This window comes from Loxodonta africana, chromosome 15, assembly GCF_030014295.1.
Source record: "Loxodonta africana isolate mLoxAfr1 chromosome 15, mLoxAfr1.hap2, whole genome shotgun sequence".
Taxonomy (NCBI): Eukaryota; Metazoa; Chordata; class Mammalia; order Proboscidea; family Elephantidae; genus Loxodonta; species Loxodonta africana.
Genome location: NC_087356.1, coordinates 71,386,747 through 71,530,925, shown reverse-complemented (window position 1 = coordinate 71,530,925; position 144,179 = coordinate 71,386,747). Strand labels below are relative to the sequence as shown.

At 38.5% G+C, this 144,179-nt stretch overlaps 2 protein-coding genes and 5 pseudogenes across 2 annotated transcripts; 6 read left to right on the top strand and 1 right to left on the bottom strand.

The window, feature by feature from the left end:
- LOC135227725 (olfactory receptor 10D3-like) overlaps positions 1–7,615 on the top strand; it is a 13,605-nt pseudogene extending 5,990 nt beyond the window's left edge.
- Positions 7,616–19,566: 11,951 nt separating this feature from the next.
- LOC100674366 (olfactory receptor 10D3-like) lies at positions 19,567–20,643 on the top strand (annotated as a pseudogene).
- Positions 20,644–28,386: 7,743 nt separating this feature from the next.
- Positions 28,387–29,403, top strand: LOC100674650 (olfactory receptor 10D3-like; annotated as a pseudogene).
- Positions 29,404–44,460: 15,057 nt separating this feature from the next.
- On the top strand, positions 44,461–46,256 carry LOC100674939 (olfactory receptor 10D3-like; annotated as a pseudogene).
- A 12,498-nt stretch (positions 46,257–58,754) lies between these two features.
- Positions 58,755–64,567, top strand: LOC100675227 (putative olfactory receptor 10D4; annotated as a pseudogene).
- Positions 64,568–69,593: 5,026 nt separating this feature from the next.
- On the bottom strand, positions 69,594–71,088 carry LOC100675508 (olfactory receptor 10N1-like). The gene is given in 1 exon segment (XM_010597978.3): positions 69,594–71,088. A coding segment is annotated over 1 exon segment (1,014 nt). The 5' UTR covers positions 70,608–71,088.
- Positions 71,089–78,963: 7,875 nt separating this feature from the next.
- On the top strand, positions 78,964–108,051 carry LOC100675791 (von Willebrand factor A domain-containing protein 5A). The gene is made up of 15 exons (XM_064268329.1): positions 78,964–79,088; positions 81,356–81,483; positions 83,751–84,166; positions 84,480–84,702; positions 84,781–84,956; positions 85,229–85,343; positions 87,507–87,676; positions 87,943–88,031; positions 88,237–88,381; positions 88,815–88,894; positions 100,625–100,739; positions 101,519–101,683; positions 101,973–102,073; positions 102,291–102,544; positions 106,628–108,051. The coding sequence occupies exons 1-15, from the start codon at positions 78,964–78,966 to the stop codon at positions 106,864–106,866; spliced, it is 2,541 nt and encodes an 846-aa protein (XP_064124399.1). The 3' UTR covers positions 106,867–108,051.
- The last annotated feature ends 36,128 nt before the right edge of the window (positions 108,052–144,179 follow it).

The following is a 144,179-nucleotide window of genomic DNA, read 5'->3' as shown; positions in this document are numbered from 1 at the left end:
TTCCTGCAATCGTCAAGGACCTATCTTCTTGTTTCAAGCTGCAAGTACTTTACTTGTTTTGCTGTAAGAAGTAATTTATTGCAGTGGTGATGTTCCCATGACAGCCCTTTCTTTTGGGGCTTTAGTTTTATATAGGAGGCTGGAATTATGCAATGTTTCCATTTGTGTATTCTCATATTGGTTTGGAGGTATGGTATTTGCATTATCCTATCTTTTTTTTTTTTTTTTTATCCTTTTGTGATGGTTTAGGTCGTGAGGCCACTTTGCTGGGCCATGATTCACAATGGCTTGGCAGTTATGTAATGATGTAATTTGGCAGCTATACAATGATGTAATCATCCTCCACAATATGACCTGAGGGGATCAGCTAATTAGTTCTAAGGGCAGTTATGCAATTATGTACAGTGCCTTTGTGTGTTATAACATGCTTTCAAAAGTTTCACTCAACAACAACAACCAAAAAAATTGGTAATAATAGACAATTTTTTCCTGCCTCATTCCACCTATCTTACTTCCAGAGTTCATTGCTATATATGTGTGTTGTATAATATTAATTAAAAAAAATTACATGATAAAAGATTACCAACACTTAAGTGATTCAGCATGCATCCATTAGTGAAAAAACATTACATCACCAAGAAATTACACACAAAAAATAATTCATTTGTGAATTACCTTATTGAGGATCCCTTGTACATGATAGAAGTCCTAGTGGCGCAGTGGTTGAGCTCAGCTGCTAACCAAAAGTTCAGAGTTCAAACCCATCAGCTGCTCCACAGAAGAAAGAAATGTGGCAGTCTGCTTACGTAAAGATTGCCTTGGAAACCATTTGGGGCAATTCTACTCTGTCCTATAGGGTCACTATGAGTCAGAATTGACATGAAAGCAATTGATTTGTACATGATTTGTTGCTTCCCTCTTGCTACTTTTAAGATTCTCTTTTTGTCTTTGGTTTTTGACAACTGACTTCTCTATGTAGAGGATCATATCATCTGTGAATAGGGAAAGTTTTACTTCTTTCTTTTCAATTTGGATGCTCTTTGTTTATTTTCCTGCCTTATTCCTCTCTCTAGGGCTCCCAGCACAATGTTAAATAGGATTGGTGATAAAGGGTGTCCTTCTCTTATTTCCGTTCTCAGGGTAAATGCTTTCAGCCTCTGTCCATAGAGAATGATGTTGGCTGTTATTTTGTATGGATGCCCTTAATTATGTTGAGGAATTTCCCTTCTACTCCTATTTTATCGAGCATTATTAGCAGGAATGAGCGTTAGACATTATCAAATGCCTTTTCTGCGTCTATTGAGCCGATCATGTGATTCTTTTCTTTTGTTCTTTTTTTTATGTTGGTTGATTTTCTAATGTTGAGCTATTCTTGCATAGGTGGTATGAATCCCATGTGGTTTATTTTATTTATTTATTTTGATATGATGCTGAATTCTATTGGCTAGAATTTTGTTGAGAATTTTTGCATCTATACTCATGAGAGATATTGGTCTGTAATTTTTACTTTTTGCGGTCTTTGCCTGGCATTGGCATCAGGATTATGCTGGTTTTATAGAATAAATTTGGGGGTATTCTTTTTGTTTGAATGCTCTGAGATAGTTTGCGTAGTGCTGGTTTGAATATTCCCTGAATGTTTGGTAGAATTCTCCAGTGAAGCCACCTGGGCCAGGGTTTTTGTTGTTGTTGTTGTTGGGATTTTTTTTTTTTTTAATTGCCTCTTCAATCTCTTCTCTGTTATGGGTCTGTTCAGATTCTCTATCTCAGCTTGTGTTAGTTTAGGTAGGTGGTATGTTTCTAGAAAATTGCCTGTTTCCTCTCAAATTTGTTGAAGTACAATTTTTCATAGTATTCTCCTATGATTATTTTTATTTCAGTTGGATCTGTTGTCCCTCATCTATTTGTTTTTTGGGTTATTTTCTTTCTCCTCTATTTTTCTTTTGACTCTTTGGCCAATGGTTTGTCGACTTTGTTGATCTTTTCGAAGGATCAGCTTTTGGTCTTTTTGATTCTTTCTATTGGTTTTCTGTTCTGTATTTCATTTATTTCTACTCTAATCTTTATTATTTCCATTCTTCTGGTGGCTGTGGGCTCCTTTTGCTGTTCTCTATGTGTTCAATTTGTGGGGCTAATGTTTTGATTTTGGCCCAGTCTTCTTTTTGACATTGCTATAAATTGACCTCTGAGCAGGATCTTTCCTATGTTCCAAAGGTTTTTGATGATATGTTTTCATTCTTATTTAATTCTAGGAATTTTTGTATTCCCTCTTCGATTTCTTCTATTACCCAGCTGTTTTTAAGCTAGGTATTTTTCTGTTTTCATGTATGTGATTTATCATCTTCCTATTATTGATTTTGACTTTTATTATGTTGCAATCAGAAAGAATGGTTTCTATTATTTCAATGTAGTGGATTTTGTTGAGAGCTGCTTTGTGGCCTAAAATATATTCTATCCTGGAGAATATTCTGCATCCATTGGAAAAGAATATATGCTTTGCTGCTGTTGGGTAGAGTGTTCAATACATCTTTGTGAGGTCAAGTTGGTTGATTTTGGCCTGTAGATGTTCTGTATCTTTGTTAAATTTCTTTCTAGATACTCTGTCCTTTACCGAGAGTGATGTGTTGAAGTCTCCCACTACTGATGTGAAACTCTCTATTTCTTTTTTCAGTGCTGTTAGGGTTGTCTTGTATATTTTACAGCCCTGTCGTTGGGTTCATTGATATTTATTAAGGCTATATCGTCTTGGTGGATTGTCTCTTTAATCATTATTCCTTGTCTTTTATGGTCGATTTTGCCTTAAAGTCTATTTTATCTGAGATTAGTGTTGCCACTCCTGCCCTTTCTTTGGTTACAGTTTGCTTGATATTTTTTTTTCCATCCTTTGGTTTTTTAATATATTTGTGCCTGTGTTTCTAAGATACATCTCTTGTAAACAGGATATTGATGGGTCATGTTTTTTATCCATTCTGCCACTCTCTTTCTCTTTCCAGGTACATTGAGGCATTCACATTCAATAAGTATGAGTTTGACGCTGTCATATTGTGTGTGTGTGTGGTGCTGATGTTTTCTTTGTTCCTCTTACTTTCCTGTGCTGAGTTCTTTTTTTGTGGATTTTCTTTTTTTTTTTCTTTCTTTATTATAAATTTTATGTTTACTGAGACTTTATGTTTTTCTGCTTTTTTTATTTTGAAGAGTAGTTTTATTACCTTTGTAAAAAAGTTACCTTGAAATTTACCTTTATCTTCCCGAATTTCAACAAGTCTTTTATAATTTGATGCCTCCTTGACTTCCTCTCCGTTTGAAATTTCTATACCTACACAGTTTATCCCCCCCTTTAATGTTTCAATGTTGTTGTCACTTTCAGATTGATGTCTCTGTTTCTGTTTTAACTGTTTTAGCTTTGTTTTGTTACTGAGACTTCTTTATAAGGTTGGTATCTGGCTAATGCTGTCCTGTGTCCTAGACTCTGATTTTGTCTGATATTGCTGGCTCTTTAACCAAAGGACTTTTACGTGTCTTATAAATTTGGTTTGGTTTTTACAAATTCCCTTAATTTCTGTTTATCTGGAAATGCCCTAATTTCAACATTGTATTTGAGAGAGAGTTTTTCAGGATATTTTATTCTTCATTGGCAGTTTTTTTTCTTTCACAGTTTTGTACATGTCATTCCATTACCTTCTTGTTTGTATAGTTTCTGCTCAGTAATCAGAGTTTAGTCTTATTGTTTCCACTTTTTAAGTGACTTTCCATTTTTCTTGAACTGCTCTGAGCATTCTTTGGTTTTGGCAAGGGTGATTATGTTATGTCTTGGTAACATTCTTTTGGCGTCTATCCTATATGGTGTTCCTTGAGCTTCTTGGATGGTCAGCTTTTTGTCTTTTATGATATTTGGGAAGTTTTCTGCCAGCAAAACATGATGACATGGTGGGTGCCTTGGATGGAAGCAGAGTGAACCCAGGGCAGTGGCAAGCTGGTGTGCTGGTGACTCTCTAGCCTCAACAGAGTGGCGGGATCCGGCAGGGAGTGAGGGAGGTGGCATACAAGGCTAAGTGGGAGGGAGAATGAAAAAGAAGAAAGAGAAAAAATGGGGGGCAGCAGAAGCTGTCAAGTGGCAGCGGGGTGGACCAGGGGTAATGGTAGGCTTGTGGCTCTCTTGTGGCAGTGTGACATTGCCCAGTGGAAGGAATAGAGATGACATACAAGGCTAGGTGGGAGGGGAAAAGAAAAGAAAGGAAAAAAAATAACATGGTGGAAGCTGGCAGGTGAGGTGGATGGGACCTGGGGTGGTGGCATACTGGCATCTCCTTACCCACAGCAGTGTAGTGTGGCCTGGCAGAAAGTGGTAGAGGTGGCATAGAGGGATAGATGGGAAGGAGAAAGAAAAGGAAGAAAGGGGTAAATGTGGTGTCATAGTTGTCAATGGTGAGGGCCCAGCAGAGCCTGGTTGGCAGCAGGCTGGTGCCGGTCTAGCCAAGGTGTTGTGGTGCAGAGTGGCCCGGCAGGATGTTGTGGAGGTGGTGAATGCAGCAGAAGAGTGAGGGCTGGGAAAGCATGTTTCTCTGGTTACCAGGTGCTTTGTCACCTTTTGAGAGCTCCATGAAGTTGCCTTTCCATACTCCTGCCCAGGGTCATGGCTGGCTGTGCTCGAAGATGGTGATGCTGTGCCCTGTTCGTTGGAGGAAGACCTCCACTCCATATCTCTCCTTGTTTTCTGTTTTCCTTCAGTTTCTTCTTCCATTCAATGTTTGATCTAGGTCTTTATACCCTCATTTGATGCTTAGGGTTCCAGGATTGACATTTGTGTCTGTTTTACTTAGTTTTTGGGGTCTTCACTGCAGTGGGATGGCATAATGCATCTGCCCATGGCACCATGTTGGCTCCACCTCTCTTTCTTGTCTTTCAAATGACCTTTTTTTTTTTTTTCATGTATGATGTCCTTGATGTAATTCCACAACTCATCTGATTTTCTGTCATAAGTATTCAATGAATCAAATCTATTCTTAAGACAGTCTGTAAATTCAGGTGAAATATACTCAAGTTCACAGTTTGGTTTTCATGGACTTGTTTTAAATTTTTTCAGCTTCAACTTGAACTTGCATATGAGCAATTGATGGTGTTTCACTGGTTAAGATTGTGTGTCAACTTGCCTAGGCCATGGTTCTCAGTGTTTTGGCAGACATATCATGTTGCAATCACTTCCCTGGAGAGATTTGATATGGGATCACCCCATGATCTCTTGACGGGATCTGCTGTGAATAGTCAATAAGTTAAAGGGAGTTTCCCTGGGCGTGTGGCCTACATGGAGTGTAGGCTGACGCTTTGGCATTGCTGTGGAGATTTGCTCCTTCTGGATCCTGCAGTTGGCTTCTGTTCACCTGACTTCTGATTCTTGGGACTTCAGCTAGCAGCTTACTTGTGGTCTTACCTGTTGATATTTAGGATTCTTCTATTTTCACAGCCTGTGAGCAATAGCCCTGATCTCCAGTATGCTGATCTTGGGCTCCCTAGCCCCCTGCAGTTACACGAACCAGGAAAAGCCTCTTTCTTGACCCACGGGCCTGGGACGTTACAACCTGTACAACTGCATGAGCCATTTCCTTGATATAAATATGTCTCTCTCTCTCTTTCTATACATATATAAAAAAAAAATCTGTATATATATATATTTTATTGGTTTTGCTTCTCTAGAGAACCCAGCCTAAGATGCAGCCCCTGGCCTTATTCTGACTGATGACATTGAACTTCTCTATTTTCTCTTTCCACAGATTTAGTTGATTTGATTCTTCTGTATTCCTTCTGGTGAGGTCTATGTTTATAGTTACTGTTTACTTGCTGAAAAAAAGGTATTTCCAATGAATATATGTCGTTGGTCTGGCAAAATTCTGTCATGCAATCTCTGTTATGTTATCTCTATTATAGTAGGATATATTTCTATGACCAAGGCCGTATTTTCCAACTACTGATCCTTCTGTGTTTCTAAATTTTGCATTTCAGTCACTAGTAATTATAAACGCATCTTGATTGCATGTTTGGTCAATTTCAGATGGTAGAAGTTGGTAAAAATCTTCAGTTTCTTCCTCTTTGAGATATCAGGGGTTGATGTGTAAATTTGAATAATAGTTGTTTTAAGTGGTCTTCCTTGTAGGCGTATGGACATTATGCTATACTGACAGCTTTGTACTGCAGGATAGACCTTGAAAAGTTCTTTTTGACAATGAACCTTTATAACTCGTCAAAAAAACAGAAGGGAAAAATGTAATGTAGTCAGTGGTAATGGTTCACAGACATAATGATTCTCAAGTTGTAAGTTCCTATCTCCAGAGATTTTATAACAGAGTCCTTCCCTAATTCTGAGGCTTCTAATATCCCTCCACTCTGTCGTGAGTGGGGGGATATATTTTTGTTTGGGCCTCATCCTTACCTTGAAAACTCTTACTCTACCATGTTCCTTTAGTGTTATTTTAATAAGGAACATCTACATTTGGAAGTGATGCAACTAAAATATTTGATACAGAAACAATAGTGCCCTTCAATTTGAATTGTAAGCAGTCTTTCCATAACATAGAGACTAAAACACTGTTATTTAAATTTCAAATTTCATGTCCCAGTCTGTTTGCTCCATCAACATCAAGCCTAGGTTATTATTCCATGTCCTCTGCTTCCTCTTCCTCTTCTAGGATTGGCTTTCTTGGAGGTGAAGAACAGCTCAGAGGTGACTGAGTTCACATTTTTGGGAATCCCACACATAGAGGGTTTGGAGTCTATACTCTTTGTCCTATTCTTGCCCTTCTATGCCTGCACATTGCTAGGAAATTTGTTTACCCTTGTGCTGTTATTTTTTATGCTCATCTTCACACACACATGTATTTCTTCCTATGGAACTCATCTGTGTTTGACATTGGTTTCTCCTCTGTGACCTGTACCATATTGTTTCTTTACCTTATGAGACTGAGCCAACTCATCTCCTACTAGGATTATTTCTTCCAACTCTTCTCCTTCCATTTCCTTGGGAGCATTGAATGCTTTCTGTATACGTGGTGGCCTATGACTGCTTCGCTGCCATTTGTTACCCTTTGCAGTACATACCTATCATGAAACCTAGAATCTACATGGCTCTGGCTGGAGCATATGGCTGCTATGGTGTGTCCATTCCAGTATCTTGACTTCCCTCACTTTCACCTTACGATTATGTGGCCCGAATACAGTGAGTCGCTTCTTCTGTGACATCTCAGCACTCTTGCCCTTGGCCTTTACTGATACATCACTAGCCCAGAAGATGAGTTTCACCAACATTGGTCTACTATCTCTTGTCTGCTTTCTTCTCATCCTTATATCCTACACTCATATCATAGTCTCTGCCTTGAGTGTTTGTTCTCCACTTGCAGTGCTCACCTCATTGCTAGCCTTTATATATATAGACCTATCATCACTGTCTGCCAGCAGCTCACATTCATACTGGGAACTGTGATCCAACTTTTGAAGAATCTGGTAGGACCAATGCTGAACCCATTGATCTATACCTTAAGGAATGAGAAAGTAAAAATAGCCCTGAAAAAGATATTGTACAGGACAGGCCATATTCCTGAGAGGGAATAAACGTGGATGAATGGATGGATGACCTGGGATTCTTTCTGTCCCATGATATGAAAAATTTTTTTTGGCATCCTCGCATGTGACAATGACTTTGACTTTGTACCACACTCTGAATCATATGGGCAGCTATATCTTAATGCTTTATCTTCTCGTTTATTTTATATGTTGTCCTTCCCCACCTCACCCTTCAAAAATAATAGTCTTGGTTGTTGTTATTTTGCCTTACTTCTGTGGAGAACCACCTGCCACTAAAAGGAGGGATTTTACCATAGCACAATTTTCTCCATCTTTCCCTATTTACTTCCCTCCAAACTATGTGTAAGATGGTATTGGGGGTTCAGCTTGTGAATTCTAACCTTCCACCTTGGACACTCTGGTTTGATTCTTGGCCAATGTACCTCATGCACAGCTACCATGTGTCTGTGAATGGAAGCTTTCATGTTGCTGTGATGCTGAACACGTTTAAACAGAGCTTCCAGAGTAAGACGGACTAGAAGGAAAAGCCTGGTGATCTACTTTCCAAAAATCAGTCAATGAAAACCCTATAGATCACTGCAGTCTGATCCCCAACCAATCATTGGGATAACTCAGGACTAGGCAGCATTCTGTTCCATTAAGCATGGGATCGCCATGTGTTGGGGCAACTCGTCAGTAGCTAGCAAAAATAAACTATGTGTGAGACCAAGTCTATGAAGGACGGCAATAAAAAAAAATAAATAACTGATCGAGAGAGCAATATAATATTATCTGTCTTTTAATATTAGGAAGACTGAATGTTAGAGGTGAGATAATTTTTTTTTCCTTCCTAAATGCCTAGAAACAGAATAACTTAGAATTTGTCAACATAGATGCTCTACCCCCACCCCACACCATTCTTATGCTTGGCCTTATGCCTGGTCTCTCTACCTGAAGGTCCTAAGGCAAATAAGGTTAGCCCCACCTTCCTAAGGAAAGTGAAAAACATTGTGACTAGAATCCTGGACTCGGCTCTGTTTCCACTTTGCTACTAGCTATTAGTGTGTCTTTACCATACTCAGTGGTTTTATCAGGTCAGGCTATTAGACTGGGTCAGTGGTTTTGCAAACCCCAGGGTTTTATGGTATTTACTCCACGGTTTTCAAGTATAGTTAATGAGAACTTTTTTTAAAAAAAACCTTTCTTATTTATTAGATTTCTGGGCAAGATTCCATTGGAAAAAGTTTGAAAGCCTCTGCACCATCCACTATGTGATCTACTTGGTATCTTCCAGGACTAATATACATGACATAACTGTAAAGGTATTGATTTGGTTGCTTTGGTAACAATGGGAATGCATTTTCCCTCTGCTCTGACATATATATATCTATATGTATATAAAATTATATGTTTATCTGTCCTATAGGGTCACTACGAGTTGGAATCGACTCGACGGCAATGGATTTATATGTATATCAATGTCTAATTAACTTAAAGATATAAAACACTTTTGGAAAGTACCATATTTTTATACAAATAGCATGTGCCTTCTGCATTTCTTACCACCCCCAGCCCAAGCATCCTCACAAGCTCACTATGCTAATTTTCTTCACAGCAACGTGTTTAAAAAAATGGCATAGACGTTCCTATGAAAATACCTCTTGTGGGGAAGGCATGGCTGGCAAACAAACCGAGAAGGGTCACATTATTTGCATAAAAATATGCTTGCTTCTGGAGGATGTGCCAGGGATACAGGCCCTAATATGCATATGTGGTGGAAAATGAGGCATGGTCTTTAAGAGCTGCCATGCCAACCAGCTGCTTTTAGTTCTCTGTTAAGGAGAGCATTTTCAGAAAGTCAGGTGGGTAAGATTTGGCAGCAGAGGACTCAGGTGATTTTATTTATAGGCTCAACAGATACGAAATGGAAGTCCAAGCTTTGAGATTTGTTTTCTCCTCAGAGGATGCTCCTGCCCCAACTTGTCCTCCTTCTGCCCTTTGCTCCCACGTGCTCTCAGAACTGAGGACTTAAAATCCAGTCACTGGTATGCTGGGCATCTGGAATTAGACTCCCTTTGTAGGGGGTTACTCTTGAAAATATGCTTGAAGCTCATTTAGTTCCATTTGCATGATTCGTGTGTAGTGGTTGGCTGTCCGGGGTAACTGGCTTGGAGAAAACTAATGCTTACTACAGGTCAAGACCTTTTTATTAAGACAGCATCATGGACATCAGTGACTCAACTCTTGGAAACATTTTAGGACAAATTAAAAAAAACTGAAGTCAAAATAGCACATCCATTTTTAAAGGAATCCAAATCCAATGTTGCAAAATTTCCTTTGTTTTTCTATTACTGATCCAACTAAATGTGGTTTTCCTCAGAGATTACATAGCTAATTAATTTTGATCTCATTTTTAAAGGTAGAATCCTTTTGGGTTTTAATTATTAATTTTTTTTTTAGTGAATTGTTAATTAGTGGCTTCCTATTACCGGAGTAAGGAGCCCTGATGGTTCAGTGGTTAAGTGCTCAGCTGCTAACCAAAAGTTCAGCAGTTTGAACCCACCAGTGGCTTTTCAGGAGAAAGATATAGCAGTATGATTCCGAAAGATCACAGCCTTGGAAACCCTAGGGGGCAGTTCTACTCTGTGTTATAGAGTCTATGAGTCGGGTTTTTCTTTCCTTCTTTTTTTTATTACCAAGGTAAAAACATGTGTTTAAGTCCTCATTTCTTCCAGTGTGCTCTGAGCTATGCTTGCTCTACAAATCTCTGAGATAATTCACAGTCACAACAGAAAAGCCCCTATGGCCCTTGTTGTTATAATTTGCTCAAAAGAGAGTGGCACAGGGTGCTTTAGTTCTTCCTCCCTTTTATTTTTTATTAAAAACAAACTTTTCTATGGCAACCACCAGTTTGTCCCTCCTTTCATTTGAGCGGTTCTGATTAGTCAATAAAATAACTAGTTTTGCAAGGAAAAATCAGGTCTAGTAACTCCCAGGGCTTTCACCCAATTCCTTTCCCCTAGGTACCCACAAACAATCTGAAAATTCTTAAGTAAAAACAACTTTCATTTCAGGAATATTTAAAATCACATTAACAAAGAAAAACATTTATAAGACAAATTCATCCAGCTTTTTCAGGAATTTTTTCTCAGAGCCCTCATATTAGGAGCTGCTGTGAGGCCTGAGGCTGACAGTCTACAATGTAAACAATAGAACCCAGCCTTCTTGTTGTTGTTGTTGGTTACTGTGGAGTCAGTTCCGACTCATGGTGGCCCCACGTGTGCTAAGTAGAACTGCTCCGTAAGGTTTTGAAGGCTGTGATCTTTCCGAAGCAGATCTCCAGGCCTGTCTTCTGAGGTGCCTCTGGATGGGTTTGAACCTAAAACCTTTAAACTAGGAGTTGAGGGCATAACTGTTTGTACCACCCAGGGACTAGCAATGTTCTTTAAAGAGGATTCAGACCCTGTCAACTCAGCAATATTCTTCTCATTATAATGAGGCCAGGAAGAGAAGCACAAAATGTGTATATCAAGTCAATCTTAATTATTTCCATAAAGGGACATTTTCAATCAACCTGGTCAGAACACTATTCCAAAAATATCTTTTCATGCCAGATATTCTGCCATTAAAAAAAATATGTATCTTTACAAATTTTACATTCTTTCTTCAATAGCAAATTCCCTAGGAAGTAACAGAAATGAGATGATATCTGGCTGAGAAAAAAGAGATGTCTGTTTATGGTTGAGGGAAGTTAGAAGAAGGCCAATGACAAGGCACATAGATACATTTTTCTCTAGATTTCAATTTGGCCAAAGGTCAGGCCTGATGTCCCCAAATCCCTTTTCCCACAAAGCACCCTGCAGAAGTAATAATTCAGTCATTATTTATTGAGTGCTTGTTTTGTAGCAGACACTATAACTCTTTGCAAATACTATAAGGATGAACCCAGCCCCTGCATTTAATGAGTCACCTCCTTCTACTAGGAGTTGACTCCCTCAAGTAGAGAGAGTAGATAGTAAATTCAGGCATAATAGAATTGTCCATCATAAAATGTGATAATAACAATAGAGTACACTTTTAAAGATTTACCATGTACCAAATATTATTCTTAAACATTTTTATTATATTAACCCATTTAATCCTCATCACAATCCTATGAAGTAACATGATTTTTATCCCCATTTTATACATGAAAAAATTGAGACACAGAAAGTTAAGGAATTTACCCAGCAAGGAGAAGCCCAAGGATGAAGAAATTGAAGATTTTTACCAACTTGCAAAGTCTGGAATTGATCAAACATGCAGTCAGGATGCATTGATAATTGCTGGTGATTGGAATGTGAAAGTTGGAAACAAAGAAGAAGGGTCAGTAGTTGGAAAATGTGGCCTTGGTGATAGAAATGATGATGAAGATCTCATGATAGAATTTTGTTTTCCTGACTAGATCTTTATTTTTGCTTTCTTTTTTAAGAATATGTTTACTGGATATAGAAATCTAGACTGACATTTTTTTTTGAGCTTTTTAAATATATCATTCCATTGCCTTCTGTCATGCGCAGTTTTGATGAGCATTATCTATTCATTCTTATCTTTGTTCTGTATTATTCAATGTGTATTTTTTAACTTGGCTGCTTTTAAACTACCTTTCTTTTTATCATTGTTTTTCTAAATTGGAATGTATTGCTACATTGCAAAATACAATCTTTTGTTTGTTTGTTTTTGAACATTTTATTTTGCTTTAGGTGAAATTTTACATAGCAAATTAGTTTACCATTCAACAATTCATACACAAATTTTTCCCTGAGGTTGGTAGCTATCCAGGCGATGTGTCAGCACTCTCTCCATTTCCATTCCTCCAGTTTCCCTGCCCCTCCTTGTCTTCTCATCTGTGTTTTTGGGCAAATGTAGCACATTTCTTCTTGTATAGTTGAAGGAGCACATTCCTCATGGGTGTTATTGTGTATTTTATAGGCCAATCTGTTATTTAGCTGAAAGATGACCTCTGGGAGTGGGTTCCATTCCAGGTTAAAATGGAGTCTTAGGGTGATAGTCTCAGAGGTTCCTCCAGTTTCTATCAGTCCAGTAAGTCTGGTCTTTTTTGTGAATTTGAGCTTTGTTCTACATTTTCCTCTCATTCTAACTGGGACTTCTGTTGTGTCCCTGGTCAGAGTGGTTGGTAGTTGTAGCTGGACACCATTTAGTTCTTCTGGTCTCAGCCTAGCGCAGTGGTTCATGTGGGCTAACTGCTTCCCTGAGGCTTTGATTTCCTTCACTCTCTTTGTTTCAGGCAGGAAGAGATCAGTAGTATCTTACATGGCCACTCACCATCTTTAAGACTCCAGATGCTACTCACCAAGCTAGGATGTAGAACATTATCTTTATGAACTATGTTACGCCAGTTGACCTAGATGTTCCCTGAGACTACAGTCCTTGTCCTTTATTCTTGTGTACCTCTTAATGGCTTCATATACCTTGGCCACGTACTGCTGACGTAAAGCATACACTTGATAGATACTTGTATATTTTTGACAGTACAATATTATGTCTTGAATATTCTTAACATTTATCCCAATGTGCACTTTCATGAGTTTCTCCGGAGAATTTCTGTATTATAAGGAAAACATTGTCCACTTTATTTGAAAATAATGAAGCATTTTCTAAAGTAATTCTGAAAATTACACTACCTTTAGCAATGGGAAACCCTGGTGGTGCAGTGGTTAAGTGCTACAGCTGCTAACCAAGAGGTCAGCAGTTCAAATTCACCAGGCGCTCCTTGGAAACTCTATGGGGCAGTTCTACTCTGTCCTATATGGTCACTATGAGTCAGAATCGACTCAATGGCAGTGGGTTTGGTTTTTTTTTTTTTTTGGCTTCAGCAATGTGTGAAAGTTCCACATGCTGAGTAATGAATGATTTCTTTTTATTGTGGTAAGTATATTTATATATAAAACAAAACATGTACCATTTCATCGTTTTTTACGTGTATAATTCCTTGACAAGTAATGGATGACTTTGACATCTATTTGTAGCAACATTTTATTGCAATTTTAATTTGTATTCCCTTAATTTTTAAAGTGATTGAGCTTTTGTTTATAGGCTATTTGTGTTTCTTTTGTGAAGCTTTATCAAGTCATTTGCCTGTCTTCATATTGGAATGTTTGTATAAATTTTAGGAGTTCTTTATATATTTTTGATATGAGTCCCTGTTAGCAATGCTACATTTCATTTTTCTGATTTTCAGTTTCTTCTTTTTGCTTTTCTCTTTTATTATTTTAATGATATTTTCAATCCCAATGTAACCAAAATCATCAGTGATTCTCTTATTATTTCTATGGGTCAAAAGGATTTCCCCCCAGTTGTAAAAGCTGTATTGTTTGCCTTAACAAATTTAGTTACAACACTGCTGGAATTGATTTAGTGTTGTATGTAGTAAGAGATTAATGTTATTATTATTTTAATTTAATTTTTTCCTTGTTGATCCAGTTGTCCAAGAACAATTTATTGAAAAAATATTTTCCCATGATCTCTCATGCCACTTCTGTCTTAAATCATTTATCCATATGTGCACAGGATATGTTTTTATGCTCTTACTTCTGTTCCATTTTGTCTGTTTGTCCAACCCTATACCAACACCACGTTGTTTTCATTGCATGGAGGAAAATAATAAACAGACATTTGTAAATATACTTAGCCTTGTTTTTGATGTTGTTGTGTGCCACTGAGTTGATTCTAACTGAGAATGACCCTATAAGACAAAGTAGAAGTCCCTGATTGGGTTTTGTATGCTGAAATCTTTACGAGAGCAGATTGCCAGGTCTTTTCTCCCACAGATCAGCTAGTGGGTTCATACTGCCCACCTTTCAGTTAGCAGCCAAGTGCTTAACCACTGCACCACTAGGGCTCCTTACAGTTAGCCTTAGGAGTGATAAAAAATGAATATAAAAAATCAGTTAGGTGTCAATTGCTTATGAAAAAATCTTTAAAACCTTTTAATATGTTAATACATAATGCTGTAAAATTGGCCCTCACAAGCACTGCTGACCATAAAGTAAATAATTTGACAATAATCTTCTAAGCCACAATATTCATTTTTTTGCTATAGTACTGGTAAGTTAGGTGCACTTACTTTTTATTGGTAAGTTAGGTGAACTTATTGTTAATAAGTCTTAAATATGGACTATTTCCCTGAGATAATCTTTAAACCTTAAATCAAAAATATTCCCTGAAGTCTTTTTAAACTGAACAATAGTTTAGCTTAACTAGTAGAAAAGTGTTTGCCTAGAGCATTATGCTCTTTTAAGAACTACTTGTATGGGATCAAATTGACAACAGCAACTGAAAAGATTAGATAGCAACCTTGGGGGAAAGTAAGTTTATGTTAATGAGGGAGTAACAACTCAGAGAAGGAAGGTGAGAATGGTCACACAGCTTGAAGAATGTAATCAATGTCACTAAATTATACATGTAGAAACTGATGAATTGTATGTTTTGCTGAGTATATTCTAAACAACAACAACAAAAAATTTTTTTTTAAGGAGTCCTGGTGGCACAATGGTTAAGCACTGGGCTGTAACCAAAAGATCAGCGATTCAAAACCACCAGCCAGTCTGCGGAAGAAAAGACCTGGCAATATGCTCTCATAAAGATTTCAGCCTAGGAAACTCTATGGAGCAGCTCTACTTCTGTTCTATAGGGTCACTATGAGTAGGAATTGACTCATCAGCACAAAACAACACCAAAAAATATGAATTAAGATACCCATCATAATTCCTTATATATGCGTGTGGATATACAGCACTGGGTTCTGGATTTTATACCTATATATATAAATCAATTAATTAAAAACCAAACCCATTGCTGTCGGATTGATTCTGACTCACAGCCACCCTATAGGACAGAGTAGAACTGCCCCATAGGGTTTCCAAGGAGAGCCTCGTAAAATCGAACTGCTGACCTTTTGGTTACCAGCCTTAACTCTTAACCACTATGCCACCAGGGTTTCCATATACATATATACATGTATACACACACACACACACACATTTATATCTATACCTATAAAAAAAAAAATACCTATACGTACACCTAAACCTGTATCTGGAGCCCTGGTGGTGCAGTGGTGAAGAGCTACGGCTGCTAAACAAAAGGTTCGAATTCACTAGCCACTCATTGAAAACCCTATGAGGCAGTTCTTTGTCCTATAGGATCACTATGAGTCAGAATCGACTGAATGGCAATGAGTTTAAACCTATAGCTATCTATCCACCTACCTACAAACACACACAGAAAATTGTTAACAAAATCAAACATGTAGAAAAATGAACATGAACTTTACTCGTAGGTATATCTACTCTGTGGGACAAAAGCTGGCATAAAAATGATAGTTTTGCAAATGAGCAAAAAATTTCTTAAAATTGTAAATTAAATTAAAAGGGGAAGATGCAAAAAGATTGTAACTAGTTAAAAATATACCATAATCATGTGGTGGAATGATTGGGAAGAACACCAAAATGGTAACACTGAAAATGTTAAGGTAGAGGAAATATAATATTTTCTCTTGCTTTTTAAAATACTTAAAAAATAGTCTATAAGGTCGTTATGCTACTTTTATAATGAATATGCCATGCAGTATGAAATAATGATGTAGGGGACTGACAAGGGCTTGGAAGAAAGCAAGTTAGGCCTCTCTTAATTACTTCCTTTGCCGTCGGGCTTCTCGAGTCTGGGGACTGGGTCACTGGGGATGCTGTCTCAAAAGAAATCAGGCCGATTAATACTTTTCAGTTTGGAAAATATTGCAAATCCGACATTTCAAGACCGGACTACAGAGCAGAGCTGAGTGTGGAATACGTATATGTTGGGTTCAAGAGGAAAAGGTGCAAAACCTTCACTCTATGCCATGACATCTGACACAAAATAAGTCTTGGCTTAAGGAACCCATTCTTCTTGCCTAGAAACTTTATAAAATTTCTCTACGCATGTGATATGTGTTTTCCATCAGCTGGTATGTGCCTCAAGCTTTACCTGCTTCTCTTTATCTCTGTTCCACTTATATGACTCTTTCGTTTTCTTCCCCTCTGTCTCTTTCTATTACTCTCCTTTGGTCTTTATCCTTTTCCTTGTTCAACCAGCTGAAGGAGAATCAGGGAACTTAGGATAATTCTTATATGTTTCAGAGTTCAGCAATCCATTAGTAATTCTGCACTGAGAAAGAAATGAAGAAGTCTTGGGGATAAGTGTGTGTGTGTGTGTGTGTGTGTGTGTGTGTGTGCCCCTTGTAGGGGCAAGGTGGGTGGTATTGAAAGGGAGAGATTTTTTTTTTATTATGAATCCTATGATTGGAAACCCTGGTGGCGTAGTGGTTAAGAGTTACGGCTGCTAACCAAAGGGTCAGCAGTTCGAATCTGCCAGGCGGTCCTTGGAAACTTTATGGGGCAGTTCTACTCTGTCCTATAGGGTCGCTCTGAGTTGAAATGGACTTGACAGCACTGGGTTTGGTCTGGATTTTATGATTAGTATAAAAAGTAGGCCTTATCCCACTCTTAAAATCTACTCTTCTTAAAAAAACAAAAAACTGTTCTTCTTATCAATATGAGAACTTCCTTTAATGAGTGTATATATTTTCATTCTGTCACTAAAGATTCAGAATTAATTTATACCAGTTGCTTCTTGTAAACCCTGTGTGGCAGATCTACTCTGTCCTATAGGGTCTCTATGAGTTGGAATCGACCCGACTGCAACAGGTTTGTTTTTGTTTTTTTGGTATCAGTGTCACTGGTGGCACAGCGGTTAAGAGCTTGGCTGCTAACCAAAAGTCTGGCAGTTCAAATCCATCAGCTGCTCCTTGGAAACCCTATGGAGTGGTTCTGCCTTGTCCCATAGGGTCACTATGAGTCAAAATTGACTTGATGGCAATGGGTTTGATTTTTGGTTTTTATCAGTGTCATGTAATTTATAAAAAGGTAATAATATGGAATTTTAAAATACAGAGTTGGAAAAAACATCTAGTTTATCCTCCTTAGCAGAAGAATAATTCTTTCTACTGGTTCACTAAGAGATGAGCTGATGGGCTGTACTGGAAAATCTTCTGTGGAGGGAATGCAATACTTTCCCAAATGACTCTTAATGATTAGGCAATGTTTGTTCCTAGAATTTTTCCTTAGACTGATATCAGATTCTTTCTTGAGAATAGGTTTGAATGGAGACAAGACATTGAATGATCACTGCAGAAGAGGAGTGAGAAGGGATTTGAAAGTATATATAAGATAATTTGTCATATTTATACCTTTGCCTAAGACAAGTTTGGAGTGGACAATGGTGCCATTTAGCAGCATGAACCTGGAGACTGAGCTAAAAACGGAAAGGTTTACATTAAAAGGAGTTTAAATGCTTCTAGCCTACAAAGCAATCTTTTATTTCTGCCAGTATATTTACATAACACAGTATCATGGGTCTGGTGAAAATAACACTCTCCTAATCTGTGTGTCTTCTCTGCCTTTTAAAATCCTACGCACCCTTCAAAGCACATATCTAATGACATCCTCATTACACCTGCAATGTTCTTGTTATTACTACATCATTGCCCATATACATGAGGTTTAGTTGTTCAACTTTGTTGAACATTTACTGTCAAGCACTGATCAAAATTTTCATTTCATTGTCTTATTTAGTCCTCACAAAGACCCTATGTGTCAGATAATATCATTGCCCATTTTTCTTCTGAAGGATATGAAATTTAAAGAGATTAAGTAGGTTGTCCAAGGCCCCAGAGCTAGAAAATGATAGAATCAGGGTTAGAAACCAGTTTTGCATAATCTAGATGAGCCCTTCAAGGTTTAGTATTTTATTTTATTCATCTTTGTATTCCTAGCAGATAGCTAAGTGTCCGTCCGGCTCACGGTGGGTAGTGAATGAATGTCTATGAGATTAAATGGATTTTTATGGCCCAAACTCAGTGTTTAAATTGCATTTTGGGCTGAAAAAGAGTCCCTTTGTCTTCCTGTTTATATCTTTCTCAGGATCTCAATCTATTCAAAACATTTTGAGCAGGACCAGCTTCACACAGGGTCTGGTTACATAGCTGAATTTTAAGAACGGTATGAAAAGCTCCTCTTTCCAAAATACCCCTTCTACCTCTTCATTCTTGCCTGAAATTCTTCTTAGTGAGCTTTTTCTCCTTGCATAAAGCTTTATCGCCGTTAAAATGGAAACAATGCAGTAAAGAGTAACAGATCAGCGTTTTGTGAATTATTTTGAAGAAATTTATTAGATTATTGCCCATGGATGAATATTAATCACAGGCAGAGGGAAATCAGTTATATTTCAGTGGCTGCACTTGGAAAGCTAACATAAAATAGGTTGCAAAAGAACAGAAGGAGAAATTGGGGCTTCAGGAAATACAATTCAGGTTTTCTTTTGTTTTCTCTGGGAGGCCTGGCACTGATTAATAAAATGAAATAATATTGCTGTTATTGAAACTTGCATTTACAAGGTCTGCAGTATAGAAAGAAAGCCCAACTGAGGAGAGACAGAGTTCTAATGTGATGCTTTAGTTATTTCTCTTATCCATGCAATGCCGTATTTTAGGCTCAATCCAACTTCTGCCTGTATGTGTGTGCATGTGTAGGTCATAAGTATAAATTGTGGACTTTCCTCTGAAGGATGGAAAAATATTGTTGAATATTAAAAAAATGGGTAAGCGTAAACCATTTCTATTTAGGTTCAGAATTTTTATGCATATACTTGGATACTAGGCTTACCTACAAATTAATTATGACTTAAAATAACGGGTCTGTCACCATGATGACACATATCCCATGGAGAAGGTGCTTCTGAAGTATGTTGGCTTGTGTAATAAACCAGAAAATAAACTGTATACAACTGGTAAGAAGAGTTGATGACTATAAGATTTTTGCCAGCTGTAAAGATAAATTTTTTTAGAGATAAATTTTTCTGCCATTTGACAGATGAAGACACTGAGGCCAAATGTGACCCGCTGCTTGGTGGTAGGGCCATATTTATTGCCAGTCTCCTTTTCTGCTTCTGGCCTTTCTTTGTTTGCAACAGCTGCCTTGGATAGAGCACTTTGTTTGGAAGATACTGTCTCGGTTACCTGTGGTCCCACATCATGATGGTTGCTTTGCTTCTCCAGGGCTGCCTGAAGCAGAAACATGAGAAATTGCACTTTTGTGGCAGAGTTCATCTTGCTGGGAATTCCTAATACCGAAGGGCTGGAGAACATGCTCTTTGTCCTGTTTTTGAGCTTCTACCTCTTCACCTTACTGGGGAACCTGCTCATCTTCCTCACCATTCTGGCTTCCTCTAACCCCACACCCCCATATACTTCTTCCTGGGAAACCTCTCAGTGTTTGACATATTTTTCCCTTCAGTAAGTTCCCCCAAAATGATGCTCTGCCTGATGGGGCACAGTCACGTCATCTCCTACCAGGGCTGTGCTTCCCAGCTCTTCTTTTACCATGTCCTGGGTGGCACCGAGTGTTTCCTGTACACCGTGATGGCCTATGACCGCTTTGTAGCCATTTGTCACCACTTGAGGTATACTGTCACCATGAGCCACAGGGTGTGTACTGGCCTGACACTGGGCACCTGGTTGGGGGGTTGTCTATATGGAAGTGTCCTCACCTTCCTCATCTTTAAGTTATCCTACTGTGGCCCCATTGAAGTAGACAGTTTCTTCTGTGATATCCCAGTGGTGCTGCCCCTGGCCTGTGCTGACACCTCCTTGGCTCAGACAGTGAGTTTTACTAATGTGGATATTGTGACTCTGACATGTTTTTTCCTTATCCTCACTTCTATAGTCCCATCGTCCTTTCCATATTGAAAATCAGCTCATCAGAAAGCAGGCGTCAAGCCTTCTCTACCTGCAATGCCCACCTGATTTCCATCCTCTTATTCTATGGTCCTGTGATGCTCATCTATCTCAGCCCTGTGTCCAGCCCCTGGCTGGATTCCGTCATTCAGGTGTTAAATAATATCGTTGCTCCTTCCCTTAACCCTTTGATTTACACCTTAAGAAACAAGGATGTGAAGATGGCTCTGAGGAAAGTGTTAACCTCAAGTGTTCCACATTTCTAGGGTGTGAGGTGTAGGGACAATTCTTCTCTTTGAAGTTGTTTGGGAAGCTGCTACAGATCGGCTACTCTTACAGCAGAATTGTGGCCAAATACCAAGCTGAGCAAAGTTAGTAGGAGGTATTTCTTAGGAGTCCTAGCAGGATCACATGGAAGGGAACGAGTGGACTGAGCCACTGGCTCAAGAAGGCTTTTCAGATAAGCCCAGCCTTTTTTGTTTTTTGATATGCCAAAATAGTATATATTTTCTGCTTCACACAGTCTACACTTGTTCCAACATCGTTTTCACTGATTGCTATTAAACTGCAAGTTTCCCTGCAACCTTCCCCTCTCTCCCTCCCTCTCTCTCTCCTTTCCTCCCTTCCTTCCTTCATTCCTTTCTTCCTTCCTTTCTAAATTTATGCTATATGCTATTAGTCTCTATCTGGCTGTTCAGTGAATCTAAGTAACAAATCAACAAGATATAAACTCTAGCAATAGGATTGTACAGTTTGGTAAATTTAAGTTTAAACTTGGTTTATAACTTTGGTTTTAACCATATGTTCCCATTTCAAAATAATTCCACTTGGAGCTTTATTCCTTTGACCATCAGAAAAGTTTGGAGTTGGACTTTATTCATTATGTTTTAAGTGACAAGCTGGTCAGTTATCTATTCCTATAAGATGGGAGAATGGATTTCTATAAATTTGCAAAGAATATCCATTTTGAACCTTATTTGCCTCATTCCAAAGTTCTTGGATTCCTTGCACTGTCTATGGCATTGTATTAGCTATGTATCGTGGCATAACAAATTACGCTAAATCTTAGCAGCTTAGCACAAGATCATTTATTGTCTCACACGGTGTCTGAGAATCAGAGATCTGAAAGTAGCTTAGCTGTGCAGTCCTGGCTTGGGATTTCTCATGAGTGAAGCAGTTGGCCAGGGCTACACTCATCTGAAGGCTTGACTAGGTCTAGTGTCTGATTTTAAGATGGTTCCCTCACATGGCTGTTGGAAGGAGGCCTTAGTTCCTCATAACTACCTAAATGTCCACCAAACTGAAAATGAAACCAAAATGTCCACCAAAAAAAAAAAAAAAAAACTAAACTTATTGCCCGTCGAGTCGATTCTGACTCATAACTACCCTATAGGACAGAGTAGAACTATCCCAAAGGGTTTCCAAGGAGTGGCTGGTGGTTTTGAACTGCTGACCTTTTGGTTAGTAGCCAAGCTCTTAACCACTGTACCACCAGGCCCCAAAATGTCCACATAGCTACTTATATGTCCTCACAACCTGGTAGTTGACTTTCCCCAGAGTGAATGACCTAAGAGAGCAACTAAGCAAGAAGTCATGGAACCTTTAAGATTCTTTTTGTCTCTAAAGTCACACATCATACTGCCTCTATTTTCTATTTGTTAGAAGTTAGGCACTAAATTCGGCCCACACTCAATGGGAGAGTGGGGCCTGGTGGCCAATAATACAAAGGTCCTTTTCCAGATTGTTTGACGGGGGAATTCTACCAAACATTTAGAGAGGAATTGACAACGATACTGTTTGAAGTTTTCCAAAATATAGAGAAGGAAAGAATACTCCCTAATTCATTTTGTGAAGCAAATATAACCTAGATAGCAAAATAAGAGAAAGACACCACACAAAAAATGAAAACTAGAGGCCAGTATCTCTTATAAGCATAAATGCAAAAATTCTCAACAAAATACTAGTGAACAGAACCCAACAGCACATTAAAGAGTAATACCCCATGACCAAGTGGAATTTATTGCAGAAATGCAGGAAAGATCCGAATTAGAAAACAAACAATGTAATACACCACATCAATAGAACATAGAACCACATGATCATCTCTACAGATGCAGAAAAGCATTTGATAAAATCCAACACCCTTTCTTGAAAACCCTAAAGAAGTTGGGAATAGAAGCGAAATTCCTCAATGTGATTCAGGGCATATACAAAAAACTAACAGCCAACATTATACTTAACGGAGAAAGACTGAGAGCTTTCCCCTTGAAATTGGGAATGAGACAAGGATGCCCACTCTCACCACTTCTACTCAATATTGTATTTAAAGTCCTAGCCAGAGCAATAAGACAAGCAAAAGAAACAAAAGGTATCCCGATTGGAAAAGAAGAAGTAAAAATAACTCTATTGTAGGTGATACAATTCTACACATAGAAAATCCCAAAGAGTCCACAAGAAAACTTGTAGAGCTAAGAGGAATTTAGCGTAGTTGCAGGGTACAAGGTTAACAAGCACTAGCAATGAGAGGTCTGAAAAGGAAACAATTCCATTTGCAATAATATCTAAGAAAATAAAATACCTAGGAATAAAATTATCCAGGTACTTGAAGGACTTATACAATGAATATTATAACACTCTGTAGAAGGAGATTAAAGAAGACAAATAAATGGAAAGATGTTTCATGTTCATGAATTGGAAGACTTAATATTGTTGAGATCTCAATACCACCCAAAGTGATCTATAGATACAATGTAATTCCAATCAAAATTCCAACAGCCTTCTTTACAGAAATAGAAAAATCAATCCTCAACTTTATATAGAAAGGCAAAAAAAAAAAAGAAACATCGGCATCAAGTCAATTCCGACACATAGTGATCCTATAGGACAGTGTAGAACTGCCCCATAAGGTTTCCAAGGAGCAGCTGGTGGATTTGAATTGCCAGCTTCTTGGTTAGCAGCATTAGCTCTTAACCACTGAGTCACCATGGCTCCTGTGGAAAAGCGAGAGACACTGAATAGCTAAAACAATGCTGAAAGAGTAGAACAAAATAGGAGGGCTCACACTTCCTGATTTTGAAACATAATATAGAGCTACAGTTATGATAACAGCCTGGTACTGGTATAACAATAGAAACATAGAACAGTGGAAGAGAATTGACAGTCCAGAAATAACTCACACATCTATTAATTGTTGTTGTTAGGTGCCATTCAATCGATTCTGACACATAGGGGCCCTACACAAAAGAACAAAACACTGCCCAGTTCTGTGCCATTCTCACAATTGTTATGCTTGAGCCTACTGTTACAGCCACTGTGTCAATCTATCTCCTTGAGTGTCTTCCTCTTTTTAGCTGACCTTCTACTTTATCAAGCATGATGCTCTTCTACAGGGATTGGTCCCTCCTGATAACGTGTCTGAAGTACTGGAGACAAAGTCTCCCCATCCTTGCTTCTAATGAGCATTCTGGCTGTACTTGTTCCAGGACAATTTTTTTTTTTTCATTTTGTATTCAATATTCTTTGCCAACACTATAATTCAAAGGTATCAATTCTTCTTTGGTCCTTCTTATTCATTGTCCAGCTTTTGCATGCATATGAGGCGAACTACACCATCTTCGCCTGGATCAGGTGCACCTTAGTTCTTAAAGTGACCTCTTTGCTTTTTAACACCTCTAAAGAGGCCTTTTGCAGCAGATCTGCCCAATGTAATACATTGTTCAATTTCTTGACTGCTGCTTCCACGGGCATTGTGGACCTAAGTAAAATGAAATCCTTCACAACTTCAATCCTTTCTGCATTTATCGTGATGTTGCTTATGGGTCCAGTTGCGAGGACTTTTGTTTTCTTTAAGTTGAGGTGTAATCTGTACAGAAGGCTGTGGTCTTTGATCTTTATCAGTAAGTGCCTCAATTCCTCTTTACTTTCAGCAAGCAAGGTTGTGTCATCTGCATAACACAGGTTGTTAATGAGTCTTCCTCCAATCCTGATGCCCCATTTTTCTTCATGGAGTCCAGGTTCTTGGGTTATTTGTTAAGCATACAGATTGAATAGGTATGGTGAAAGGGTACAACCCTGATGCACGCCTTTCTTGACTATAAATCACACAATATCCTCTTCTCTTTGAACAACTGCCTCTTGATCCATGTACAGGTCCCTCAAGAGCATAATAAAGTGTTCCGGAACTCCTGTTCTTCACAATGTTATCCATAATTTGTTATGATCCACACAGTCAAACGCCTTTGAATAGTCAGTAAAAAAAGATAAACATCTTTCCGATATTTTCTTCTTTCAGTCAGTATCCATCTGATATCTGCAATGATATTCCTCATTACAAATTCTTTTCTGGATCTGGCTGGAATTTCTGGCAGTTCCTTGTCCATGTACTGTTGCAAGTGCTTTTGGATAATCTTCAGCAAAATTTTATTTGTGTGTGATATTAATGATATTGTTTGATAATTTCCACATTCTGTTGAATCATCTTTCTTTGGAATGGACACAGATATGAACCTCTTCTAGGTGGCTTGCCGGGCAGCCATCCTACAAATTTCTTGGGAGAGACGAGTGAGCACTTTCAGTGCTACTTCTGCTTATTGAAACATCTCAAATGTATTCTGTCAATTCCTGAAGGCTTGTTTTTCGCCAATGCCTTCAGTGCAACTCAGGCTTCTTCCTTCAGTACCAGTGGTCTTGATCATACGCTACCTTCTGAAATGGTTGAACACTGAACAGTTCTTTTTGGTACAGTGACTCTGTATTTCTTCCATCTTCTTTTGATGCTTCCCTCATCATTAAATATTTTCTCTGTAGAATTGTTCAATGTTGCACCTCAAGACTTGAATTTTTCTTAAGTTCTTTCAGCTTGAGAAATCCCAATGTCTACCCTTTTGGTTTTCTAACTCCAGGTCTTTGCGCATTTCTTTATAATACTTTGCTTTTTTTTCCTTGGGCCACTCTTTGAAATCTTCTGTTCAGCTCTTTACTTCCTTTCCTCCTTTCTCTTTAGCTACTCTATGTTCAAGAGCAAGTTTCAGAAATCCCTTTCTGACATCTGTTTTGGTCTTTTCTTTTCTTTCTGTTTTTTTTATTGACCTCTTGCTTTCTTTGTGTATGATGTGTGGGTCGTGGGCCATTGGTGTTATTCCACAACTTGTCTGATCTTCTGTCATTAGTGTTCACTGCATCAAATCTATTCTTGAGGTGGTCTCTAAATTCAGGTGGGATATACTTAAGGTTGTATTTTGGCTCTCGTGGATTTTGTCTCATATTCTTCAGCTTCCCCTTGAACTTGCATATGAGCAATTGAGGGTCTGACTGATTTTTGACAAGAGTGCTAAGTCCATTTGATGGGGAAAGAAGAGTGTCTTCAATAAATGGTACTGTGAAAATTAGATTTCCACATACAGAAAAGTGAAACAGGATCCTTGTGTCATGCAATACACAAAACCCGATTCAAAATGGATTAAGGACCTACATGTGAAAACTAAAACCATATGATTCTTGGAGGAACAAGCAGGGGTATCACTGTCAGGCCTAGCTTTAAATAGTAGATTATCTAATATAACCACAAAAGCACTAATAGCAAATTACAAAATAAATAAACTGGACCTCATAAAAATTAAAAACTTTTGTTTATCAAAAGACTTTCCCCAAAAAATGAAAAGACAAGCTAATAACACAAAGAATATCTTTGGAAACCATATATCCAGCAAGAATCTAATAACCAAAATATATATAAAACTTTGATAACTTAACTAGAAAAAGGCAAACAACTCAATCACAAAATGAGGAAAGGACTTGGATAGACATTTCACCAGAGAGGACATTCAAACGGCCACCAAACACATGAAAAGATGCTCACATCATTAACCATCAGAGAGATGCAATCAAAATCTTAATGAGATACCATTACACTTGTACTAGGATGGCTAAGACAAAAAAAAAAAGCAAATACCAATTTTGGTGAGGATACGGGGAAATTGGGACTTTTATCCATTGCTGGTGGGGATGCAAAATGGCACAGCCGCTATGGAAAACAGTATGGCAGTTCCTCAAAAAAAATAAAAATAAAACTACCATATGATCCAGCAATTCCACGTCCAGGTTTATATCCAAAATACTAGGAAGCAGAGACTCTGCTTGTACACAGTGTTCATTGCAGCATTATTCACAGTAGCCAAAAGGTGGAAACAACCTAATTGCCTATGAAAAGATGAATGGATAAACAAAACGTAGTACATACATACAATGGAATACTACTCAGCAGGAGAAATGAAGTTTTTGTACATGCTACAACCTGGACGGAGCTTGAAGACAATATGGTAAATGAAATAAATCAATCACAAAAGAACAAATATTTCATGACCTCACTTATATAAAGACAAGAACAGGAAAATGCATAGAGACCAAAGAGTATAAACTTTGACCTCTATACATTAGTGGTTACCAGGAGTGGGAGTGAAGGACAAACGGAGTGTTACTGCTTATAGGGTAATATTGTTTTACACACACACAAAAAACTACTGGTTTACAGGAATGGAAAAATTGCATTCATCAAGGGTAGGGTTGCATAGCCAATTAATGTAATCGCTGTAAATAAGTTGTACACCTTTAAAAAGTTGAATTGACAAAAGTTATATGATACATGCATTTACAACCATGACAAAAGAGTAGCTGCTTATGTAAAACCAAACTTAAAACTCAACGGTAGTTTAGGTGAACTTGTAAAAAAAAAAAAAGCTCTGCTTTGAGCATTAAGCTCTTTTAAGAACATCTACATGATCAAATTGACAACAGCAACTCAAAAGATTAGACAGGCAGCTTAGGGGGCAGTGTGTTTATGTTGATGAGAGAGGAAGAACTCAGAAAAGGAGGGTAAGAATGGTTGCACAACTCGAAGATTGTAATCAAGGTCACGAAATTTTACATGTAGAACCTGACGAATTGGAGTGTGTTTTCCTGTATATACTCTCAACCAAAAAAAAAAGCCACCAGTTGCCATTGAGTTGATTCTGACTCATAGTGACCATATGAGACAGAGTAAAACTGCCCCACAGGGTTTCCAAGGAGTGGCTGCTAGATCCAAGCTTCCAATCTTTTGCTTAGCAGCCAAGCTCTTAGTCACTGGTCCGTCAGGGCTCCATATTCTCAACGACAGTAAAATAAATAAAATTGGAAGAAAAAGATATGTGAATACACTAAATGCTGTGTCATTAATTATATTTTACTCCAAGAAGTAATGAGGTAAAGGCTATGGGGACAAAAAAAGGAAGGAGGAAGAAAGGAAAGTCTCCACGCTAATTGGTCCCACTGTTCTGCAGACTTTCCAGTCAGGGTCCCTAGGGGACAGGGTTCCAAAGGAACAGTAAAGACTCTTATTCTCTCTTGAGGAGTCAATTGCTGCTCCTTCACTCAGGGGCCAGAAGCACTGCTGGGTCTACATTTTTCAGGCCTGAGTGACTGAGTGAAGCAAAGATGAGCATTCAGCTATGGCCTCAGAGATTGGTCCTCCTGCTCCAGAGCATCGAAGGGCAAAGGAGACAATGAAGGGGTGGAAGCGGGGTACGGCTCTCAGCCTGTGTCAGCCATGTCTCCACTCTGTAAGCAACTTTTCTCTAGAGCACTTTCTTCTTATCTTCCCTTCTTCTTTGGACAGGTTGTATGCACTGGAAGAGAGTGGGAAGAATGTGAGAATTAGATCTATTTGAGTTCGGCCTGATGCTATCTTACTTGACTCATGATATTTTCTTAAGATGCTTTCTGGTTAATGAAGCCTAACCTCGAAAACCTTAATGATGATTGCATGTTTTCAGAAACATTGCAGACATAATTGCTATTGAGAAACTAAATTTTATATTGAAACAACCTGGTCGTTTTTAATATTGATACTTGTCTGTCACTTTTTTTCTGCAATGAATATTATTTTTCCATTTTGTTTTATTATATGTTCACTACAGAAATCATCATTACCAGTTTTTCCAGCTAGTAAGGAAGAAACCAGGTTTGCAGATTATTTGAGTCAATAAGTTACCTCAGACACTATGAAGGCATTCACTTCAATGAGGTCGTTCTTTCATCTTCCAAGACTGATTGGCCATGAAGATGAGGAACCACACTGCAGTTACTGAGTTCCTCCTGATGGGAATCCCTCATACAGAAGGGATGGAAAATGTGCTCTTTGTCTTATTCCTGGGCTTGTACCTTCTCACTCTGGTGGGGAACCTGCTCATTCTTCTGGCCATCCTCGCTTCCTCTAACCTCCACACCCCCATGTATTTCTTCCTGGGAAACCTGTCAGTGTTTGACATATTTTTCCCTTCAGTGAGTTCTCCCAAAATGATGCTCTGCCTAATGGGGCACAGCCACGCACCATCTCCTTCCAGGGCTGTGCAGCCCAGCTTTTCCTTTACCATTTTTTGGGCTGTACTGAGTGTTTTCTGTACACTGTGATGGCCTATGACCACTTTGCAGCCATCTGCCACCCCTTGCGATACACGGTCATCATGAGCTATCAGGTGTGTGCCATCTTGACTCTGAGCACCTGGTTGGGGAGCTGTGCGCATGCTTCTGTCCTCACATTCCTTGTCTTTAAGTTACCCTACTGTGGCCCCAGTGAGGTGAACAATTTCTCCTGTGATATCCCTGTGATGCTGTCCTTGGCCTGTGCTGATACTTCTCTGGCTCAGACAGTGAGTTTCACCAATGTAGGTGTTGTTGCTCTCATGTGTTTCCTTCTTATCCTCGCTTCTTATATTCACATTGTTATCTCAATATTGAGAATCAGCTCATCAGAAGGCAGGCGCAGAGCCTTCTCAACCTGCAGTGCCCACCTGACCTCCATCCTGCTCTTCTATGGTCCTGTGGTGCTCATTTATCTCCGGCCTGCTTCCAGCCTGTCTCTGGATACTGTGGTCCAGGTGTTGAGTAATATTGTTACCCCTTCCTTTAATCCTTTGATTTACACCTTGAGAAACAAGGATGTGAAGCTGGCTCTGAAAAAAGTGCTAATCCCAGAAGGACATACTTGTTGAGAGTAAGCTTTTAGCTTTTATATCATTATTTGGCAGTTCAAGTCCACCAGGCACTCCTTGGAAACTATACGGGGCAGTTCTACTCTGTCCTATAGGGTCGCTATGAGTCAGAATCGATTCGACAGCAGTGGGTTTGGTTTTTTTTTTTTTTCATTCCAATGTTACCTTGTATTTATTTGGGGCAATTGGACATCCTTTTTTTGTGAATGCTAAGTGGATTTGACACTCAAAATATGAAGCTGAATGAGCTCTGGTGTGAATTTTGTTTTTATATTTACATATTTTTTATTCAAAAAAATCTCTCATACTGCTTGCTACATGCCTGACATTATTCTATGCACTTTAAAAATCCTGGCATATGTAATTACCACAACAATCCTATGAAGTAAATAATACCATTATCCCAATTTTTCCGAGGAAGAAATTAAGGCACTGAAAAGTTAAGAAACTTTCCCATAGTCACAGAGTTAGAAAGTTGCCAGGCTGGGATGTGAACCTTGGGTCTTACCCTTGTACACATGCTGCCTCTGCATTACAGAAATTGTAACATAAATACTCCTTCCAGGAACTTTTTTTCTATTTATATGGAGTGTTCTTCAACTTGCTAAAAAAAAAAAAAAAAAAAAAAAGTAGTTAACTAAATTGGTTCCATTTATTTCTTTCATTTTGTAGTCTGTATCTTGATAGAGGGAATGTTTTAGAGTCTGATATAAAGAAAATCCCTTACATTGTAAAATCCAGGTGATATTCCTATATCTACCGACATGTACTTAGTATACAGGTGATATTCTAGATGACTTGAGTTCTTTCTTTATGACAATGGTATGAATTCTTTAAGAAGGATTGCAAAATTCCATTCATTAAGTCAAGGACTAAATTTGAATTCCAAAACTCAGGTCCGTTAAAACCATAATGATGTTTTATAATATAAATAAATAGCTTTTGAAGAAATTTAGGAAACTGCAAAAATGTAAAGTGAATAAAAATCACTCCTTAATCCTATCACCCAAAGATAAACATTATTAATATTTTGCCTTTTTTCTACCTCTTTTTTAAAAATTTATTTTGTTGCCCTTGTTGAGAATATACACATCGAAACATATGCCTTTTCAACCATTTCTGCTTCTACAATTCAGAGACATTGATTACATTCTTTGAGTTGTGTAACCATTCTCACCCTCTTTTTCTGAGTTGTGCCTCCATCATTGACGTAAACTCACTGTCTTCTAAAGTTCCTATCTAATCTGTCAGGATGCCGTTATCACTTCTAGCCTGTGTAGATAGTTCTTAAATGAGTTTAGTGTTCAAGGTAAACTTTTTATTAGTTAATCTAAATTATTGTTTGGTTTTAAGAAGACTTCAGGGGACATGTTTGGTTTAAGGTTTAAAAGTTATCTCAAGGCAATAGTTTCAGGGGTTCATCCTGCCTCCATGGCTGCAGAAAGTCCAGAGTACATGAGAATGTGAAATTCTGTTCCAAGTTTTTCCCCTTTTGGTCAGGATTCTTCTGTAGAATCTTTGATCAAACGTTCAGTCCTGGTAGCAAGGCACCATCTTGTTCTTCTGGTCTCATGGCCAAAGAGGGCAGTTGTTCATGGAGGCAATTAACTACATGTTCCATTTTCTCCACCTATTCCTGACTATTCTTTCTCTGCTGTTCCAGGTAAATACAGACCAATTATTGTGACTTTGATGGCTACTTGCAAACTATTAAGATCCCAAGTACTATGCAACAAACTAAGAGGTAGAACAGAGCACTAAACGTGCTAATAGGCCAGTTAACTGGGATGTCCCATGAAGCCATGACCCCAAATCTCCAAACCAAAACCCATGAGGGAGGCGACTGAAAACACCATGGCTTGGGTGAGGCGCATGTTAGTCTTCAAAGAGACATCTTTGCTTTTCGACACTTCACAGAGGTCTTTTGCAACAGATTTGCCCAATGCCGTGTGTTTTTTGATTTCTTGACTGCTGCTTCCATTGGTGTAGTTTGTGGATCAAAGTAAAATGAAATCTTTGATAACTTCAGTCATTTCCCTGTTTATCATGAAGTCGCTTATTGGTCAAGTTGTGAAGATTTTTGTTTTCTTTATGTCAAGGAATAATCCATACTGAAGGCTTTCATCTTTGATCTTTGTCAGTAAGTTCTTCAAGTCCTCTTCACTTTCAGCAAGGAAGGTTGTGTCATCTGCATATCACAGGTTGTTAATGAGTCTTCTTCCAATCGTGATGCCCCGTTCTTCTTCATTTAGTCCAGCTTCTTGGATTATTTGTTCAGCATACAGATTGAATAGGTATGGTGAAAGGGTACAACCCTGATGCACACCTTTACTGACTTTAAAGCATTCAGTATGCCCTTCTCCTGTTTGAACAACTGCCTCTTGATCTATGGACAGGTTCATCGGGAGCACAATTAAGACTTCTGGAATTCCCATTCTTTGCAATGTTATGCATTATTTGTTATGATCCACACAGTTGAATGTCTTTGCATAGTCAACAAAACAGAGGAAAACATCTTTTTAGTATTCTCTACTTTCAGCTGGGATCCATCTAACATCAGCAATGATTTCCCTGGTTCCGCATCCTCTTCTGAATCTGGCTTGAATTTCTGGCATGTTCCCTGTCTATATACTGCTGCAGCTACTTTTGAATGATCTTCAGCAAAATTTTACTTACCTGTTATATTAGTGATATCATTCGACAATTTCCCCATTCAGTTGGATCACCTTTCTTGGGAATAGGCATAAATATGGATCTCTTCCAGTAGGTTGGCCAGGTAGCTGTCTTCCAAATTTCTTTGCATAGACAAGTACTTCCAGAGCTGCATCCATTTCTTGAAACATCTCAATTGATATTCTGTCAATTTTGGAGCCTTGTTTTTCACCACTGCCTTAAATGTAGCTTGGACTGCTTCCTTCAGTACCACTGGTTCCCGATAATATGGTATCTCCTGAAATGTTTGAACGTTGACCAATTTTTTTGCTATAGTGACTATGTGTATACCTTCCATCTTCTTTTGGTGCTTCCTGAGTCATATAATATTTTCCCCATAGACTCCTTCAGTATCGCACCTCAGGGCTTGAACTTTTTCTTCACTTCTTTCAGCTTAGGAAATGCAGAGTGTGTTCTTCCCTTTTGGTTTTCCATCCCCAGGTCTTTGCACATGTCATTATAATACTTTGTCTTCTCGAGCCACCCTTTGAAATCTTCTGTTCAACTCTTAGTTCATCATGTCTTCCTTCTGCTTCAGCTACTTGACGTTCAAGAGCAAGTTTCAGAGTCTCTTCTGACATCTGTTCTGGTCTTTTTTTCTCTCCTATCTTTTTAATGGCTTCTTGCTTTCTTCATGTATGATGTCCTTGATGTCATTCCATGCCTCATCTGATCTTCAGTCATTAGTCAAATCCATTCTTGAGATGGTCTCTAAATTCAGGTGGGATATACTCAAGTTTGTGCTTTGGCTCTCGTCGACTTGTTCCAATTTCCTTCAGTTTCAACTTGAACTTACATAGAGCAATTGATGGTCTGTTCCACAGTCAGCCCGTGGCCTTGTTCTCATTGACGGTGTTGATCTTTTCCATCGTCTGTTTTTGCAGATGTTGTTGACTTAATTCCTGTGTATTCCATCTGGTGAGGTCCATATGTATAGTCACCATTTATGTTGGTGAAAAAAGGTATTTGTAACGAAGAAATCATTGATCTTGCAAAATTCTATCATGTGATCTCTGACATCGTTTCTATCACCAAGGCCATGTTTTCCAATACCGATATTTCTTCATTTCCAACTTTTGCATTCCAATCTCCAGTAATTATCAATGCATCCTGACTGCATGTTCAATCAATTTAAGACTGCTGAAGTTGGTAAAAAATTTTAATTTCTTCATCTTTTGCCTTAGTGGTTGTTGAGTAAATTTGAATTATAGTCATATTATCCCGTCTTCCTTGTAGGCATACGGATATTTTCCTATCACTGACAGCATTGTACTTCAGGAGAGATCTTGAAATATTCCTTTTGACGATGAATGCAACTCCATTCCTCTTCAAGTTGTCATTCCTGGCATAGTAGACCATGTGATTGTCTAATTCAAAATGGCCAATGCCAGTTGATTTCAGTTCACTAACGCCTAGGATATCAAAGTTTATATGTTCCATTTCATTTTTGACAACTCCCAATTTTCCTAGATTCATACTTCCTACACTCCACTTTTCGATTATTAATGAATGTTTCAGCAATTTCTTCTCATTTTGACTTATGCCACATCAGCAAATGAAGGTTCTGAAAGCTTTACTCTATCTACATCATTAAGGTCAATTCTACTTTGAGGAGGCTGTTCTTCCCCAGTCGTCTTTTGAGTGCCTCACAACCTGAGGGTTTCACCTTCTGGCACTGTATCAAACAATGTTCCACTGTTATTCATAAGGTTTTTGCTGACTAAATCTTTTCAGAAATAGACTGCCGGGGTCCTTCTTCCTAATCTGTCTTAGTCTGGAAGCACAGCTGAAATCTGTTCTCCATGCGTGACACTGCTGGTATTTGAATTTCCAGCATCACAGCAACACTACAAACAGATGGACATGTAGGGACATAAAGTCTTAGGCTTCCTTAATCCCACCATGCATCCCATCCTGGCTTTTATCAATCATAACCATAAATACAAGTCCTCACTTAAGTCCATCCCTAAGTTCTGTACTTTCTTACATGTTCAAACTGTCCTGTGCTTCATTCATAGTGGCCTCCCTCCTTGTCCTTCCTATTTGTCTTTTGCAAGACCTCTTGGGGCAGAGACAATGCTACAGGTATACCATATCCATTTTTAATTTTCTTTCCTAGGCACAGAATAAGACAGTGTTTCCCAGATTTCGGGTCAGTAGTGCCAGAGTCATGTTATTGTGTTGTGACTAATGGAATGTGGGCTGAAGTGATGCAAACTCTCTGAAGGGAGCTATCTCAGAGGTAGGTCATAATATCATCCCAAGTGTCCTCGTCTCACTCCTTGTGACATTGAGACTTTGGAAGCCATCAAAACAGCCTGTATTTTCTAATCTTCACCTGAAATACGCTGCCCTGAAGAATTTTCCATCTTCAGAGACATTGATTACATTCTTTGAGTTGCATAACCATAATCACCCTCGTTTTCTGAGTTGTTCCTCCATCATTGACATAATCTTGCTGTCCTCTAAAGTTCCGATCTAATCTTCCAATTTGCTGTTGTCACTTCTGCCCCATATAGATAGTTCTTCGAGGAGTCCAGTGATCAAGGGAGATATTTTTTCCTAGTTAATCTAAAATACTGTTTGGTTTTAGGAAGCCTTCAGGGGATATTTTTGGTTTAAGGTTTAAAGATCATCTCAAGGCAATAGTTTCAAGGGTTCATCCAGCCTCCATGGCTCCAGGAAGTCTGGAGTCCATGAGAATGTGAAAGTCTGTTTTACATTTTTCCCCTTTCGATCAGGACCCTTCTGTAGAATCTTTGATCAAATGTTCAGTCCTGGTAGCTGGGCACCAACTAGTTCTTCTGGTTTCATGGCCAAGGAGGCAGTTTTTCATGCGGGCAATTAGCCATGTATTCCATTTCCTCCTCCTATTCCTGACTCGTCTTTCTCTGTGGCTCCAGGCAAATAGAGACCAAATGCCCTGCCTTGGATGGTGACTTGCAAGCTTTCTATGCAACAAACTAGGAGGTAGAACAGAGCACTAATCACATTATTAGGCCCATTAACTGGGATGTCCCATGAAACCATAACCCTAAACCTCCAAACCAAGGAACCAAATCCCGTGAGGTGTTTGGTTGTACATAAGCAGCCTCAGCAGCTACTCTTTTACTGTTGTTGTAAATATATGTATCACACAACTTTTGCCATTCCAACTTTTTGTGGATGTAGAACTTACTGACAGCAATTACAATAATCAGCTGTGCAACCCTACCCTTAACCAATGTGATGTTTCCATCACTGTTAACCCCTCTTTCCCCTCCCCAACTCCCACCCCTGGTAGCCACTAACAAACTTTAGTGTCTATGCATTCTCTTTTCGTGTCTTTTTATATAAGTGAGGTCATACAATATTTGTCATTTTGTGATTGACTTATTTCACTCAGCATAATTTCTTCAAGCATTTATCAAGTCTTTGTTTCTCCTCCTGGATGAGTAGTATTCCATTGTATGTATGTACCACATTTTGTTTATTCATTCACCTGTTGATGAGCATATAGGTTATTTCTACCTTTTGGCTCTCCTGTAGTGACTAAATTTGAACTGGACTCCAGGGTCTGCCTGTTTAGAATTTTTTCATCTATGTCTATAACCACATCTTATCTCTATCATATACCTATGAGGATGTGTATAGATAGATAGATAGAGATATAAATCTCATCTATCTACATGTATCTATGTTAAGAAGAATTATATAGTATGATCATATTTTGAATATATGCTATCTTGTTTTAACATGCTTTGAAGTATTTCAAATGCTGAATTTTTTTGAAAACAGCTCTGTAATTCATATAACATAAAATTGATCTATGTAAAATATAAAATTAAATGTTTTTAGTATATTCACAAATATGTGCATATATCACCACAGTCAATTTTTGAATATTTTCATCATTGCAAAGAGAAACCACATGCCCTAAAGCTATCACCACTTTATGTTCCCGTACCCCAGCCCTATAATAACACTAATCTGCTGTCTGTCTCTATAGATTTGCCTATTCTGGACATTTCATGTAAATACATATACACATACATACATACAACAATTGTAAGGATGGCGCCCGACCAGGCAATGTTTCGTTCTGTTGTGTATGGGGTTGCTATGAGTCAGAACCGACTCAACGGCACCTAACAACAACATACATACATATATACGTATACACACATATGTATATATATACATACATATATATGTATGTACATGTATTTAAATGAAATTTATGTATATAGTCTTTAACTCAGCATAATGTTTTCAAGGTTCGTTCATTTTATAGCATGTATCAGTACTTTGGAAACCCAACCCTGGTGGTGTAGTGATTAAGTGCTGTGGCTGCTAATCCAAGGGTTGGCAGTTTGAATCCGCCAGTGGTCTTTGGAAACTCTATGGGGCAGTTCTATTCTGTCGTATAGGGTTGCTATGAGTTGGAATTGACTCAACGGCCCTGGGTTTGGTTTTTATCAGTACTTTATTCATTGTTTGTATCCATATAACATTCTATGTATGAGCATACCACATTTTGTTTATCCAATCATCCATTGGTATACTTTTGGGTTGTTTCTACCTTTTGGCTATTGAGAATACTGCTGCTCTGAACAGTTGTGATACTACTGGGTCAAGGAATATGAGTTTTGTGTTTTTTAACCTTTTTTATACATATTGTCAAAATACTTTACAGTATCGTCTATAATCACTCCTAGTAATATAGTTTATTTTACCCTTCGCTATGTAAAGCACTGGCCTAAAAGTTGTTAAATTAATAACTCCTGTTTGAATGTACATTTTTATTTCAAATGAGACAGGGTATGTTTTATATATTTGTTTGAATATCTTCTTTAATATGAATCTGTCACTGCCCTTTGTCCATGTTTAATGGGCTCTTAGGTATTTTGTTATTATTTTGTGTTCTTCACAGATTTAGAGTATTAATTTCTCATATGTGTGCATTTTCCTTCAATTTTTAATCTGTCATTTTGTGTCCTTTGTGATATTTTATTTACAGAAGTCTTTACTTTGTATGTAGCCAAACTTATCAATCTTTTCTTTCTGTTTTCCCCCCATTGCTTATAAACTTAGAAATCACTATAATTCCTCTCTGACAAATATTTAATAATTATTCTAGTTTTTTTTTTTTTTAATAAACTCATTGATATACCTGAACTTATTTGATTCCAAAGTGGGAATTTTTCTGCAGTAGTCAATTTCTCATCTTATTTTAATGCCTTTCTGGTATTAAGCTATCTGTGAATTCCTAGGATAAACTAGTCATTGAGATGAGACTTGTTAATACTTGGCTAGATTGCATTTTCTTGGACTCAATTTAGTGGTTCACGTAAAGTTTAATTATGGTTTGGTGGCATATTTTGGAATTAATTTTTAGTCTTAGATTTATTCTCTTAAGAAAACGAATAACATAAATACACTGTTTAAACTTAGTATACTTTAGAAAAGAACACAGGAGAACTCTGTGTCTTGAAATAGTCTGTAAAGTCATCTGACTCTAAGTGTTTTTTTCTAAGTATTTCTTGGAAAATGATTTTCAGTTTTTTCATGACCATTAATCTATTTGGATCTTTTATTTATTTATTTTTTCCTTGGGTTCCTCTTGCTGATTAATACTTTTCTAGTGAAATTTCTATTTTCCCTAAATCAGTGAATCTCACATTTTAGTGTACACAAAATCATTTTAGGTCCTGGGAATTAGAGATTGCAAATTAAAAATGTGGTTACACATGTATGATCATCCAGAGATCCTGACTGACAAAGTCTGAAGAAAGAACCAGAAATCCGTATTTTTAACAAGCATATTTGGGAGATTAGATTAGGCTTTCAGGTTTATTAGGATAAATACATTAATTTTTTCTTTGTACCCATGTCATAATCCCATTCTCACTATACATTTCATTTTGAGTTTTGGTCCTTTTTACATAATTAGATATACTGATAGTGTGACTAGTATTCAGATCTTTCCTGAAAGAAAAACTTCTGAATTTATTTATCAATTTTCTTGATATTTTCCAGTGAAAGTTTTCTGGTTGTATTTTTGCTACTCATTCTTTCCAACAATATCTTTGATATTTATTTGTTTACTTCTCCTTGGGTCTTCTCTCTTGTTTTGAATCAACTAGTAAGTGCATTTATACTCTCTTCATTCAAGTGGTTAATTATAAGGAATTGTACATTTAAAAACACTTTTAAAATTACTACCTTATTCCTTGATTGTTAGAAGATATGGATGATGTGTTTTACATTTTAGAATTTGAAATTTGTGAGGGGGGTGTGGGTAGGTATGTGTGTGTGTCCTAATATATGATCAAGTTGTATCATTGTCTGTACTTAACAGAACTGAAGAGATTTATAATATATCAAATTTAAACAATCACTTTAGGTTTCTTAATCAGAATTTTTTAAACTTCACCACTTGTTTCTTGGTTTTTGTTCTATCATTTATCAGAGAACAATAGTTTTAGCTACCTAAAATTTGATAATATGTAATTCGGAGCATAGAGATTATTGACACATATAAGCTCATTGACGAGAAAAGAAGTCTTTAAATTTTACTATTGTATTTCCAGATGTGCATACTTTTTCACCTCAACCAACTCCTTTTTTCTCCACATCTATTCTCTCTAAACCAAAAAACCAAACCCACTTCCATCAAGTCTATTCTGACTCATAGCGACCCTATAGAACAGAGTACAACTGCCCCAAAGAGTTTCCAAAGAGCGCCTGGTGGATTCAAAATGCCAATCTCTTGGTTAGCAGCCATAGTATTTAACCATTATGCCATCAGGGTTTCTGCCTAGTCTTTCTAAAAAAAATCTAGTGACTCCTTTTTCCTGTTACTAGAAACCCTGGCTTTCTGCTCTTTCTCACCTACGGTACATTATTTACAGATGTTTTCTCTCCTTTCTCCCTTTATCTCCAGCTATCTAGCTGTGTTGCATATTAAGAGCTGTCTCCAAAGAGCTATAGAAAGACACATTGATGGAGAAGTGTGTGTACAGGAGGATGCATAGTATTGGAGGGCAATTGTGGCTAGACAATGATAGGGAGAGATGATCTTATATTTCCTCACTCTTCCTTCTTCTTCAACCTGAATTTTTGGTCACAGGTCAATTTATGTTTAGGCCATGCTTTCTTGTTTTCTCCGTCTCTTAAATAATCCTCATCTGCATTCACAGTTATTGAAGATTTTTACAAAATTATAACATTTTATTAAAATTTATTTTCAAATTATTGGATTCTGTTGTGATGACAAGTTTTGAACATCCTATGGACATTTTTATTAGGAAAGATTGTATAAAGTATGACTAGTATGACACCAGATCAACTCAATTTTAATTTACTTCCTCTTCATGGAGTCTCAAATGTGGATGTATGTAATCTTAGTTTTGAGAGGTAACTCACCCATTTTCAGTACCAGGGTGTAGGAAGCTTACTACTGGTAATATTTAGAGAGTTGCTTTCTGACCTACCACCATATCCCTTATGTACATGTATATGTACATGTAGATGTATATGTACATGTACTTGTATATGTATATGTACATGTGCATATATATACATATAAAAAAAAAAAAAAACCCAGTGTCGAGTCGATTCCAACTCATAGCAATGTATGTATATATATGTACACATTGGGGCCCTGGGGGCCCAGTGGTTAAGAGCTTGGCTGCTAACCAAAAGGTCAGCAGTTTGTATTCACCAGCCACTGATTGGAAACCCTATGGGGCAATTCTACTCTGTCCTATAGGGTCATTAGAAGTTGGAATTAGCTTGATGATAATGGATTTGGTTTTGGTTATGTGTATACATTATTCATTTAAAGAAAATGAAAAACAATCTAATTTTTTTCTGTTTCTTTAATAAATTTTTTTTACCTTTTTCAAAAATAAAGGTAAAAAAATTAATAAAATATCTCCATATTTTTCATGTTTAGATTGAATTTCAATATATTAATGAATTAAATGCAATAAACGAAATTAAGCTCACTATATTTTTTTTTTTATAAAAGGTCTGTCATTGATTAAAATGACAGTGAAAGAGCTGTATAACATAAGCTAGATTAGTTACCTTCTCTCAATCTGTGAGTCTCGATTTGTAAGATAAGTAAGAATCTCTGCCATTTATCACTCTTTATAAGCAGTATAAAAAGTTTTTGCTTATTTTCTTCCTTTTTCGATAATAATAAGCAAAAAGTTTCTGGATATAAAAGCAAATATATTTTCTTCACCCAATAGTATTTAAAACCTCGATGGTTTTCAGGACTATACTCTTCACTGTAAATAATGTTAGAGTTAAACTGATACATTTAGCAACATGCATACAATTATTCTGCAAGATATCTACGCATGAAAGGAAGGATTTCTATATTTCAGAATCTCCTAGTCTTTGACACATTCTAGGGAATTCAGCTTCTGTTAACTTTAATATTTCACAGGCCAAGCTGTTTTAGTCTTTTTAGGCTCTAAAACCACCTGTTTGCACCTGCCCTACATAAAGCCTAAGATTTCCTTAAGCCTACTATGCTTCTCATCCTGGCTATTCTCAATCATGACCATAAATCAAAGCCTTCCCCTTACTCTATCCCTAAGTTCTGTACTACCTCACATATTCACACTGTTCTATGCTTTCTTCAAAATAGCCTCCCTCCCAGTCCTTCCTAATTGTCTCCTGTAAAAACTCTTGGAGCAGAGACAATGTTATGTGTATACCATATCCTGTATTATTTTTCTTTCCTAGGCACAGAATAATAGAGCATCTCTCAGATTCATATCAGTTGTGTCAGAACCATGATATTGTGTTATGGCTAATAGAATGTGGGCAGACATGATGCAAACTCTCCTTTGTATTGAAGTGAGTTATCTCGGATATCGCTTACAACACCATCGTGAGTGACCCTCCTCTTCTCACTCCCCCTGACATGGAGATTTTGGAAACCATTTGATGTAGCCTGGATTTTTTAATATCCACCTGTAGCAGAGCTGCCCTGAAGAATTTCATCTCATTTGGTGCTCATCATGACTAAGAATAAGGGTTTGTTGTGTTTAACAATTGAAAGTTTGGATTCAGTTGTTATTGTGACATAGCCTATTGTCTTAGTTATCTAGTGCTGCTGTAACGGAAATACCACAAGTGGATGGCTTAACAAAGAGAAATTTGTTCTCTCGCAGTCTAGGAGGCTAGAAGTCGAATTCAGGGTGCCAACTCCAGGGGAAGTCTTTCTCTCTCTGTTGGCTCTGGGGGAAGGGCCTTGTCATCAATCTTCCCCTGGTCTAGGAGCTTCTCAGTGCAGGCACCTTGGGTCCAAAGGACACACTCCCCTCCTGGTTTTTCATTCTTGGTGGTAGGAGGTCCCTCTCCTCTCTGCTGGATTCTCTTTTTTATATCTCAAAAGAGATTGACTCAAGATAGAACCTAGTCCTGTAGATTTCATCCTGCTTCCTTAACATAACTGCCTCTAATCCTACCTTATTAACATCATAGAGGTAGTGTTTACAACACCTAGGAAAATTACATCAGATGACAGAATTGTGGACAATCACACAATATTGGGATTCACAGCCTAGCCAAATTGACGCATATTTTTGGGGGACACAATTCAATCCATAACACCTATCCTATATAACTCTCATATTTTATTGTAAATAAGACTTGTACATACTTACTCTCTTAAGAATGTTACCTACATTTCCTGTCTTAACTGAAAGCATACTATTCCTTTCAGTAAATTTTTATTTACTTCATCTGAAAGTTCTTTACATTGCAAAAGACTAGGTCTGTGAGTTATTTTGAAAGGCAAATGAATTGTCGATCATACCTTTGAAATGTCAAATAACCAAGAATGTAAATATTTACATAAAGTTTCCCAATTTTTAAATGTTACAACTAATTTAATATAAAAAGTAAATCTATAATCCAAAGGTTACCTGCAGAGTGTCAAGTTGGAATCTTCTGCAGAACCCCTTCTTACTTGGAGGTTCATCCAGCTCTTCTATCTTCTTTCCTTATCATCATCAGCTATTCCCATAGTCATGCCTAAATATTCACTAAAGTCTTTGGAAGAAACAGAACACCCTTCCTCCAACCCAAGCACTGCTCCAATATTAGGTGATTTAAAAGTCCTCAATGATGACCTATACATCACCCTACCTTCAAGGCTTTATCTCAGGTGCCCTTATAAAAAAAAAAAAAAAAAAAAAGCTTTATCTCAGGTGCCCTTACCTCCACTTAATTTCAAGATCCCAACCAAGCGTTATTCCCTGGATCCTGCCATAATCTTTACCATCAATCTATTTGGCCCACTCCTGAAATACCAGATATGAATAATCCCACTCTGAATATAGACCCATTGTCTTCCATCTCTCATTCCATTTTCCCTCTAGACTTTCTCTTCTCAATGGAATCTGCTGTCCATAGTTTTTCTTTGTCACTATTTTCTCCTGGTTCTACCTTCTTCTCTATTCAACTTTGAATATATAACTCTTCTGGTTCTCTTTTCCTCTACATTCAGCATAGGCTTATTGATGCCTATTCCCATCACCCTCAGTGCCCCCTAAAACCTGATTCACCAATTAGAACTGTTGAAAAGTCACCTGGCAAAAGGAAGCTTAAAAGACAAGAATATGGGAACAGAGGGAATCCTAAAATGTGAATAAATTCTAGGGTCTTTATTTTACAAGTCAGCTGTGCCATTGCATTTATTGTGGGAACAGAGCTTTCATGTCTGGTTTTAAGGGCTAGATATAAACTGTGCCCACAGAGATAGCTCTTACTCCTTTCAAAATTTTTGAAACACTAATTATGTTCAGAAATTCCTTGAAGACCAGACAAAGATTCTGATTTCAAAATTACATTACAAAACACGTACTTCTGGGATTAGGAACCAATAGATAAATCCTAGCAGAAGAAAATACATGCCATTTTTACCTTATCTTTATGTCAACACTTACTGGATATGGGTCTTGAGTAAGACATATAACATCGTGATCCCCACTTTTAGTGTGACATGATCTCTGGAAAATTGCACTTTCAGCCAATGATTTTTTTTCATTGTGGTAAACATAAATTTATCAAGGCCTTTACCATTTCAACATTCTTCACATGTACAATTCAGTGATATTAATTGTGTTCTGTGACATTGTTTTCATCATATTGTGTAACTATCACCACTACTGGTTTTCATATTTTTTCCATCACCCTTAATATAAGCTCAGTGTCCCCTAAGCAACCAGCCCCCCTTTCCTCTTCCCTCCTTCCTGCCCCTGGTAAGCACTAATAAAAGTAGGCCTGTATACACTTGCCTATTCTAGATATTTCATATAAGTGGGATCATACAATGTTTGTTCTTTTGTGACGGACTTGTTTGATTTAATGCAACATTTTCAAGGCTTATTCATATTGTAGCCTGTATCAGGACCTATTTCTCTTTATGGCTGAGTAATATTTCAATATATATGTATTCTACTTTTTGTTTATCCATTCATCTATTGATAGGCATGAGGTTGTTTCCACTTTTGGGCTACTCTGAGTAGTACTGCTGTGAACACTGTTGTAAAAGTATCTGTTCGAGTTCCTGCTTTCTGTTCTTTTGACCATCACGCACTGATTTTGATTCACGATTTAGCTCTGTAAATTTTATAATTAGGGAATATTTTTCCAAACTCCGACATTAATTGAGATGTCACAAGTATATATATATATATATATATTTATATTTATATATAGTATGTATATGTGTGTGTGTTCCTAAAAAAAAAAAAGTTCCTAGGTATTGTCTAATTTCTGCTTTTCATAAAAATTTTATGGGAAATAAGAAAAGACTAATTCAGAGACTGCTATCCAAATATTTAAAATCACAAGGCCATCCTTAAGTCTAAATGACATGTTTTGTAGTTCTATATGATAGATCCAGACAGAAGGTGAGAGGGAAGGAATATTTTCCCAGTGGAACAGGATGACTCTACCTCTGTGGGTCTGAATAAACGGAAAAGAGAAATAAATTATTATACATACGAAAATCTTGCAGAAATGTCATCAAATATTTCAGGGCATAAAAACATTTCTGGTATCATTTCTTTCTACCTCTTGTAAATTCTCATATAGCACTCTATCCTCAGCTCCTTCTTCCCACTTAATGAACTGCTTTAAATCATATCCAAAGATAAGTGTACACCATACAGGAAAATTGATTAAGATACTTGGCATTAAAAGGTTATGAAAGACTGTCTAGTTCATATTGACTCTAAGTTGAGAAACCCTCTCTACTTCATCTCTGATATGTATTTAACTCCTTCAGAGAAGCAGGCATCCTTGACCACCAGCTAGCTTGTGCCACAGTTTGCATATTCACTAAAAATCTCCATTTATTTTGGAACAAAATGGAGTTATAAATGCATTGGGAAGAAGGAGGGAAGAAAGGAAGATCTCCACCCTAATTGCTCCCTCTGTTCTGCAGACTTTCCAGTCAGGGTCCCTAGGGGAGAGGGTGTCAAAGGAACAGTAAAGATACTTATTCTCTTTTAAGGTGTTGATTGCTGCTCCTTCACTCAGGGGCCAGAAGCTCTGCTGGGTCTACATTTTCCAGGCCTAAGTGGCTGAGTCTAGCAAAAATGAGTGTTTAGCTATTATGGCCTCAGAGATTGGTTCTCCTGTTCCACAGCATCTAAAGGCAAAGGAGACAGTGATGGGGTGGATCAGGGTCTTGTTCTCAGCCTGTGTCAGCCATGTTTCCATTCTGTAAGCAGCTTTTCTCTCGGGCACTTTCTTCTCATCTTCCCCTCATCTTTGGACAGGTCGTATACATTAGAGGAGAGTGGGAAGAATGTGAGAATTGGATCTGTTTGAGTTTGGGCTGATACTATCTTAGTTGACTCCATGATGTTTTCTTAAGATATTCCCTGGTTAATGAAGCCTAACCTCAAAAACCTTAATGATGATTGCATCTATTCAGAAACAGTGCAGACATAATAGCTATTGAAAAACTAAATTTTGTATTGAAACAATATGGTTGTTTTCAATATTGATATTATTGCTTTTTCCTACATTGAATATTATTTTACCATTTTTTTTTTATTATATGCTCCCTACAGAAATCTCCATTACCAGTTTTTTGGCTGGTAAGAAAGAAAGCAGGTTTGCGGATTATTTGAGTCAATAAGTTACCTCAGACACTATGAAGGTATTCACCTCAGTGAGGCCATTCTTTGATCTTCCAGGACTAACTGGCCATCAGGACTATGAGGAACCGCACTCCAGTAACTGAGTTTCTCCTGATGGGAATCCCTCATGCAGAAGGGATGGAAAATGTGCTCTTTGTCTTATTCCTGGGCTTGTACCTTCTCACTCTGGTGGGGAACCTGCTCATTCTTCTGGCCATCCTCGCTTCCTCTAACCTCCACACCCCCATGTATTTCTTCCTGGGAAACCTGTCAGTGTTTGACATATTTTTCCCTTCAGTGAGTTCTCCCAAAATGATGCTCTGCCTAATGGGGCACAGCCACACACCATCTCCTTCCAGGGCTGTGCAACCCAGCTCTTCTTTTACCATTTTGGGGGCTGTACTGAGTGTTTTCTGTACACTGTGATAGCCTATGACTGCGTTGCAGCCATCTGCCACCCCTGTGATACACGGTCATCATGACCAATCGAGTGTGCGCCATCTTGACTCTGGGCACCTGGGTGGTGAGCTGTGTGCATACCTCTGTCCTCACATTTCTCGTCTTTAAGTTACCCTACTGTGGGCCCCAATGAGGTGGACAATTTCTTCTGTAATATCCCTGTGATTCTGTCTCTAGCCTCTGCTGACACCTCTCTGGCTCAGTCGGTGAGTTTCACCAATGTAGGTGTTGTTGCTGTCATGTGTTTCCTTCTTATCTTCACTTTTTATACTCACGTTATTTCAGTATTGAGAATCAGCTCATCAGAAGGCAGGTGCAGAGCCTTTTCAACCTGCAGTGCCCACCTGACTTCCATCCTGCTCTTCTATGTCCCTGTGGTGCTTATTTATCTCCGGCCTGCTTCTAGCCCGTGGCTGGATTCTGTGGTTTAGGTGTTGAGTAATTTTGTTACCTCTTCCCTTAATCCTTTGATTTACACCTTGAGAAACAAGGACGTGAAGTTGGCTCTGAGAAAAGTGCTAATCCCAGGAAGATGTGCTTGTTGAGAGTAAGGTTTTATGTTACTATCTGCCTTTTCAGTGTTGACTTGTGTTTATCTGGGGCAAATAGTTATTCTTGTGATTGCTATGTAGGTGGGACACTCAAAACATGAAGCTGAATAAATTCTAGTGTAAATTTTGTTTTTATGTAATTTTTTTTCAACAAAATCTCTCACGGTGCTTGCTACATGCCTGGCACTATTCTATGCACTTTACAAATCCTGACACATGTAATTACCACAACAATCCTATGAAGTAGATAATATAATTATCTCAGTTTTTCTGAGGAGGAAATTAAGGCACTGAAAAGCTAAGAAAATTTCCCAGAGTCACAGAGGTTAGAAAGTTGCCAAACTGGGATGAGAACCTTGGTTCTTACCCTTGTACACATGCTGCCTCTGCATTACAGAAATTGTAACATAAATACTTCTTCCAGGAACTTCTTGTCTATGTACATGAAATGTTCTCTAACTTACTAAAAAAAAAAAAAAAAAATCTGTAGTTAATTAAATTTGTTCCATTTATTTCTCTCATTTTGTAGCCTATATCTTAATAGAGGGATGTTTTAGAGTCTGATATAAAGAAAAGCTCTTACATTTCAAAATCTAGATGATATCCATGTATCTACCAATATATAGTTAGCATAGAGACGATGTTCTAGAGGACTTGAATTCTTTCTGTATGAAAACCATATGAATTCTTTAATAAGGACTGCAGAATTCCATTCATTAAGTCAAGGACTAAATTTGAAGTGCAAAATCCAGACCATTTAAAAACCATATGATTTTTAATAATATAAATAAATAACTTGGAAGAAATTTAGGATACTGCAAAAATGTAAAGTGAATAAAAATCACTCATTAATCCTATCACCCAAAGATAAACATTATTAATATTTTGCCATTTTTTTCTACCTCTCTTTTCTTCAAATTTATTTTGTTGCAGTGGTTGAGAATATACACATCAAAATGTATGCCTATTCAACCATTTCTGCTTGTAGAATTCAGAGACATTGATTACATTCTTTGAGTTGTGTAACCATACTCACCCTTCTTCTCTGAGTTGTTCTTCCCTCATTGACATAAACTCTCTGTCCTCTAAAGTTCCTATCTAATCTTTCAAGTTGCTGTTGTCACTTCTGTCCCATATAGATAGTTCTTCAATGAGTCTAACGCTCAAGGCAGACATTTTTTCCTAGTTAATCTAAAATATCGTTTGGTTTTAAGAAGGCTTTAGGGGATATTTTTGGTTTAAGGTTTAAAGATTATCTCAGGGCAGTAGTTTCAGGGGTTCATCTACCTTCTATGGCTGCAGAAAATCTGGAGTCCATGAGCATGTGAATTTCTGTTCTCAATTTTCCCCCTTTTGATCAGGATTCTTCTGTAGACTCTTTGATCGAATATTCAGTCCTGGTAACCAGGCACCATCTAGTTCTTCTAGTCTCATGACTAAGGAGACAGTTGTTGATGGAAGCAATTAGCCACACATTCCATTTCCTCCTCCTATTCCTGACTCTCCTATCTCTGCGGTTCCAGGCAAATAGAGACCAATTGCCCTGCCTTAGATGCTCCCTTGCAAGCTTTTAAGACCTCAGGCACTATGCAGCAGACTAGGATGTACAACAGAGCACTAATCACATTATTAGGCCCATTAACGGGTATGCCCCATGAAACCATAACCCTAAACCTCCAAACCAAGGAACCAAATCCCATGAGGTTTTTGGTTGTACATAAGCAGCCTCAGCAGCTACTGTTTTGTTGTTGTTGTAAACATATGTGTCACACAACTTTTGCCAGTTCAACTTTTTTCAGATGTACAGCTTAGTGATAGCTATTATAAAAATTGGCTGTGCAACCCTACCCTTAATCAAAGTGATGTTTCTGTCACCATTAACCCATCCTTTCCCCCTCACTCTCACCCCTGGTAACCACTAATAAACTTTGGTCTGTATACTTGTGCCTTTTCTTGTCTTACAATATTTGTCATTTTGTGATTGACTTATTTCACTCAGCATAATTTTTTCAAGCTCCATCCATATGTAGTATACATCAAATTTTTTTTTTTCCTCTTGGATAAGTAATATTTCATTGTACATATGTACCACATTTTGTTTATTCTTTCATCTCTGTTGATGGGCATTTAGGTTATTTCCACCTTTTGGCTCTCTTATTAGAGACTAAATTGGAACTGGACTCCAGGTTCTGCCTGTTTAGAATATTTTCCTCTGTATCTATAACCATATGTATACCTGTATCATGTATCTATGAGTAGGTGTATACAGACAGAAATGGAGATGTAAACCTTATCTACCTACATGTGTATATATGTTAAGAAGAATTATATAGTTGTGATCATATTTCATATATATACTTTCGTGTTTTAACATTGTTTGAAGTATTTTGATTGCTGTAATTTAAAAAAAAGAGCTCTATAATTCATGTAACATAAAATTGACCCATTTAAAACGTAAAATTATTTTTTCATATATTGACAAATATGTGCATACATTACCACAATTTTTGAATATTTTCATCATCACAAAGAGAAACCACACGCCCTTTAGCTATCACCCCTCTCTGTTCCCACTCCTCAGCCCTATGATAGCACTAATCTGCTGTCTGTCTCTATAGATTTGTCCAGTATAGATATTTTATATAGATTTGCCTACTCTGGATATTTTATGTAAACATGTATATATGTAGTCTTTAACTCAGCATAATGTTTTCAAGGTTCATTCATTTTGTGGCATGTATAGTACTTTTTTTTTTTATAGTACTTTATTCCTTGTTTATATCCATATAACATTCTATTGTATGAGCATACCATATTTTGTTTATCCAATCATCCATTTGAATGCACATTTTCATTTCAAGTGAGGCAGGATATGTTTCACATATTTATTTGATTGTCTTCTTTAATATGAACCAGTCATTGTTCTTTTTCCATGTTTAATGGGATCTGGGGAATTTTGTTATTATTTTGTGTTCTTCATAGATTTAGAATATTAACTTCTCATATGTATGCGTTTTCCCTCAATTTTTAATTTACCCTTTTGTGTCATTTGTGATATTTTATTTACAGAAGTCTTTAATTTTTATGTAGTCAAATTTATCAATTTTTTCTTTCTGTTTCCCCTCCATTGTTTATAAACTTAGAAATCTCTAATTCCTATCTGATAAATATTTAATAATTTTTCTAGGTTTTTTTTAATAGACTCATTAGTATACCTGAAATTTACTTGATTCCAAGGTGGGAATTTAATTTCTGTTTAACTCTGTAGTAGTCAACTCCTTGTCTTATTTTAATGCTTTCAAATGTAAACAATAACTTTAGGCTTCTTAATTAAAATTTTTTAAGCTTCACGACTTGTTTCTTGGTTATTGTTCTATCATTTATTGTAGAATAGTGGTTTTAACCTCTCTAAAATTTGATAATATGTAATTTGGAGCGTGGACATTATTAACACTTACAAGCTCACTACTATTGGATTTCTAGATGTGCATTCCTTTTTACCTCAACCAACTCCTTTCTCTTCCACACCTGTTCTCTCTCGTGACTACTTTTTCCTGTTACTAGAGACCCAGCTTTCTGTTCTTTCTCACCTACAGTACATTATTTACAGATGTTTTCTCTCCTTTCTCTCTTATCTCCAGCTATCCAACTCTGTTGCATATTAAGAGCTGTCTCCAAAGAGTTGTAGAATAGCACATAGAATGGGGAAGTGTGGCTATACAAGGATGCATAGTACTGGAGGGCAATAGGGGCTGGACAATAATGGGGAGAGATGGACTTATATTTCCTCACTCTTCCTTCTTCCTCAACCTGAATTTTTGACCACAGGTCAATTTATGCTTAGGCCATGCTATCTTGTTTTCTCTGTCTCTGAAATAATCCTCATCTGCATTCACAATTATTGAAGATTTCTACTAAATTGTGACATTTTATTAAAATTTATTATCATATTTTTGGATTCTGTTGTAATGACAACTTTGAACATCCTTACGGACATTTAATCAGGAAAGATTTTATAAAGTATGGCTAATATGACACCAGATCAACTCAACTTTAGTATAACCTCCCTGTATTAGAAAATTTACTTCCTCTTCATGGAATCTCAATTTTGGATGCATTTCATCTTAGTTTAGGTAGGTAACTTGCCGAGTTTCAGTACCAGGATGTAGGAAGCTAACTATTGGTTATATTTAGAGAGCTTCTTCCTGACCCACCACCAGATCCCTTATGTATATGTGTGTGTGTGTATATATGTATATATACACACACACACATATATATAAAATAATATAAGTATATATAAAAATATTAATACATATATAAATATATATTAAAAAAAAAAAAAACCCGTTGCCGTCGAGTTGATTCCGACTCATAGTGACTCTATAGGACAGAGTAGAACTGCCCCATAGAGTTTCCAAGGAGTGCCTGATAGATTCAAACTGCTGACCTTTTGGTTAGCAGCCGCAGCACTTAACCGTTATGCCACCAGGGTTTCCATACACACACACACATTGGGGCCTAGTGGAGCAGTGGTTAAGAGCTTGACTGTTAACTAAATAGTGGGCAGTTTGAATCCACCAGCCACTCCTTGGAAACTCTATGGGCAGTTCTACTCTGTCCTATATGGTCACTATGAGTTGGAATTGGCTTGACGGTAATGGATTTGGTTTGATTATATGTACATTCATTTAAAGATAATGAAAAACAAACTAATTCTTTCTGTTTTTTTTTTATTATTATTATTGTGTTTTAGATGAAGGTTTACAGGACAAACTAGTTTCTCATCAAACAGTATACACTTTTTTCTATGACATCTATGACACGCCATATCAGCCCTCTCTTCTCAACCCTAGGTTCCCTATTACCAGCTTTCCTTGTCCCTCCTGCTTTCCAGTCCCTGCCTCAGGGCTGGTGTGCCCCTTTAGTCTTATTTTGTTCCATGGGCCTATTCAATCTTTGGCTGAAGGATGAACCTCAGGAGCCACCTCATTACTGAGCTGAAAGTGTGTCCGGAAGCCATACTCTCAGGGTTTCTCTGGCCTCTGTCAGACCAGCAAGTCTGGTTTTTCTTCTTGAGTTAGAATTTGTTCTACATTTTTCTCTAGCTCTATCTGGGACCCTCTCTTTTGATCCCTGCCAAAGCAGTGAATGGTGGGAGCCGGAAACCATATTGTTTTACTGGACTCAGTCTGGTGGAGGCCGTGGTAGATATGGCCCATTAGTCCTTTGGACTACTCTTTCCTTTGTATCTTTAGTTTTCTTCATTCTTCCTTGCTCCTGAAGGGGTGAGACCAGTAGAGTATCCTAGATGGCCTCTCACAGGCTTTTAATTCCCCAGATGCTGCTCACCAAAGTAGGATGTAGACTATTTTCTTTATAAACTTTGTTATGCCAATTGAGCTAGTTGTTCCCCAAGATCATGGTACCCACAGGCTTCAGCCCAGCAATTCGCTCTCTCAAGGAGTTTAGATGTGTCTGTGGAGCTACCACGAACTTGCTTGCACAGGTTGTACTGGTCTCCCCAGTATTGCGTACTGTCTTACCCTTCACCAAAGTTTCCACGTATTTGTTGTCAATTAAGTGTTTTTTCATCCCCGTCCCTCCCCTCCCTCATAACCATCAGAGATTGTTTCTTTGTGTATGTAAACCTTGCCATGAGTATTTACACTAGTGGTCTCATACAATATTTGTCCTTTAGTGACTGACATGTTTCACTCAGCTTAATGCCCTCCAGATTCATCCATGTTATGAGATGCTTCACAGATCCATCGTTGTTCTTTATTGTTATATAATACTCCATTGTGTGTATGTACCACAGTTTGTTTATCCATTCCACTGTTGATGGACATCTAGGTTGTTTCCATCTTTTTGTTATTGTGAACAATGCTGCAATGAACATGGGGTGCATATGTCTATTCATGTGACAACCCTTATTTTTGTAGGATATATTCCTAGAAGTGGGATTGCTGGATCATATGGTATTTCTATTTCTGCCTTTCTAAAGAAGTGTCATATCGTTCTCCAAGATGATTGTATTATCTTGCTTTCCCACCAGCAGTGCATAAAAGTTCCAGTCTCCCACAGTCTCTCCAACATTTGTTATTCCCTGTTTTATTGATTCTTGCCAAAAATGCTGGGGTAAGGTGATATCTCACTGTGGTTTTTCTTTGTATTTCTCTAATGGCTAGAGTTCATGTGCATTTCCTCAGGTGTCTGTCAGCCACTTGAATGTCTCCTTTGGTGAAGTGTCTGTTGATTTCTTTTGCCCATTTTTTAATTGAATTATTTGTTCTTTTGTTGTAGAGGTCTTGGATTTTCTTGTAGATTTTAGAGATTAGATCTTTGTTTGATTTGTAACAGCCAAAAATTTTTTCCCAGTCTGTAGGTTCTCTTTTGGCAAAGTCTTTTGAGAACCATAAGTGTTTAATTTTTAGAAGATCCCAGTTATCTAGCTTATCCTCTGGAGCTTGTGTGTTTTTGGTTGTGGTTTGTATCCTGTTAATGCTGTGTATTAGGGCCTCTAGCATTGATCCTATTTTTTCTTCTGTGAACTTTAAACTTTTTGGCTTTATATGTAGGTCTTTGATCCATTTTGAGTTAGTTTTTGAACATGGTGTGAGGTATGGGTCCTGTTTCATTTTTTTACAAATGGACACACAGTTTTGCCAGCACCATTTGTTAAAAAGACTGTCTTTTCCTCATTTGATGGACTTAGGGCCTTCTTTCTGTTTCATTAATAAACTATCATCTTCATATTTTTCATGATTAGATTGAATTTCAACATATTAATTAAGTGCAATAAATGAAATTAAACTCACTAAAAGGTCTGTCATTGATTAAAATGACACTGGAGAAGCTATATAATGTAAACTAGGTTAGTTATCCTCTCTCAGTCTGTGAGTTTGATCTGTAATATAAGAATCTCAGCCATTTGTCACTCTTTACCAGCAGTGTAAAAAGTTTTCTCTCATTTTCTTCCTTTTTCAATAAGCATAAGCAAAAAAGTTGCTGAATGTAAAAGCAAATACGTTTTCTTCACCCACTTGTGTTAAAAACTTCAACTGGTTTCAAAACTATACTCTTTTCTGTAAATAATGTTAGAGTGAAACTAATACTTTTAGCAACATGCATAAAATTATTCTGCATGATATCTATGCATGAAAGGGAAGATTTCTGTCTTTCAGAATCACCTGGCCTTTTACATATTCTAGGAATTTCACCTTCTGTTAACCTCAATATTTCACAGGCCAGGCTGTTTTTCTCTTAGCCTTATTAAGCCTCTAAAACCATCTGTTTGCACCTGCCCTACGTAACGCCTAAGGTCTGATTAATCCTACTATGCTTCTCATTCTGGCTAATCTCAATCATGAACATAAATCAAAATCTTCCCCTAACTCCATCCATAAGCTCTGTACTTTCTCACATGTTCATAGTGTCCTATGCTTCCTTCAAAATAGCCTTCCTTAGTTCTTCCTATTTGTCTCCTGAAAAAACGTGGAGCAGAAACAATGCTCTATGTGCAACATATCCTGTTTTATTTTTTTCTCCTTGCCACAGATAATAGAGTATTTCCCAGATTTATATTAGTTGTGTCAGGACCATGATATTGTTTTATGGATAATGGAATGAGGGCAGAAGTGATGCAAACTTTCCTTTGTCTTGAAGTGAGCTATCTCAGGGATAGCTCATAACATCATCATGTGTGACCTTCCTTTTCTCACTCCTCTGACATGGGGACTTTGGAAACCACTGAAGCAGCCTGGATTTCTTAATATCCACCTATAGTACAGCTGCCCTGAAGAATTTCCATCCCATTTAGCACTGTTCATGACTAAGAATAAGGGTTTGTTGTGTTTAACCATTGAAACCTTAGATTTAATTGTTATTGTGGCATAACTTATTGTCTTAGTTATCTAGTGCTGCTGTAACGGAAATACCACAAGTGGATGACTTAACAAAGAGAAATTTGTTCTCTCACAGTCTAGGAAGCTAGAAGTCGAATTCAGGGTGCCAACTCCAGGGGAAGTCTTTCTCTCTCTGTTGGCTCTGGGGGAAGGGCCTTGTCTGCAATCTTCTCTTAGTCTAGGAGCTTCTCAGTGCAGGGACCTCAGATCCAAAGGGCCTGCTCCCCTCCTGGTTCTTTATTCTTGGTGCTAGGAGGTCCCTCTCCTTTCTGATGGATTCTCTCTTTTATATCTCAAAAGAGGCTGACTCAAGATAAAACCTAATCCTGTAGATTTTGCCTTGCCTCATTAACATAACTGTCTCTAATTATGTCTCATTAACAACATATAAGTAGAATTTACAACACTTGGGAAAATCATATCAGATTACAAAACGGTGGACAATCACACAATATTGTGAATCATGGCCTAGCCAAACTGACACATATTTTGGGGGGACACAATTCAATCCCTAACACCTATCCTATACTAATTAAAACAACTCTTTTGTATTTTATTGTAAATAAAACTTGTACATACTTACTCTCTTAAGAATGTTACCTACCTTTCCTGTGTCAACTGAAGGCATACTATTCCTTTCAGCAGATTTGTATTTGCTTCATCTGAAAGCTCTTTATATAGCAGAAGTCTAGGTCTGTGCATTGTTGTTTTGAAAGGCAAATGAATTGTTGATCATGCCTTTGAAATTTCAAATAACCAAGATACGTAGATGTTTATGTAAAGTTTCCCAATTTTTTTTAATGTTTTAAGGAATTTAATAGAAAAAGTAAATCTATAATTGAAAGGCTACCTACAGAGCGTCAAGTTTGAATCTTTTGCAGAACCTTTTCTTGCTTAGAAGTTCATACAGCTCTTCTATCTTCTTCCCTTATCATCAGCTATTCTCATTAGTCATGCCTAAATATTCACGAAAGTCTTTGGTAGAAACAGAACATTCTTCCTCCAACCCAAGGTCCGTTCCAATGTTAGGTGATTTAAAAGTTTTCAAAACTGACCTATACATCACCCTATGTTCAAAGCTCTATCTAGGTGCCCTTACCTCCACTTAATTTCAAGATCCCAGCCGAGGGTTTTTCCCTGTATCCTGCCATCAGTTGTACCGTCACTCTATTTGGCCCACTCCTGAAATATCAGACATGAATAATCCCGCTCTGAATATAGACTCCTTGTCTTCTACTTTCTCATCCCGTTTTCCCACCAGACTTTCTCTTCTGCCTCAGTGAAATCAACGGTGCATGTTTTTCTTTGTTACTCTATTTTCTCCTGGTTCTACTTTCTTCTTTATTCAACACTGAATATTTAACTCTTCTGGTTCTCCTTTCCTCTACATTCAGCATACGCTTATTGATGCATATTCTCATCACCCTCAATGCCCTCTAAAACCTGATTCACTCATTGGAACTGTTCAAAAGACACCTGGCTAAAGGAAGTTTAAAAGAAAGAACATGGAAACAGAGGTAATCCTAAACCATAAATAAATTCTACAGTCTTTATTTTACAAGTATTTTTTATGCCATATTATTGATTGTGGGAACAAATTTTTATGTCAGCTTTTAGGGACTCAAATATAGATTGTGCCCAAGGAGATAGTTCTTGCACCTTTCAAAAATTTTGAAACACTAATTATGTTCAGAAATTCCTTGAAGACCAGACAAAGATCCTCATTTCAAAATTACATTATAAAATGCATTTTTTATGGGGTTAGTAACCAACAGATAAATTCTAGTTGAAAACACATGCTATTTTCCCTTATCTTTATTCCAACACTTAGTGGATATGGGCCTTGAGTAAGAAATATAACATCATGATTCCCACTTTTGGTGTGACACGATCTCTGGAAAATTGCCTTTGCCATCTAATGATTTTTTTTCATTGTGGTAAAGATATATTTAACAAGGCCTTTGCCATTTCAACATTCTTCACATGTACTATTCAGTGATACTGTGTTCAGTGATATTAACCATATTCATCATATTGTGTAACTATCACCACTGCTTGTTTTCACATCTGTTGATGGACATGAAGTTGTTTCCACCTTTTGGCTACTGTGAATAGTACTACAGTAACATTGTAAATGTAGCTGTTTGTGTTTTCTGCTTTCAGTTCTTTTGAGCATCACCCACTGATGTTGACTCACAGTTTAGCTCTGTAAGTTTTATAATTAGGGAATACTTTTCCATACTCTGGCAATAATTGAGATGTCACAAGTATATATATATGTGTGTGTTCCTAGGTATTGTCTGATTTCTGACTTTTCATAAATATTTTATGGGAAATCAGAAAAGGCTAATTCATAGACTGCTATACAAATATGATTTTAAATCACAAAGCCATCCTTGTAATTAACACACAGAAGAATAATCTATGGGTTGTGTTTTGTAGTTCCGTATGATAGATCCAGAGAGAAGGTGAGAGGGAATGGATATTTCCCCAGTGAAACAGGTTGACTATACCTCCATGGTTTTGAATAAGAGGAAAAGAGAAATAAATTATTGTACTGATGAAAATCTTGCAGAAATGTCATCAAATATATCAGGGCATAAAAACAATCATAGCATCATTTTTTTCTACCCATTGTTGATTCTCATATAGCACTCTTTCATCAGCTCCTTCCTCCCCACTTAATGAACTGCTTTAAATCATATCCAAAGATGAGTGTTCACCATACAGAAAAACTGATTAAGATGCTTTGCATTGAAAGGTTGTTAAAAGCTGTCTAGTGCATATTGTCTGCCAGTTGAGAAACCCACTCTGCTTCATATCTGATATGTATTTAACTCCTTCAGAGAAGCAGGCATCCTTGACCACCAGCTAACGTGTGCCACAGTTCGAATATTCACTAAAAAGCTGCATTTATTTTGGAACAAAATGGAGTTAAAAATTGCATTGGGAAGAAGGAGGGAAGAAAGGAAAGTCTCTACTCTAATTGCTCCCTCTGTTCTGCAGACTTTCCAGTCAGGGCCCCTAGGGGAGAGCATCTCAAAGGAACAGTAAAGATACTTATTCTCTCCTAAAAAGTTGATTGCTGCTTCTTCACTCAGGGGCCAGAAGCTCTGCTGGGTCTACATTTTCCAGGCCTGAGTAACTGAGTCTAGCAAAGATGAGTGTTCAGCTATTATGGCCTCAAAGACTGGCCCTCCTGTTCCACAGCATCTGATGGCAATGCAGTCAGTGATGGGGTGGAAGTGGAGTCTGGCTCTCAGCCTGTGTCAGCCATGTTTCCATTCTGTAAGCAGCTTTTCTCTAGAGCACTTTCTTCTCATCTTCCCCTCATCTTTGGACAGGTTGTATGCACTAGAGGAGTGTGGAAAGAATGTGAGAATTGGATCTATTGGAGTGTGGGCTGATACTATCTTAGTTGACTTCATGATGTTTTCTTAAGATATGCCCTGTTAAGGAAGCCTAACCTCAAAAACCTTAATGATGATTGCATCCATTCTGAAACATTGCAAGCGTAATTGCTCTTGAGAGACTAAATTTGGTATTGAAAGAACATGGTTCTTTTCAGTATTGGTACTTGTCCGTTCCTTTTTCCTACATTGAATATTATTTTTCCATTTTGTTTTATTATATGACTGCTACAGAAATCTCCATTGTCAGTTGTTTCAGCTGGTGACAAAGAAAGCAGGTTTGTAGAATATTTGATTCAGTAGCTTATTCCAGACACAATGAAAATATACCAAGCCAAACTAAGTATGTGGAATAAAGGCCCATTAAAATCAGAATGGAATAAGTACAACCAGAATGCTCCTTAGAAGCAAGGATGGCGAGACTGTGTCTTACATACTTTGGACATGTTGTCAGGAGGGATCAGTCTCTGGAGAAGGACATCATGCTTGGCAAAGTACAGGGTCAGTGGAAAAGAGGAAGACCCTCAAAGAGATGGATTGACACAGTGGCTGCAACAATGAGCTCAAGCTTAACAACGATTGTGAGGGTGGTGCAGGACCAAGCAGTGTTTCGTTCTGTTGTACATGGGGTCGCTATGAGTTGGAACCGACTCAACAGCACCTAACAACAACAACAGAATTAGAATAATATCTTGAATGAATTTTTAACAAGTGTAGGTAGGTGCAGGTATTACGTTAGGTATTCCTACATATTAAATCATTAACCTTCACAAGAATCGTGAGAGATATTATGAACATTATCTATGCAGGTACAGAGGAGATTTAGAGATTTTGTTAAAATTATCTGAAATCACAGAGTCAGGGGGGCAGATATGGCAAGTAAACTCAGATATATTTGACTGTGTAGTTTATTCTCTGCCCTCTATTCTATACTGCCTTTAGTGTTTTCCCTTCATTTTATTTATGAGGAAACAAATGAAAAACAACTGTATGGCTTACCCGATGTCACCCATGAAGTGACAACAGAATAGGACTGATTCTTATTTAAATTTCTTCACATTACAGAGGTATCATCAATTTCAATGGGTCCTATGAAGGCATTCACCTCAGCGAGGCCATTCTTTGATCTTCTAGGACTAAGTGGCCACGACGATGAGGAATCACACTCCAGTTACTGAATTCCTCCTGATGGGAATCCCTTATACAGAAGGGTTGGAAAACGTGCTCTTGGTCTTATTCCTGGGCTTGTACCTTCTCACTCTGGTAGAGAACCTGCTCATTCTTCTGGCCATCCTCACTTCCTCTAACCTCCACCCTCCATGTATTTCTTCCTGGGAAACCTGTCAGTGTTTGACATATTTTTCCCTTCAATGAGTTCCCCCAAAATTATGCTCTGCCTAATGGGGCACAGCCACACCATCTCCTACCAGAGCTGTGCAACTGAGCTCTTCTTTTACCATATCCTGGGCTGCACTGTGTGTTTTCTGTACACTGTGATGGCCTATGACTCTTCTGCAGCCATCTGCCACTCTTTGCAATACTCGGTCATCACAAGGCATCGGGTGTGTGCCATCTTGGCTCTGGGCACCTGGATGGGGAGCTGTATGCATGCTTCTGTCCTCACATTCCTTGCCTTTAAGTTATCCTACTGCGACCCCAATGAGGTGGACAATTTCTTCTATGATATCCCCGTGATGCTGTCCCTAGCCTGTGCTGACATCTCTCTGGCTCAGATGGTGAGTTTCACCAACATAGGTGTCGTTGCTCTCATGTCTTTCCTTCTTGTCCTCACTTCTTATACTCGCATTGGTATCTCAATATTGAGAATCAGCTCATCAGAAGGCAGGCGCAGAGCCTTCTCAAACTGCAGTGCCCACCTGACCTCCATCCTGCTCTTCTATGGTCCTGTGGTGCTCATTTATTTGCGGCCTGCTTCCAGCCCATGACTGGACACTGTGGTTCAGGGATTGAATAATATTGTTACCCCTTCCCTTAATCCTTTGATTTACACCTTGAGAAACAAGGATGTGAAGCTGGCTCTGAGAAAAATGCAAATCCCAGGAGGACATACTTTTTGGGAGTAAGCTTTTATATCACACTGTTGCCTTTGTTTATCTGGGGCAATTAGGCTTATACTTTTCGTGTTTTCTAAGTGGATAAAAAAAAAAAAAAGTGGATATAACACTCAAAATACTAGGGTGAATAAGGTCTAGTGTGAATTTTGTTTTTATATGTATACAATTTTTTTTTTCAGCAAAACCCCTCACATTGCTTACCACACGTCTGGCACTATTCTGTGCTGTTTACAAATCCTGACGTATGTAATTACCGCAACAATCCTATGAAATAAATAATACTATTATCCCAATTTTTTTTTTGATGAGGAAACTAAGGCACTGAAAAGTTAAGAAACTTTTCTGGTGTCACAGAGTTAGAAAGTTGCCTAGCTGGGATGTGAACCTTGGGTCTTACCCTTGTACTAATGCAGCCTGTGTATTACAGGAATTGTAACAAATATTTCTCCCAAGAACTTCTTTTGTATTTACATAGAATGTTCTCCAACTTGCTAAAAAGAAAAAAAAATCTGGAGCTATATGACATAAACTAGATTAGGTCTCTTCTCAATCTGTGAGTCTCAATTTGCAAGAAAAGTAAGAATCTCAGTCATTTGTCACTCCTTATCAGCAGTACTAAAAGTTTTCTCTTATTTTCTTCCTTTTTCAATAATCTTAAGCAAAAATTTGCAAAAGCAAAAGTTTTCATAACCTAATAGTATTCAAAACTTCAACAGTTTTCATGACTATATTTTCTATAAATAATGCTAGAGTTAAATTGATACTTTTAGCGACATGTATAAAATTACTCTGCATGATATCAGTGCATGAAAGGGAAGGTTTCTATCTTTCAGAGTCACCTAGTCTTTGACACATTCCAGAGATTTCAGCTTCTGTTAACCTCAGCAAAATGGAGTTATAAATAAATTTATTTATACAAAAAATGAGGCTTACTCTTTTTTTTTAACTCTATTTAGTTTTGAGATATTTATTCACTGAAGGCGATAGAGTGTTCTTGTTAGAATAGAAAAAGTTTGAAGTAAAGATGATAATTATTGTTTAATATTTTTTTTTCATAGGTTCTCCAATTTTTAGAGTATTTCATTAGTTTCGGGAAGATTTCTGATTTAAGAAACTCTTTTGTGACAATGTGCGTGTGTGTGTCTGTGTGTATCTGTGTGACTTTACTGCTCCTAAGGCAGAGGGGTGTATCCTATTTTTATGCAAATAAGGCAGGCCTTCTACATTTGTTTGCCAGCCTTTCCCTCTACCCCCAGCAAGTATTTTTGTAAGTGTGCTATCCTAATATTTTACAGCAACATATAAAAAAGTTACCATGGCAGCACTTATGAAAATGAGAGGATGAAGCATTTAGCAAGCAAATGTAGAAGACATGTGCTATTTGCATAAAATATGGTAATAGTAACAGTGATCTTTTATAGTGGTCTCAGATGAGAAAGTGAGAAAGAGTAGAAATGTCTTTTCCCATATGGTCTAATGCAAACGTGCTTAATTAGGAATTAGCAAAACACCGGGGTACTAACAGTGATTCCACTAATAATACTTTGTGTGGCCCCAGACAAGTACCTTGATGGCCTTGGTTCCCAACATTTATAAAATAAAGAGGTAAGACCAGATCATCTTTAAGGATTCTCTAACATCTAAAAATTGTCCTAGTAACCCATTTAGAAGAAACTGGCTACAGGTGGGGAGGGCGTAGGGCATGTCCAAGGACCTTCCAATTTCTGATTGTAGTGGGAGTGACCTCTACTTCCAGTACTACTTTAAGTTTTGAACCCTGCCAGTCAGACTGGCTTCTGAATCACAGCGAAATGCCCCATATTGGCCAGCAGATGTCACTATTAGAGTGAACACAACCTAGTTCTCCTCTGCACTGACTAAACCAAAAAAAAAAAAAAAAAATCCAAGCCTGCTGTCAAATGGATTCTGGCTTAGTTGGTAGCAATAACGATTCCAGAACTGAACTGATAGGGGAAAGGATGGTTGAAATGATGATTAGACTGTGTGAGAGAGGTCTGTGATGCTCATGGTTTTCTGATGGCACCATCATGTGTGAATGTCTTTTGAGAGCAACAGCTTCAAATAGCTAGTCATGATTGCTTTAAAATGTGGGCACCACTCTATATAGGAGCCCCTATGTAGCACAAACAATTAAGTGCTCAAGAGCTACAGCAGCTAACCAAAATATTGGCAGTTCAAATACACCAGCTGCTCCTGTCCTATGGAGTCACTATGGGCCAGGCTCGCTCAACAGCAACAGGTTTGATTTGCGTTTTAGTGTTAAAAATAATCAAAACTCACTGAAATTTGAACACAAGCTTTATCCTGAACAGTTATTCTCTATGCGTACAGGGAGGAAATTTCTGCCCTGAAGGGTAAAACGTTCATTGAAGAGAAACTTCCCTCAAACACAAAGAAGTTTTTCAAGGAAAAAAATATATATACAGAGTGTGAAGTCCAAAGAAACAAACAAAAGCCCCCAAAGACAACATTTTCCAAGAGGATATATCATTAAAAAGATAAGAACCGGATAATAAAATGCTGTCTTCAGCCCTTGGCCATTCACAAAAGGGTTAACGCGGGCATCACTTTGTGCTTTTTGCTTGTGGAGAGGAGTCAGTAACAGGAGTCTGTGAAAGGAAAGTCTTGCCTAATGTAAGAAACAGAAGTGGTTTCCTTGTAGAATCAGTTTTATTTGGAGACCCTGATTATTGGTAGAATCATTTAATTGGCTAGTGTAACTATGTACAATAGTTTGATAGCCGTAATAGTTATGTTCATTTTATATGCTCCCATCTTTTTTTCAAAGGAAATTTTGAATTGCTTTGTAAATCTGAAACCACACAGATTAATTCCTTGAACATCATAATAAATGTTTGTTGGTTGATACTGGTTTATGAATATATTTATTAATGGCACATTTCATTACCTTGTCCAGCATTTATTGAATGTTCATTATGTGAAGACATTGTGTTAGGCATCGGAGATGTACAGTTTCATCAAGGATCTCATACCCTAGCTAAGAAGAAAAGAAAAGGGAATAAATAACTAAGAATCAGTTTTACCTTCCATGAGCCAGCAGTAGAATGGGTACTTAATTGATGCTATCTAAGCCTATCCACGGGAAACCCTGGTGGTGTAGTGGTTAAGTTCTACCGCTGCTAACCTAAAGGTCGGCAGTTCAAATCCTCCAGGCGCTCCTTGGAAACTCTATGGGGCGGTTCTACTCTGTCCTATAGGGTCGCTATGAGTCAGAATCGACTCGATGGCAACGGGTTTCTTTTTTTTTTTTTTAAGCCTGTCCACATCCAGATGAGGGAGTGCTATTACTCAGAACCGAAGAGGAGAAAACTGAGGCCCAGGATGTAATAAGCTCAATTTCCCACAGCCAGTAAGTAGTGTCTCTGGGAACTAAATGCAGGTCTGTATTTCTCACTATCTTTAGAGTATGCTGCTGAAGGAAGACCATCAATAACAACATATACAAGCTAGACAGACTCAGAGGAGAAGTCACTTCTCCGGTATCAAGATCATGGAAAAAGTGCCATTCAAGAAGAGTCTGAATTGGAGAATTTATGCTGGTTTATCAAACCTTCTGAGACCCAGAGCACAGGGTGTTCCAGGAAACACAACTCAGCTTCATGCCTTTGAAGTCAAGAGGATGAAGAGAGAAGTAGCAGGGATGTGAATAGAAAGGGTTGCAGGGGTTAGGCCATGAAAGGTCTTAAAGGATTTGCTATCAAGTTTGCACTTCATACTGAAGGCAGTAGAGAGCCATTGTTGAGCAGCATGATCAGATGGTGTTCTAAAACGTGGACAGAGGCTGGAGTTGGAAGAGAGCGTGGTAGGGATTCCATTCAGGGACCACCGTGTGATGAGGGTGTGATATCTAGGGAAGCAAGTGATAGTTAAGAAAAAATAGTTTAAGAAATAGTTTGTTGTGTTTGTTAGTTGCTCTTGAGCCAGGTCCAACTCATGGCAACTCAGTTTCATGCCTTTGAAGTCAGGAGTATGAGGAGAGAAGTGGCAGGGATGTGAATAGAAAGGTCTACAGGGATCGGGTGATGAAGGGCCTTAAAGGGTGTGCTATCAGGTTTGCACTTCATACTGAAGGCAGTGGAGAGCCATTGGTGAGCAGCATAATCAGATGGTTTTTGTTCAAAAAGGTAATATGAATCAGTGTGGACAGATGGCTGACTTGGATGAGAGTGTGGTTCCATTTAGGGGACCACTGATATGTGATAAGGGTGTAAAATCTAGGAAGAAAAAAAAAAAGAAGGGCAAGCGATAATTAAGAACAAATAATTAAGAAATAGAGTTTGTTGTTTTTTTAGTTACCGTTGATCCACCTCCAACCCCTGGCAACCTTATGTATAACAGAATGAAAAGTTGTCCAGTCCTGCCCCATCTCCATGATTTTTGATATCAAGCCCACTGTTGCATCTATTGCGTCAATCCTTCTCAGTGAGGATTTCTTTCATTTTTGCTGATCCTGTACTTTACTAACCATGATTTCTTTTTCTAGCTATTGGTCTTTCCTGCTAATGTGTCTAGATGGGACTTAATGGATGACCTGCTAAGTGGAAGAGTGAAAAACTTAAGGCAGGCCCTTAGTCCCTATCTGAGCATGTTGTAATGGAATTGCTCAAAAGGTAGAAGAGAGGAGGAGAGATGCTCATTTCTCATGGGCAATAGCTTCTATCACTTAAAGAGGCTCTGATGATTGATGGAGAATTACTCTCTGTTGTTAGGTGTTCAGTATACAGCTTAGCTTGATGTGTACTAGGGTAGTATTTGTGATGTCTCTTTATGCATATTAGGCTGAGGTTAGGAAAAGTTTTAAGTAAAGTTTTTGAATTGTGCTTCATAAATCCTTCCATTTGCTTGTAAATAACTTTGCCTGGTGTGAAATACCATAACAACCTGAGGATAGGATGATATAATAATGTATACTGAGGAAGCCTTATCACTTCCTGTCCATTTCCTCATCTCTGAGTACTAACAATTGATAAGCAAATATAAGGATCCTATTGAGGATCAGGAAACTCTGGTAGCATAGTGGTTAAGTGCTACAGCTGCTAACCAAACGGTTGGCAGTTCGAATCCACCAGGCGCTCCTTGGAAACTCTATGGGGCAGTTCTACTCTGTCCTATAGGGTTGGTATGAGTTTGAATAGAATCGACGGCACTGGGTTATTGAGGATCAAAATATGATATTAGTTTTATTACTAATAAAACTGGATTAAGAATGCAAGAGTATATCCTGTTTCTTTCCCTCTAAAACCCTAGAACCAGCAACATCTTGACTTGCCCTCCCCACTTCTGCTGGGGGAGAGTGAGAAACCAACTTCCGCCAGCTTGTTGCCAAGCAACTCAGAGACAGCTGAGTAGATCTGAAATCATTGAAGAGAAGCAGACAGTCCTGCATGGCTCTTCTTAGAAAAGAATGTGCATTGACTTAATGTAAAGGTCATGCTGCACCCTCAGTCAAAAATGCGCTCTCTAATCTATTTCTCATCACAGATTTTGTCTAGCCATGGTATTCAGTATAGCTCAACAGAGCAAGCTATAACATGAGCACATACAACACTGTTAAAATATGCCAAGTATAAGGCTAACAACATTAGACTGCATATGACTATCAACTCTGAATATGATTTTTATTATTAAATTTTCAGAAAAAAATTAAAATACAAATATGAAATACCCTTTTGTTGTACATTAAAGTACAAAGAAATTAAGAGCTCCAAATCCTGCCCTGCATAATCTCATAGTCATCTTTTTCTGAGATAGAGGCACCTTTTTCAGAATCATGGGCATGTTCCTTTTCTGTGGCTGAATTCTGAGCTCTCCATGATGGAATGGGTGAGGCTCCTTTGTATTGTTGTTAGGTGCCAGCAAGTCTATTTTTGATTCATAGTGACCCCATGTGTCAGAGTAGACTACCTCCTAGGGTTTTCTAAGCTGTAAAAAAAAAAAACAAAAAACTCTTTTTTTTTTTTTTTTAATATTTACAGGAGTAGATTGCCAAGTCTTTCTCCCGTAGAGCTCCGCAGGGGTTTGAACTGTTACCTGGTAGAAACCCTAGGTTCTTGCCCATCATGGCTCTTATTGACCAATAAATGAGAGATATAGGTGGGAGAACAGAAAAGGCACCTTTATTTATTTGTATAAGGAAAAGGAGTCAGTGGGAACTTCTGCTTCCAAGACTGCTCCCCAAGGGTGGGCAGGCAAGTTACCTTTAAAGGGTTTACAGGTAGGGAGTTCATAAAGTTATGTCAGAAACATTCTTAATTATACTATGAAACCACAATGGGGTTACATATAACCTCCAAGGGAAAGCAGGATTCAAATGCAAAGCTGGGAGGGAGGGGGGAACCAGTGAAGGAAATAGGGTTTTTAATATAACACTGTAGAGGTGAAAGCCAAGCAAAGAAAACAGGATTTTTAACATAGCACTGTGAGAGCTCTGCCTCAGAACAGCTAACCTTTAGGTTAGCAGCCGAGTGCTTAACTCTTGCTCCACCAGGTCTCCTTGAGGCTCACAGAGGCTTTTAATTAATTTCCACGTCCCCAAGTGGACGTACGCCAGTTTCAAAATGCCAGTTCTGTATCTCAAAAAAAAAAAAAACAAAAAAAAAAACCTCCTTGCTGTTGAATCTATTCCAACTCATAGCGACCCTATAAAAAAATTTAGAGTAAAACTGCCCCAGAGGGTTTCCAAGGCTGTAATCTTTATGGAAGCAGACTGCCCCATCTTTCTCTCCTGGAGCAGCTGACGTTTAGTTTAGTTGCCAAGTGCTTAACCAGTGTGTTACCACGGCTCCTTGTTCTGTATCTAAAGCATTAAAAACAAAGGCTAATTCTTAGCCGTATAACAACATCCTAAAGAAAATAGTATTTTCAGGACCTAGTAGGGCAGAGTAGACCTATTCCATAGGGTTTCCAAGGGGCAGCTGGTGGATTCAAACACTTAACCACTATGTCATCAGGGGTCTGATCCAGTATATGGCACTATTTCAACCCAGTTGTTGGGGCAACCAAAAACTATGTGAAACACCTAGACGTTTGAGAAAGGAGAAAATTTTTTATGTCAACCTATAAAGAGTCCAGTCAGTCTCTGCAGTTTCCATGGAGCCCATACACTGTGAATTTGAAATTAAAATCCAGTTGGGAGAAATATCCACTAAGAGACGTATCATGGTATTAGGCTACCAATACGCTGGGGAAGAATCCACCTATAGGTCTTTCTGTCTTTGGGAGGGGAATTTCAGATATTCCTATATATTGCAATATTTGGGAATTTGCAGTGGTGACAATCTTCCCTTAGACTAAGAGCTTCTCTGAGGAGGAACCCCAGGTCCAAAGGACATGCTTTGTTGCTAGTTCTGCTTTCTTGGTGATGTGAGGCCCCCCTTCTCTCTGCTCGTTTCTCTGTTTTATATCTCAAAAGAATTGGCTACAGACACAATCCATTCTTACAGACAGAGTCCTGCCTCATTAACACAACTGACCTCTATCTAACTGCATTAACATCATAGAGGTAAGGTTTACAACACATGGGAAAATCACATCAGATGACAAAATGGTAGACAATCACACAATGTGGGGAATCATGACCTAGCCAAATTGATACATATTTTGGGGGGACACAATTCAATCCATGACACTCCTTCCCCAGTGAAAAATGATGTCCAAGTACGGTCATCTTATTCCGTGATTCTACCTGACAGCCTGTCTTGGGTAGGTATCACATGCTTCATTCAGTTTATTTGTTAAAAAGTGAGTCGGGTTCACTCAGGTTTCGAGTTTCACGTCTTCAAATTTACTGAAATGTAGATATACAGTTGATTTAGGGTATGCTGTTGTTCTGTACCCTGAATATTTTACTCATGTTTTTGTTTTCATATTAATAAATATGTAGTTACATCACCCCTTATTGGCCATTCATTCATTCAACAGTGAATGAAAGAAACAAGATCCTTACTCTTAAAAACTTTTAATCTGCTAGGAAGAAAACCGTTGAACAAATCATTATCAGTGTAATGAATGTCTGCCCATAAACATCATTCAGACTTTGCCAGATGTCATGGCATGTGAGTTCTTCCACCAATATCCAGCTTTAATACAGTAGCAAACTAACATTCATTTTCCAAAGTGTGAGAAGATTCTGTGTGATGTAGGTTCTGTCATTGGGGTGAGGAGAGGCCATAGAACCCTCATACTATACCTCAAACTACTTGTCTCTGCTTCACTGTGCTCCATTTTGTCCTTTTGCCTGCCTTTTGTAAGCATAGCAATTTATTTTACTTGATATTTTCCCTTTCCTGCTTTGCTTTCATGGTTTCAAATAGGATAGAAGCTGTGGGAAATGAAAATGGAATATATAAATGACAAATGACTAAAATGCCATAAAAAACTAAGGGCTGTTGCATCTGTGGGACCTCTGGTAAATAAGAACCCTTCTCCCTCCCTGGATTCTGAGAAAACTGAGAAATAGTTATCAACCCCAGCACTGTTAGAGTCAAGTTGGAAAATGTAACTTAGTGAGAGTAGAAAGGGAGCCTGCTAAGTGAACCCCATAATTAGACATCTCGTCAGGCAACACTTGAAGGGCAAACTTTTCTGTTCCTTTCACACTTAGGAGTAATTTGGGATCTTGGCAACATGGCTCAGTAACAACGCCATGGCAGTTAGTAGTAAAAAGGCTATGGATGCAGGTCTGGCTTTATCGTAACCACATGTGTTACATATGGCAGGAAATGTTTTGCGGTGCGCCATCTACACAATGGGTAGTGTAACAGAATAATGGAGATGATAGCAAAGGAACTTTATGAACGTGACCTGTGTTTTTCATCAGTTATTTATTGAATATTTTCTGTGTATCATGAACTGTGCTAGGCTCTGGAGAGAGGTAATGGTTCCTGGGACATTTAAGGCAGCTGTGTGGTAGAGGGATTAAGAAAAGGAGCTTTGGAGTGAGCTGGAGCTGAACTTAAGGCCTGCATTGTTGCATAATATGTGACCTTGGGCCCATTATTTAAAGTCTCTAATCCTCAAAGTTCTCTTCTTCAAAATGGAAACACTACCTTGTGGGTAGTGTTGGTTGATGGTAAATTATATTAGTTAAGGAGCTCTGGTGGCACAGTAGTTAAGAGCTCGGCTGCTAACTGAAACGTCAACAGTTCAAATCCACCAGCTGTTCCTTGGGAACTACGGAGGCCACTATGAGTCAGAATCAACTCAACAGCAACAGGTTTTTTTTTTTTTTTTTTAATATTAGTTAATACAATTCTTGGCAACATAAAGGAAATAAATTTTTTACAGGCAGTAAAAGGGAACAATTGTATTTGTAGTGGAGCAAAAAAAAATAAATAAAGACTAGAATGAAGAGTGATTTGGCACAGTGAGGAACTATTGAGGGGTACTTCTTGGACTGCTATGGATCCTTACTATCTCCAATCAGTCAAAATTAGATGCTGATTACAGGGAAAAGAAATCTGTCTCTCGCTGCTTCCTATGACTCTTGGATTCCTTACTCAGGAGTAAGAAAGACACTGAGAATAATGTTAGATACAGAGCTCTTTATGGGGTAACAAGGGTTACTGAGACACACAAACAAAATCTTACTAGGCAAACAGAGTATAATACTTTCAGAGAAAGCATCTCCATTTTTCACTTATTTATTTGAAGGGGAAAAAGTGGGAAGATGATCCCTAATGGCACACTGGTTAAAAGCTCAGGCAGCTAACAAAAAAATCGGCAGTTTGAATCTACCAGCCACTCCTTGAAAACCCTATGGGGCAGCTCTACTCTGTCCTATAAGGTCACTATGAGTCGAAATTGACTTGGTGGCTTTTTTTTGTTTAATCCGAAGGGACAATATGCTTCTGAAATCCATTGCTAAACCCATAATTTATTCCAGAACAGTAAATACTACATTGTGAAACACGCTTTTCAGGGAACTTTTTACTTCCTTGTTCCTTAAGGAATAGATTAATGAGTTCAGCATGGGTGACACAAGATTGTTTAATATTTGCACCACAGCACCAAGCAAAGGTTTGGGTGTGGGCTGCAAATAGATGATGATTACAGGTCCATAGGCACAGAGTATTGCAGTGAGGTGGGCACTGCAGGTGGAGAAAGCTTTCTGCCTCCCTTCTGCTGAACGGATCCTCAAAGTGGCAATGCCAATGCGAGTGTAGGAGACACAAATACCGAGCAAAAGCGTTACAGCCAGAAGGCCAACATTAGTGAAACCCACCCTCTGGGCCAGGGAGCTATCAACAGAAGCCAGGGGTAAGAAAGCAGGAATGTCACAGAAGAAGTAGTCCAACTGATTGGCACCACAGTAGGTTAAATGAAAAGTGAAGAAGGTCAGTATGGTGGCATCAAGACAACCCACCAACCAGGCCCCCATGGCCAAACTCATACAGACCCTAGGCTTCATGATAAGCATATACCTCAGTGGGTGACAGATGGCCACAAAGCGATCGTATGCCATCACAGAGTAGAGGCAGCCTTCCATACAACCCAGGAAGTGATAAAAGAAGAGCTATGCAGCATACCCCTTATAAGAGATGGCTTGGCTCTGACCAGAGAGATAGAAAAGCATCTTGGGACAAGTTACAGAAGGGAAAAATAAGTCTAAAATAGATAGGAATCCCAAGAAGAAATACTTGGGGGTGTGAACGGTAGAGGAAGAAACCATGGCCGTCAGGATGAGTAAATTGCCAAGCAAGGTGAAGAGGTAGATGAACAAGAAGATGACAAAGCGCACAGTCTCCAGTCCCTTGGTCTGAGGTATTCCCAGCAGAATGAACTCACTCAGCTCTGTGTGATTTCTCATGTCCTTTGGAGAATGGTCTGGGTAGAGACAACCAATGTGAAAACATGAGTGTGGATTGTGATGGACACAACCCCAATACATTCATTCTTACCAATCTTTTTTAAATAACAAGATGATTCTGAAATTAAGAATTAGACATTCTGCCAAAGACACTTAAGGGCTAGTAAAGCTAATCTTCATACCTCGAGATATCATATTCCTTCAGGAAATTTTACTGGATACAAAACAAGATAAAACATTAACAGATGAAAAAATACTAGAAGGGCTAATAGAACAAGATGTTGATAATAAACAAGAGCATAAGATTTAATTAATGACAATAATGAACAGCCTAAAACAGACTAACATGAAACAGCCTGATTCCTCTACTTCCTTTTCAGAGCATTCCTACAGTTACTCAAGGATAGGGTCAGATACTCTAAAGGTTCATCAAAGGGCATTCTGGGTACCCACACCTCTGATGGAAAAAATGGTTGACCAGATAGTGTGATGAGCATGAGGACTTATGTTATTGTGTTGATATTATTTGAAGTGGATATATTCTTAGATGGAGTATTTCTTATTAGATGATGTTCATTTGACTGAAGAGAAACTAACAATGTCAAATTTGATTACTAGTGTGGGGTTTTAATTATTTAAAGGTCTGCAGTTAAGTAGTAGTATGTAGATTGTAGGTTTTAGTGAAGTCACCTTCATATATAAAGATGCAGAGATAAGATATTTAATTCTTGCTAACCTCTGGAATTTTCCAATCCTTAGTGCAGTAAAACAAAAATAATTATATCCTGCCACTTTGTCTTTCTGTTTTTCGTCTGCTTTTGCTTTATTTTAAAGGGAAAAAAAATAGGTCACTGAATATTCTAAGACTGTGAATCTGCCACAGGGGCGTGCTGTGATCAGCTCTAGTTTAAGAGATCTAGTGAATTTTCCATCTATAAGAGATGATGTTTTCACTTTAAGTTTTTATTTTTATGCTTTTTTTTTTTTTGAGATTCAAAGTATATGAAAATCATCTACTTATAATTGCTCTGCCTTCTAATTGCAATTCTTTGTGAATTTTTCTAATCCTCTTTTATAATTCACTGTGTTACTGATCGACAATTTCATCTATGAAAAATCCATGGAGGTGGTAAGGTAGGTTAATTCTATCCAGATACACACAGAAAATTCTGGTGGAATTGAGCTCAGGTTCCATTAGCCTTTAAGGTCCCTGAGAGCAAAGACTGCATAATTTGTCACTGAATCTGCAGCATTTATTCCAGTACCTGTGAATGGTTGGCATTTAAATATTTGTTGAATAAATGAATGAAAAATTGAAAAGTAGCTTATAAATAGACTTGGTCTGTAAGCTCCATGAAGAAAACATGGCTATTGTTCACCACCATATATTTGGGATTTTGGAAATGGTAACACTCATAAATAGGCTTAAAAGAATGGAATTTTTGAATGCCCTGAAATTATTCCTTTTGTCCTTAGACTGTTTTAAGCTGTTTGATTAACCCTGGAAAGCAATGATTATAGTAAGCCTGCTTTTGGCTCCAGATTGCATGCTAGTGAGCAAAATTTAGATATTCATTGAAATGTAGAATACCTAATTCCTGACTGAGGCAAGATAGGATGAGCCTTGGACATCTTCATAATTTTTCATACTGCTAATTGCCTCTTGCTGGGGAAAAAAGTAAATGGGAGCTGGGGTTAGAGGGTTAGCAAAAAAGACTGGCTTTCCCTGAGAAGAAGGGAAATGAGAAAGTCATAATTAGGGGAAAGTTCTGTGTCAAAAAGCAAGGGAGTTAGTGGCAACCCACTTGACATAAGGCAAAACTTGTTTACACAACCAGAGGTACTAGATTTAGATAGTGCATCTTAGTTCATGTGAAATTAGATCTAAAGAGAGTTATCACACTACCTTAACACAGCTCATTTCCTTTGAAATTATTGTTTTTGTAGTACTAAGTCTATGAAAATTCTGTTTATTGGGTCCTTTAAGTCTTTGAGTCCTTTAGGGTTTCTTCCTGGAGCAAAGCCAATTTTTTTTTAAATGTTTTTTTCAAATTACCTTTTCTTCTTTTAGTGGGGACCATCTAGAGCTGAAGTCTCTGGAGGCAGTTTGTATCACTGCTGAAGTTATTGGTGAAAGAGCCTATGGCCACTGGGCAGTCCCCGTACACCGGATGAGCAGTGTTTTAATGCAAGCATCCCATACATTTCTGATCTAGGTTCAATGATCAGAGAGAACTAAAAGAATGATTGCTAAGAAGGTATTTTGACATATTTCCAGGTAAAGACTTTTAATTATAATGCAGAGAAAAAAGTAGAATTTAATATGTGACTTTGAAACTATAAAAATGTAAATAAATAGAAAATATTAATGTAAGCTATGAAAGTTTCAAACAATGAAAATGTAAATTCATGGAAAAACAAAAGTAAGATGTTGAAAACCAAAACCAAATGATGGGAAGATATTGCTGCAATGCAAATCTGGAAAAGACAGAATTTTATTGCTGTCTGGAGGAGGGAATAAGATAATGAGTAAATGGTGATAAGAAAAGGCAAGATTTTTGAGCTGGACAGATTCGGTTTTGAACCCAGGCTCTTTTACTTACTAATTTTGTGATTGGCTGAGTCACTTTGCCTTGCTGTGCTTCAGTTAACTTATCTATAAAATAAAGATGGCATTACCTTCTGAGTCATTTGATGGATTAAATGGGATGAGGCAGTATGTAGAAACTAACGTAGTGCCTGGATGTGTAGAACATGCTCATTAACTGCTATTTACTCCTGTAATTTAGGCAAGAGTAAAAACATTCTTGCAATATATTGACGATATTGGCATGGACATAAAAAAACCAAAATCAAACCCACTGCCATCGAGTCTATTCGACTCATAGAGACCCTATAGAACAGAGTAGATCTGCCCCATAGAGTTTCCAAGGAGCTCTTGGCAGATTCAAACTGCCGACCTCTTGGTTAGCAGCTGTAGCACTTAACCACTATGCCACCAGGGAATCCTAAATAATTCACAATTTGGGGGAAGTGTCTGGGACCTACCCTGGATACCTATGCAGGTTTCCCCTCAATTATACTGAAGTACAGAACTAAATCACATGGTGGAGAATATTGGTAGCCATGGCATAAGTGCCTGCCCCATTCCTCCACCATGCACACACCCTTCCCAACTTTTCAAAACACAGCAAGATATGAATTGTGCCTTCTTTTTTTTTTTTTTTTATGACATCAGTGATAAACTAGGTGAAACTTGCCACATTTATGTTCATTGCAAAGGAGTATAAATATTATTTTCTTTAAGATAAAAACTGAAAATAGAAACTGTGAAAATTATCTCATAAAAATAATATTTCAGATAGCAATTTTTTTACTAGGATTTTTTTTTCTTTTTAATTTTTGTTCCTGTAACCTCAATATATATGTATGTATACGTATAAATACAATGTTAAACATCCAAGCTCCTCACCATTCTAGAGCTAAAACCAGACAGGTTTGTAGGCTTAAAAAAATTACGTGGAGCTGAGAAGGGGAATTAAAGTAGCAATTTAGTGTTGCCCCCAGAATAGGAACAGATACAGCTTTCCTAAAAGATTCAATTCAAATTCAAACATTTGCCTAGGAAAAAGTCAATCACAGCATATGAGAAACAACTTGGATTAGCAGTCTAAAGACCCAAAGTCAAGTTCTAATTTCTGAAAATGTGACTCTGAGCAAGTACCTTCTAATCTCTGAATCTCAGCGGCTTATCTGTGCAGAAACAGAACACATTCCCTGCATCAGCCACCTCCATCCTAATCATGCAAAATTTATCATTCCAGCTAGGACACTTTTGAGAGTGTTCATGGACATTGTTAATAACTAAAGCAGGACAAGGGTACATGAAGAAAAGTCCCGGCAAATCACTGAATAGTGTCTTTAGTTATATGTCCTTCATTTGTGTTCCACAAATCTGTATTTTGGTGTTTGCCACAATAATTACACTCCTTCAAAGTGTGAGATGTTCTTATCATTACGCTTGGTATACAGTGGGTAGCAAATGAATGTTTATGGTTAATTAAGATAACATTTACTTCACAAAATCACTGTGAATGTTAAATATGATGATGTTCATGAGAGATTTTGTTATATAATAAGATGCTACATAATGTTGCAATATTATGACAGTTGCTATAGAGATTCTATGTAAAGAATTTGGGAAGTTACCTGTATGGAGATGATAGTTGATGTATTAAGCCCAAAAGAGATCCCTAGGAGAGAGTAGATAAAGCGAGGCCAAAATAGGACTCAAGGCCAAACCTTGAGAAATACTACATTTTAGACACAGAAACAAGAAAGGGAGCCATTTAAGAAGCAATATAGGTATTCTTCCGAGAAATGGGAAGAGAACCAACAGAGTGTCTTTTAGATATCTTTTCCTTACAGAGATTATTATTTTCTTCACATCAGAGAATATATCCAAATAATTTTTGAATCCTAAGCAATTGTGTGGTGCTTGGTACATAATAGATGCTAAACTAATGATAAATAAACCAAAAATAAATCAACGAACAAATTCCCGCATGCTGCTTTATAGATTGAATTCAGGAAAAAACTCTGGTCATTACATAAATAAGAAAAAAAAGGAAGCCCTTAATTGTGATGTTTTCCAACAGTCCTTGCTCCTCAGGTCTCTAAAGTGAGGGTAAAAAGTAAAAATTAAGAAAGATGGGAATAAACTGTGAGCCCTTATGTGGTCAAAGGGTTTTAATGACTTAGGTAAGGAAAATAAATGTTGAGTTTTCACCCCTCTTTTTTTTTTTTTTCAGTTTCTTCTTCAGAGCTGTGGGACTCTCCACACCAAACATCTCTCTTCCTTAGGTGCCATGGGATTGGGTTTAGCTTCTCTAACCAAGGACCCCAAATGATTTTCTTTCTCATTCAGAAGCACATAGAGAGAAGATACTACACATCTGATGGCAGCCCTGTCACCTGGGGTGATTTCCTCAGAGTTAGAAGGAGTGAAAATATTTCCTACTTTTGTAGGATTTTAAATGGTCTCAAAGTCCCTCTGGAGCCCCACCAGTGAAGTATCCTGAGACTCAAGGAACAGGATCCCTCTGAGCATAGGGACCAATTAAGTGTCAGATGTCAAAGGAATTTAGGAGTTAGAAATAGAACATAACAGTCAAGTTCATCTTTAAAGCATTGTGAATTAAAGAGTTTGTGACTCCTTCCTGGCCACCCCACATTTCTGTTTTGGGCAGACATTCTCTCTCTCCTTTTGTTCTCTAAAGGCCTCAGGGACTTGGTCTGCTAATCTTTCATTTTTTGAATATTCCTTGTTCTCTTAACTGTATGGTTGTGGAAGAAATTATAGCATAATAAAGAGTACCTACCTTGGAGCCAGAAGATTCTGGATGTGAAGAACAAGTCTATTTTTCACTAGGTTTATGTACTTGAGCAGGATGATGATCCTTTCTGAGCTTTAATTTGTAAAGTGGAGTATTAATGGTACTGTCTCATAGGGTGGTTGTGTGTGAGGACTAAATGAGATAACGCTTATAAACTTCATGGCATATACTATGTGCTCCTATGATTTTTCTTATTTCTTGAGGTTGGATGGAATTTATATTCCTAATCTCCTTAATTTAATTGGTACGATCTTTCCCTCTTTCTTTTCCTTTCTTCCTTCCTTTTCCAATTTTAAGATTAGTTTTTTGGTTTGTTTGGTTGGTTGTATGGTTGGTTGGTTTAGTTTTGTTTGTTTTTACTGCTTATAATTACAGAGAAACTGATAATGATTAGCAAAAATAATTAACATTTCTAGATTTAGAAAAATATAAGAAGTTTCAGTTCTTTTTTATAATAATTGCTTTGTTGTTGGGTTCCACTGAGTCAGTCCAATTCATAGAGACCCCATGTGACAGAATAGAGCTGCCCCATAGGGTTTTCTTGGCTGTAATCTTTACAGGAGCAGATTGCCAAGCATTTCTCCTGTGGAGACAATGAGTGTGTTCAAACCACCAACCTTCCAGTTAGCAGCTGAGTGCATAACAATTTGTGCTACCAGGACTGCTTTTATAATAGACTGTTCTATGTTGCTGTTGCTGTCAGGTGCCGTTGAGTTGGTTCTGACTCATAGTGACCCTATGTACAACAGAACGAAACATTGCCCACTCCTGTGCCATCCCACACTTGTTATGCTTGAGCCCATCGTTGCAGCCGCTGTGTCAATCCACCTTGTCGAGGGTCTTCCTCTTTTTTGATGATGCTTGCTTTACCAAGCGTGATGTCTTTCTCCAGGGACTGATACCTCCTGATAACATGTCCAAATCACACATGGTTTTCTGGATTCTCAGAATTCGGCGAGACAAACCTACATGTGACAGATGCCGTAAAAAACCTTATTTTATGTAATTCTCACAACATACCATTTATTCTCACATAAATGGCTTAAACACATCATGATAAACCTGTTGCTGTTGAATTGATTCCAACTCACAGTGACCCTATAGGACAGTTTCCCAAGAATGTAATCTTTATGGAAGCAGACTACCACATCTTCTGCCTGTGGAGCAGCTGGTGGGTTCGAACCTACAACATTTCAGTTAGCAGATGAACACTTTAACCACTGAGCCATCAGGGCTCCTTGATAAGAACAATAATAAGTCTTAAATGAATTGCTAATAAAATATCAGAGAAGAGAACAAATAGAGTGGGAGATTGAAATGAAATTCCATGCTAACAGAAGAAAGAGAGCAACAGCAAATGAAAGGACGAGCAAAACAACTTATTGAAAGCCTGTACCAGTGCTGAGCACTCTACATGGTCGCACAAACAGCTATTGATTCAGATATGGGTAATGACTCTCAGAAAAACTGAATAAAAATACGCAGCAAGCTATGATCAACTTATACCAGCACAATTTAGGACACATGTGTTCCATTGGTGAGGGCTGCAATGATTGATATTTTTCCCTTAAGCACAGAGCTCTCTTTTCATTTCACGCAAATACGATTTTCATATTCAAATGTTTACTCTTTTCATTGATCATAATCAAGTCTATTAATTAGAATAGTGGTTTTGGGGCACAGAGTCTAAATAACTTATAAACTATAGAGAAGTTCATGACTCTTTCCTGTAAAACTCTGAGCTGATAAAGCTGTTCTGCTCTGTGAATGAATCAGGGACTTCCAATGTTTCTGTTTGGTTGTTTTTCCATTCATATGTATTATTACCTAGTCCTCATGGTCTAAGATGACTCAAAATATATCTGCAGTCCCACCAGGGAGCAGCAACAGGAGAAAGAGAAGGAGACTATACCCCTTCTTTGAAAGGATATGATCATGGTGTGCACACATCATTTCTTGTATCCTATTGGCTAGAACTTAGTTATAAGTCCACATCTAACTTTGGGGAAGTCGTCTTTATTCTGAATGGTCATGTCGTCATTATTAGTTGCTGTTGAGTCAGGTCTGTTAACAAACTGAAATGTTGCCTGCTCTTGTGCCATTTTCACTATCATTGGTATGTTTAAGTCCATTGTTGTGGCTCTTGTTTCAGTCCATCTCAATGAGGTTTTCACTGACCTTCTACTTTACCAAACGTGATGTCCTTTTCTAATGATTGTTCTTTCCTGATAATGTTCCCAAAGTAAGCATGATGAAGCCTTGACATTCTTGCTTCTAAGGAGGCCTGGATAAATGTGAGGTTGTATTACTATGAAGAAGAAAGTGAGGATGGATATTGAAGGGACACCTAGCAAAACTAAGTCACAAGGACAGACGGGAGACAACTAATCAAAATAACCTATATTCACTTTTTATTATACAACATAATTTGTTTTCCTTAAGCACATTCACTACCAAATAGTTTCTTGCTTATTTGTTTATTGACTATTTCATCCCTTTAGAATGTAAGATCCATGTGGGTCAGGATTTTTGTCTGTCTTGTTTGTTGTCATAACCTGATGTCTAGAACAATGCCTTGCATGTAGTAGAAGCTCAATAAATATTTGTGAATGAAAACATGAATTATGTTTCTCTTTTAAAAGCTTGATCATTGGGTTCATTAAATATTTTCTATGAAAGTGAAATTATTCATTGTGCTTAAATAAAATATAAATAACCACATAAACAAATTATATTCATATTTTTAATAGCTATAAACCAAAAACCAAAGCTGCTACCGTCGAGTCAATTCTGACTCATAGCTACCCTATAGGACAGAGTAGAACTGCCCCACAGAATTTCCAAGGAGCCCCTTGCGGGTTCGAACTGCTGACCTCTTGGTTAGCAGCAGTAGCACTTAACCACTACACCACCAGGGTTTCCAAGAGCTATAACGATCTGTTTAATTCTGTATGTAGTATCAGGCTCAGGGACCTTTCACATAGTCATTCTTCCAATAACCAGTATTACATGCGTGTTTCCTGATTCCATTGCTTCCAACCATGCTGCCGTGTCTGATCTGTGGCAGACTTCTAAGTTCCTCAGCCCAGCCTGGATCAGATGATGAACTTGGCTCACTTTTCCAGCTTCTTGCTGTCATTGCCCAGATTCTTGAGTTAATAGAATGGTACAATCAGGAGAAATAATGTTGTTGACAGTTGTCTGTCAAGTTGACTCCAACTTATGGAAACCCATTATACAACAGAACAAAACATTGTCGGGTCCTGCTCCATCTTCATAATTGTTAGCATGCTCGAGTCCATTGTTTCGGCCACTGTGTATTTTGAGTGCAAAAAAAAATTTTTTTTTTTTTTTTCCTACCTAGGGAGTCATTTTCCAGCACTCTATTGGGTATGTTCTGTGGTGATCCATAAGGTTTTCCTTGGCTAATTTTTGCAAGCAGATCTTCAGGCCGTTCTTCCTACTCTATCTTAGTCTGGAAGCTCCATTGAAACCTGTCCATCATGGGTGACCCTGCTAGTCTTTGAAATACTGGTGGCATAGGTTCCAGCATCAGAGCAATACACAAGGCACCACAGTACAACAGACTGACAGATAGGAGAAACAGTACCAGATGTGATTTTTGTCCAGAGAAAAGGATCATTCCCTTGCACAAATAGTTTGGTACACTTAAAGGACATGGTCCTAGGACCTAATCCAGGTAAAATATAACTTGTTATTGTATTGTGCTCCTCTCTCTCTGTAAATACATGCATACATACATACGTATAGAGAGAAAGGAGTGAGGCAGATGCACTATATATATATATATATATATATATATATATATATATAAAACCTGGTGGAGTAGTAGTTAAAGCTATGGCTGCTAACCAAAATGTTGGCAGTTCAAATCTACCAGGTTCTCCTTGGAAACCCTATGGGGCAGTTCTACCCTGTCCTATAGGGTCATTATGAGTTGGAACTGATTTGATGGTAACAGTTTGTTTATATATATATATATATATAACCTTCATTAAGATCCTTTGGATCCTTACAAAAACCCTGGGAGGTATGTAAGTTGTTAGCCTCATTTTATAGATAAGAACAAACTCAGAGTAAATGTGTCGCAAGAAATATATCAGAGAGACCAAAGTGATTCCTGAGGCTTTGATAACACATCATATATTCTTTACCTTACACAGACTTTTCAGCAGCGACATGACTCTTTCTCTAAGCCTCAGATTTAACGGGTTCATTTTGAAATAGGGGCCACATAGGAAACTCTGTCATTACTACTGTCTTTTAACCAGGAAAATGAACACAGATATTCTCAGTTACTTTCATTGTTACCCCATAAATTTGATTTTGTGATTCTGATGAAATACCCATAAGTGATAAGTGAAAGAACACTGTCCACAGTGACTTGAGTTTCTCTCATTAAAGTACAAGTGTGTGCGTTGCTGGTGGTTCCTCTCCTTTCCCTCATGCTGTGGGGAGGGCAAAACCTTGGGACAAATGACTCAAATTAGAGATGAGAGTTCAATGATACAATGCCTATAAAGTTCTTATTAACACTGCCTGGCACACAGGAAGCCCTTGGCTATTAAGCCAATTACAGAAATATGTAGCTTTTGATGTCATTGTTGATGTTACTGTTACTGCATTTTCACTTGGGGAAAAAGATTCTTTCTCTTTGCCCATCCTTAGCAAAGACAAGGCAAAGAAAAAAGCAAACGTTCCAGGGTTTAAGGATTTTCCATTGACCAACAGAACAGAGAAAGTTTGAGCATTTGTTTAAGAATTTTATGTCGATCCCTTGGCCGGGTAGTCGCTTCTTTATAACCGGTCCCTAGTAAGGGGCGTGTCTTCCTGGAAATTTGTCCGCAGTAGATTTCTCACTGCGGTGGATGACTCAGAGCGATCTCTACGGCTGGAGAAGGTAGGTAACCTGGTCACTCGCTCTGTGGCTGGACCCTACCCACTGTCTTTGCCCATTCCAACTCCCTTGCCCTCTGGCTTCATATTTTTGGGGGCTTGTTTTAACTGCAAATCCAAGGGATGGGGAATTTAGTCCTAATCTGTATTCCCCGAGGAGTTTCTGCAGATGTGACAGTTTAGGGAAATCTTTTAGGGGCTGAGGGGGAGATTTAGCCATCTCATAATAAACTCAAGGCTCCTTTTCCTCCTTTCCTTCACTTTTTTTGTTTGTTCGTTTTTGTTTTTCTTCCTTTGATATGGACAGTTGACATTTTCTTAATTTCATGTAGTTTTATGTGGTGGAAACGCAGCTTCAAGCATCCCGCCCGCCCCCACTCCCTTCACTCACCCCCAGATTGCATCCCCTAAACTCTTCTATACAAAAATACAGGAGACCAACTCTGTCCCGCTGGGAATACCTGGAGACTGAAAATTTCAAGACTAAATCGCGTTTTATTTTGTTTCTATCGGAAGTCCCCTTTCGCCCCCTCGAGTCCTTGGCTGGATCCTGGGTTCCCCACTCCACCCTTGCAACAGGCTGGATGGAGCGGCCCGCTGCGCCATTGCTGCGCTAGCAACTCTCTCCCAGCCCTTGCAGCTGAGTGACGCAGTGCAGTGCCGGACTCCTGGATGCCTGAGGGTCCATCTATGACGCAGCTGCCTGGCACAGTGAGACACCTCCGCTTCCCTCTAGCTGGCTCAGATTCCTGCCTCTGACCTTAGTCAGCTGTTGTGGCCAGTCTTTGCAGACTTGTTGCTAGGTGCATTTCTGAAGTGCCATCCTGAAGGCCAGGAGTAACCCTGAACCGGCATTGTTTATACTGGGAAAGGGGTAGGGGGAGGGAAAGCGCTGCGGAATAACAAATTTCCCTCGATGAGGATTTGCCTTAAACTAGAATAAGGAACTAAGACAGTTGTTTCTTTATAGGAGCCACCTCTCTGTTTCTCTAAACTCTGCCAGTCCTCCTTGGTAAGTATTCTGTATCCTAAGAGCCTTGGTTATCTGATACAATTCCTTCAGCTGTTTTAACCCCTTTGTGAATCTCCTGTTCTTAAACGCTCTCCTGGTGTTAGAAAATCCTCCCTCCCTCATCCCAGCCTGTTCCCTGAGAACTCACCCCAGTCAGAGTAAATAGAGAAGCCCTGTTCCTGAGCACCTTCTCCTCTCCCCACTCACACTATGGCCCTCTGAGTTTCTGTCAAACTGTGAACCATTTTGCCAGGCTCAGTTCCTATCCAGTTCAAGATAAAAACTGGGATGGAATGAAAAGCCTGATTTAGTGGCACTGGTTTGTGGGGGCAGGTCAGGTATATAAGACACCCTTGATATCAGATGGATGATCAATGTGGACATTGCTCTGGATGGGGGTGGGTGTAATGTTTTAAATGGTAGTTGAGATGAGCATGGAGATCCTAGAAATTGTCCAGCCAAATTCTTGAGAATCCTCGAGGGTGGGGTGGTGGTGTTCTGGGCAGGAAAGTTGATTTCTCAAGAGGCCTCGTGTTTTCTGGCCAGTAGATTCCTAAGTGAAGGTTGGGGTTCTCAGGATTCATCTGCCCTGGGGCATCTGGACAAACAATTGGTTTCTTTTTTCTTTCTATTTTAGCTCCTTACAGTGTGTTTCCAGTGGAAAGCCCCCTTGTTGGTGCCAGTAATTACAGCTCAGGCCATCTGTTGATAGAACAGGGAGAGGGAAGCTCAGGAAAGATCCAGTTCAGAATGTCTGGGACCAGCTTCCCATGGTGTTAGAGCTGGTGACTAGGACCAAACCCACCTGTTGACTCACTGGATAAAAGAACCATAATGCAGATCCTGATCTAGATCCCTAAAATGTATCTCTCTGTTACCATATCGCATGAAATGGTTGTCTAAATTATAATAAAATTTGGAAGATATGTTTAGGATGGTCTGCTTTAAAATAGAGAACATGTTGTATATATGGCATTTATACATATTAGAATATTTTACACAGAGAAAACAAACAATAGGTTCAGTGATGAGCCCTCAATGAAAAGCCACAAGTAAATGATAGTAAGATGCAGGGGTCCATTTGGAGTCATGGAGCTTCTCATGCAAAGGTCTTTGAGTAGCATGATGCAAAGTGATGAGCAGCAGAAGTTTATTTAACAATAATAACAAATATCATGGTAACCATACTAATGTCTGTTGTCATTGATCAAACGCCAGTGGTTAAGAGCTTAGCTACTAATCAAAAGGTCAGCAGTTGGAATCCACCAGTGGCTCCTTTGAAGCCCTAGGGGACAGTTCTACTCTGTCCTGTAGGATCTCTATGAGCTGGAATCAACTTGATGGCAACAGGTTTTTTTTTTTTTTATATGGACCAAGCACTATGCTAGGGAGTTCACATAGGTATTATGGTTCTCATTTTGGAAAAGAATATGGATGTTCAGAGAGGTTAATTGTACCTATTCAATATACCAAAGGAGCGACGTATTAAATATGCCTTTGAAAAAGTGGAGCGAGTGTTGAACCAGCCTCAGGGTGCTTCAGAGATTTCCTGTATAGTGGCTACTTAGTGAACCTCCAAAAGGTTGGAGGTTTGAGTCTCCTTTGAGATGCCTTGGAAGAAAGCCCTGATGATCAAATTCTGAAAAATCAGCCATGGAAAACCCAATGGAGTATAGTTCTACTCTGCACACATGGCATTGCCATGAGTCAGAATCCATTGGAAGGCAACCAGTGGCAGTAGTGAACCTCACAGCTTCCCCACTTGGGCTGGTGTTTAGAAGGAACATTACTATCAGAGTCTTTGTCTCAGGCTTTCTTATCCACCAAGCTCCAGTATTAACCTCCTGAATGTATTCTTCTGCCAGAGAGAAGCAAAAGTTGGTACCTGTGTTTAAATAGATACCTCCCAAAATGTCACTGTGTTCTTGACGCATCTTTTCCATAGAAACCCTGTGTCACCATGGCGCCCCCTTGTGGCCTACTCACGCGTCGAGAGGAGCCAAGTAAGCCTGTTTCTGAGTTTATTCTGGGCACCTAGCACAGTGCATGGCTTGCAGGAGGCAAGCATTCCATTAACGTTTGTTGAACTCTTAAACTCTGATCTGTCCCCAGTGCCACTAAAGAGCATCTCTGTGACCTTGTCCATACAAGAGTTTGTGGCTGGTGTGTCTGCAACCTTAAACTATGAGAATAAGGAGAGAGTTCCTGTGGAGGCCTTCTTTGTGTTTCCCATGGATGAAGACTCAGCTGTCTATAGCTTTGAGGCCTTGGTGGATGAGAAGAAAATTGTGGCAGAATTACAGGACAAGATGAAGGTAGTAGGGATGAATACCTTATTCTCTTCTTATTTCTTTATTACGCACTCTTTGGGATTTTTGTCAAGTGAAACCATGGGAAATGCTGATATGCCGATGGGAAAAGCTGTTTCCTTTATTTTTCTCTTGCTGCTATTTTTTTAAGAAATCATTTGAAAAGAGAAATCAATCAGAGGCACTCAGAATTTAGCTATAAATTTGACAAGACCAGTCCTAATCCCACCCCACCAGTCTTTTCTGCACACCCTTCTTTTCACTGGCTATCAACTTTGATGTCCCCTTTCCTTCTCACCCCTCACCCTGTTCTCCTTAGGCCCATGCCTCCTATGAGAATGCCATCTCTCAGGGCCATCAGGCTTTCCTACTGGAAGAGGACGTGAGCTCCAGGGATGTCTTCTGTTGCAATGTGGGCAACCTCTATCCTGGGTCAAAGGTGGCACTCACTCTGAAGTATGTGCAAGAGCTGCCTCTGGAACCAGATGGGGCCCTGCGCTTTGTGTTCCCAGCTATCCTGAATCCACAATACCATCTGTCCCGTAAGTGCCCCCACCCCTCTGAATACTAGTGGTGGGTGGCTTATAGCTGGAAAATAGAACTAAGGTAACTTTTTGTAGGATGGCCTGCGAACACATGCCTTCAAATTAAGGCTCCTATAGTTGCTTTGGATAACCTGCCCTACACGCTCAGCATGACTGCCACTATCAGTTCCCAGCACGGCATCGAGAAGGTCCGGTCCAATTGTCGTTTGACTCCTCTTGAATATCTTGGAAATGGTAAAACTACTGCTCAGGTAATTAATAAGAGCACTATTGTTGCCAGTGCCCCTACTGGGTCCTTACCATCCCTTCCATATTGTTCTTTAGTTTTCCCTGTACATCCAGAGGGAGTCATGCTGTGCTCCATCCTTATCCCTCTTTCATGTCCAGAGCCATCTCTTTATTCTAACCTCTGCTCCTGGCTGCATCACTTGTAGAAGAAGTCAGTAGCCCTGGGGTCTGACATCCACCTCAGGCAGCAAGCAATGAGAGTTCTAACGTGTCTCCTTTGCCTGCCCTTCCTCAGATTTCCCTGGATGGTGGGCACAAGTTTGATCGAGACGTGCAGCTCCTGATTTACTACAGTGAGGTGCACACCCCCCGTGTAGCTGTGGAACTGGGGAAACCAGAAACAAGTTCAGGTATTTTCTTTCTCCCTTTGTGGTCACCTCCCAAGGGGTAGTTTCCCTCTTGGGATTAGTCTCAAATTACCCTCACTTTTCTTTTATTCAACAGAGTATTGAGCATATTAATGTGAAATATTGAACTAGCTTACACTTGGGCATGTAAAAATGGAAATGGTTAGGTTTAATGAATATCATGTAATTTATATCTTGTAGACAGATTTAAGTGAATCTGTAAATAATTGACATGAGATCATTGACTTAGGACAACCTACATTTGTTTAAGGATGAGAACAAATAAGATGTTCAAATCTGATAATGCCCCATGCTTTAAAACCCAAAAAGATCCTTTGCCGTTGAGTTGATTCCAACTCATAGCAACCCTACAGGACAGAGGAGAACTGCCCCATAGGATTTCCAAGGAGCAGCAGGTGGATTTGAACTGCCGACTTTTTGGTTAGCAGCCAAGTTCTTAACCACTACACCTACCTAAGTTCACTATGTTAGGTATACTTGATGAGTTATTATGCAGCTACTAAAATAATACACATTGACAGAGTGAAATAATATGGACCAAAGACTTCTAAAGGATGTTAAATAAAAGCAAAATAAGTTATACAGACTGATTACCACTATCAAATAACCTATGCATCAGAGAAAGCATATAAGGTGAATGAACAAATCTGTCTTGGAAGAAGTACAGCCAGAATGCCCATTAGAAGCAAGGATGGCGAGACTTCGTCTCATATTTTGGTCATGTTATCAGGAGGGATCCATTCCTGGAGAAGGATATCATGCGTAGTAAAGTGAAGGTCAGCAAAAAAAGAGGAAGACCCTCAAGGAGATGGATTGACACAGTGGCTGCAACAATGGGCTCAAGCATAATGATTGTGAGCATGGCACAGCACCAGGCAGTGTTTCATTTTGTTGTACATAGGGTTACTATGAGTTGGAATTGACTCAATGGCACCTAACAAAACAGCAAAAGGCCTAAAGAATAATACTAGATAATATCCATAGCGTGCTTGCTTATGTATCTGACATTGTTCTGAACAGCTTATATATACTAACTCAGAATCCTCACAGCAACCCTTCTGACTTCTCAATACAGTGCTGGTCCCACTAAAATCAGGCATATCAAAACGGAAAGGATTCTACCTTGTCCATTAAAAGAAGGCTACTTTTCATTGCATATCCAGAGACCTGGGTTGTGTGAAAGTTATTTCTGAACCAGTATCTATCAGATATTTGCTGAGCCTCACTAATTTTATTTGGAAGCCATTTTGGCTGTCTGAATGTCCCATCAGGAAGAGATTAAACTGAACCAGGTGCTGTGAACAGACTGAATCACAAGGCTATCCAGAGTTAAACCTATAAGTCTGGGATCACTTTATAAAAATAGGATATGCATATGTAATTCTTTGTCCTTGTATATTTTCTGAACTGTAAAACTAGGGATGATATAACCCAACCATTCTCTTTTTGCTTTATCTCAGTAGTGACATTTAAATTCCTACATCAGCTTTCACTTGCTCACCAAATTAAAAGCACAACTATGGCCTTGAACAACTTTGCCAAATAGGTCAGACTCCCCACACTATTGTTTGAATGATGCCATTAGTGTCTAACACTCATTGCAGTGTGTCCCTTTCTTTGTTTTGGGGAGTATCGATGAGTGCTTCATTCCCAAAGCAGATGGGTGTTGTATGACACTTCCTACACTCTCAGCTCTTGTAAATGGTCAGTGTAAGATGGTCCACATGAACATCACTTTTTTTCAAAACTGTAACTAAAGACATAAACAAAGATCTGTGTGGTAAATTTCCCTTTGAATTCATTTGAAGAGAAGGTTTGTTTCTGCCTGTAAACTTGCTTCATTGTTTTGGCAAATGCTGGGACATTTTAACAACGTAAATCGTGCATTTATCTAGCTGCCAGGAAATGGGCTTGTGCCTTGACCCTCTTTCTTCTCTTTCATATCTGTTCCTGCTTCTATCTCTTTTACATGTTTATAATTCACCTCAAACCTTTTGCAAGCAGATTTGGTCTAAGGATCTAATGCAGTGTTTTAGGTTTAAGTTCTTTCTCAGCTCCCTATTCAACTTACTACAATTAATTCTTGAGATTTCCAGGATTCTTGAATTATTTTTGCCTTACGGTGTCCTTATCCTTTCTGAATAGATTGCTTTATGAAAGAGCCAACTGCTATAGTGAGTTTCTATCCCAATATCCCACAAGCTCAGCCACCAGTTACCCGTGGAGAATTTATCTTTCTCATGGACCGCTCAGGAAGTATGCAGTGCCCTATGAGTGAACAGGATAAATCCCAGTTGCGCATAGACACTGCCAAGGTAAACTACTTTCTTTTTTCTTTCTTGAGGGTCACATGCTTAAGTGAGGATGAATCTCAGGGGTTAAGTTAGGGTCCATCTGTAGCTGTCGGCCTGTTCCCCATCTGTACTACAATGAACATGGCCACGCTGAGTCTTGGAATGTAAAGGCCTCAAGAGTGAGGGAGGGTGAAGACCCACATCTCTCAGAGTTAGATTTGGCAGCATAGCTGTGTGTCTGAGAGGGTCTTTTCTCAATCTCTCTCCTTATACTTTCTTACCTTTAGGAGACACTGATTTTGCTGCTGAAGAATTTACCTGTAGGCTGTTATTTCAACGTCTTTGGATTTGGATCTTCCTATGAGTCATTCTTTCAGTGAGATTCCAGAAAGACCATGGAGACTCCCAAAGGATATTTAAAGAAAGGGACTACCTTGTTAAAGGGGTGACTGCAGACTTGACTTAGGCATTGGGGATTTCAGATGAAGTTATTCTACTTTGGGGCTATCTCAATTGTAGGGGCTCAACACTGGACAATGTTGAGTAGCTGTCATGTAACTGGGTGTGTTTATTTTTCTCAGTGATAGTGTGAGGTACACTCAGCATACCATGGAAGAGGCACTGAGGAAAATTAATGTTATGAAAGCAGACCTAGGGGGCACTGAAATCTTGGCACCACTCAATGCCATATATGGGTCACCCACCATTCCTGGCCACCCTCTGCAGGTAAGAACTGGAACAGAGGTAACAGAAGGGGACAGGGAGAATGGAATCTTTCAAGAATCTCTGGCCCTGGGCTACATTGTAGGATTGTTGAAATATGGTTATTTAATTCAGAGAGTCCTCTTTCACATAGTAAAGATAAAAAGACAAGAAGTATTTAGTGGAATTCCTTTTCTTTAGCTCCACTCAGTGGTCAATGGATGTTTCCTTGCAGAGACAAAAAAGACTTGAATTAAGCTAATAGCAGAAGGTGCTGAAAATGCCCAGGTTCTGAACAGACCATGTAAGAACATAGTACAGGTGACAGTGGAACATGAGGGATCTGATTCCTGTCTCAAGAGGTAGCAGAGTCTCTGGAATGGAATAGTTGGGTTTTTCAAGGGCAAATTCCTGCTTTTTAAAAATGAACTTCACAGAGACTTCTTTCTTTCTACAGCTTTTTGTCTTCACAGATGGAGAAGTTAGTGACACATTTAGCGTAATTAGCGAAGCTAAGAGCAACCGCAAGAGGCACAGGTATGAAGAAAATTATCTTGCTGGGTAACTGAACCCTACAGAGAGATCTAGTGCCACATATGGTCTATATATCAGTGTTGATATTCCTTGCAGGTGTAGAATGATTCAAGAATTTTAGATTTTCCCAACTGATAATATTTTTCTATATAATTTTTTCTAATTTTTTCTCTCTACAAATTTTTTAAAATAATATCATCAACATGACAAAATCTTTGTTACCTGTTCTCTCCAAACCACAAAGAAAACAAAACTTGCATGGTAAGATGTTAATTTTTTTAAACAACAAGCATTTTAAAGTAGAAACATATAGAAAACTACACACATCATAAATAGAGAGCTCAATGAATTATCACAGAGTGAACATGTCTGACCACTGCACAGGCCAAGAAATAGAACGTTACCCATACCTCCCATCTACTGCTTGCCATCATGTCCCTTTCCAGTCAGTATACACCTCTTCCTCTCCAAAGGAAATGATTTTCTTGATTTGTAGTCCCATGGATTATTTTTGCTTGCTTTTGAATTTTAAATAAGTGAGTTATACAGTGTGGTTTTTTCTATGCATCTTGCTTCTTTTGCCCAGAAAAAAAGAAAAACCAAACTGTTGCCATTGAGTCAATTCCAACTCATAGGGACCTATAGTAGTATGTTGATTTTTGTACATATTTTGTATGCAGCCATAGTTAATTTTCATTACTATACAGTGTTCCACTGAGTGATCATACTATAATTTATTTATACATTCTAGTTGGAATCGACTCGACGGCAGTGGGTTACTTTGTAAAAAAAAAAAAATGTTTGGTGTAGCAAACATTCTTTCATGGGTACTTTTTGCATATACACACACATTCATTTGTTTTGGTTGACATGGTTGACAGTTGTGGAATTTCTGGGGAATATTAAATGGCTTTCCAGGGTATTGTCCTAATTTAATTCACACCAGCAGTGTATGAGGATTCCAGTTACCCCTTTTCCTATCCAAAATTTGGCTTTTTTTAAAAAATATTACCAGTCTGGTGGATATGCAGTGGTATTTCATTATGGTTCTAATTTGCATTTTCCCAGTGATTAAGGACTTTGAGCACCTTTACATATTTATTGGCCTTTTTGATGTCCCCTTTTGTCGCATACCTTCAATTTTTTTTGATTAGATATTCTTTTCTTACTGATTTGTAGTTTATCCTGTGACCTGGATATAAGCACTTCGTGAATAAATGTGTTCGAAATATATTTCTCTACTCTATGGCTTGCCCTTTTACCCTCAAAATTTTATCATTTGATGAGTAGTTCTTAATTTCTAATGCAGTCTCATTTTAAAAATTTTTTTTTTATGGTTAGTAATTTTTTTGTATACTGTTAAAAAATATATATTTCTGTACCCAAGGTCATGCAAATAGTTTCCTTTGTTATTTTCTAGAAGTTTAGTTATTTTTTTTCTTTTACATCTGGATGTGCAGTGGAGCTGGGGTTTATTTTTGTACAGTAGAAGTCAGGTTACATTTTTTTTTCCACGTGGCTATCACATTGAGCCTGTACCATTCATTGAAGAGTCTGTCCTTTTCTCATGATATGCAGTACAATCTGTGTCACAGATGAGTATCCACACATGTGGGGACTGCTTCTGGATCCTCCATTCCATTCCTTTGGTCTGTTTATCTAGACTTGTGCCAGTACTTCATCATCTAAATTAATGTAGCTTTATGAGAAGCTGTTGATTTCTGATAAAGTATTTTAGAATTAGCTTGTTAATTTCTACTTAAAAAAAAAAAACTTGGGGGTAAAGCCAAGATGGCGGAATAGACAGATGCTTCTGTCGAGCCTTCTTTACAAAAAAGACCTGAAAAAACAAGTGAAACAAGTATATATGTGACAAGCTGGGAGCCCTGAGCATCAAAGGCAAGCTTAGACAATGAACTGAAGGGCAGGGGAAGGAAGAGACCGTTCAGAAGTGGAGAGGAGTTACCGGACCTGAATCGTGGGGAGCCCTCAGGCACCATTCCTGGCCCAGAGGCGGTGGTGGCGGTGCCGGCGGGCTGGTCCTAGCATTCAGCTGCAGTTTCCTCAGGAAGAAGCAGCCGGCCACACAGCCCACTCACACCTCCAGAACCTGAGGAGAAGGGCGTTCTCGGCAAAAGCTAAGTACTTGCGTATATTTTACTGCACTCCTCCCCACCCCCAAGCCAGCTTCAGTGGCTGAATCCCTGGGCCTGAGATAGACCCTGGTGAGCACCTGGAGCCATCCTCCAGGCCTTGGGGAAGGAAAAAATTTGCAACTTGGGGGAAAAGATAACTTGCTAGCTCATTAACTGGGGAGCTCAGGACAGAAGTGGCTCCTGTCCAGGCATAAACCGTCTGTGGACCTTGAGCACCTTTCCCTTCTGCATGGACATGTGTGGGCCTATTTCGGGAGAATAGCCCCTTGTTGGCAAACTCCAACCATTTCAGCTGTGCGGTGGAGAAGTGGGTGTTTGACGTTTGACATTGTTTTGTCTATTAAACAAGGTCCTCACCTACTCACAACAGGGACCTAAGGACTGGTGGCTCCACTTGGGTCGCCCAGCCACCCACGAGAGGGTTCCAGGGTAACTGGTACCTCCCAGCTCTTACAACAAAAACTTTGGGTGCCCGCGGTCCCTCTGCAGAGCCCACCCACCAGCACGCTGTAGGGAACAGAGGTGCATTTTCCTCAGAGACACTTGGGGGTCAGTTCTCAGCCCCCTGCCTTGTTCAGAGCGTGACCCCCTGCTGCAATCAGATACAGGTATATATGCCAATCACCTCTGCCCCTCTAAGACTGTAGGACAGAGCCCGTACCACACACTTGATATAAGCTACCTGGAAACCTGAGCTGAATTCATACAAGAAAACTGAATGGACTCCTAGACTGATATACCTGATAACAGCTCTAGCCAGCTGAGGACAGGACACCAGAGCTCCAAAGGCGAAAATAAAACAAGCTTGCTCACTCAAGCAACCCATAGGGGTATACCAAAACAAAACAAAGCAAGCAGCTGTGACACAGTAAGCAAGCATAAACTAATACAATAACTTATAGATGGCTCGGAGACAATAGTCAATATCAAGTCACATAAAGAAACAGGCCATGATCACCTCAACAGGCTCTCAAAACAAAGAATCCAGGGATCTTTTAGATGAAAGTGCATTCCTGGAATTACCAGATGCAGCATACAAAATTTTAATATACAGAGCCCTTCAAGACATCAGGAAGGAAATAAGGCAATACCCAGAACAAGCCAAGGAACACACAGATAAAGCAACTGAAGAAATCAAGAAGATTATTCAGGAACATAATGAAAAGTTTAATAAGCTGGAAAAATCCATAGACAGACAGCAATCAAAAATTCAGAAGATTAACAATAAAATTACAAAATTAGATAACTCAATAGCAAGTCAGAGGAGCAGAATTGAGCAAGTAAAAGCTAGAATTTCTGAACTTGAAGATAAATCACTTGGCACTAACATATTTGGAGAAAAATCAGATAAAAGAATTAAAAAAAATGAAGAAACCTTAAGAATCATGTGGGACTCTATCAAGAGAAATAACCTACAAGTGACTGGAGTACAAGAACAAGGAGGATTAACAGAAAATACAGAGAAAATTGTTGAGGATTTGTTGGCAGAAAACTTCCCTGATATTGTGAAAGATGAGAAGATATCTATCCAAGATGCTCATCGAACTCCACATAAGGTATATCTTAAAAGAAAGTCATCAAGACATATTATAACCAAGCTTGCCAAATCCAAAGATAGGCAATTATAAGAGCAGCGAGGGATAAAAAAAAGTCACCTACAAGGGAGAGCCAATAAGAATAAGCTCGGACTACCCGGCAGAAATCAGGCAGGCAAGAAGGCAATGGGATGATTGTTTAAAAAATTGAAGGAAAAAAAAAAAAACGCCTGCCAAGAATCATATATCCATCAAAACTGTCTCTTAAATATGAAAGTGAAATTAAGACATTTCCAGATAAACACAAGTTGAGAGAATTCATAAAAACCAAACCAAAACTACAAGAAATACTAAAGGGAGTTCTTTGGTTAGAAAATCAATAATATCAGGTATCAACTCAAGACTAGAACACTGGGCAGAGCAACCAGAAGTCAACCCAGACAGGGAAATCCAAAAAAAAAAAAAGCAAAGCAAGGAAGAAAAAAAGAAACCCAACACAGGTTAACGGCGATGTTATTATATAAAAGAAGACAACATTAAAATAATAAAGAAGGACTAAGAAATGTAATCATACACCTTCCATATGGAGAGGAAGACAAGGCGATACAAAGAAATAAAAGTTAGTTATAAATTTAGAAAAATAAGAGTAAATAATAAGGTAACTACAAAGGAGACAAACTATCCTACTCATCAAAATAAAATGCAAGGGAAAAATACAAACTCAGCAGAAACAAAATCAACAAAACAAATATGAGGAAAGAACAATATATAAAGAAATCTACTCAGCGCATAAAATCAAGTGGGAAAAAGAAGCTGTCAACCACAAAAAAGACATCAAAATGATAGCACTAAATTCATACCTATCCATAATTACCCTGAATGTAAATGGACTAAATGCACCAATAAAGAGACAGAGAGTGGCAGAATGGATTAAAAAAACAAGATCCGTCTATATGCTGCCTATAAGAGACACACCTTAGACTTAGAGACACAAACAAACTAACACTGAAAGGATGGAAAAAATATATCAAGCAAACGACTATCCAAAAAGAGCAGGAGTGGCAATATTAATTTCTGACAAAATAGACTTTAAAGTTAAATCCATCAGAAAGGATAAGGAAGGACACTATATAATGATTAAAGAGACAATACACCAAGAAGATATAACCATATTAAATATTTATGCACCCAATGACAGGGCTGCAAGACACATAAAACAAACTCTGTCAGCACTGAAAAGTGAGATAGACAGCTCCACAATAAATGTAGGAGACTTCAACACACCACTTTCGATGAAGGACAGGACATCCAGAAAGAAGCTCAATAAAGACACAGAGGATCTAAATGCCACAATCAACCAACCTGACCTCGTAGACATATACAGAACACTCCACCCAACAGCAACCAGCTATACTTTCGTTTCTGGTGCACATGGAACACTCTCTAGAATAGACCACATATTAGGTCATAAAGCAAGCCTTAGCAGAATCCAAAACACTGAAATATTACAAAGCATCTCCTTTGACCATAAGGCCATAAAAGTGGAAATTAATAACAGGAAAAGCAGGTAAAAGAAATCAAACACTTGGAAACTGAACAATACCCTGCTCAAAAAAGACTGGATTATAGAAGACATTAAGGAGGGAATAAAGAAATTCATAGAATCCAGTGAGAATGAAAACACTTCCTATTACAACCTTTGGGACACAGCAAAAGCAGTGCTCAGAGGCCAGTTGAATACAATAAATGCACACATCCAAAAAGAAGAAAGGGCCAAAATCAAAGAACTATCCCTACAACTTGAACAAATAGAAAGAGAGCAACAAAAGAAACTGACAGGCACCAAAAAAAAACAAATAATAAAAATTAGAGCTGAACTACATGAAATAGAAAACAGAAAAACAATTGAAAGAATTAACAAGACCAAAAGCTGGCTTTTTGAAAAACTCAACAAAATTGATAAACCATTGGCCAAACTGATAAAAGAAAAACAGTAGAGGAAGCAAATAACCAGAATAAGAAATGAAATGGGCAATATTACAACAGACCCAGCTGAAATTAAAAGAATCATATCAGATTACTATGAAAAACTATACTCAAACAAACTTGAAAACCTAGAAGAAATGGATGAATTGCTAGAAAAACACTACCTACCTAAACTAATACAAACAGAGATAGAACAACTAAATAGACCCACAACAAAAGAAGAGATTGAAAAGGTAATCAAAAAACTCCCAACAAAAAAAAAGCCCTGGTCCGGATGGCTTCACTGCAGAGTTCTACCAAACTTTCAGAGAAGAGTTAACACCACTACTACTAAAAGTATTTCAGAGCATAGAAAAGGATGGAATACTACCAAACTCATTCTATGAAGCCACCATATCCCTGATAAAAAAACCAGGTAAAGACACCACAAGAAAAGAAAATTGTAGACCTATATCCCTCATGAATGTAGATGCAAAAATCCTCAACAAAATTCTAGCCAATAGAGTTCAACAACATATCAAAAAAATTCACCATGACCAAGTGGGATTCATACCAGGTATGCAGGGATGGTTCAACATTAGAAGAACAAATAATGTAATCCACCACATAAATAAAACAAAAGACAAGAATCCCATGATTTTATCAATTGATGCAGAAAAGGCATTTGTCAAAGTTCAACACTCATTCATGATAAAAACTCTCAGCAAAATAGTAATAGAAGGAAAATTTCTCAACATAATAAAGGGCATTTATACAAAGCCAACAGCCAACATCACCCTAAATGGAGAGAGCCTGAAAACATTCCCACTGAGATCAGGAACCAGACAAGGATGCCTTTATCACCACTCTTATTCAACATTGTGCTGGAAGTCCTAGCCAGAGCAATTAGGCTAGATAAAGAAATAAAGGGCATCCAGATTGGCAAGGAAGAAGTAAAATTATCTCTATTTGCAGATGACATGATCTTATACACAGAAAACCCTAAGGAATCCTCCAGAAATCTACTGAAACTAATAGAAGAGTTCAGCAGAGTATCAGGATACAAGATAAACATACAAAAATCAGTTGGATTCCTCTACACCAACAAAAAGAACATCGAAGAGGAAATCACCAAATCAATGTCATTTACAGTAGCCCCCAAAGAAGATAAAATACTTAGGAATAAATCTTACCAGAGATGTAAAAGGTTTATACAAAGAAAACTACAGTACACTTCTGCAAGAAACCAAAGACACATAATTGGAAGAACATACCTTGCTCATGGATAGGAAGACTTAACATTATAAAAATGTCTATTCTACCAAAAGCAGTCTATACATTTAATGCAATTCCAATCCAAATCCCAAGGACCTTCTTTAATGAGATGGAGAAACAAATCACCAATTTCATATAGAAGGGAAAGAGGCCCTGTATAAATAAGGCATTACTGAAAAAGAAGAACAAAGTGGGAGGCCTTACTTTACCTGATTTTAGAACCTATTATACAGCCACAGTAGTCAAAACAGCCTGGTACTGGTACAACAACAGACACATGGGCCAATGGAACAGAATTGAGAATCCAGACATAAATCCATCTACATATGAGCAGTTGACATTTGACAAAGGCCCCAAAACAGTTAAATGGGGAAAAGACAGTCTTTTTAACAAATGATGGTGGCATAACTGGATATCCATCTGCAAAAAAATGAAACAAGACCCATACCTCACTCCGTGCTCAAAAACTAACTCAAAATGGATCTAAGACCTAAATATAAAATCTAAAATGATAAAGATCATGGAAGAATAAATAGGGACAACATTAGGAGCCCTAACATATGGCATAAACAGTATACAAAACATAATAAAGAACGTAGAAGAAAAACTAGATAGCTGTGAGCTCCTAAAAATCAAACACTTATGCTCATCCAAAGACTTCACCAAAAGATTAAAAGGACTGCCTACAGACTGGGAAAAAGTTTTTAGCTATGACATTTCTGATCAGCGCCTGATCTCTAAAATCTACATGATACTGCAAAAACTCAACTGCAAAAAGACAAATAACCCAATTAATATGACTAGACACTTCACTAAAGAAGACTTTCAGGTAGCTAACAGATATATGAAGAAATGTTCACGATCATTAGCCATTAGAGAAATGCAGATCAAAACTACAATGAGATTTCATCTCACTCCAACAAAAAAAAACAAGGCTGGCATTAATCCAAAAAACACAAATAATAAATGTTGGAGAGGTTGTGGAGAGTTTGGAACACTTCTACACTGCTGGTGGGAATGTCAAATGTACAACCACTTTGGAAATTGATTTGGCACTTCCTTAAAAAGTTAGAAATAGAACTACCATATGATCCAGCAATCCCACTCCTTGGAATATATCCTAGAGAAATAAGAGCCTTTACACGAGCAGATATATGCACACCCATGTTTATTGCAGCACTGTTTACGATAGCAAAAACATGGAAGCAACCAAGGTGCCCATCAACAGATGAATAGATAAATAAATTATGGCATATTCACACAATGCAATACTACGCATCGATAAAGAACAGAGAAGAACCTGTGAAACATTTCATAACATGGAGGAACCTGGAAGGCATTATGCTGAGTGAAATTAGTCAGTTGCAAAAGGACAAATATTGTATAAGACCACTATTATGAGAACTTGAGAAAACATTCTTTTGTGGTTACGAGGGGGGGAGGGAGGGGGGGTAGGAGAGGGATATTCACTAATTAAAAAAAAATTAGTAGATAAGAATTACTTTAGGTAAAGGGGAAGACAGCACACAATACAGGGGAGGTCAGCACAATTGGACTAAACCAAAAGTAAAGAAGTTTCCTGAATAAACTGAATGCTTTGAAGGCCTGTGTAGGAGGGGCAGGGGTCTGGGGACCATGGTTTCAGGGACATCTAAGTCAATTGGCATAATAAAATCTATTAAGAATACATTCTGCATCCCACTTTGAAGAGTGGCACCTGGGGTCTTAAATGCTACTAAGCAGCCATCTAAGATGCATCAATTGGTCTCAAGCCACCTGGATCAAAGGAGAATGAAGGATGCCAAGGACACAAGGTGATTACGAGCCCAAGAGACAGGGCCACATGAACCAGCGACTACATCATCCTGAGACTAGAAGAACTAGATGGTACCTGGCTACAACCAGTGACTGCCCTGACAGGGAACACAGCAGAGAACCCCTGAGGGAGCAGGAGAGCAGTGGAATGCAGACCCCAAATTCTCGTAAGACTAGACTTAATGGTCTGACTGAGACTGGAAGGACCCCGGTGGTCATGGCCTCCAGACCTTCTGTTGCCCCAGGACAGGAACCATTCCCGAAGCCAACTCTTCAGACATGGATTGGACTGGACAACGGGTTGGAGAGGGTTGCTGGTGAGGAGTGAGCTTCTTGGATCAGGCGGACACTTGAGACTATGTTGGCATCTCCTGCCTGGAGGGGAGATGAGAGTGTGGAGGGGGTTAGAAGCTGGTGAAAAGGACACCAAAAGAGAGAGTGGAAGGAGAGAGCGGGCTGTCTCATTAAAAAAAAAAAAAAAAAAAAAAACTTTTTTTTTTTTTTTTTAAGGGAAAGTAATTGGGAGTGTATAGCAAGGTGTATACGGGTTTTTGTTTGAGAGACTGACTTGATTTGTAAACTTTCACTTAAAGCACAATAAAAATTATTTAATAAAAAACTTTTGACTTTGATTAGAATTACACTGACTTTATAGAGCTGTTATGAGAGAATTCATTATTTGCTATATTGAGTAATTCAATCTATTTACAGGGTTTGTCTTTTCATTTACCTTTTTCTTAATTTCACTGAATAATGTTTGTCCCCAGTATTTTATTTGAAAAGTTTAAACCTTCAGTGGCATTGCAAGGATAGAAGAATGGATACTCATTGGGTCCATGAGTTGTCAACATTTTACACATTTGCTTCATTTTTTTTTAAAAATTTTATTGTGCTTTAGGTGAAAGTTTACAGTGAAAATTAGTTTCTCATTCAAAAACTAATAATACAAATTGTTTTGTGACATAAGTTGCAATCCCCGTAATGTGTCAGCACTCTCCTCGTCCCACCTTGGGTTCCCCGTGTCCATTCGTCCAGTTTTCGTGTCTCTTCCTGCCTTTTCACTTTGCTTTTGCACAAGTGTTGCCATTTGGTCTGGTATAATTTATTGAACTAAGAAGCAAGTTCTTCATGTGTGCTGTTGTCCATTTTATAGGCAGATTTCAGGAGTGGCTTCAGTTCTGAGTTAGCAGGGTGTCTGGGGGCCATAGGCTTGGGGGTTCTTCCAGTCTCTTTCAGACCAGTAAGTCTGGTCTTTTTTTGTGAATTTGAATTTTGTTCTGCATTTTTCTACTGCTCTGTCTGGGACTCTCTATTGTAATCCCTGTCAAAGCCTTTGGTAGTTGTAGCTGCGCACCAATGTAGTTCTTTAAGGCTCAGGCCAGTGGAAGCTGTGGCTCATGTGGTCCATTAGTCCTTTAGATTGATATTATCTTTGTGTCTTTGATTTTCTTCATTTACCTTTGCTTTGTACAAGATGAAACCAATGGATGTATCTTAGAGGACCACTCACAAGCTTTTAAGACCCCAGATGCTACTCACCAAAGTAGGATATAGAACTTTTTTTTGAGCTATGTTATGCCAGTTGGCCAAGATGTTCCCTAAGACCATGGTCCCCAGCCCTCAGCCCTAGTAACTCATTTCCTCATGGTATTTGGATGTGTCTAGGAAGTTTCTACGTCCTTGCCTTGGTCAAGTTGAACTGACTTCTCCTATATTATGCGTAGTCCTTCCCTTTACCAAAGTTAACACTTTTCTACTGCCTAGTTAGCAATTTCCTCTTCCTAACCCTCTCCTCCCGTATCACCATTAAAGATTATTTTTTTCCATGTGTAAACCTTTTCTTGGGTTTTTATAGTAGTAGTCTGATATAATATTTGTCCTTTTGTGATTGACTTGTTTTACTCAGCATAATGCTCTCCAGATTCATTCATGTGGTGAGATGTTTTGCAGGTTCACCATTGTTCTTTATTGTTGTGTAATATTACATTGTGTATATATATCATAATTTGTTTATCCATTCATCTGTTGATAGACACTTATGTTGTTTCTATCTTTTTGCTATTGCGAATAATGCCTCAGTGAACATGGGTGTACATGCATCTATTCATGTGATGGCTCTTACTTCTCTAGAATATATTCCTAGGAGTAGGATTGCTGGATCATATGGTGTTTCTATTTCTAGTTTTTAAGGAGGCACATGTCATTTTCCATTGTGGTTGTAACATTTTACCTTTACACCAGCAGTGCATAAGAGTTCTAGTCTTCAGCATTTGTTATTTTCTGTTTTTTTGATTTGTGCCAGTAATGTCAGGATGCAATGGTATCTCATTGTAGTTTTGATTTGCATTTCTCTAATGGCCAGTGATCTGGTGCATTTCCTCATGTGTCTGTTAGCTGCCTGAATGTCTTCTCTGTTCATATCCTTTGCCCATTTTTTTAATTGGATTATTTGTCTTTTTGTTTTTGCAGTGTTGAAGTATTCTGTAATTTTAGAGATTAGACCCTTGTCGGATGTGTCATAGCCAATTTTTTTTCCCCAGTCTGTAGGTTCTCTTTCTACTCTTTTGGTGCAGTCTTTTGATGAGCATAAGTGTTTAACTTTTAGAAGGTCCCATTTGTCTAGTTTATCTTCTGCTGCGTGTGCATTTTTAGTTATGTTTGGTATTCTATTTATGTCACATATCAGGGGCTTAGCATAGTCCCTGTTGTTTCTTCCATGCTCTTTATCATTTTAGGTTTTATATTTAGGTTTTTGATCTATTTTGAGTTAGTTTTGTGTATGGCATAAGGTATGGGTCCTGTTTTATTTTTTTACAGATAACCAGTTTTGTCAGCATCATTTTTCAAAAAGGCTATTTTTTCCCATTTAATGGACTTTGGTCCTTTGTCAAAGATGAGCTGACTACAGGTGGATGGATTAAATGTGTTAATTTTATTATTTCCCTCTTTATTTCCTGCCTCTAACCTGTAACCTTTTACAATTGTAGGTGTTTCTCGTTTGGTATTGGAGAAGGTGTTTCTACTAGCCTGCTAAAAGGCATTGCCCGGGCAACAGGGGGCACTTCAGAGTTTATCAGTGCCCAGGACAGGATGCGGTCCAAGGTGAGGGGCAGACCATGTGCCCAGTGGCATCAGTCAGAGTCCTCGTGAAGCAGGGTGGTGGACGCTACTGCAAGGGCAGCAGCAACTATAGGACTCTAGGATTTATTTTTGTATATCTCCAGGGCCTTGGGCTGTATACTCAGTGGGGCTCTTTTGGACCTTATGTGTGAAAGAGCCCCACCCTAGTTTCTGGAAAAATGGTATATGGTCCTAGTAGCTGGGAGCCCAAAGATGAGATGCTGAAAGAAGTTGGGGGCTTTGAACTCGAGACCAGAGACAGAGAAGCTAAGAGTTTTGATTGTCATGATAGAGACTCTAGGTCTGTGTTTTAGCACCTCTTTTGGGCCTATATCCTATCCTCCAAGCAAAAGATACAAGGAAAACAGGAAGGAATGATTTTGATATGACCCATAGATTGGAAGAGTGGTAAATTGATGTGCCATTTGATCAGCAGGTATAAGGGGAAGACATTTTCTACTCTGGTTAATTATGTTTCTAAACTCCCCTTTCCCACTGGGTGCCATGTGTTATCTAATTCCTAGTTCTCCAGGGGTCTCCTTTATCAAACATTTCCTTCATTTACATTTATGTTATTAAATCTCTTAGTCTTAGCTTCTTCATGGTGTAAGCAAGTGTAATATAAGCCCATCTCCTAGTATAGTATTAAGGATTAGGCATAACATGTATTGTGTCACATAGCACCTGGTACATTATAAATATTCAGTTATAGTTATCATTGATGTTATTTTTTGTGGTTATTTTGTCCTTTCTGCCACTAGGCTCTTTTGACCCTGAAGCGTTCTCTGCAGCCTGCGGTAGAGGACTTCTCACTAAGCTGGTGTTTGCCTCTTGGCCTGTCTGCTAAAGTGCTTTCCCCAGAGCAGCCAGTCATCTTTAGGGGTCAGAGGTTAATCATCTATGCCCAATTAATTGGGCTGATGCCGGTGAGTTCCCATTCTTGCTTGTTCCTCTAGTGAGAGTAGCTACTTCCTTAATCATGCTCCAGACAATGTCAGTAAAGCTAGTAGGTGGATTTGGATCTCATCAAGAGATCACACTTTCCAGGAAGAGCCAGTCTAGCCACTTCCCCATCATTTCAGGTCTCTGATTTCCTGGGCTACCAGGATCTTAGTCAGAATTTTTTAATGAATGGGGTTGGGGAGCTGCTCCAGTTCTGACTTTTCTCTTGGTGATCTGTTCCTTCTATCACATCTGTTTTTCTCTAATTTGTAGCCAAAAGGGGCAAGAGGAGAAGTATGCCTCACGTACAAACTTCAGGGCAAGAGTTTTGAGAATAAGGTGACATTTTCTCTACATCCCAAGCCTGATGCCAAGTGAGAATTTACAGTTTTCCTTTGCTATTTCCTTTCTTTCTTTCTTTTTAGGGAAGCAACTGCTTCCCTGAAATGACATCTCCCCTGTAACCTACCCACATCTTATTTCTCCCCTAATCTGGCTTTTCTCACCCTCTGCCATCTATAACATCTGAGTGCCCTGAGTAACTGGCACATGGGTGTTTTTCCATAAGTCACAGGAAGTTTTTCATTTCAGCTTCACCATTCACCACCTTGCTGCCAAGTCCTTGCTCCAGTTAAAGGACATGGGCTTCAGAGAGACTCCAGCAAATGACAAAAAAGAAGTTTTGAAGATCAGCTTTGAGTGTGGAATCATGAGCTCTCACACAGCTTTCGTTGCCATCAACAAGGATCTCAATCAACCAGTTCAGGGGCCCCTGATTCGTAGGGATATTCCAAGGCCAGTTCTGTTGGGTGCTGTCACTGCAATGCCAAGATACTACGGAGGTGGTAAGTTTTATGCCTCTTAAATGCATGCAGAATGAATAAGAGGGCCTGGAGAACTGAATGTATTATTTAAAGGAAAAGGTTGTAAAAGATCCTTAAATTGCCCTTTTTTCTTTGTCCCTCCATATCTAGGCTTTCTGGCTGGTGTTAAGAAAGTATTTTGTCCTAGTTTTTTTTTTTTTTTTTTTAACCAGAATATATACAACAAAATAATCAAAGGGGAAAACAAAACAAAAACAAGGAAACATTAACACAGAGAGAGGGTACATAAATATTGAGTAGTCAAATTGTCTAAATCAGAAGCTGATTTGTCCTCTTGATGCACATGGTTAATGATCACACAGATGGCTAATGAACAGTCTGAGAGTGGTAGGAAATGGGTGTTGATTTCCATGACTATGTCAGGCATAAACCAAACAGGCTTAATTACAGAGAGAAGGGGCTTGAAAGTTTGGGTCAGGTGAAAAACTCTCTGGACAGGATTCCACAGCTGGAGGGGAATGTATGATGGTAGTTCTGGGGGTGCTCTTCAGGATAAGTCCTATATCATTCATGCAACTTTTATTTCATCAAATGTTGAACTACTTTAGCACTTATTATATATTAATTATTGTGCTTCTCATTACAGATGCATTTGTGAAAAAAAAATATTTCCTGTCCCTAAGATATAGGGTCACTATGAGTCAGAATCAACTTGACAGCAGTGGGTTTTGGCAGAATCTTATAGACTAGGGGGTGAGTTCGAAGAAGAGGAAAGGGTGAGGACAGCAAACAGATGAACAGATTTTCAAGGAAGTATAAAAAGTACTGCAACATGGGTAAACCCAAGATGTGTGAGAGCATGTAGGTTTGGCGTCAAACCCAGTAGAGGATGGAGTGAAAATCAAAGATGTCTTCCAAATAGGTTACATTTAAAGGGAGACCTACAGGGTTAGGTAGATTGTTTTGGCAAGGAGTAGGAACAAAAGCATTCTGGGTATCAGAATCAGCATGTGAAAAGACTCAGATCAAAGAAAGAAAAAGGAGTGATATCAGTGATGTAGATGTTTTGGTTTGACTGTAACCCCCAAGGCAAAGTGGAGAATGAGGACAGATAAGGAGAACAAAGCAGAGCTACATTATGGATTGAGGAGGTCAAGGGACATTGATTTAGGCTGTAGGAGTGGTCATCCATATGGTCATGGAACTGACTCAAGATGATAGCAAGACTGTTTGAGAAGAGCTCCATAAGCCAAGTTTCAAAATCTTAGGTGAACGTGAGGAGGAAACAAGAGGCTGGTAAATGATAAGGATAATAGCTAACACTTGTAGGGGCTTATTATGTGCAGGTCTATGTTCTACATACTTTACATATATTAAGATAATTAAACCTTACAACAGCCTTATAAGTCAGTTACTGTTATTATTTTTATTTTACAGTTAACTGTATTTGAGTTTGGACCATATCTTGGGGGATGTTGAATGAATTTCAGGAGGGGATTGATGTGATTATCCTTGTGTTTTATGAACGTCATTCCTATACCAGTGTGGAGAATGGTTTGAAAAGAAGCAAGACTTCTAGGAAGACAGGTGTCAAGTTATTGCTTTAAAGTAGGAGAAAGAAGTGGACTAAACTGAGGTGCTAGCAGTGAGTATACAGAGAGGAGAACATGTTTGACAGATTGTAAAGAGCTGACTTAGTGATTGATTGAATGTAGAGATTGTAAGTTATCAATGATGATGCACAGGTGCAACTGGGTGAATGATGACACCACATAAACAGGGAACCAAAAAACAGGAGTAAGCTTGGTGAGGTGAAATGTTAAATTACTTTTAGAACATTTGGCTTAAGATGCCTATACAGTATCCTCATGAAGAAGTCCAGTAGAAAGAGAGACAGATGAGTCAGATGTTCCTAACAGAGATTGAAGTTGAAGATAGATATCTGGCTTCCAAGACCATCTAGATGATAACTAAAGTCTTAACAGTGGATAAAATTATTCAGAGAAATGAGAAGAAAAGGGGGGTGAAATTGGAATCTTAAAGAATACCCAATATCTAAAGGATGGGCAGCAGAGGAGCCCACAAACAAGAATGAAAAGGAATGAGATAGGAAGAAAAGAAGTTAGTACATAGTCAAAACTAAAGGAAACCATAGTACAATGAAAGAAGTTATCAAACTATTATACATTGCAAAGAAGTCAAGTAAAATAAAATCTGAAAAGGGACCATTGGGTTATGTATGAAAGAGGTCCTTGCTGATCTTTTTAAGTGCAATTTTATTAGATTGATCAAGTGAAAATCCGCATTATAGGATGTTAGTAAATGAAAGAGCCCTGGTGGCGCAATGCTTAAGCACTTGGCTACCAGCCAAAAGGTATGAACCCATGTAGCAGCTCTGAGGGAAAAAGACCTGGCAAACTGTTCCTGTAAAGATTATAGTCTAAAAAACCCTGTGGGGCAGTTCTGCTCTGTCACATGGGGTGGCTATGAGTTGAAAATCAACTCCATGGTGCTTGACAACAAAAACAGAGAGTAAATTAGAGGCAGGAAATGGTGGAGGAAGGGGGCTTGTGTAGACATTTTTTACAACTGTTTTGCTGAAATGGAGGGGATACAGGGTGATAACTATAGAGAATGTTGTGGAGTTGAGGGGGGTTTTGCATGTCATATCTCTTTTGTTTTTTTATCTCTTTTTTATTAATTTTAGAATGGGAGACCGTGCAGTAATGATAATTTGAAGGTGCCAGTAGAGAGTGTTAATATATATGTGCATGTGTATGTGCGTGCATGCCCTGGTGGCATGTGGTTAAGAGCTACGGCTGCTAACTGAGAGGTCAGCAGTTCAAATCCACCAGCCCCTCCTTGGAAACCCTATTGGGCAGTCCTACTCTGTCCTATGGGTCACTATGAGTAGAGATCAACTCGATAGGAATGAGTTTGGGTTTTGTGTGCTTGTGTGTGTGTGTGTTTAATTGATTAAGAAGGGTGTTTGAAAAAGGAAGAGGGGATGGAATCTAGAGAAGCAGTGGATGGACTAGCCTTCAACAGGACAAGTGACATTCTCCTACTATTGCCGGGAAGTTGAGGAAAGGTGATGGGGTTAGATTTAAGTTCACAGGCAGAGAAGCAAGTTTTTGGAGTTTCTGTCTGATGGTTTTTCTATAGTTTTAATGAAATAGACAGCAGGATATGAATATGAATATGAGGTTGGAGGTGGTAGAGTAGGAGATTTAAGGGAAGAAGAGAAAGTTTGAAATAGCCACTGTGAACAACTGGAGAGTGGAATGCCCAAGGAGAAATAGAAGGATTTTTCAAGGAGTGTTGAGGGTCCAGATTTTTTTTTTTTTTTTAAGGAATACTTACTACTTTGACATAAGAGGAAGAATTAAAGAAATTGAGAATTTTGACCTGAAACAAGGCTACTCAGAGAGGACATTATAGCTGTTTTCAAATTTTAAAGGCAATGATATAAAAGAGAAATTTCCTTTGATTTTTTTGACTCTAAAATATGAGCTTGAGTACAGTGGGTGAAAACTCACGGGAGACAATTTTCTGCTCTGTGGCTGAGACTTTCTGTAAAGCAATGTATTAAAGTACATTTAGAATCAGAGTACTTTGTCTCCAGTCCCAGCACCATCATTTTCTAGAAGATGAACTTTGTATGGATCAGGTTTTGTCTCTTAGAAATGTGGTTGTTAATAATTCTGTATGGGGTTGGGTTTAATACTGTTTTTGTTTTGTTTTGAATTTATTTATTCATTTATTCTTTTTGTTGTTGAGAATTCAAATAAAAAAAACCGTGAAGGCACTTTATAAAATATGAAACAAATATGCATATGTTTCTGTTATGATACCTGGGTAATCACTTCTGGGGTCTTTCAAGGGGTTTCAAACCAAGGACTGTACTGATGGTTACAGTGGATTTAGAACTTAAGTCCTTTGTATGCTAAGACTCAGTGAACCATTGTCCTGAGCTTCAGGGTCTGGCACTATGACTGACTTGCAAGTAGTAGATTGGGTATGGAGACCAGGTAACCCCATTTAGCAGCAGTTTGGGAGGTGGCGAGTAAGGAGAGAGTGGAGGTTTTTGCTTCCCCTGAGGAGCTTTCTTCCCCAACTTGGAAGCTTCAGAGAATAGTCTGTCTGTTTTACAGGATTTGGATTCCTCAAGCTGGGCCACTGTCCTGGCTGTGCTTTGGCTATATGCCCATGGTAAGGACCTGCAGTCTGTGTGGGACCTACTGGCAAGGAAAGCAATGATCTGGATTCACGTTAATATAGGTAAGAGCTCAACCCTGAGACTCCTTCTCCTTTCCTTTGGGAACCTACCATCTTCCCAGTAACAGAGCCTCCAGGCCTGATAGAGGGTAAGAGACACATATAGTGCCCATGGTCACATCCCCACCACCATGTTTGGTTTGGAGCTTATTTTGGTTTCCAAGCTGGATCTGTCCTTGACAGAAATGGATGTGTGAAAGTAACATTTAAGACTGAAGGGTGAGAAAAGGTAGAGAGAACCATGGGTGGGGGTGTGAGTTATGAAAAGGACATGAGTGGCATTTATTCTTATCACTATCTTGGCACCGAGATGAATATAAGATTGGAATTGAAGCACTTACTCCTTGGGTGTATATCATGGTACTGAGTATCTCTGGGACCAGAGAAAATTAAAGGAGAAACTGGGCAATAGGAAGACAGAAGTCAGGAGATTTGAAGGAAGGTAGTGGGAGATGATCAGGTTTAAGGGGGACTGGGAGAAGTATCCACCACTGCTCTGCTTGCTCTGCCTTGACTCCCAATTCACTGTTTCCCTCACAGGCTCTGCAGTGCATCAGCTTATTAGTGCTGCTATTGGTCTCCTGAAGTCTCCTGTGAATACTAAAACCTTAACCCACTGAGGATACCATCCAGGAACACAAGCTTGGCTACTGCCCCTTTGTTTACCCTCTCTTCTGCTGTGATGTGTTTTTGTCTTTTATACCGTTTCCATCATTTTCTCATCATAAAAGTAAAGGATAGATGCCCCACACTTCCTCTCTGTTCCAGGTTCCCTTAGAATATGATCTTCCTGTCCCCCATCATGTCCACTTAGGCAAGTGCTGAAAACCCCAGAACTTGTTCCCTTTCTTGGAGGAGTTCAAAGCATTCATAGACAGTAATGTTTCTCCCAACTTTTTCAGAGCAGCAATGGAAAAAACAAATGACATGGACTTCAACTAAAGGTTACAGTATTGATGTTAAGGAAAGCCTAAATTAGAGATTGTTCTTCCTTGTACTTCTCTATTCACGAGGATCAGACTGGTGAGCCCTGAAGTTTTCCATTCTTGGGAGGAGAGATTGGTAGCAAATATCAGTACCAGTGTAGCCTCAAGATCACAGAGAGAAAGATTCAAGGGGTGTACTATGACAGTTGGCACCGTTGGGGACCGTCTTGACTGTATCTGCTTGGGTTTTGCTAGCCTATACTACATGCCTTTCCTCCAACTGCCTAAGAACTTTGAGAAATACCAGTAGGAGACAGATGTTTCTCCTTAATCCTTAATTAAACATCTGAGTTAAAGGGCTATAGTGGAATCCTCAGTCCTAGCGTGTGTCCATGAGTCCTCTAACTTAGACTGTGATCTAATGTAATAAAGGGAAGGCCAGGTTGAAAGACAGCATTGCCTGAGACCTGAACCTGGGTCATTCATCCCACGTGGAAGAAAATCCCACATACCCTATTCTAATGGAAAGGACCCTATTTGATGTATTGTCCCCTAAAATAGTGGTGTATCAATGATAAAATGACTTCCTACACTGCACTTTGTTGCATCTGGTCTTTTATAGATTCATTTGTTAGGTCTGCATTGATTTTATTATCCTTCATTTTCTTTCCCAACTTTTCTAATCCCCCCACTTTTCACACTGTATCCTGACCCTATATCTTCTGCTGTATGCTTGTTTCATTTTTTTATATGAGGCATGAAAAGAACACTAGTCAGAAAACCATAGAATGCTTATTATAATCCCAAATAGTTACATGATAATGGGAAAATGACTTAAACTTTCTGGAGCTTAATATCGCTATAAAAAAATAAATAAATAAGGCATTGAACTAACCTCTTTATCCATTTGAGCTGGAATATTTAAAAATTCTTAGCAGGACCTCAGTACCTTTTTACTCAGGCAGAGGATGGCTTAGGCCTGAATTCCTTTAAGCTGCTGAGTGAACTGACATTAGGAGGATTTTCCCCACTTGCATAGTGGAGACTGACCTCCCAGGACTGCAATTTCTTCCTTCTGACTTTGCTTTTGGCTGGATGTGACCTGTGGAACAGGGCTATGGCATCACCCGGAAGCTTGTTAGAAATGTAAAATTTTAGACAGTCCAAGAGCTGTTATATCAGAATCTACATTTTAACAAGGTCCCCTGATGAGTTGTATGCACATGAAAGTTTGAAAAGTAAGGACTTACTGTTTTTTATGAAATAGACTTGTATCCAAGTTTATGTCACCTAGATATGCCCTGACAATTTAAGAACAGGAAGAGACATCTTCCTAAAGGCCCTGAAACTTGTAAAGCTACTTTCTGCCCACAAGAAGATGGCTTTTTGTGTTTATTATGCAGAACATTTATTATTACATTTATTCCCCTTTCTCACCCTTCTGCTTCAGTCTAGGCTAGGGCTTGAGGACTCAGTACAAGGTCTTCTGAAGCAAAAGAGCCATCTCGCTTATATCTTTTCCCTTAAAATGCAGAACAAACTACAGTTTTAAACTAACATGGTGTTATTTTTCCATTTGAGCTCCCACACAATGAAATGTGCCAGCTGCAAATTTCTCATATCTAAACAAGCTTTGGTTTTCATAATCAATGTTGGAATGTAGAAGTATTTTAGCACATTTATTGAAACCCCTTTTCAAAGCTGGTGCTCAGTGTTTTAGGAAAATAGAATGTACCATCTGTGCTCCCAAGATCCAGGCAAAGAGCCCAGGACAGAAGCTGTTCTTGACTGCTGTTAATCGTTTTCACCCTGTAGTTGTTTTCTGACTGCTTCACACTTGACCGCAGGAAGAATGGCAGATGTCTCAAGATTCTACCTCTCAAACTGAGCCCAGAATATCCACTGGAGGAGTGTACCTTGTTGTAGATAGACTTATTCATGAAACTCATTGACTGTCTTCCTGATTTCCAACAGAATCACACTGATAACCATTTAACATCTGCTGTTCCTCTTCCAACTCACACCCAGTGCTCTTAAAACAGTGTATCTGCTTGAAGCACCTGAATGACCAGAAGAAAACAAAACAACAAAAACCCGCTTGAGGAGATGGCCCAAGGTTGTGGCTTAGTCACACGTACCATGCCATCTGCTACAGCAAAGAACTGAGAAACCAAGTGTAACAGATACAGATGGCAATCTGGGGACCCAGAACAACAAACGGAGGAATGAAGAATTAGATTGAAAAGTGAAAGGAAGGAGAAACTGAATGAAAACAATGAATGAGGAGATTTATGGACTGTAGGTGCCCTACCAGTTGGCCCAGTATAGTGTGGCCATCTTGAGAGAAAGCAAGCAGTATTTCCAGGTGAGGATCAGAGGAAGGCAACTTCATGGAATCCCCAATAAGAGACACAGAATACTGTGTAGACAAAGCGAAAGTGAAACAAGGTGAGCAGAACATGAACTGGATCTAAGGAGCGAAAGTGCAGGAAGGCAGGCAGGAGCCCTAGGTATTCAGGTGACAATAGAGCATGGAGGGAGCCAGAAAATAGGGACTACTCACCATCAGCAGTCCCTAATCATTTGGATAGTTGGTGGTGGCAGAGTGGAGGATCCTTGGAGTGACAGCTACAGATGGCCCACCAGACCAGTTGCACACCTGGCAACTAGCACTGCAAGTCTTGCCTTGACCACCTGGAAATTGGTGGTATGCAGACACAGCTCCCAACCCAGCAACCAATGAGAACCGTCCCTGCACCCATGCCCCAGTAACTGGCCAGAGAGACACATCACCTTACCAGCAACAGTAGTCACATTCTGACAAGCTCCATCTTCACCTTTGCCAAATAATGAGCAAGATATCCTAGTTTTCTTATGCAACATCCACCTGGAGCAACATCACACATCCCACGCCCAGTTTCTACAGGCCATCTGCACTTGCACTGAAACCCCTTGATACCTCACCACTTACTGAGGCACCAATTTGTGCATGCATAGAGGGTCTGCTATGTCCATCTGGGTAGCACTCCTTCACAGCAGACATGGAGATGTCCTGCCCAGACCTCCAGAGAACACATTAACTACTAGCACCAACCCAGAAGTACCCAACAGCCCCACCAGGGCTGTGGAGAGACCCTGAACAGCCAAAACTTGTCACCCCATACCAGAAAAAGATCCTATTCTCCCATCTCCACTCAAACTGGGAAGGGAAGGCACAAGTCTAAGTACAGAGGACTTACACATGGGTGTGACCGACCACACCCACTAGTGAGAGGAAATCACACCTAGCCACCAGGAATCACAAAAGTCAAACATAGACCATAACCACAAAACAATTAAAATAATACAAAGGAAGAAAGACATTCTAAAGAGGAAGAGAAGAAACAAAGCTTTGAATACATCAAAACAAAACAAACAAAAATCAACACACACAAAAACATACAAATCAATAAAGAAATATGTAAATAACACCTTAATGCCTCAGGGTCAGCAGACAATAACAAATCATATGAAAAACAGGATATGATGGCTTACACAAGTGAGCAAAATAAAGGAGCACAAAAGCTTATTGTAAAAGAAATGGTAATAGAACTACCAGATAAGGAATTCAAAAGACTTATATATAGGAACCTCAAAGAGATCAAGGAAATCACAGACAAAACCCTAGAAGAATTCAAGAAAAAAATACAAGAACAAAATGACAGAAGGGGGCCAAGATGGCTGACTAGGTAGAAGCTACCATGGATCCCTCTTGCAGCAAAGACTCAGAAAAACAAGTGAATTGATCACATACATCACAATCTATGAACCCTGACCATCAAACACAGAACTAAGGAGTTAACCTGAGTGTCAGGGGAGTAAAAAGCCATGCCCTGAACCAGCAACTGCTTCTGGAACCGACGTCCCGAGCCACAGCCTTGAGCCCTTGTGGTCCCCTGGTGCCAGAGTGGTGGGGCTGATTGCGGCTTACTGAGATGGGGCAGGCACAGGACGCAGCCCTAACCCCTAACCCCCTGGAGTAACCTCAGTAGAGATTCAGCCAGCGGAAGCAGGCTGCACAATGACGTGGCTGACAAGAGAACAAGCAACCACAGGGAAGCAGTGACTGTTTTTGGATCCTGGAGCCAGCATCCCAGTCAGAAAGCCTTGGCGCTAGGCTTTGGTCTAAGCACACAGGAGCCGAGCATGGCTTCCTGAGACGGCGCAGGCATGGGATGCAGCCCTAGCCCCCAGAAGTAACCTCGGCAGAAACCCAGCCAGTGCACGCAGGCTGCACAATGACATGGCTCACAGGAGGAGAAACCACAGGGAAGCAGTGGCTGGTTTTGGAGCCTGGAGTGCAGCATCCCAGCCAGAAAACCTTGGCACTGGGCTTTGGACTAGGAGTGGAGGAGCTGATCAAGGCTTCCTGAGACTGTGCAAGCACGGGACACAGGCCTGAACCTCTGGGGCAATCTCTACCCAGCCAGCTCACACAGGCTACATGCCCCTCTGGAATCTCAGATAAAACAGTCATCACCAAGCAAGATAAGTAGCTTTGTCTAAATAGCCTGCGCACTACTCTCTCCTATCTATCTGATCCCTTCCCTCCCTGCCCCAGGCAGCTTCATTAATATTGGAATTCCCTGGGCCAGGGAGTGAAGTGCTCTGTGTTTTTTTTTTTTTTTTCCCTAACCCATTCTTCTGGCCTGAGAGAAGCAGCAATTAACAACCCGGGGGGAAGAATCCTTCCTTGACTTCCCTAAACTGGAATAAAAATACAGAACCAGCTCCAGCCAAGCATAGGAGATCCACAGTCTTTGGCATTCATCCCTACATGGAACAAGGTGGCTATTATAATGCAAAGGAAATTCTGATAGAGATCTGACTGTAACTGTTCTAGTGGAGCAGTGGAAAGACAAGTTTTGGAGGTCTAATACCTCTCTACCTATTAAACAGAGCCCTCACTGATCCACAGCAGGGAACTGAGGGCTGAAGCTCTACCCAAACCACCTAGCCACCTGCTAAAGGGGTCTGAGGATAGTGACGCCTACCAATCTTTAGAGGTACAAGCATTGGGTACCTAAGGTACAGCTGCAGAGCCCATCCACCAAAGTGCAGTAGGAATAGGGACACACCTACCTCACTGGCACATGGGGGAAGGCTGCCTTCCTCAGAGTGTGACCCCCTTGGTGCTACTAGAATCTGGTGCATAAACTATCACCACTACTCCTCTAAGTTAATAGGTGACAGCCTGCACCATACACTTGCTGACACAAAATCAGGATACCTAAGCTGATTCTATTCAAGAATAGTGAATGGACTCTTAGGCTTATATATCTGGTAACAGCTCAAGCCAGCTGGTAATAGGACATAAGTGATTCAAAGGCTACAACAATCAAGACAGCACAATCTAGTAGCCCATCTGGGTATATTGAAACAAAAGAAAACAAGAAGATAAGACTCAGTGAGCAAATATAAAATAAATCATTACAATATCTTATAGATGGCTCGGAGACAGCAGTCGATATCAAATCGCATATAGAAGCAGACCATGATGGCTTCTACAAATTCCCAAATTAAAGAATCAAAATCTTTCCCAAATGAAGATACAATCCTGGAAATGCCAGATGCAGAATATAAAAAACTAATACACAGAATACTTCAAGACATCAGGGATGACTTCAGAAATGAAATAAGGCAATCTACAGAAAATGCCAAGGAACACATTGATAAAGCAGTTGAAAAAATCAAAAAGATTATTCAAGAACATAGTGGAAAAATTAATAAGCTGCAAGAATCCATAGAAAGACAGCATTCAGAAATCCAAAAGGTTTACAATAAAATTACAGAATTAGACAACTCGATAGGAAGTCAGAGGAGCAGAATTGAGGAACTGGAATGCAGAGTGGGGGAGATGGAGGATAAGGCAATTGACACCAATATAGTTGAAGAAAAATCAGAAAAAAGAATTTTTAAAAAATGAAGAAACCCTAAGAATCATGTGGGACTCTATCAAGAAGAATAACTTCTGTGTGATTGAAGTGCCAGAATAGGGAGGAATAACAAAAAATAGAGAATTGCTGAAGATCTTTTGGCAGAAAACCTAAGTGGCATCGTGAAATATGAAAGGATATCTACCAAGATGCTCATCGAACCTCATACAAGATTGATCCAAAAAGAAAATCACCAAGACATATTATCATCAAACTTGCCAAAACCAAAGATAAAGAGAAAATTTTAAAAGCAGCCAGGGATAAAAGAAAAGTCACCTACAAAGGAGAATCAATAACAATAAGTTCAGGCTACTTGATAGAAACCATGCAGGCTAGAAGGCAATGAGATGATATATATAGAGCACTGAAGGAAAAAAACTGCCAGCCAAGAATCATATATGCCACAAAATTCTCTCTCAAACATGAAGGTAAAATTAAAACATTTATAGATAAACACAAGCTTAGGGAATTTGCAAAAACCAAACCAAAGCTATAAGAATTACAAAAGGAAATTCTTTGGTCAGAAAATCAATAATATCAGATACCAACACAAGGTCACAGAACAGAGCATCCTGATATCAACTCAAATAGGGAAATCACAAAAACAAAATAAGATTAATTTAAAAAAGAAAAAATACTCAAAACAAGGAATTATTGAAGTCATTATGTAAAAGGTTACAATAATCAAAAAAGAAGGACTAAATACAAAAGGCATAGATCTTCCATAAGTAGAGGAAAACAAGGTCATATAGGATGATACAAGTTAGGTTTTTACATAGAAAGATAGGGATAAATATTAAGGTAACCACAAAGAGACCTAACAATCCCATACTTCAAAATAAAAACCAGGAAAAATATAACAACTCAGCAAAAATAAATTCAACTACTAGGAAAACGAGGAACACACAATTTACAAAGAAAAACTTCTCAGCACCAAAAAGTAAGTGGAAAAATGAAATTGTCAACAACACACAAAAAAAGGCATCAAACAACAGCACTAAACTCATACTTATCTATAATTACACTGAATGTAAATAGACTAAATGCACCAATAAAGAGACAGAGAGCCTCAGGTGGATAAAAAAAACATGATCCGTCTATATGCTGCCTATAAGAGACACACCTTAGACTTAGAGACACAAACTAAAACTCAAATGATGGAAAAAAATATATCAAGCAAACAACAATCAAAAAAGAGCAGGAGTGGCAATATTAATTTCTGACAAAATAGACTTTAAAGTTAAATCCACCACAAAGGATAAAGAAGGACACTATATAATGATTAAAGGGATAATTTACCAGGAAAATATAACCGTACTAAATATTTATGCACCCAATGACAGGACTGCAAGATACATAAAACAAACTTTAGCAGAACTGAAAAGTAAGATAGACACCTCCACAATTATAGTAGGAGACTTCAACACACCACATTCACAGAAGGATAGAACTTCCAGTAAGAAGCTCAATAGAGACACAGAAGATCTAATTGCTACAATCAACCAACTTGACCTCACAGACTTATACAGAACACTCCACCCGACTGCTGCAAAGTATACTTTTTTTCTAGTGCACATGGAACATTCTCTAGAATAGATCACATATTAGGTCATAAAACAAGCCTTTGCAGAATCCAAAACATCAAAATATTACAAAGCATCTTCTCAGGCCATAAGGCCATAAAAGTAGAAAACAATAACAGGAAAATCAGGGCAAAGAAATCAAACACTTGGAAACTGAACAATACCCTGCTCAAAAAAGACAGGGCTATAGAAGACATTAAGGAGGGAATAAAGGAATTCATAGAATGCAACGAGACTGAAAACAGTTCCTATCAAAACCTCTGGGACACAGTGAATGTAGTGCTCAGAGGTCAATTTATATCGATACATGCACATATATATAAAGAAGAAAGAGCCAAAATCAGAGAACTGTCCCTACAACTTGAGCAAATAGAAAGCGAGCCACAAAAGAATCTGTCAGTCACCAGAAGAAAACAAATAATAAATATTAGAGCAGAATTAAATGAATTAGAGAACAGAAAAACAATTGAAAGAATTAAGAAAGCCAAAAGCTGCTTCTTTGAAAAAAATTAACAAAATTGAAAAACCATTGGCCAGACTGACTAAAGAAATACAGGAAAAGAAACAAATAACCCCCCCCCCAAAATGAGATGGGACGTATAACAACAGAACCAACTGAAATTAAAATAATCATATCAGATTACTACAAAAAATTGTACTCTAACAAATTTGAAAACCTAGAAGAAAAGGATGAATTCCTAGAAACACACTACCTACCTAAACTAACACAATCAGAAGTAGAACAACTAAATAGACCCATTAAAAAAGAGAGAGAGAGATTGAGAAGGTAATAAAAAACCTCCCAACAAAAAAAATCCCTGGCCCTGACAGCTTTGCTACAGAGTTCTACAAAACTTTCAGCGAAGAGTTAGCACCACTATTACTAAAGGTATTTCAAAGCATAGAAAAGGATGGAATACTACCTAACTCATACTATGAAGCCAGGATATCCCTGATACCAAAACCAGGTAAAGACACCACAAAAAAAAGAAAATTACAGGCCTATATCCCTCATGAACATAGATGCAAAAATCCTCAACAAAATTCTAGCCAATAGAATACGACAACATATCAAAAAAAATAATACACTATGACCAAGTGAGATTTATACCAGGTATGGAAGGTTGGTTCAATATTAGAAAAACAATTAATGTAATCTACCATATAAATAAAACAAAAGAAAAAAACCAAATGATCTTATCAACTGATGTAGAAAAGGCATTTGACAAAGTACAACACCAATTCGTGATAAAAACTCTCAGCAAAATAGGAATTGAAGGAAAATTTCTCAACATAATAAAGGACATTTATACAAAGCCAACAGCCAACATCACTCTAAATGGAGAGATCCTGAAAGCATTTCCCTTGAGAACGGGAACCAGACAAGAGTGCCCTTTATCACTGCTCTTATTCTACATTGTGTTGGAAGTCCTAGCCAGAAGAATTAGGCTAGACAAAGAAATAAAGGGCATCCGGACTGGCAAGAAAGAAGTAAAATTATCTCTATTTGCAGATGACATGATCTTATACACAGAAAACCCTAAGGAATCCTCCAGAAAACTACTGAAACTAATAGAAGAGTTTGGCAGAGTCTCAGGTTATAAGATAAACATACAAAAATCACTTGGATTCCTCTACATCAATAAAAAGAACACCGAAGAGGAAATAACCAAATCAATACCATTCACAGTAGCCCCCAAGAAGATAAAATACTTGGGAATAAATCTTACCAAAGATGTAAAAGACCTATATGAAGAAAACTACAAAGTACTAGTGCAAGAAACTAAAAGGGACCTACATAAGTGGAAAAACATACCTTGCCCATGGATAGGAAGACTTAACATTGTAAAAATATCTATTCTAACAAAAGTCATCTATATATACAATCCACTTCCGTTACAAATCCCAACGACATTTTCTAATGTGATGCAGAAACAAATCACCAACTTCATATGGAAGGGAAGGAAGCCCTGGATAAGTAAAGCATTACTGAAAAAGAAAAACAAAGTGGGAGGCCTTACTCTACCTGATTTTAGAACATATTATACAGCCACAGTAGTCAAAACAGCCTGGTACTGGTACAACAGCAGACACATAGGCCAATGGAACAGAACTGAGAACCCAGGTATAAATCCATCCACATAAGAGCAGCTAATATTTGACAAAGGCCCAGTGTCAGTTAATTGGGGAAAAATAGTCTTTTTAACAAATGGTGCTGGCATAACTGGATATCCATCTGCAAAAAAAAATGAAACAGGACCCATACCTCACACCATGCTCAAAAACTAAATCCAAATCGATCAAAGACCTAAACATAAAATCTAAAACAAAAAAGATCATGGAAGAAAAAATAGTGACAACGTTAGGAGCCCTAATACAAGGCATAAACAGAATACAAAACATTTCTAAAAATGACTAAAAGAAACCAGATAACTAGGAGCTCCTAAAAATCAAACACCTATGCTCATCTAAAGACTTCACCAAACGGGCAAAAAGACCACCTACAGAACGGGAAAAAATTTTCAGGTATGACATCTCCAAACAGCACCTGATCTCTTGAGTTTTAGCAGAATCATATAGATTCCAGGCTTTCCCCTAAAATCTATACGATTCTGCTAAAACTCAACCACAAAAAGACAAACAATCCAATTAAAAATTAGGCAAGGATATGAACACACACTTCACTATAGAAGATATTCAGGTGGCTAACAGGTGCATGAGGAAATGCTCTCGATCATTAGCCATTAGAGAAATGCAAATTAAAAATATGATGAGATTCCATCTCACTCCAACAAGGCTGGCATTAATCCAAAAAAAAATAATAATAAATGTTCGAGAGGCTGTGGAGAGGTTGGAACACTTATACACTGCTGGTGGGAATGTAAAATTGTACAACCAATTTGGAAATCAATCCGGTGCTTCCTTAAAAAGCTAGAAATAGAACTACCATACAACCCAGAAATCCCACTCCTCAGAACATGTCCTAGAGAAATAAGAGGCTTTACACGAACAGATATATGCACACCCATGTATATTGCAGCACTATTTACAACAGCAAAAAGCTGGAAGCAACCAAGGTTTCCATCAACGGACGAACGGATATATAAATTATGGTATATTCACACAATGGAACACTACGCATTGATAAAGAACAGTGATGAATCTGTGAAACATTTCATAACATGGAGGAACCTGGAAGGCATTATGCTGAGTGAAATTATTCAGTTGCAAAAGGACAAATATTGTATAAGACCACTATTATAAGATCTTGAGAAATGGTTTAAACTCAGAAGAACATATTCTTTTGTGGTTACGAGGGGTGGAGGGAGGGAGGGTGGGAGACAGTTATTTACTGATTAGATAGTAGATAAGAACTACTTTAGATGAAGGGAAGGACAACACTCAATACGGGGGATGTCAGCACAACTGGACCGGACCAAAAGCAAAGAAGTTTCCTGAATACACTGAATGCTTAGAAGGTCAGTGGAGCAGGGTCAGGGGTTTCGGGACTATGGCTTCAGGGGACATCTAAGTCAACTGGCAAAATAAATTCTATTAAGAAAACATTCTTCATCCCACTTTGAAGTGTGGTGTCTGGGATCTTAAACGCTGGCAAGTGGCCATCTATGATGCATTGATGAGTCTCAACCCACCTGGATCAAAGGAGAATGAAGAACACCAAGATCACAAGGTAATTAAGAGCTCAAGAGACAGAAAGGGCTCCGTGAACTAGAGACTACATCATCCTGAGACCAGAAGAACTAGATGGTGCCCTGCCACAGCTGATGACTGCCCTGACAGTGAGCACAACAGAGAACCCCTGAGAGAGCAGGAGAACAATGGGATGCAGACCCCAAATTCTCATAAAAAGACCAGACTTAATGGTCTGACTGAGACTAGAAGAATCCCAGCGATCATGATCCGCAGGACATGAACCATTCTTCTTGTCCCAGGACAGGAACCATTCCCTTAGCCAAGTCAACATACATGGATAGGACTGGACAATGGGTTGGAGAGAGATGCTGACGAGGAGTGAGCTACTTCCACCAGGTGGACACTTGAGAGTATGTTGGCATCTCCTGTCTGGAGGGGAGATGGGAGGGTAGAGGGGATTAGAAACTGGTAAAACAGTCACGAAAGGAGAGACTGGAAGGAGAGTTTATATGTGAGAGACTGACTTGATTTGTAAACTTTCACTTAAAGCACAATAAAAATTATTTAAAAAAAAGAACAAAATGACAAAGTAAATAGACAATTAGAAACTCTACAAAAACCAGAACTAGAAATTGAGATTATCAATCAAATATCAGAAATAGATAACTCAATGAAAGGACATAGAAGTAGACCTGAATCATTGGAAGAAAGAATCCAGTCCCTTGATACTAATTTGTTTGAGGAACAATCAGAAAAAAAAAAAAGAAAGAAAGCAGGACACTGTCAAGAGTAATAATTTACTTGCAATTTTAATTACAGAAGAGGAAGAGGAAAAAAAAAGTACAGAGAGAATTGTACTTTCTGTGTCAAAAAAAAAAAAAACTTTTCTAAGATCATGAAAGACAAAAAGGTTTCTATCCAAGAAGCTCAACAAACTCCATGCAGTATAGACCCCAAAGGAAAGTCATGAAGACATATCATAATCAAACTTTCCAAAACCAAAGACAAAGAATACTGAGAGCAGCTCGTGAAAAAAAAATATCACCTACAAAGGGGCACCGATAAGACTAAGCAATGATTTCTGAGTAGAAATCATGCAGGAAGAAGACATTGGGATGAAATATATAAAATGCAGAAAGAAAAGAATAGCCAAACAAGAATCATATATCCAGTAAAATTTTCTGTCAAATACAATGGCAAAGCTAAGACATTCCCAGATAAACAGAAGTTAAGGGAATTGTAGAAACCAGACGGCCCTTATAAGAAATATTAAAGGGAGTCCTTCGGACAGAGAACCAATGACATCAGACAACAACCTGAGATAAAAACACGACAGAATCACTTTTATAGCCAACGTAATTGTGGGTTGCTTTTTAAAATTTTTTGTTTATATATACGTATTTTCCCATTCTGCCACTCTCTGTCTCTTGACTGGTGCATTTAAACCATTCAGATTCTGTATGATTATTGATAGGTATGAATTTACTGCTGCCATTTTGTTATGCTTTGTTTTGTGTGCTTGTGGTGTTAACAGTTTCTTTGTTCTGCTTGATTTTCTGTGCTGAGTTCATTTTATTTTTGGATTTTCTTTTTGTGTCCTTCTCTGTTGTTGATTTTGCGTTTGTTCAGTCTTTTATATTTTCTTCTTCTTTATTTTGTTGAGTAGATTTATTAATTTTCTTTGTTGTTACTCTGAAACTTACTTTTATCTTCCTAAGTTTAAAACAGTCTTGTTATATCTTGATATCGCCATGACTTCCTGTCCATATGGAAGTTCTACAGCTACACCAATTATTCCTCCCTTTTGTTTTTAAGTTGTCATCACTTACAAATTGACATTTCTGGTTTCCTCTTTTCAGTTTTGCAGCTTCATTTTACTTTTGAGCTTTCTCTGGGTTGGTATTTGGGTCACACACCTCAGACACAAAGACATGCATAGGTTAAACGTTAAAGAATGAACAAAATAAAATAAACTGTAAACAAAAGAGGGTAGGAGTGGCAAAAATAATCTCTGATAAAAGACTTTAAGTCAAAATCCATCGTAAGAGACAAAGACGGGCATTATATAATAAAGGGTCAATCCACCAAGAGGTCATAACCATAATAAATATTTTACACACCCAATGACAGGACACCAAAATACATTTAAAAAGAAAAAAACCTCTAACGGAATGAAAAGAGAACTAGACAGTTCTACAATAATAGTAGCTCTTAACCACTAGATCACCAGGTTTTCCATAATAATAGTAGGAGACTTTAACACACCACTTTCTATGATAGACAGAACAACTAGAAAGAAACTCAACAAAGACACAGAAGATGTAAATAACACAATCAACCAACTTGACCACATTGATATATACAAAACACACAACCTAACAGCAGCACCAAACACATTCTTCTCCAATGCATATAGATCATTCTCCAGAATAGACCACACTTGAGGCCACGAAGCAAGCCCTGATAAATTCAAGAACATTGAAATAGTACAAAGCATGTTCTTTGGTCATAACGCTATAAAACTAGAAGTCAGTAACAATGATAAAAAATTAAAAACATGGAAACTGAATAACACTTTAAACACTATTGGGTACTAGAAGAAATTAAAAATGAAATAAAAAAATTCCTAGAATCAAAGGAAAATGAAAACACATGTCAAAACCTTTGGGACACAGCAAAAGCAGTGCTCAGAGGAGAAGTTATAGCAATTAATACGCACATCAAAAAGGGGCCTAAATCAATAGCTTAACTCTACAGCTGTAGCAAATAGAAAAGAAGCAGCAAAAAAAGTCCCTTGTCACCAGAAGAAAGGGAGTAATAAAAAGCACAGCAGAAATAAATTCAATAGAAAACAGAAAAACAATAGAAAGAATCCACAAGACTAGAAGTTGGTTCTTTGACAGGATTAATAAAATTGATAAATCACTGTCCAAATTGACAATGGAAAAAGAATGAGAAGATGCAAATAACCAAAATAAGAAAGGAGATGGGTGACATCACAACAGAACCAACTGAGATAAAAGGATCATAACAGAATATTATGGAGAAATGTATTCCAACAAATTTGAAATTTGAAAACCTAAAAGAAATAGACAAAGCTCTAGAAACACACTACCTACCAAAACTAACACAAAAAGAGGTAGAATATTTGAACAGACCCAAACCAAAAGAAGAAATTAAAAAAAAAAAAAAAAAAGCACTGGCTCAGACAGCTTCACTGGAGAATTCTTCCAAACATTCTATGAGCTGATACCAATTCTACTCAAACTATTCCAGAACATAGAAAAGGAAGGAATGCTTCCTAATTCATTCTGTGAATCCAGCATAACCCCGATACCAAAGCCAGGCAAGATGCCACACACAAAAAAATAAAATTACAGACCAATATCCCTTATGAATACTGGTGCAAAAATTCTCAACAAAATTCTAGCCAACAGAATTCAACAGCATATCAAAATAATAATAATAATAATACATCAAGATCAGATGGGATTCATACCAGGGATGCCAAGATGGCTCAACATTAGAAAATCAATCAACATAATTTACCACATAAATAAAACAAAGAAAAAGAACCATGTGATCATCTCAATGCAGAAAAAGCATTTGATAATGTTTAGCATCCATTCCTGATAAAAATGCTCAATAAAATAGGAGTAGATCAAAGCTCTAAAATAAAAGCTAAAACAATAAAGATCACAGAAGAAAAATAGGAACAACATTAGGGGCCCTAATATATGGCACAAATATATATAAACCACAACTAAGGGTACACAAGCACAAGAAGATAAACTAAATAACTGGGAACTCCTAAAAATTCAATACTTATGCTCATCAAAACACTTCACCAAAGAGTAAAAAGAGAACCTATAGACTGGGAAACAATGCCTAGCTATGATATAGCCAACAAGGGTCTAATCTCTAAGATTTATAGAATACTTCAATACTGCAACAATAAAGGACAAATGATCCAATCAAAAATGGGCCAAGAATATGAATAGACACTTCACCAAAGAAGATATTCGGACATTTAACAGACACATGAGGAAATGCTCACTATCATTAACTACAATGAGATACCATCTCACCCCGACATTATTGACACAAACCAAAAAAACAGAACATAAAAATGTTAGAGAAGTTGCAGGGGGATTGCAACTCTTACGCACTACTGCTGGGGATGTAAAATGGCATAACCACTGTGGGAAATGATGTGGCACCTCCTTAAAAGCTAGAAATAGAAACATTACATGATCCAGCAATTCCACTTCTAGGGATATATCCTAGAGAAATAAGAATTGACATATGCACACCCATGTTCACTGCAGCATTATTCACAATAGCAAAAATATGGAAACAACCTAAGTGTTCACCAACAGTGAATGGATAAACAAATTATGGCACATACACACAATGGAATACAATGCAATGATAAAGAACAACGATGAATCCATGAAACATCTCACAACATGGATGACTCTGAAAGGCGTTATACTGGGTAAAATAAGTCAATTACAAAAGGACAAATATTCTATGAGACCACTGTTATAAAACCTCGAGGAAAGGTTTACACACAGAAAAAAACAAAACAAAAATGAAAAACAATCTTTGATGTTTACGAGGGAGGGGAAGATTGGGAAGGGAAATCACTAACTAGATAGTAGATAAGTGTTAACTTTGGTGATGAGAAAGACAACACACAATGTTGAGGAAGTCAGCACAACTTGACTAAGGCAAAGTCATAGAAGCTTCCTAGACACATCCAAACACCTTTAGGGACCAAATTACTGAGACTGAGGGCTGGGTACCACGGTCCTGGGGGACATTTAGGTCACTTGGCATAACATAGTTCATAAACAAAATGTTTTACATCCTACTTTTTTGAGTAGCGTCTTGAGTCTTAAAAGTTCGACGTGACCATACATCTATTGCTCCCACCCCATCTGGGGCAAATACAAATGAAGAAAACAAAAGACACTAAGAAAATATAGTCCAAAAGACCAATGGACCACATGAACCACAGCCTCCACCAGCCTGAGCCCAGTAGAACTACATAGTACCAGTCTACCCACCACCAACTGCTTTAACAGGGATCACAGTAGAGGGTCTCAGACAGAGTGGGAGAAGAGTGTAGAACAAAATTCGAATTCACAAAAAAAAGACCGGACTTACTGGCCTGACAGAGATGGAAGGAACCCCAAGACTATAGTCCCCAGATACCCTGCTAACTCAGAACAGAAGCCACTCCAGAAGTACATCCATTAGCCAAAGATTAGACATCTATCATGGTTGGAACTTTACATTTATTTGCGTGACTCTTTGATTAATAATTGACTTTTCAGCTACACTTAATTAAAGGGCAGTTCAGTCACTTTTTTTTTTTTTTTTGCCACTCTCCATTAATTGTGCGTTAAGTAGGACACCGCTTAGAACAAAGTTGGAATTCAATACATTTTTAATAAGAGAACGAATGACTAAGACTGGAGGAATTAGAATGGGAGGGATTTGAACATTTATTTAGGTTGTAAGATTTTGTTCTGTTATACATAAGGTTGCTATGAGTCAAAGTCGATTTGGTAACACCTAACAACAACAACAAGGTGGAGAAAAAGGAGAATAGTAAAGTGATGCTTGATGAGTATATGCCAGATACCGTGTTAGGACCTGAATATGTATTGCCGCATTTAATTTATACAATATATGTACCATCAAATTGTATATCTGTGTATAGAGAAGGGCAAGTCTCCTTCTTGACAGCATTTATTTTTTTAACTTAAGCTATTATTTTCTGAAATCAAAATATAGCCCATTCCCTCAGTTGTCAAACCTTCCCCAGTTAAGACTATTGGGTGTTCCAATGCTGACCAGAAGAGATAGATGGTTCCCAGCTACCACCAATGACCGCCCTGACAGGGAAAGCAACAGAGAGTCCCTGATGATGCAGGAGAAAAGTGGGCTTGAACTCAGATTCTAGAAAAAGACCAGAGTTAATGGTCTGACTGAGACTGGAGGGACCCCAGAAGACATGGCCTTGGACTCTTTGTTAGCCCAGAACTGAAACCATTCCCGAAGCCAACTCTTTAGACAAAGATAAGACATAAAATGATACTTGTTTAGAGCGTGCTTCTTAGCTCAAGTAGATGCATGAGACTAAATGGGCAGCTCCTGTCCGGAGGTTAGATGAGAAGTCAGAAAGGGACAGGAGCTGATTGAATGGACATGGGAAACCCTGGGTGGAAAGGAGGAGTGTGCTGTCACAATATAAAAAGAGCAACTAGGGTCACACAACAATATGTGTATAGATTTTGGTATGAGAAACAAACCTGATCTGTAAGCTTTCACTAAAACACAATACAAATAATAATAATTGGATTTAATGCTTTCAAGTAGGTGTCAAGTATTTGCTAATCTGTTCTCTATAACAGGAGAGTCATTTTCAGGGCCATTTCTCTGGTAAATACTAATTATACAAAGGCACAGGCACTTACACGTTACAACTCATAATGACATTCACAACAAAATCTAAGAGGCCTGTACAGAATGTGTGAATTAAAGAAGAGATTTCTTGCCCCAAGGAGTAGTAGCCTGCCTGATACTGATTCCCTAGAATTCCAGTCTGTGTTTTCTATTCTTTGTGCTACATCAAAATTAATTTTTGCTACTATAGTTATTAAGGAGCCACGGTGGTGCCGAGGTTAAAGATCTCGGCTTCTAACCAAAGGATTAGCATTTCAAACCCACCAGCCGCTCCTGGGAAGAAAGATGTGGCAGGCTGCTTCTGTAAGGATTTTCAGCCCAGGAAATCCTATGGGGGCAGTTCTACTCTGTCCTATAGGGTCACTATGAGTCGGAATCCATAGCAACAGGTTTTTGGTCTTCTTAGTTATTGTTATTGTTAGTTGCCATCAGTCGATTCTGACTCAGCGATCCCATGTGTGCAGAATAGAACTGCCTCTTAGGGTTTTCAAAGCTGTAAGCTTTCGGAAAGAGATCACCAGGCCTGTACCCTGAGAAGCCACTGGGTGGGTTTGAACAGCCAATCTTTTGGCTAGTAGTGAAGCACTTAACCAATTATACTACCTAGTTATTAATGAGCCTAAATAAAATGAAAATGAATCAAATGAAAAGTTATTTGAATCATATCTTATCTGCAGAGTATTTTTTCCCATCTTGAATTTCATTAAAAAAATAACTTTGGAGTATTCCAAATTTTCCACAGATCTAAGTTATCCCAATTCTATTCTCCAAAATCAGGGACAGAGTAAATATAATTCTTATCATTATTTTATATAATTATGAAATGGGAGTATTCCATAAGTGGATCATAGCTCTCAATCAAGAAAATTCTCAAAATGAGATGGGTTGGAGATGTATCTGCCCTCTGCTTTAACCATTAGTGGTCATAATGAAAAGGGAAAGAGATTAAAATTAAAGCTAATTGGTAGAATCCTTGGATTTCTTTCTTAATACTTTTGCTAAAAGAAATTTGGAGCTAAGCCTGAAGTTTTCAAAACTTCCCACAGATAAAAATTACTGGAACTCTAGCCTCCAAAATAAAGGCAAAGTATACATCATTTTGTGTTACATATTTAAATAATTGTAAACTATGTCAATACCATAGGTGGGGCAAGGTTTTTAATAGGAAATCTCACAACTAAGTATGTGGGTATTTGTTTGGAATGGTGAATAGTTTTTGAGTGAAATTGGCAATGTATGGTAACTGACTGATAACTTTTTACTAACAGACTTTTTGGAGGGGATGAGGAAGTAGTGTAGAATTTTCTTAATTGGATTATTGAGTTTTTTTTGTCTTTGTTTTCAAATGTTTTTTCCCATCACTTTGGGGATTAAAATGACATGTAATTTTTTTTTTCCCAACCAGCATCACCAACTACCATTCCTTATTCTTACATTGTTTTGTTTTATTTGTTTGCCTGATTTTACTGAGCTCTTGCATGAGTTTTGTTGTGTCACCATCCTAAATAAATGTTTTATTAAACATAAAAGAAAAGAGCTCATTAACAAATGAGCTTAGTGCCTGAATTTTCTCTCAAGTAGTTAACAGGATACCATGGCAAAGAAAGAGGCCAGTGCGATGTGCTTAACAGCCTTAAGAAAACTCAAGACAAACTCCACATCATGGGAAAAGCTAATATAATACCTCAGGCCCAGCTTCAAAAAAAAAATCTCACAAATAGTTTACATAAGCAAACTACCTCTCCACATTGCAACAATTTTCACAATTTCCTACCAGTTCAACTTCTTAACTTCACCCTCAGAACCCACGCTTCATAAGAAGCAACTGGGGTCATAACAGCAAGAGAGGGAGAGGGAGAATGTGTGACAGAAATGTACAGTTTACCCTTTAGCAGTTTCAGGAGTCACACCTGGTAATCTTTTCTTTCTATTGTGAACCTTGACGTACTCAACATAATCAAGCAGCATCCGTCATAAAAGCTTTCCTGAACAGGAGGCGGAGCCAAGATGGCGGACTAGGCGGACGCTACCTCGGATCCCTCTTACAACAAAGACATGGAAAAACAAGTGAATCGATCACATACATAACAATCTACGAACCCTGAACAACAAACACAGATTTAGAGACGGAGAACGAACTAATACGGGGAAGCAGCGATTGTTTCCAGAGCCTGGAGCCAGCGTATCAGTCAGGTACGGCACAAGCACAGAGAGCTGCTCCACCCCCCTGAACTAACCCCGGGAGGGAGACCAGCCGGTTCCACGGGCGGCGTGGGACGCAGCCAGTAGGAGAAGTCCCCGGGAGGCAGTGACTGGTCTTGGAGCAGGAAGAGCAGCGTCCCAGCCGGGGAACCGTCTCACTGGGATTTGGACTGGACGCAGGTACGGCATAAACACGGAGAGCTGCTCCACCCCCCTGAACTAACCCCGGGAAGGGGACAAGCCGGGTCGCGCGGGCGGCGTGGGACGCAGCCGATAGGAGAAGTCCCCGGGAGGCAGCGACTGGTATTGGAGTGGGGAGAACAGCATCCCAGCTGGGACACTCGGTCACGGCACAAGCACGGGGAGCTGCTCCACCCATCTGAACTAACCCAGGGAGGAGGCCCACCTGGCTCGCGGAGGCGGCACGGCCACGCGGCTGGAGGGACGAGAAGTCCCCGGGAGGCAACGACTGATTTTGGAGTCGAGAGTGCACTGTCCCAGTAGGGGAGCCTTGACGCTGGGCTTGGGGCTGGAAGCGGAGGATCTGACCGTGACTCCAGCGGGCCAGACCCCCCGGGGGCAATCTCCACACAGCCAGCACACATAGGCGACGCGCCCGAGGGAATCTCAGATATAATAGTCATTCCAAGCAAGACAAGCAACTCTGGCTATATTCTGAGGTGCTACTCTCCTATCTCTCTGTTCCCTCCCCCACCCTCTCCAGGCGGCTTCCTTAACATCCGAATAGCCTGAGCCAGAGGAAGAACTCTGATAGGGATCTGACTGCATTTTTTTTTAGCGGATTTTCTGGAAAAACTAGTTTCCCAGTGATGGCTCGGAGACAACAATCCATATCAAACCACTTAAAGAAGCAGACCATGACAGCTTCTCCAACCCCCCAAACAAAAGAATCAAAATCTTTCCCAAATGAAGATACAATCCTGGAATTATCAGATACAGAATATAAAAAACTAATTTACAGAATGCTTAAAGATATCACAAATGAAATTAGGATAAGTGCAGAAAAAGCCAAGGAACACACTGATAAAACTGTTGAAGAACTCAAAAAGATTATTCAAGAACATAGTGGAAAAATTAATAAGTTGCAAGAATCCATAGACAGACAACATGTAGAAATTCAAAAGATTAACAATAAAATTACAGAATTAGACAACGCAATAGGAAGTCAGAGGAGCAGACTCGAGCAATTAGAATGCAGACTGGGACTTCTGGAGGACCAGGGAATCAACACCAACATAGCTGAAAAAAAATCAGATAAAAGAATTAAAAAAAATGAAGAAATCCTAAGAATTATATGGGACTCTATCAAGAAGGATAACCTGCAGATGATTGGAGTCCCAGAAAAGGAAGGGGGACAGAAAACACAGAGAAAATAGTTGAAGAACTCCTGACACAAAACTTCCCTGACATCATGAAAGACGAAAGGATATCTATCCAAGATGCTCATCGAACCCCATTTAAGATTGATCCAAAAAGAAAAACACCAAGACATATTATCATCAAACTCACCAAAACCAAAGATAAACAGAAAATTTTAAAAGCAGCCAGGGAGAAAAGAAAGGTTTCCTTCAAGGGAGAATCAATAAGTTCAGACTACTCAGCAGAAACCATGCAGGCAAGAAGGGAATGGGACGACATATACAGAACACTGAAGGAGAAAAACTGCCAGCCAAGGATCATATATCCAGCAAAACTCTCTCTGAAATATGAAGGCGAAATTAAGATATTTACAGACAAACACAAGTTTAGAGAATTTGCAAAAACCAAACCAAAGCTACAAGAAATACTAAAGGATATTGTTTGGTCAGAGAACCAATAATATCAGATATCAGCACAACACAAGGTCACAAAACAGAACTTCCTGATATCAACTCAAATAGGGAAATCACAAAAACAAACAAATTAAGATTAATTAAAAAAAAATACACATAACGGGGAATCATGGAAGTCAATAGGTAAAAGATCACAATAATCAAAAAGAGGAACTAAATACAGGAGGCATTGAACTGCCATATGGAGAGTGATACAAGGCGATATAGAACAATACAAGTTAGGTTTTTACTTAGAAAAATAGGGGTAAATAATAAGGTACCCACAAAAAGGTATAACAACTCTATAACTCAAGATAAAAGCCAAGAAAAACGTAATGACTCAACTAACATAAAGTCAAACACTATGAAAATGAGGATCTCACAATTTACTAAGAAAAATGCCTCAGCACAAAAAAATATGCGGAAAAATGAAATTGTCAACAACACACATAAAAAGGCATCAAAATGACAGCACTAAAAACTTATTTATCTATAATTACCCTGAATATAAATGGACTAAATGCACCAATAAAGAGACAGAGAGTCACAGACTGGATAAAGAAACACGATCCATCTATATGCTGCCTACAAGAGACACACCTTAGACTTAGAGACACAAACAAACTAAAACTCAAAGGGTGGAAAAAAATATATCAAGCAAACAATAAGCAAAAAAGAAGAGGAGTAGCAATATTAATTTCTGACAAAATAGACTTTAGACTTAAATCCACCACAAAGGATAAAGAAGGACACTATATAATGATAAAAGGGACAATTGATCAGGAAGACATAACCATATTAAATGTTTATGCACCCAATGACAGGGCTGCAAGATACATAAATCAAACTTTAACAGAATTGAGAAGTGAGATAGATACCTCCACAATTATAGAAGGAGACTTCAGCACACCACTTTCGGAGAAGGACAGGACATCCAGTAAGAAGCTCAATAGAGACACAGAAGATCTAATTACAACAATCAACCAACTTGACCTCATTGACTTATACAGAACTCTTCACCCAACTGCTGCAAAATATACTTTTTTTTCTAGCGCACAAGGAACATTCTCTAGAATAGACCACATATTAGGTCATAAAACAAACCTTTGCAGAGTCCAAAACGTCGAAATATTACAAAGCATCTTCTCAGACCACAAGGCAATAAAACCAGAGATCAATAACAGAAAAACTAGGGAAAAGAAATCAAATACTTGGAAAATGAACAATACCCTCCTGAAAAAAGACTGGGTTATAGAAGACATCAAGGAGGGAATAAGGAAATTCATAGAATGCAACGAGAATGAAAATACTTCCTATCAAAACCTCTGGGACACAGCAAAAGCAGTACTCAGAGGCCAATTTATATCGATAAATGCACACATACAAAAAGAAGAAAGAGACAAAATCAGAGAACTGTCCCTACAACTTGAACAAATAGAAACTGAGCAACAAAAGAATCCATCAGGCACCAGAAGAAAACAAATAATAAAAATTAGAGCTGAACTAAATGAATTAGAGAACAGAAAAACAATTGAAAGAATTAACAAAGCCAAAAGCTGGTTCTTTGAAAAAAATAACAAAATTGATAAACCATTGGCTAGACTGACTAAAGAAATACAGGAAAGGAAACAAATAACCCGAATAAGAAACGAGAAGGACCACATCACAACAGAACCAACTGAAATTAAAAGAATCATTTCAGATTATTATGAAAAATTGTACTCTAACAAATTTGAAAACCTAGAAGAAATGGATGAATTCCTGGAAAAACACTACCTACCTAAACTAACACATTCAGAAGTAGAACAACTAAATAGACCCATAACAAAAAAAGAGATTGAAATGGTAATCAAAAAACTCCCAACAAAAAAAAGCCCTGGCCCGGACGGCTTCACTGCAGAGTTCTACCAAACTTTCAGAGAAGAGTTAACACCACTACTTCTGAAGGTACTCCAAAGCATAGAAAATGACGGAATACTACCGAACACATTCTATGAAGCCACCATCTCCCTGATACCAAAACCAGGTAAAGACATTACAAAAAAAGAAAATTATAGACCTATATCCCTCATGAACATTGATGCAAAAATCCTCAACAAAATTCTAGCCAATAGAATCCAACAACACATCAAAAAAATAATTCACCCTGATCAAGTGGGATTTATACCAGGTATGCAAGGCTGGTTTAATATCAGAAAAACCATTAATGTAATCCATCACATAAATAAAACAAAAGACAAAAACCACATGATCTTATCAATAGATGCAGAAAAGGCATTTGACAAAGTCCAACACCCATTTATGATAAAAACTCTTGCCAAAATAGGAATTGAAGGAAAATTCCTCAACATAATAAAGGGCATCTATGCAAAGCCAACAGCCAATATCACTCTAAATGGAGAGATCCTGAAAGCATTTCCCTTGAGAACGGGAACCAGACAAGGATGCCCTTTATCACCGCTCTTATTCAACATCGTACTTGAAGTCCTAGCCAGGGCAATTAGGCTAGACAAAGAAATAAAAGGTATCCGGATTGGCAAGGAAGCAGTAAAGTTATCACTATTTGCAGATGACATGATTATATACACAGAAAACCCTAAGGAATCCTCCAGAAAACTACTGAAACTAATAGAAGAGTTTGGCAGAATCTCCGGTTATAAAATAAACATACAAAAATCACTTGGATTCCTCTACATCAACAAAAAGAACACCGAAGAGGAAATAACCAAATCAATACCATTCACAGTAGCCCCCAAGAAGATAAGATACTTAGGAATAAATCTTACCAAGGATGTAAAAGACCTATACAAAGAAAACTACAAAGCTCTACTACAAGAAATTCAAAAGGACCTACTTAAGCGGAAAAACATACCTTGCTCATGGATAGGAAGACTTAACATAGTAAAAATATCTATTCTACCAAAAGCCATCTATACATTTAACGCACTTCCGATCCAAATTCCAATGTCATATTTTAAGGGGATAGAGAAACAAATCACTAATTTCATATGGAAGGGAAAGAAGCCCCGGATAAGCAAAGCACTACTGAAAAAGAAGAAGAAAGTGGGAGGCCTCACTTTACCTGACTTCAGAACCTATTATACAGCCACAGTAGTCAAAACAGCCTGGTACTGGTACAACAACAGGCACATAGACCAATGGAACAGAATTGAGAACCCAGACATAGATCCATCCACGTATGAGCAGCTGATATTTGACAAAGGACCAGTGTCAATTAATTGGGGAAAAGATAGCCTTTTTAACAAATGGTGCTGGCATAACTGGATATCCATTTGCAAAAAAATGAAACAGGACCCATACCTCACACCATGTACAAAAACTAACTCCAAGTGGACCAAAGACCTAAACATAAAGACTAAAACGATAAAGATCATGGAAGAAAAAATTGGGACAACCCTAGGAGCCCTAATACAAGGTATAAACAGAATACAAAACATTACCAAAAATGATGAAGAGAAACCCGATAACTGGGAGATCCTAAAAATCAAACACCTATGCTCATCTAAAGACTTCACCAAAAGAGTAAAAAGACCACCTACAGACTGGGAAAGAATATTCAGCTATGACATCTCCGACCAGCGCCTGATCTCTAAAATCTACATGATTCTGTCAAAACTCAACCACAAAAAGACAAACAACCCAATCAAGAAGTGGGCAAAGGATATGAACACACATTTCACTAAAGAAGATATTCAGGCAGCCAACAGATACATGAGAAAATGCTCTCGATCATTAGCCATTAGAGAAATGCAAATTAAAACTATGATGAGATTCCATCTCACACCAGCAAGGCTGGCATTAATCCAAAAAACACAAAATAATAAATGTTGGAGAGGCTGCGGAGAGATTGGAACTCTCATACACTGCTGGTGGAAATGTAAAATGGTACAACCACTTTGGAAATCTATCTGGCGTTATCTTAAACAGTTAGAAATAGAACTACCATACAACCCAGAAATCCCACTCCTGGGAATATACCCTAGAGATACAAGAGCCTTCATACAAACAGATATATGCACACCCATGTTTATTGCAGCTCTGTTTACAATAGCAAAAAGTTGGAAGCAACCAAGGTGTCCATCAACGGATGAATGGGTAAATAAATTGTGGTATATTCACACAATGGAATACTACGCATCGATAAAGAACATTGATGAATCTCTGAAACATTTCATAACATGGAGGAACCTGGAAGGCATTATGCTGAGCTAAATTAGTCAGAGGCAAAAGGACAAATATTGTATAAGACCACTATTATAAGATCCTGAGAAATAGTAAACCTGAGAAGAACACATACTTTTGTGGTTACGAGGCGGGGAGGGAGAGAGGGTGGGAGAGGGTTTTTTTATTGATTAATCAGTAGATAAGAACTGCTTTAGGTGAAGGGAAAGACAATACTCAATACATGGAAGGTCAGCTCAATTGGACTGGATCAAAAGCAAAGTGGTTTCCGGGATAAAATGAATGCTTCAAAGGTCAGCGGAGCAAGGGCGGGGGTCTGGGGAACATGGTTTGCGGGGACTTCTAAGTCAATTGGCAAAATAATTCTATTATGAAATCATTCTGCATCCCGCTTTGAAAGGTGGCGTCTGGGGTCTTAAATGCTAACAAGCAGCCATCTAAGATACATCAATTGGTCTCAACCCACCTGGAGCAAAGGAAAATGAAGAACACCAAGGCCACACGACAACTAAGAGCCCAAGAGACAGAAAGGGCCACATGAACCAGAGACCTACATTATCCTGAGACCAGAAGAACTAGCTGGTGCCCGGCCACAATCGATGACTGCCCTGACAGGGAGCACAGCAGAGGACCCCTGAGGGAGCAGGAGATCAGTGGGATACAGACCCCAAATTCTCATAAAAAGACCAAACTTAATGGTCTGACTGAGACTGGAGGAATCCCGGCGGCCATGGTCCCCAGACCTTCTGTTGGCACAGGACAGGAACCATCCCCGAAGACAACTCCTCAGACATGAAAGGGACTGGTCAGCGGGTGGGAGAGAGACGCTGATGAAGAGTTAGCTAATTATATCAGGTGAACACTTGAGATTGTGCTGGCATCTCTTGTCTGGAGGGTGGATGGGAGGATAGAGAGAGAGGGAAGCAGGCAAAATTGTCAAGAAAGGAGAGACTGAAAGGGCTGACTCAAGAGGGGGAGAGCAAGTGGGAGTAGGGAGTGAGATGTATGTAAACTTATATGTGACAGACTGATTGGATTTGTAAACGTTCACTTGAAGCTTAATAAAAGTTATTAAAAAAAAAAAAAGCTTTCCTGAACAGACAACATTCACACATTAGAAATAAATCAAACAACAAATTGTCCTAAATATCACTAGGAATTTATGGGTAAGATGGAGAATACTATTTAGCCATACCTTAATCCTAAAAAGGCTCCTGAAAAATAATTAAAAGCGAAAGGGAATATAGGGTCTTGCCAAAGATGTATAGGAAACATAAAATTGCAGAAAGTTAAAAAGAAGATGAAAGAAAAAACAGTTTGTAAAGAGAAGTTTGAAATACTCATGAACTACAAAAATCTGCCCTTACATAATTCAACACAAATCTAACTGATTCCCTACTTTGAAAGCTGTCCTATTAGATGAAGTCATTGGTGGAATATTCAAATACAGCAATATGGGACAAATATAGTGAAAGCTAATCGAGGAGTTGGAGAAGATCTAGTGAGAAAGGTGGCAGGAAATCATCGTAAGTTAGTGTCTTAAGATATAGGAGTTGAGAAAGCTTCGTATTTATTTGTAGGTTGCTAGAATTTTTTTTAGAAGGAACAGTTTCAGTAGAGTGGACAGGGTGATGGATAAGTAGATCTGGGAATGCAGACTACTGACTGCAGAGGTTTGGAAGAAGAAAGAAGCTCTTAGATAATGATCATCGAGCCTGTGAGCAGAAGACTTTGAGATTCTCATCAACTTCTTAATCATATGTCTTATGAATATAAGTGCCAATCACATCCTGGTGACACTGAGGCTTTCCACTCTATAAAACAAAACATCTCGTTATCTGCTCTTCTGTGATTGGGGAGTTGTTTTCGGTTGAGTTCAGTTTCCCTGTGGCTTGTCCTTCGACCTCTAGTCACTATCACCAACTCATATGTAGATTAGCATGCACAGGGACTGCAGCATGTTAACTTTACTTTGGAAAATTAAGGCCCCAAGATATGTACAACTCTACCTATATAATAATATTTAACAAAATAGAACATTGTCTACCCACCTTTAAATATAAATATATATCAAAAGAGTTTAGGACCAAGAAACTAGAGCTCTCTGATCTAGTTCCAGTTCTGCCATGAGGTTGCGTTTTGAGTTCAAATAATGGAGAAGGAGGTAAGTAGCTGAATAAGGACAGCCTACGCCTGATTTGTGCAAAGATTAGTAGGTGTTAAGTGTTAAGTACAACCCAAGGGAGTATCTATCTTTGCTATGTCACCCTGCTAACTAATGAGAGAATCCATTTACTAACACGGTCCTCTCTATTCTGTTAACGAAGTCCCCTGGCCACTGTATGTGGAGAATTGGCTGGGCTGCAAATGTCATACTCAGGCTCCACACTTTTATAGGATCTCGTTGCCAAGTTTTTATGTCAAAACTCCTTGGATTCATATAGAGTTAGGGAATCCATATAATTTATCTTATAAACTAAAATATTACTGAGAGTAAAAGGGGGAACCATTAAAAATCATGCATAAACTCTGGCAAAGCTGGACACCTTCCTACATAGAGAGCCCTTCTCAATGCAAAACCTAATAACCTGATTAGTCTCCTTTCTACCATTCTCTTCTCTCTCTCTACTGTTCTCCCTCCTCACTTCCACTTCCACCTCCAATCATTTTCTATTCTAGAATTTTCTCCATAAACAATGTGCACATCACATATCCATGCTTTGAGCAGATGTTAATTTCCCTCTGATTTTTATGCACTTCCTCACCCTCTTTGACACTCGTTATCCTCCTGCTCCATTCATCCTTGAAAGCCAAACTGACACATCATCTTTTCTGCAAAGTCTTTCAAGAGACTCTTAAGTATAAATAATCACTCACTTTGTGGCCTTATTCCTCCTCCATGTTTGTGATGCTGATGTTATCATGAAATTATTAAAATCAAGGACACTGGAGTTAGACCTGAGGTCTTCTACCGCTGTTGTTGTTAGATGCTGTTGAGTCAGTTCCAACCCATAGCGACCCTATGTACAATAAAATGAAACACTGCCCGGTCCTGTGGCATCCTCACAATCCTTATTATGCTTCAGCCCATTGTTGCAGCCACTATGTCAATTCATCTCATTGTGGGTCTTCCGATTTTTCACTGACCTTCTACTTTACCAAGCATGATGTCCTTCTCCAGGGACTGATCCTTCCTGAGAACATGACCAAAGTATGTGAGACATAGTCTCACCACCCTTGCTTCCAAGGAGTATTCTGGTTGTACTTCTTCCAAAACAGATTTTTAATTCTTTTGGCAGTCCATGGTATATTCAGTATTCTTTGCCAACACCACAATTCAAAGTCGTCAATTCTTCTCCAGTCTTCCTTATTCATTGTCCAGCTTTCGCATACATATTAGGTGATTGAAAACACCATGGCTTTGGTCAGGCACACCTTAGTCTTCAAGGTGACATCCTTGCTTTTCAACACTTTAAACAGGTCTTTTGCAGCAGATTTGTCCAATGTGATGCGTCTTTTGATTTCTTGACTGCTGCTTCCGTGGGTGTAGATTGTGCGTCCTTGACAACTTCAATTTTTTTCTCCATTTATCATGATGTTGCTTCTCGGTCCAGTTGTGAGGGTTTTTGTTTTCTTTATGTTGAGTTGTAATCCATGCTGAAGGCTGTGGCCTTTGATCTTCGTCAGTAAGTGCTTCACTCCGTCTCCACTTTTAGCAAGCAAGGTTGTGTCATCTGTATAACGCAGGTTGTTAATTCACCTTCCTCCAATCTTGGTACCCCATTCTTCTTCATATAGTCCAACCCAAAAAGAACCAAACCCGGTGCTGTTGAGTCGATTCCGACTCATAGCAACCCTATAGGACAGAGTAGAACTGCCCCATAGAGTTTCCAAGGAGCAGCTAGCAGATTTGAACTGCTGACCCTTTGGTTACCAGCCGTAGCACTTAACCACTATACCACCAGCATTCCAGCTTCTTGGACTATTTGCCCAGCATACAGATTGAATAGGCATGGTAAAAGGATACAACCCTGAAACACACCTTTCCTGACTTTAAACCGCAATATCCCCTTGTTCTGTTCAAATGACTGCCTCTTGATCTATGTACAGGTTCCTCCTGAGCACAATTAAGTGTTCTGGAATTCCCATTCTTTGGAATGTTATCCATAATTTCTTACAATCCACACAGTTGAATGCTTTTGCATAGTCAATAAAACACAGGTAAACATCTTTCTGGTATTCTCTTCTTTTAGCCGGGGTCCATCTGGCATCAGCAATGATATCTCTCGTTGCATGTCCTCTTCTGAATCTGGCTTGAATTTCTAGCACTTTCCTGTCAATATACTGTTGCAGCCACTTTTGAATAATCTTCAGCAAAATTTTACTTGCATGCGATATTAATGATATTGTTCAGTAATTTCCACATTCAGCTGGATCACTTTTCTTGGAAATAGGCATGAATATGGATCTCTTCCAGTTTGCTGGTCAGGTAGCTGTCTTCCAAATTTCTTGGCATAGATGAGTGAGCACTTTTAACATTGCATACATCTGTTGAAACATCTCAAATGATATTTCATCAATCCCTGGACCATTGTTTTCTGCCAATGCCTTCAGAGCAGCTTGGACTTCCTCCTTCAGTATCATTGGTTCTGATGATATGCTACCTCTTCAAATGTTTGAATGTCGACCAATTTTTTTTGTATAATGACTCTGTGTATTACCTAGCGAGAGCAAAAAGGCAGGAAAAACAAATAAAGGGAGTCCAAATTGAAAAGAAAGAAGTAAAACTATCCCTATTCACAGACGATATGATTCTGTATATAGAGAAGCCAGTTGTCAAAAACCAAAGACAAAAAGAGAATCTTGACAGCAGCAAGAAAGAAGCAACTGATCATGTACAAATCCATTGCTTTCATGTCAATTCTGACTCATAGTGACGCTATAGGACAGAGTAGAATTGCCCCATATGGTTTCCAAGGCTGTAATTTTTACGGAAGCAGACTGCCACATTTCTTTCTTCTGTGGAGTGGCTAATGGATTTGAATACCGACATTTCTGTTTTCAGCCGAGCCTAACCACTGCATCACTAGGGCTTCTATCATGTACAAGCGGTCCTCAATAAGACAACTCACAAATGAATTATTTTATGTTTGTAATTTTTTGGTGATGTAATGCTTTTTCACTAATGGAATGCATGCTCAATCACTTAAGTGTTGGTAGTCTTTTGTTGTAGTTTTTTTTTTAAATTAATATTATGCAATACACATATATACCAGTGAACTCGGAGTAAGATAGCTGGAATGAAGCAGGGGAAAATTGTTTATTCTTATCAATTTTTTTTGGTTGTTGCCGTTGAGTGAAACTTTTGAAAGCATGTGATAACACATAAAGGCACTGTACATAATTACATAACTGCCCTTAGAACTGATTAGCTGATCCCCTCAGATCATATTGTGGAGGATGATTACATCATTGTATAACTGCCAAACTGCATCATTACATAACTGCCAAGCCATTGTGAATCATGGCCCAGCAAAGTGGCCTCACAACCTGAACCATCACAACAGGATAATACAAATACCATACCTCCAAACAAATATGAAAATACACAAAGGGAGACATTGCATAATTCCAGCCTCCTATAAAACAAAAGCTTCAAAAGGAAGTGCTGTCATGGGAACATTACCACTGCAATAAATTACCTCTTACAGCAAAACAAGTACTTACAGCTTGAAAGAAGAAGATAGGTCCTTGACGATTGCAGGAAACGTACATGCAATACATCAAGGACAATACAACGTGTGCTTACACTGTATTTCTCCTACAAAAATAAGTTTTTCACATGAACATTACCTAATTCCAAAAACTGAATGGGCCCAACAACATTAAAAAAAAAAAAAAAAAAAGCTTGCTGTCAAGTCAATTCTAACTCATAGTGATCCTATAGCCACCATGTAGGATGGAGAAAAACTGCCCCGTAGGGTTTCCAAGGAGCAGCTGGTGGATTTAACTGCCAACTTTTTGTGTAGCAGCTGAGCTCTTAACAGCTGCAAAAAAACTGTAAATATCCTTACAAGGCTTATTTCACTGTATAGAATTCCAAACGGTGCAAAAAAATGTAATTGGCACTTATTTGTACCTGTGTACATGAAGACATCAAGGATCCATGTTTACAGTATGTTTCACCTGAAAATAATTTATCCACTTTAATATTACCTAATGCTGAAAACTGTACCCTCTCAATAACATAAAGGAAAGAGTAAATATGTTTACAAGGCTTATCTTGCTGTACAGAGGGAAAAAGAGACAAAAGTCATTCACAGTCACTCCTCCTGGCTGCAGCACCTCCTGCAATAACCTCTCAGGACAACATCATGGTGCGGATGAATCTCCTTCAGGTTTAAGCACCTATAGAAGTCCCTGCCCTGACAACAGCACATACTAAAAATGTTACAAAAGCTCATCTATAAACCCAGAGGCAGAAAATGTGAGTGGTACTCATGTGTACCAGTATACATGAAAGCGTTATAACAGCCAGCATCTATTCAGAAACCATGGAGGCCAGAAAGCAATAGAATTACATATTCAAAGTGATGAAAGAAAACAAAACAACAACAAAAAAAACAGTCAACCAAGAATTTTATATCTGGCAAAACTATCCTTCAAGAATGAAAGAGAAATTAAGACATTCCAGATATACAAAAGCTGAGGGAGTTTGTTACTAGTACACTTGCCCTTTGAGAATGCTAAACTGATATTTTTATTGGGCTGAAATAAAAAGACACTAGACAGTAACTCAAAGCTACATGAAGAAATAAAGAACACTGGACATGAAGAAATAAAGAACACTGGAAAAGGCAACTACATAAGTAAATATAAAAGCCAGTATTGTTGTACTTTTGGTTTGTAACTTCTTTTTTCCTTATATAAGAGGTAAATGCATAAATAATAATTATAAATCTATGTTTTTAGGCCACGATATATAAAGATGGAACCTGTGACAATAACAATGTAAAGGGGGAGAAACAAAGATGTACAGGAACAGAGCATTTGCATATGATTTAAATGAAATTGATATTTTTCAAACCAGGTTGTTATAAGAAGTTGATTGTAATCTCCAATGTAACCACTAAGAAAATAACTGAAAGGCACACAGAAATTTAAAAAAAGAAGGCAATCAAAATGGTACAAATGAAAAAAAAAAGAAGAAAAAATTAAAGCAATGATGAATTGAGGAAAACAAATAGCAAAATGACTGAAATAACTCTCTTCCTTTCATTAATTATTTTAAATGTAAATAGGATTTAACTTTCCAATTAAAAGACAAGAGACTCACTTTAGGTATAAAGACACAAAGACATTGAAAGTAAAAAGAAGAAAATTCATTCCAAGCAAATATTACCCAAATGTAGCTGGGGTTGTTATATTATCATCAGGAAAAATATATATATATATTTTAAGTCAAAAAATGTTACAAGAGACAAAAAGAACATTTTATGTTGAAAATAGGTTCAATTCATTGAGAAGATATAACAATTATAAACATATATATACCCAACAACAGAGCCTCAAAATACGTGAAAGCAAAAATTGACAGAATTTAAGAAATAGTTCTACAATAATAGTGGGAGACTTCAATACCCCATTTTCAATAATGTATAAAATAACAAGAAAGATCAAGAAAATGGAGGACTTGAACACCAATATAAACCAATTAGACCTGACAGACATGTACCAAACACTCCAATTAACAAGAGAATGCACATTCTTTTCAGACACACATGGAACATTCATTGATCATATCTCTGTTACATTTATCTAAATAACCTAGTTTTCTACAGCCATTCCTCTTCTATTATGCTTTTTTGGATTTCTGACATTTCACCAATCTAGTTTGTGAACATCTCACTTAAAATGTGATGCTCAGACTTTGAAGGTGCAATGGCACTTAGAATGTGCCTGGTACATAGGAAGGCACAACAAATGTCTGTTGAATGAATGAATGATTTCTCCTTTCCCCAACTCTTGTGTTCCTTTATGTTGAAGTCAGTTTGCTCTTACTATCTGGAATTCTTCCCACCCATGTGGATACCTTCTCTCATTGAAAAAAAGAAAATGACAACCCCTATCTTTCTCTCAGTGTCTCATACCCTGGAGATTTCTCTTTTTCAGGCCAAATCTTTTTGCTACCATGTTTATATATTAAATTGGTGTTATTGTTTGTTTCCCAAAAGGGACTTTCATAGGGATGTTAGTCACTGCTGAGAGGATGATGTCTGACTTCATAAGTCAGCATGTTTTTTACTTTTATGTTGTCTCTCTATTCATATCTCTTTTGTTTCCCCTATTATCCATTTAATAATATCATTTTTTAAAGTTACAGCCTCTTACAGATCTGCTGAAGGAAATCAAAGAAAAGATGTTTTGCCTAAATCAGGTTCAGAGTGTTAACTGGCTGTAGCAAACTGTGTAATGGTGGAAACATTAATCAGTGTAAGAAACACAAGGAGAAAAAGATACTCATGGGGACAGGTTAAAGACATTTTTGAAAACTACTTGTTCATTGGAGATACTCCTTTTTTGGATGCTTTGAGTTTTGTTTTAATTGGGCACATTGATCTCTTTCAGTCCCATGATTCCAGGACTTGTTGGATAATATCCTTTCCTCGATACAACCTAGAGTGTGTCCTAGAGGCCCTAGATAGGTAAATAGTGTCTTCTGCTGAGAGGATGGAAAGTTATTGTTAAAGGGGAAACTTGCAACTGTACTAAAGGAGTTTTCATACTAACATATTTGAAACGAAATAATAGGGTTGTGGGTTAGAAAGAATCAGAGAGGGCTGTGGTTAAAATTTCTAGGAAGGAATGTAAGAAAATAGTGCCCCAACCTCAGAGGATGATAGATAAAAAGAACTCTAACAATAAAAAGCTGCAATGAGTTGGAAGCAAATGAAGGAATGAAGCCTGACAGTTGCCTGTTGTCCCTCACACAGGCCCATTTTTCTGAGCCATTCTATCATGTTTCTTTTTTTTTTTCACTTCCCTGCCCTGGATCCCAAGATTTCAAAGATATAATCCTTTTCAAACCTCTATTGGATAATTGGAGCCCTGGTGGTACAGTGGTTAAGAGTTCAGCGGTAACCAAAAAAAAAAAAAAAAAGGTTGCCAGGTGCTTCTTGAAAACCTTATGGGGCAGTTCTACTCTGTCCTATAGGATTTCAATGAGTCAGAATTCACTTGACTGCAGCAGGTTGCACGTTTTTGAATTGGATAATTGAAAAAATAGAAAGCAAAGAGTGTGCGAATGGGCCGATAAAGAAAAATAACTCTAATTTTAATATAATAAAAAATATAACAGTTACACGAATTTCTGTATAAGCCCAAAACAGCCATGATTAATGAGCACCCTTCTAGAAGAGGTCAAAATGAGTAGTTGGGTGTTCTATAACATTTGACTTCTGGTCTTTGGAGTAAATATGCCTTTCATGTCCTTCCAAAGAACTCGGAATGGCAAAGGAGGGGTTCCAGTATACTGAGTACTTAGAAAATTCTGGGGATTTGGCAAGATGGGGTTTTGTCATTTGTCTTTATGGAGAACTAGGAGAGGATCAAAGGCCACAGTTTTCAGTATGGATTACACCTCAACATAAAGAAAACAAAAATCCTTATAACTGGATCAATAAGCAACATCATGATAAACAGCGAAAAGATTGAAGTTGTCAAGGATTTCATTTTACTTGGATCCAAAATCAACACCCATGAAAGCAGCAGTAAAAAGATCAAAAGACGCATTGTATTGGGCAAATGTGCTGCAAAAGACCTCTTTAAAGTGTTGAAAAACAAAGACATCACCTTGAGGACTAAGGTGCACCTGACCAAAGCCATGATGTTTTCTGTCACATCATATGCATGTGAAAGCTGGACAATGAATAAGGAAGACTGAAGAAGAATTGATGCCTTTGAATTATGGTGTCTGGGAAGAATATTGAATATACCATGGACTGCCAAAGAACAAACAAAACAAACAAAAATACAGCCAGAACACTCCTTAGAAGGTAGGATGGTGAAACTCTATCTCACACACTTGGGACATATTATCGGGAGGGACCAGTTCCTGAAGAAGAACATCGTGCTTGGTAAAGTACAGGGTAAGCAAGAAGAGAAAAAACCTCAATGAAATGGATTGACACAATCGCTGCAAAAATGGGCTCAAACATAGCAATGATTGCGAGGGTGGTGCAGGACTGGGCAGTGTTTCCTCCTGCTGTATATAGGGTCCCTGCGACTCAGAACCAACTGAATGGCACCTAACAACATCCAATATAAACTATCTTCTTTGCTGAGCAATAATCTTTTAATCATGAAGTCTTCTAGTTTCCAACTTTAAGTCCTTGTCCACACAGAAGCATAAATATTTTGTTTTTCAAAGAAAGAGGTAAAAGGAATCTATCCAACATGACAGCAAATTCTTCTTTACTAAAAGAACTGTGGATATTGTACATTCTTTTCCTGCTCTGAATAGAAAA

Excerpts from the sequence above, each read along its gene's own strand:
- LOC100675791 (XM_064268329.1), top strand. The coding sequence starts at position 78,964 with ATGCTGCCGTGTCTGATCTGTGGCAGACTTCTAAGTTCCTCAGCCCAG. Across the intron at positions 81,484-83,750 it reads CTCCCAGCCCTTGCAGCTGA|ATACCTCCCAAAATGTCACT; the intron begins GTGACGCAGTGC and ends GTGTTTAAATAG. Across the intron at positions 88,895-100,624 it reads AGCAACCGCAAGAGGCACAG|GTGTTTCTCGTTTGGTATTG; the intron begins GTATGAAGAAAA and ends TTACAATTGTAG.